This window comes from Rutilus rutilus (assembly GCF_951802725.1).
Source record: "Rutilus rutilus genome assembly, chromosome: 14".
NCBI classification, from domain to species: Eukaryota; Metazoa; Chordata; class Actinopteri; order Cypriniformes; family Leuciscidae; genus Rutilus; species Rutilus rutilus.
Window position 1 is genome coordinate 39,124,882 of NC_140219.1, and position 128,066 is coordinate 39,252,947.

The 128,066-nt window shown below is 38.3% G+C and overlaps 3 protein-coding genes across 7 annotated transcripts; 2 read left to right on the forward strand and 1 right to left on the reverse strand.

Annotated features, from left to right (window-relative positions):
* Window positions 1-790: 790 nt before the first annotated feature.
* Window positions 791-64,981, forward strand: LOC311303611 (cytolytic toxin-alpha-like). Of its 2 annotated transcripts, none has more exons than XR_014629797.1 (9): window positions 791-912; window positions 27,537-27,649; window positions 27,776-27,872; window positions 47,556-49,280; window positions 54,439-54,588; window positions 54,749-54,868; window positions 57,452-57,616; window positions 57,835-59,504; window positions 59,991-64,981. XR_014629797.1 is itself a non-coding variant. In XM_084430167.1 (9 exons), exons 2-9 carry the CDS (start codon window positions 27,560-27,562, stop codon window positions 58,005-58,007), a joined length of 2,613 nt encoding a protein of 870 aa, XP_084286293.1. In that variant the 5' UTR covers window positions 791-912; window positions 27,537-27,559; the 3' UTR covers window positions 58,008-58,404. The 2 variants fall into 2 exon arrangements, 1 of the variants encoding a protein (XP_084286293.1); XM_084430167.1 differs by lacking the exon at window positions 59,991-64,981 and adding an exon at window positions 29,559-29,651 and having other exon boundaries at window positions 57,835-58,404.
* A 1,171-nt stretch (window positions 64,982-66,152) lies between these two features.
* On the forward strand, window positions 66,153-85,803 carry LOC311303614 (uncharacterized protein). Of its 4 annotated transcripts, XM_084430172.1 has the most exons (16): window positions 66,153-68,302; window positions 70,161-70,181; window positions 70,287-70,377; window positions 74,191-77,844; window positions 78,542-78,617; window positions 78,814-79,067; window positions 79,221-79,283; window positions 79,494-79,567; window positions 80,949-81,136; window positions 81,406-81,603; window positions 81,856-81,942; window positions 82,637-82,978; window positions 83,588-83,737; window positions 84,174-84,314; window positions 84,538-84,661; window positions 85,120-85,803. In XM_084430172.1, exons 4-12 carry the CDS (start codon window positions 77,818-77,820, stop codon window positions 82,762-82,764), a joined length of 1,095 nt encoding a protein of 364 aa, XP_084286298.1. In that variant the 5' UTR covers window positions 66,153-68,302; window positions 70,161-70,181; window positions 70,287-70,377; window positions 74,191-77,817; the 3' UTR covers window positions 82,765-82,978; window positions 83,588-83,737; window positions 84,174-84,314; window positions 84,538-84,661; window positions 85,120-85,803. The 4 variants fall into 4 exon arrangements, with proteins under 4 accessions (XP_084286298.1, XP_084286297.1, XP_084286299.1 ...); XM_084430171.1 differs by having other exon boundaries at window positions 82,637-83,737; XM_084430173.1 differs by having other exon boundaries at window positions 74,191-75,315; window positions 82,637-83,737; window positions 85,120-85,802.
* Window positions 85,601-96,726, reverse strand: LOC311303615 (uncharacterized protein; the record flags this gene model as incomplete). The annotated part of the gene is made up of 6 exons (XM_084430175.1): window positions 96,495-96,726; window positions 96,352-96,397; window positions 88,351-88,442; window positions 88,112-88,222; window positions 85,890-86,160; window positions 85,601-85,816 (listed from the first exon to the last, which is right to left on the reverse strand). Exons 1-6 carry the CDS (start codon window positions 96,683-96,685, stop codon window positions 85,601-85,603), a joined length of 927 nt encoding a protein of 308 aa, XP_084286301.1. The 5' UTR covers window positions 96,686-96,726.
* Between the last annotated feature and the right edge of the window lie 31,340 nt (window positions 96,727-128,066).

Consider the following 128,066-nt stretch of genomic DNA (forward strand, 5'->3'; position numbering starts at 1 on the left):
GCTGAATAAACATAATTTTTATCCATATCTTTCACATCTACTGCAGTCAGATTCATATTTGAGGGTTCATTTTAATGTACTTCAAAAACATTTCAATAGCAGTTTAGCTCATTAGAAATATATTAGCATTACACTACTAGCTTATGATAAAGCTGTTTTATTCAGTTTATTTAAAATTGTATATTCAAAATGACTTTAATATACTATCTTGTGTATATTGAAAAATATACTGCCCTTGCAGTCTTCCTCAGAGTCCATACTTTAGTGACATAATGCTGCTTTGACTGTCGGGTGAAGTCAACTGCAGCAGAAGTGTGCACTGAGGGTGTATAGGGCACGCTTGTGAGCACCCTTCTGAAACCTAAAATGACAAATGGGACACCCAGTCATGAAGAGGTGCAGGGTTTGGTCACTGTAAGTCAGCAAGACCACAAGTGTACAGATTGGGCTTAGATTAAGCCAGGATTAGGCCTTGGTTAAACTAGGACCTTGAAGTAGATTTTATAAACCTGCCTTAGAAAAAGATATGCTTTCAGTTAAACAGTTTAAACATGCATTTTAATCCTCAAGCCTGTGAATCCGGCAGAAGTGTGCCGTTTGGGACTGGGCGATGAATGCGTTTGAATGAGATATGTGTGACTTCACTGATTGGATCTGGATACAATTTTCAGAAATAAACATTTTAATCAATTCTATTCTGTACCTCACACAAAATGATTGTATACTGCCAGAAAGCATTTCGAGGTCAAAGGGTTAATGACCACTGGGGCACCTCCCCTCCAACCTTTCTCAACATTTCTGAGAATACTTTTTTTGACAACACACTTTTTCATGAGAAATTTCCTCAGTAGCAGAACTTGAACTATAACTACAGCCTCAGACGTCCTACCATATCAAAAACAGAGACTCCAGGTAAGAAGTGATTTTAAAACAATGTCAACAGGCAGTGTCAGTGTGAATGTGTTGGAGTAAAGGTTGAGCGAAGGTTAATACAATGCACAGCAAATCAATCTACATGTTCACTGAAAGGAAAAGTTAATGCAAGTTTTTCACAGGATAGACATTAGAAATTGTGAAACCATGAAGTTGAAACTGGCGAGACTAGAAAGTGCAAAGTTGTATTTGACTATTATATTATATATTATATTATATTTTAACTTTTATATTACTGACATATATATATATATATATATATATATATATATATATATATAATGTATATGTGTGTGTGTGTGTGTGTGTGTGACCTGTGCTAGCAGAATGTTAATTACGAGCTGCAGGAAAAATGTAAATTTCGCTCGAATTTGAGGTTCTCTGAGAGGTATATCTTCCTAAAGCTTTCCATTGTTTTAATAATCCATGCAAAATACTGTTTTAGCACAGCATTCCAACTTTGTGAATATTCATAGACCGCTCGATCCCAACATACACACATACACAAAATTACAGTATTTAAAAATATCTGTCTTGGCGAGTGTTCACACAAACATTATCTGTTTGGTTAACTGTTTGGGAAAACATCAGATGTGTATACAGTATACAGTAGGTCATAATGTATAGACTCTCTGTCTCATCATGATCATGTTTATCAAACAATTGTGGTATTATGGAAAAAAAAAGTTGAATAAATATTTTTCCTATAGATATGGATTTTGACTTGGTTTTTGGACTTAGTGCCAAATGTGGTGTTATCACGGATTTTACAGTATGGTTGCTTAGTGATTTTGTTTTGGAACCTTCAGAAAACTTTTTTTCTCAAAACTCTGTTGACTGAGCAACATATGTTTGAAGTTGATAGAGGCAAGGCAAGGCAAGTTTATTTATATAGGACATTTCATACACAATGGCAATTCAAAGTGCTTTACATAGAAGAAATTAAAAGAATAAAAAAAAAAGAATAATTAAAACAGTTTAGAAAAATAAAAATAAAATACAGTACAGTACAAACAGTCGGACGAGCATTGGCACAGTGCTCATTCATTAAATGCATAGCTAAACAGATGTGTTTTGAGTCTGGATTTGAAAGTGACTACTGTAGGAGCACGTCTGATCTCCTCTGGAAGCTGGTTCCAGCATAATAGCTAAAAGCGGACTCGCCATGTTTAGAGTGAACCCTTGGTATTTCTAGCTGATATGATCCTAGTGATCTGAGTGATCTGTTGGGTTTATATTCAGTGAGCATATCTGCAATGTATTGAGGTCCTAGGCCATTGAATGATTTATATACCAGTAATAATACTTTAAAATCAATCCTAAATTTAACTGGGAGCCAGTGTAAAGACCTGAGGACTGGTGTGATATGTTCATATTTTCTGGTTCTGCTCAGAATCCTGGCAGCAGCGTTCTGTATGAGCTGCAACTGTCTTATGGTCTTTTTGGGAAGGCCAGTGAGGAGTCCATTACAATAATCCACCCTGCTGGTGATGAAAGCATGAACAAGCTTCTCTAAGTCTTGTCTGGAAACAAAGCATCTAATTCTTGCAATATCTTTCAGATGATAGTATGCTGATTTAGTTATTGCTTTGACATGACTACTGAAACTAAGGTCTGACTCTAGTGTCACACCAAGATTCCTGACTTGATTTTTGGTTGTTTGACCCCTAGAGTGAAGGTATGCGTTCACCTTGAGAACTTCATCTTTGTTTCCAAATGCAATGACTTCAGTTTTGTCTTTGTTTAACTGAAGAAAGTTTTGAAACATCCAACTGTTGACTTCATCGTTGCATTGGCACAGGGAGTCAATGGGGCTGTAATCGTTAGGCGATAGGGCTAAGTAAATCTGTGTGTCGTCCGCATAGCTGTGGTAAGCAATTTGGTTCTTTCTCATTATTTGGCTCATTGAGAGCATATACAGGTTGAACAGGAGTGGCGCAAGAATTGAGCCTTGAGGGACTCCGCATGTCATGGATGTCCACTCAGACTTATGATCTCCTATACTCACATAATAACCTCTCCCATCTAAGTATGACCTGAACCATTTTAGGACTGTCCCAGAAAGCCCCACCCAGTTTTCCAGCCTGTCCAGAAGTATGTTATGATCACCAGTGTCAAATGCGGTGTGTGTTTCTTTGTCAAATAGAGACAAAGAAACACATACAACAGAGAGTATAATGGGGATAAAAGAGAAGGCTGTCTATGAAGTAAATTTATGTAATTAGTGGAATATTAACCCTCTGGGGTCTGAGGTGTTTTTGGGGTCCTTGAGATGTTCTGACATGCCCTGACATTTGTGCTTTTTTCAGTTGCTTATAAACATATGAATGGCAAAGGTATAATTACACTCTATTAAGCACAAACAGGGCTACCATAATATGTGAGCAACATGTATGTACATGTTTGTATTTTTGAGAGAATAATGTTTATGCACGGTTATTGAAAAAACTAAAATGAAAGTTTCTGAAATAAGGCCACAAAACACATACTAAATATGTGTCAACAAGACTTCTGAATAATGGATGTCGTCGCCTAGAGTTTTTTCTTCAAAATGATGTGAAAATCATCCTGCCTGATCATTCACATAAAACAATACATTGATTTGAATTTTGCAAGACACTTTCTGTTTGGAAAGGCAAAATGCGAGTGGGCGTCAACGATCCAACACCATCATGCATATTTAGTGGTTCGCACCTGAGGAGACAATGGGGCCCACATACTTAATGAGCCATTCACAAATTGTGCTTGCAAATTTTATCCAAGGTAAAATTTCTAGTAATTGTGCAGTTAATTCTCATACTGTATTTTCAGAAAGTTTTGAAATATATTCTCTACCCAAATGTGTCACTAATAAAACACACAAAAAATTATTTAAAGAGAAGGTTTATATTGATCTTTTAAGATTTTGTTTACATCTATCCTTGTATATGTTTTTGCTATTTTATTAAAAAGGTTATACAATTACATCAATTAAAATTAACAATATTTCCAGTGTAATCTTTCTTTGTAAAAACTAAAGTATGCATTTTATCATACGTATTTCAAAGTTAAGGAATCATTGGTTTGAATATAGCCTATATTGGAACAAACACTAAAATAACATCTTAGTTGATTATTTTTGACAAAACATATATATATATATATATATATATATATATATATACACATACATACATACATACATACATACATACATACATACATACAAACAAACAAACAAATATATATATATATTTAACACATGAGCAGAAATTGGCAACATTATAAGCTTATTTGATGTGGCAGTATTTTACTGTAAAAACTTTATAATCTATCCAATTTTTGTAGTCAATTTTTACTCATCTCATTATAGCAATAGAGTTTGGTAAAAGCCGTTCACTCATTCACACACAGAAACGTGATTCATTTTAAAACAGTATCTGGCCAGCTGTAGTAGCTACACAACAGCGCGCACCTGTGCGTTCATTCATTCATACACTGAAACGCGATTCATATTTAAACAGTCTTTTTGCCTGTACAGACACTTGCGATTAGAACAAAGCAAATATATAACTGACCTATTCCTCAGCCGGATCTGTTGCTCCTCGAAACGAAACTTCCAGCACTTCTGAGGTAAATTTTCCAGGATTATTATCAAGATAGTAGCCTATTATTCCTCACAGCGTCGTAAAGTACATGAGTCTGAAAGTGAACTCGCAGTGTGTGTTATCCAGCTCATGTGGGCGTTTCACAGGTTTGCGTGGATTGCCTCAGATCATTTGCGTTTGAATAGCGCGCGCTCTCCGTGGGCGGGGTCATATTAAAACATAATGAGCTGAGATGAGAACGACTGACATCTCTCTCTTTTCAAACTTATTACATAAACTTAGAATATTAGTTTTTTTTATAATAATTACTTAATTTAAAAGAAGAGAATTCAAGCTTCATGCTTGTGTGCCTGTATTCCTGTTTGACTGAGTATTCGCTGAGTTATGGTTCATTTTTGGACGCGTTTCAGAATTGACTTCACTGACAGAGAGAAAGCAGAACTCGCATCATGTTTATTTTCCTTTATTTGGCGAAAAGCACAACACTTTGTTTTTATTGTGAGTATACACAAAAATAATACACACTTAACAGGATCGATTGATGTATGACACAAGTATGTAAAATCAAAATCAACAGATAATTTTTTATCTCTTTTGCACTGATATGAACAAAAACGAGCCTATCGCGCCGGCGCAATTGCCGACCTCAGGGGGTTAAACAAAATATAGTAAAGCCTATAGTATATAGCTGTGTGCGCGAGCTGATAAGAGAAAAACGCGCAGTGGATTGAGTGCTCAGCGGCAGATGCATTTGTGTTTGAGAGCATTCCCTTTTTCACAGACATCAGTGGAAAGTTTGTAGTTCAGTCGGATGTCAATGGCAAATGAAGGAAAAATGAGGCTTGTATTCCTAAGGTTAACTGATGAGAGAAATATATATATAGAGAGAGAGAGAGAGACAGAGAGAGAGAGAGTACTTCTGTTGAATGCTCATGAATGTTGATCGTTCACTCAGCACACGTGTCATTTGGATTAAAACTAAACCGTATATGTAAGTAGAACATAAACTGTTACCTGATTTATGTATAACGAGTGGTTCCCTACATTATTACAGGATGTTTGCAGGTCAAGAAGTTTAATGAACGCAAATATCTGAAGTGCGCGCCACGAAAATCTGTGTCTCAGACAGCGCGCGAATACTGAATTGAATTCTCTTTCACGTCTTGTGCTTGTACGGACAAACTCACACTAAATCATTTAAAAACACCTGTCTTGGCGAGTATCCTAAACATAATCAGTTATATCTCAAGGAAACGTAGACAGTATATTCATATTGGACCTGTGCATTCGGTCTTAAAGGTACAGCAGTCTAATAAACCTGCAAATAAATCACTCACTGCTTTTGACTAAATAGTCACCTTATTTTATTTAGCGCTTTTAACAATATAGATTGTTTCAAAGCAGCTTTACAGTGATAATAGGAAATTAAAGTAACAGAGATTGTTTTGGCTTTACAGCAGCTCTAGAATAAAGTTATTGCCCAGATAAAGTAAGTTTGATTGATTCACTTCTGTTGCAACGATCATTAGTTATTAACTTAGGGGCCGCTAACACGACACCGTTCTAACAGAAAACTCTGAAGTTCTTTCTGCACAAACTTAAAAAATGCGGCCTGAAGGGATGCCTTCACAGGGAAGAGACTAGTTGACATTTCAAGACTGCGCTGTCGTCGCATCCAGACACAGGTCCTTCATCAGATCTGGAGAGAGAGTGTGTGTGTGTGTGTGTGTGTGTGTGTGTGTGTGTGTGTGTGTGTGTGTGTGTGTGTCCAGGCGAAGGTCCTTCGTCAGATCTGGATACGGCCTGGATCCGGCGGACTGCGGCAAACCTCGAGATAAATAGAGAGACTAATACTAGCGTAGATGCCATTCTTCTTATTATGTAACGAGTACATCAGTATTTATGGGAAGTGTTCCCGGTTCCGGCTGACCTAATCTATGCAGCCTAACACTGAATTATAAGTCTATAATGTGTTATGTGTATGCTAGGTTAAAGAAATGTGTTTTTAAGCTTGTTAAAAGCTAAGTTAAAAGATGTTGTCTAGCTTTGAACTGACAGAGTGTGTCTGCTTCCCAGACAATGTTAGGAAGACTGTTCCAAAGTTTTGGTGCTAAATAGGAAAAGGATCTACCGCCAGCAGTCGATTTTGATATTCTAGGTATTATCAACTGGCCGGAATTTTGAGATTGCAATAGACGTGAAGGACTATGTTGCGTTAAGAGCTCTGTACCATTTAGTGCTTTGTAAGTAATCAGCAATATTTTAAAATTTATACAATGTTTAACCCTCTGAGGTCAGCGCGCCGGCGCGTTTTGCTGGATTTTCTTCACATTGCAGCACAATAAACTTAAATTACTCCGTCATTTATGGTCATACAGAAAAAAGAAATACAAAAAAATAATCTGTGAGATGTCTACTTTTGTATGTGTCCACTTACAATCAAATCAAAACATTGTGCTTTTGTAAAATAAAGAATATAAACAGGGTGTGCGTTCTGCCTCTCCGTCGTGGTGAACTTTTTTTTCTTGAGCACATCTATAAACTGAAACAAAACTCAGCGAATACTTGTCACACATTTATGAGCCATATACCTTTATTTAACTTTATTTAGTAAGCGTGTACTTTTAAATGATCGGATTCAAACTGAAAACAAATATTCTCTTCTTAAGTAATTTGTATAAAACCAACAAGATGTCCAGTTTCTCAAAGCCTTGCTCATTATTTTTAATTTGACCACGCCCACACGCGCAAAAGAGATTGACATGCAAATTGTCCACGCCTCACATGAACGCGCTCGTTACCTCAAAAACAAAGCACCAAACTTCATAAGTCTCTGATTTTCATCAAGTTTGGAAGACACGCTGTGAGCTTACATTGGATTTAGTTCAGAAGAAGAGGAAGAACGCGATTTGAAGACAAGAAAGATGTAAGGTAAGAAATTCTTAATTATATTAGGTAATGTTATTGTTGCATGAACTTCACATTGCAGTTGAACTGTTAGTTGTGTGTAACAGCTCTGTGTTAACAAATTTAAAAGTTTATCCTCTGCTTTGTCAGGGAGGTGTTGAAATTATCCTGTTGTGAGAGATAATACGAAATGTTGAGAAAGAATGCTAGACTGATTCCAACAACTGAGAAAGGTGGACTAGCTACCCCTTTATGGACAGACAGTGAATTCAAATCATTGTTAGGAGAGTACATGGACTCCATAGTGACTGAGTCAGTCAAATTTAATTTGACCAAGAAATTTGGTATTGATCCAGAAAAAGTATGGTCAATTGAAGAATGCAAAAAAGTTCTTGGTGCATGTATCAGAAATAAAAACATAAAAGGCATTATCTGCTGCCACAGAGAATTTAGCTTATCCATTGCACAAGAACAAGCTCTGTGTATTGCTAAGCTAAATGAACAGAACAAACAATTGCACACTCAAGTGTCCTGTCTCACAGACAAGGTGGGCCATAACAAAGCCTCAACCAAATGTGACTCAGAAGACCAACAGTCAGATGAAATCTATCCTTATTTACAATCTTTTTATAGAATAGAGGACAATGTCAATGCTGGATTGATGAATAAAGATGTAAATGCAGTTGAAGTGTGTGGAGCAAGACAAAAGGCTCAGAGTAGGGTAAAAGGGGTTGATACAGTTCCATCTGCAACCCCCATACTGCAGTTACAAGCAGTCAATACAACTTTAGGTCCTGAAGCCATAGAGAGACTTGCTGAGAGTTTGCCATCAGTGCATAGAATTTTTTCTGAGTTTAGGAGAGAGTTGTTCAGAAAGATGCGGCTCTATGATATGTCTCTAGCTGAAGTCACCCAGCTAATATCACAGATCTTGACTGAGTCAAAATTCAATGATTTTGAAACTGCTGTAAACAATTCTGAGTTTCAAAATGCCATAAAAGATGAATTGAGAGAGTGAGTTCTGAGAGTGTTAAAGAACATTGTTGGACCAAAAGTGGACTGGTCAAAGATCACTAGTTGTGTACAGAAGAAGGGTGAAACTGTGTGTGAGTACACTGAAAGATTTTGTCAGTCAGCTGCAGCATACAGTGGGATTGCTGACACTTCAGAGAAGGTGCTAGATAATAATGGTCCATTAGTTCGCACATGGTTTGATGGTCTTTTGTCAGAACATAGAAAGGCATTACCTTTCTTAGACTTCACATGGTCCATTAGAACCCTGCAAAAGAACTTGGACAGGTTAGCTACTTGGGAAAGAGACTCTGATGTCAAGGTAAGAGTAAAAATTGCAGCAGCATCCTTTAACATAAACATAGAGAAGAAACAAAAACGTAAATGTCTTAAGAGGGAGGGCAGATGTCATTTCTGTGATAAACCTGGGCATTGGATGAAAGGGTGTAGGAAAAACAAAAAGAATGCAAGAGAAATTAACAATGTTCCTCAGCTTCTACTAAGTCTGCTTGCTACTCTGAAGCAGCCCCTCCCCTCATCATTAAACTCATGGGGCAGCTTGCTGAGGTGTTAACCATTTGGGCTATGAGTGCTTAATTTCCCCAGTAGACTATTTACAGCAAAGATGAAAGATTCTTTGTAAATAAACAAAGAGAAGTTGACTACCACTTCCACCCATTGGGGAAACACTGGTTAAGTACACTCACAGCCTTAAATGTTATAACACAGAATATTCCAGTCACACACCCATCCTCTATTATGTCTACTATGACTAATGTTTCACTGGAGAATGGAAATGTGCCAATTCTTAATTGCATTATTTTGGGAATTTTCGTAAATTGATATACAGTAAATGTTATTGCAAAATGATAATTGCATACTGCATAAGGTTATTGAAGGCAACAATCAGGCAGGATATGCTGTAATGCCTACAATAAGTTTCTTATTCACAAACTTCAAAACAAGAGGAACTAATTTCTCACACACTGTACATTGTGCACACCACCTACAGGGACAGAATTAGACACACAGACCAGTGAGGAGCCCATGGAAGAACTGAAGTGCAACAAGCCTCGAGGGCCAACCCTGTGGTGAAGATTTCCTTATAGGTTTCCCCCTCTCAGTAGTTTATACCCACCTCACTGGTCCATAGGTGTCAATTCAATTAAGACTGGTGTAGCGCAGTGCTAAAAAGCATTTAAGTTATCTAAGTGCTAAATAATTTAGATTAATTAAGGTGCATAATTATACGTTAGAACTAAAGAAATTATCTTAAAGATATACAAAAATTAGAATTTAGAAGTAAGCTCAAGAAACAAATTTATTGTAGTTCATCTCCATTCTATTCATTTTGGGTAAATGAAAGGGATTATGGGAGTTGTAGTTTGATATACAATTGTGTTTGTTTCAAATATGTGTTTAAATTCATTTTAAGAGTTTTTGTTTAAAGGATTTCATTGGTAAAGTGAAATGAATAATGTAACGTAATATTTTGATGTTTGGTGGTAAAATATATTTTATTGTATGACTTTTGTATGCATGGAATTACATGTGAGGTGAAAGGTCGCAAACCGCGGAAAGAGAGAGACTGAATAGCTGAGCAGAAGTTGCGTCGAGGACTTGCTCCGTGCTTTAGTGTTTAAACTGTAAAATAGAATGTGACAAACGTTGTAAATTTGCCAGTTGGACTTTATGTTTTGTGCACACAATCAGACTGAATTGTGAACTTGGAAACCGAAGACTTTGTAGTTATTGATGTTTTGCCAAAGCTAACATTTCGCCACCGAGAGGATGCCTGTCGGGTGAGTGATTTCCAGTTCATGGTCATCGCGTGTGAGAGACTGGCTGCCTATGACGGTGCGGTAATTCGACGGACGAACTATCATTTGGGATTAAGGTATCTTTAATTGTTTTTTTCTTGCTCCAAAGGGAGTGAAGGGGGTCATTTTGTTTATTGGCCACGTCGAACACAAGCGACGCTCCAGGCCTGCAACGGTTAACTGTTATCTTTTAGCTCATTTGCCGGCTAGGACTGGGGTGGGTGAATCACGTGTGAGTGTGTGTGTGAGCGTGTGGGCCCGCATGTGTGTTTCATGTTGATGCGTTATGTACTGTATTTTAGCCTACTGTTGAATGTTAGCTAAAGTGAGGCTAATGTAGCTTACAAGTTTCTAAGCTCTTACTACATTTTGAGGCTAATTCAAACTTGAGGTTTGAGGTGATTTAATTTTATTCAATAAGCTAATTATTTGTTGAATACTTTTCTTCATTACTACATTTTGTATTTTATTTTTTGTTTATAGTGAGAATTCATTCTTTTGGTGAATTTAATATTTTATTTATTCAGTAAACCCTATTTTTATTTAACATTTTAATAACTGAGTCCTGAGTATTCATTTAGTGTAAGATATTATTGAGTAATAGATTGAATATGTAAATGATATTTCATGTGAAAATGGTTTAAGTCAGTTACACAAAAGTAAGTACACAGGGTTGTGGTTTAAAAGTTTATTAGTTATTCAAAGCACATGTACAGTTACACAAACAGACATTTAAACAGGAGGTCAGCAAAAATTCTATATATTATATACATTTTACTGGGATTAATTTAAGAACCCAGGAACGCCCTTTAGTACCAGGAGATAGGCCTAGGGGGCGCTACACTAAGTTAAGAAAAAACACTATACGATCACAATGTTTACTGTAATATGGTTATATGTAAAAACTATATGGTCACCAGAAGTTTGCTTTGATAAGAGTTAGACGTAAAACCACTATACGATCAACAGACTTATGGAAGAATCAAGTCCATGCATGAATACTGCTGGTCTGCCGTTTCTTTGTCTTCTTGTGTTACAGGTATATGTGTATGCCATGATGTCTTCACAAGTGGCAACCTGTTGTAAAGCATCACCTCAGATTTCCATGAACAAGCCTCATGAGGGACGAGTCATCAGAGCGACTCTACGTGGGAAATGGACGCTACAGGAAACAGACTTCACAGCTATTCAGGCACCATGGACTTTCAAGACTTCCACTCTTATGCTACATGGTTTTCTGTGTAATCATGTAGTTTATATGACATTTTACACCCTGCGTCGTATATGTCAACAGTTATGGTTTTGAGAAAAACTATGACACTCATGTAAATCTAGGACATGACACAGAATAAGTTATATGTGCCTGTAACTTTTCCAAGTTGCATGACTGAAAGATGGGCTTATGCTAACAAACATAAGCTACAGAATGGACTTATGAAGGTTTAAATTTATATATTATGTGAGAGTTATTAGAGATCTCAAAGAGTGGACTGTATGATTACAAATTTAAAGGGACACTAAGTAGGAATTTCTCCCATCTAGTGGTGAAATTGTATTTTGCATTCAAACGAATAATGCTCTCCAGCGCCTCACTTTTTCAAATGCGCGTTGCATCTACGGTAGCCGTTATGTACCAAAAAGCTATGACAGGATGTCTTATAATAGCACTTCGAGTTTTTCTTCGGGTGAACAGGTTTGTTATTTAAAACAAACTGAAACTTGAATCAACGAAAAAAAGAATGTTACAGTATACATTACTGACTGTGAAAAACATTAACTATGGTAATTAGTAGTAATGCCGCCTTTATTCGTTATATTTTTGAAGTACGTGCATTGTTAGATATCATCATCATCCGTGCCTTCTCTAACGTTACTTTACTCAATAGCTGCTATTCATCAAAGAGCCTGTTTAACTTGTAACTATAAATGTTCTACTGTCTATATAATAAAGTACACAACCAAGCAATGAAAAATAAGCTTGTAATTAAGACCGTAACATTGACTTACCTGTCGAGAAGAAAGCAGGCAACTTCAGGGTCTCTTTTGAAAGCTTTCTCCTGCATTAGCTATCCCGACATTAACCCTTGTTTTTGTAATCTCCGGTCACGTTTCCTTTTACGGTGTATTTTGGACTTTTCGCCGACGAGGACTCATCCTGTGACTCAGCATATGTATGAATGAACGGTGGATAAATAACCGTGCAGTGCAGCCTTTTAAACTTGCCGCGGCAGTGACAAGCGCCTCTCAACTGCTCTGCTCCTCCGCTTCTGCTGGCTTCAGTCCCGTGACGCTGGTTCTGAACGAAACGCGTTGTGGAAACGCGTTGGCCTAGTACCTTTTGTCCCTCTCTGCTATTATAGTTTTTCAAGATGGCGGAACTACATGGAAGCCTCCGTGGACCTACCCGTCCCATGTATATAAAGATAATAAATTCTTCGTTTACGAGGATTAGTCTGATCATTGGCATAGGTATTTGTACACCATTGAGGGCATATTTATGAATAAAAATATTGATTTTAGATAATAAAATACCTAAAAAGCTACTTATTGTCCCTTTAAGAATATGTTTAAGATCTGCTGATCCTACTTCCTTACACAACATCACATGAAAAACTAAGGTGAACTACACTGTATTGGGCATTCAAGGTGAACATGATGGCATCCATTTACTGATTAGATTCAATATAGTTTCCATTGAAGGGGTTTTGTTAGTCTTTGATCTTCCTACTGAGAGATAGACTATGTGTGAATGTTTACATAGTCTTAGTTCTTGAGACCATGTGTTGTTTACACTGAATGCCTATAAGATACCATGTAAAGTTACGTTAGTTAGACTTGATGACTGCAGCTACGACAGCTCGTGTTCTCAATAAAGAATCCTGCTGAAGAAAGAACCAAGTCTCCTGGTCTTCAATTCTGAGTTTCCTACACAAGCTTTATAATGGCAGTGAATGGCTGGAGAGCATTTGAAGCCCAAAAAAGTGCATCCATCCAAGATAAAAGTGCTCCACTTTTACTCCGGGGGTTAATAAAGGACTTCTGAAGTGAAGCCATGTGTTTGTGTAAGAAAAATACCCATATTTAAAACTTTATAAACTATAATCACTAGGTTCCGCCAGATGGCCAAACGCATTGATTTACAGTGGAAGACTAACCCCTGACCCGACGCACAACGTATATATATAATAGAAGAGTAGCTTTTTTTATCAAATATGAAATTAAATTTACAGAATTTCACTTGGACCAATTAAAAAAAATATTTTGTACAGTGTTCCAAAACCCATGGCTTCACTTCCGAAGGCCTTTTTTAACCCATTGGAGCCGTGTGGAGTTTTTTTTTTATCATGAATGGATGCACTTTTTTGGGTTTTAAATTTTTTCCAGCCATTCACTCCTAGGGGTGTAACAATACATCGATGTGGATCGATGCATCGATCAAACGTCTAACGATACGATGCATCGATACTACACACAAAATGTCGAAATACGGTACCTTTATTTTGACACACTCCACATCCTCACGTAACTTTTCTCCGCTGAAATAGATGCCTGACAAGATCGACTGAACCCTTTGTCACAAAAGCCGGTATTTTCCACTGTCAAGGCAACGCGAGTTCATGTTTTACAGCAGAAATGACAAGCCCTGAAAAGTCTGTTTTAGCGAATCAGTGCACAGTATTCAGGTCAGGTGACAAGGCTGTTTGCTTATCACTTTGAAAAGACGTGCTAGCTGAGAGGAGTTTCGTCAAAGCTGACTAAAAGTGATCAAGGATGGATTTCAGCAAACTTGATGAACCTGTGATATCTTCTTCGGGGCATAAAAGGAAAATAAAAGCTGAAACTTTTTCACGGAATCTTGCTAAAACAGCACGTTAGTGGTGAGGGAAAAGCTCTCTGCATTGCGTGTACGTTAATCACAACAACAAAGTTTGACAGGGGTCTATGTCAGCTGAAAAGATTAACCAAGTGTTTTATTATGTATCATAGCAATTACTTGGCTTTGTTTAACTCTGAAACATGAAATGTGGAGTTATCTGCCTTTGCCACAAAAAAAAAAAAATTAACCTAACCCTAACCCTACTTTCAATGAAGTTTAATTTTATTATTATTATTTAATTTTATGTTATTATTACTTAATCAAAACAATCCAGCTGTAGTTTGATCGATATTCAAATGCACAATTAAAAAAAAAAAACATGATATGTAAATGAACAAGAACGGAGTTATCTGTTTTTGCAAATGAACTCTTCTGTTATAGGTCTTGTTTATTTTCATATATAATTTTTTTTTTTTTTTTTTACTTGTTACAAATAACTTGTAAATGTCCCAATTGGGAGAGGGTGTGCAATTTTCAAAGAGTTTAACCCTCTGGGGTCTGAGAGGTTTTTGGGGTCCTTGAGATGTTCTGACATGCCCTGACATTTGTGCTTTTTTCAGTTGCTTATAAACATATTAATGGCAAAGGTGTAAATTCACTCTATTTAGCACAAACAGGGCTACCATAATATGTGAACAACTTGCATGTACATGTTTGTATTTTTGAGAGAATAATGTTTATGCATGGTTTTTTTAAAAACAAAAAACTAAAGTTTCTGAAATAAGGCCATAAAACACATTCTAAATATATGTAAATAAGACTTTTGACTAATGGATGTCATTGCCTACTGTTTTTTCTTCAGAATTATGTGAAAATCATCCTGCCTAATCATTCACATAACACAATACATTGATTTAAATCTTGTAAAACACTTTTTGTTTGGAAAGGCCATATGCGGGTGGGCGTGATTCACACCTGCAGAGTCAATGGAGCCCGCATAATGAGGCTGCATACGTAATGAGCCTTTCATTCAGGTGTGTGACTGAGCCACAAGAATGCAAGGACAATATATAACTGGTTTGTTGTTTTTTCCACAAATTTTGCTTGCAAATTGTACAATATCCAAGGTAAACATTTCTAGTAATTGTGCAGTTAATTGTTCTCATACTGTCAGATTCGGAATATATTCTCTTCCCAAATGTGTCACTAATAAAGCATAATAAAATTATTTAAAGAGAAGGCTTATAATGACCTTTTAAGATTTTGTTTACATCTATCCTTATATAGGCCTATATATACGTATATATATATATATATATATTAAGGTTATACAATTACAACAACATTTAAAATTGTAACAGTATTTCCAGTGTAATCTTTCTTTGTATTCGCGATTCATATTAAAACAGTATTTTTGCCAGCTGTAGTAGCTCCACAACAGCGCGCATCTGTGCGTTCATTCATTCCGATTAGAACAAAGCAAACAGAACTGACCTATTCCTCAGCGGGATCCGTTTGCTCCTCGAAATGATACTTCCAGAACTTCTGAGGTACATTTTTGCAGGATTATTATCAAGATAGTATTATTCCTCACAGCATCGTAAAGTACATACGTCTGAAAGTGAACTCGCGGTGTGTGTTATCCAGCTGATGTGGGCGTTTCACAGGTTTGTATGGATCGGCTTACATTTGCGTTTGAATAGCGCGCGCTCTCCGTGGGCGGAGCACATTATAACGTAATTAGCTGAGATGAGAACGACTGACATCTCTCTCTTTGCATACATATTACATAAACTGTGAATATTTGTTTTTTATAAAAATTACTTCATTTAAAAGGAGAGAATTCAAGCTTCATGTCTGTATGCCTGTATGCCTGTTTGACTGAGTATTCGCTGAGTTATGGTTAATTTTCGGACGCGTTTCAGAATGGACTACACTGAAAGAGAGGAGGCAGAACTCGCTTCGTTTTTATTTTTCTTTATTTGGCAAAAAGCACAACACTTTGTTTTTATTGTGAGTATACACAAAAATAATACACATTTAACAGAATCTATTGATGTATGAAACTCCAATGAAAAATCTAAGTCAACAGAGTATTCATGAGTTTCTTTTACACTGCTAAAAAAAAAGCGAGCTGGTATCGCCGGCGATACCGCCGACCTCAGGGGGTTAATTAAACTTTCATGTTATATATTTTTGCATGTATTAGTGTGAGTTAATAAACGTAACTGGTTGTGTACACTTGGCACATAAAATCTAAATATTGATTAATCGATCGATATAGCCCTGAATCGAATCGAATCGTAATCGTATCATAGAATTTTTTTAGGTATCGGCAAATATCGTATTGCTGGCTGAGAGAATCGATATCGTATCGTTTCGTGATTAACTGTCTGATTTACAACCCTTTTCACTCCCATTAAGAAGCTTGGAAGAGCCGGGACATTTTTTAAGAAAGAAAGAAAGAAAGAGACTTCCGGTAGAGTGAACATTGGCGTGTCTGTCTGCCGCTGCTCTCCGTGTTTTCGTCTTAGTGGCATTCTGTATGAATGACTTTAGGGACCTCAAATATTAACTTCTCTACGGACAATCGTATGGATTAATGACTTTTCTTGTGTTTGAAATCTACGGTACATCTCACGTCTGACTGGATTACCTCAAGGAAATTAACACTGCTGCACCTTTGCTGTGACCGTTACGTGTAGGCTTAAAATAGGCTGCTTGTTTCCTTGTTCATTGTCAACATCAAGTAGGGCTGGAGCGCGTGGATTTTAAGTCCGAACTGTTCTGGTGGATGCATTGAGAATGATCTGCCTTCTGTTGCTTAGTCTGGCCTTCTGGAATTTTACTGCCTGCCCTCGCCAACTTCAACAGAGAGCTCCCTGCTTGTCTGATATGGTCCTATTCTACTCATCTCTGGAGTTTGAATCCTCAGATCGCTTGTCAGATGGAGTATACAATCACTGCACTGCACTTGGAATTGCGCGTCGCTGTTATGTCCATCGAGAGTCAAAACGATGACATCTCTGCAGATTACAGATCAACCACCCTGATAACGGCCAAATACCGGCCATCTGGTCTTCATATCATCGTTTTCTGATTGGTTAAAGTAATATGAAGCGGGGTGGAAATCTTGGCAATCTTAAAAAAACGCACAGCTCTTCCTCAACAAAACATGGATAGTGTCAATATTAAAATGGCTCTCATTAATACTCATTCAATATCAAACAAGACTTTTTTATATCACAATCTTTGGATCTCTTATTCATCACTGAGACGTGGCTGAACCCCGGTGAACAAATGGCTTTGGGGGATGTAACACCGCCAGGCTGCGACTTTCTAAATTCCCCATTTACACATATTCCAGTTTTGAGGCCCAGTTGTTAAAAATCAACATCTTGGGTCCTGTTTTCTGCATTCTCATCTACAGACCTCCCAAATTTAACAAGGATTTTATTCAACAATTTTCGGACTTCCTGTCACGGTGTGGTGCAGGCAGAAGAAGACAAAGAAGAGTCAAAAGTTTCAATGCAAACTTTTACTCACAATATAATTCAATCAGGTACACAGAGACACACACCCACACACACAATTTTCAGAATTGTATTTAATGCATTTTTCAGATGATGTCTCAACTGGGCTTGACACTGAATCACTGGTTGAAGCTTATAATAAGTCTTGTACGTTCACACTTGATAAAGTCGCTCCACGTAAGTTTAGGAGGGTCAAGGGTGTTTAGTTAAACAACTTCACTCTCAGACAAGAGTGCAGAAAAGCTGAACGCAAGTGGAAACGAGACAAGCTTCAGGTCTCTTATGGCTTAACAAATTATCAGCGAGCTGTGAAGGATGCTAAAGCCAATTTTTTTCTACATTAACCCTCTGGGGTCTAAGGTGTTTTTGTGGCCCTTGGGATGTTTTGACATGCCCTGACATTTGTGCTTTTTTCAGTTATTTATAAACATGATAATGGCAAAGGTGTAAATTCACTCTATATAGCACAAACAGGGCTACCATGATATGTGAGCAACATGAATGTAGATGTTTGTATTTTTAAGAGAATATTGTTTATGCGTGGTTATTGGAAAAAATAAAAATGAAAGTTGCTGAAATAAGACCACAAAACTCATACTAAATATGTGTCAATATGTCACGATTTTGGGTTTGTTCTTGTCATGTTTCTGTGTCATGTCTTGTTTCCCTGTTTGTCATGTGATTCCCTGTTTGTCATGTGATCCTGCCATGTCTTGTCATTGGTTAATTGTCTGTTCATTGTTCACAGGTGTCCCTTGTCTTGTCATTAGTCTGTGTATTTAGCCCTCTTGTTTGCCATGTGTCTGTGTCAAGTATTGTTTCCTGTAGTCTGCTGTTGTGCCATGTTCATGTTCATGTTCATGTTCATGTTCATGTTCATGTTCATGTTCATGTTCATGTTCATGTTCATGTTCATGCTTTGGTTTTTGTTTTCATGCCACGCCATGTTTTTGTTTCATGTTTTGTTTTTGTTATAATAAACTGCACTTGGGTTCTCATCTTTCAACTTGCCTCCAGTGGATACCTTATTACAGAATACTTGACCTCCTACAATGAACCCAGCGGTTGCCCTCCTAAACCTACGCCAGGGGAATCTTCCCCTGGAAACGTATGTGGAGAAATTTTGTGGGCTGTGTTGCCAGTTGGATTTTAATGACGTGGCCCTCAAGGACATATTTAGGGTGAGTCTGAATGAGCCCATTCGCTCCCAGCTTCCTGGGGGAAAAATCCACTGGTCCTTGGCCCAATATAGTGACTATGCCCTATTATTGAGCGGTTCCTCATTTACTGTGGGTTTTGAGGAGAAGCCCCACAAACCCACAGTATCTGCCAAGCCTGAGCCACTTCACGTCATGCCTGCCAAGCCTGAGCCACTTCACGTCATGTCTGCCAAGCCTGCCAAGCCTGAATTTCTTTATGTCATGTCTGCCAAGCCTGAAACTCGTCATGTCTGCCAAGCCTGAATCTCTTCACGTCATGCCTGCCAAGTCTGAGTCTGTTGACGCCACCTCGGCTACCGAGCCGGTGTCTCCTGACAAGATGGCCGCCACCGAGCCTGTATCTCCTGACAAGATGGCCACCGCCGAGCCTGTGTCTCCTGACAAGATGGCCGCCGCCACGCCTGAACCTGAACCCTTAGCAGAGATGGCCGCCACCACGCTTGAACCGGAGCCCTCAGCAGAGATGGCCGCCACTAATGTTGAGTCCTCAGTTATGGCTACACTAACAATTATGGCCACAGCCATATGGTGTGTGTGGTCGGTGCACACATTTGAAGTTCACGTCACGTCTGCCGAGCCAGAGCCTGTTCACGTCACGTCTGCTGAGCCAGAGACTGTTCACATCACGTCTGCCGAGCCAGAGACTGTTCACGTCATTTCTGTTCTTGAGCCGTTGTCTGTTCCAGCCCATAACCCCATAGCTGTCCCCAAGAAAATATTTGGGGGGGGCAGTAGGGTGCCGCGCCGCCATGGTCCCCTGAACTGTCTGGTCCACCTTGGCCACATGAACTGTCTGGTCCACCTTGGCCACCTGAACTGTTTGGTCCACCTTGGCCACCTGAACTGTCTGGTCCTCCCTGGCCTCCTGCACAGCCGGATCCGCCCTGGCCTCCTGCACTGCCGGATCCGCCCTGGCTTTCTGCACTGCCGGATCCGCCCTGGCTTTCTGCACTGCCGGATCCGCCCTGGCTTTCTGCACTGCCGGATCCGCCCTGGCTTTCTGCACTGCCGGATCCGCCCTGGCTTTCTGCCACGGCCCAGGTCCGCCCACGCCTTGCCACGGCCCAGGTCCGCCCACGCCATGCCACGACCCAGGCCCGTCCACGCCATGCCACGTCCCATGTCCTGTCCCCCTGCACGGGCCTGGCCCACCATCCCGCCCCCATGACCTCCTCCACTCCACCACCCTCCTGGAATTATGTTGTGTTTTGGATTTGTTGGGCGTCTGGAGACGCCCTTAGAGGTGGGGATTCTGTCACGATTTTGGGTTTGTTCTTGTCATGTTTCTGTGTCATGTCTTGTTTCCCTGTTTGTCATGTGATCCTGCCATGTCTTGTCATTGGTTAATTGTCTGTTCATTGTTCACAGGTGTCCCTTGTCTTGTCATTAGTCTGTGTATTTAGCCCTCTTGTTTGCCATGTGTCTGTGTCAAGTATTGTTTCCTGTAGTCTGCTGTTGTGCCATGTTCATGTTCATGCTTTGGTTTTTGTTTTCATGCCACGCCATGTTTTTGTTTCATGTTTTGTTTTTGTTATAATAAACTGCACTTGGGTTCTCATCTCTCAACTTGGCTCCAGTGGATACCTTATTACACAATAAGACTTTTGACTAATGGATGTTGTCGCTTCGAGTTCTGGCTTCAAAATTATGTGAAAATAGTCTTGCTTTATCGTTCACATAAAACAATAAATTGATTTAAATTGTGTAAAACAAGTTTTGCTTGGAAAGCCAATATGCGAGGGGGGCGTGAAGGAGGAGTGGTTTACACCTGAGAATACAATGTCCCACCCATTATGCGTAATGAGCCATTCATTCAGGTGTGACACTGACTGAGCCACAATGCAAGGACAAAAGATATATTTAGAAGACTTACAGTATATTGAGCATTTAAGATTTTGCTTACATCTATCTTGTAAATATATTTAGCTATTTTATTAAAAAGATTACAATTACAACAATAATTACAATTTCAACAATATTTCAAGTGTACTCTTTCTTTGTAAAAAAAAAAGATTATAGGCCTACATTTTATCATATGTATTCATTAGTTTGAATATAGCGAACATTGGAACAGCTAACATCTTAGTTGATGACTTTATTTTTAACAAAAATAGTATTTTATATATATATATATATATATCTAACATATGAGCAGAAATTGTTAAACAAAAGCTTGTGGCAGTATATTCTACAGTAAAAACTGTACCCAAATCTAGTCAACAAAATGTTGTCTTTCATATTTCGCCTGACTGTAACGTTGTTTTTATGAAATATTAAGGCATATAAATGTTAATTTGCAGTTTAATACGTTGCTTATACAAATAGCCTACATTTTATTTCAACATATTTCAGTCGATTTTTACTCATCTCAGTATAGCAATACAGTTTGCTAAAACATCATCATTCATTCACACACAGAAAGCGATTTAAATTTAAACGGTCTTTTTGCGAGCTGTGGTAAACAGCGCGCATCTCTACCGTTCATTCATCACAAACAGAAACGCGATTCACTTGAGAAGGAAAAAAAACGTACTACAGTATTCCTCAGCTCAGTCGGATCCTTGCTCCTCGAAATACCCGCACTTCTGAGGTACATTTTCCATTATTATTATTCCTCACAGCACTGCGAAACGGTGTAAACAAGTAATGATCTGAATAAACTTGTGTTTTCTCGAGCTGATATGGGGGCGTTCACAGGTTTGCGTGGATTGCCTCAGATCATTTGCGTTTGAATAGCGCGCACTCTCCGTGGGCGTGGTCACATTAAAAATAATTAGATGAGATGAGAACGACTGACATCTCGCTCTTTTCTTACAGATTACATGAACTGAGAAAATTTGTTTTTTATATAAATTACTTCATTTAAAAGAAGAGAATTCAAGCTTCATGCACAATTAATTCTGTTTTAAACCCAACCAAAAATACTGTCCTGGATGTTACACAAGAGAACTGTACTCACAAAATTGAGCAAATTAAATGTGGAATTGTACTTGCTCCATTTGATCAACCACAAATTACTCCACTATCCAGCTCTCTTGACTGATTTTGAACTAGTTACATTGGAACAATTAGCAGTGGTAGTCTCCAAGATGAAGTGTTCCAGCTATAAGCTGAATTCTCTTTCTACACGTCTTTTTAAATAAGTTTTTATGACTTTCGGTGCCAGTGTGACAGCTATAATTAACAGCTCATTAGCAAGTGGAGTTGTTCCTAGCAGTTTTAAACCGGCAATACATGACAACTACAGAACAATCTCCAAACTGCCTTTCATGTCAAAGATTTTGGAGAGAGTTGTTTATTCCCAGCTCTACTCCTATCTAAATACATTTAACATTTTGGATACATTTCTGTCTGGTTTCAGATGTGTTGCTCAGCACTGAATCTGCATTATTGAACGTCACAAATGATGTTCTACTCTCCATGGACTCAGGTTCGCCTGTTGTCCTAGTTTTGTTAGATTTCAGTGCTGCGTTCGATACAATCGACCATTATAGACTTTTAAATGATTTAGAGTGTATGGGGGGCATCCAGGATTAAAGGGATCATATTTCCCCAGTTTTGGTATCTCTTCTCTGGCTCCTGGTGAAATTCAGGGTGGATTTAAAATTTTTGACTTTTGTTTACAAGGCACTATTTGGTCTCACACACAAATATATTAGTGACCTTTTACACCCTTAAGGCAGGCATACACTGTGCGATTTCTGCACAATTTGAACTGAACGAGTAGATGTAAAGCCAAAACCAAAGCTCATGTTTTATGTGCTCACACTATACGGTCCGATCATCGAGCTGTGACTTGACTGCTCACACTATACTTGTGAAATATGTGCGATTAAACCCCCAATAGACCGCCAATAGACCATGATATCGTGTATCCAGAGATATTGTCAAAACAAGCACAGCTATCAATATCAAGGGGATTAGCATTTCCAATTTATGTATTAAATTATTATTCGTATTATTGTATTATTATTATTATTATTATTATTATTAGGGAAGGCGCACTTTTATAATAAAATTGATAGGCTATTATAATTAATTTGCCACGCAATAATTTCATAGCGCATCACCGCATAACCAACATGCTGCAAGATAATACAAGATCAGAATCAGAATCAGAATCAGAATCAGAAAGAGCTTTATTGCCAAGTGTGCTTGCACCCACAAGGAATTTTTCTTGGTACTGAAGCTTCCAGTGCACATATACAAATACAAATACAACAAGAACATAGTAATACAAATTCTAAGAATGAAAATATATAAAAAATAAATAAAAATAGTATAAAAGTAAAAAAGTAGGGTCACAGTTGGGTTTAGTCTGAATAAACATTTACAGATTATGAACATATTTACAGTATTTTGAGTAGTATGAATAATATAAATATCACCTGAATTAGAGAATATTACACTAGACAGTGGGAGTCTAGCGCATGTTACAGATTATAAACATATTTACAGTATTTTGAGTAGTATGAATAATATAGATATAAATATCACCTGAGTTTATTGCACTAGACAGTGGGAGTATTGCACTTACAGGCATATGCTTTGGGGGGCATGTTAAGTGTTCAGAAGGGAAATGGCCTGTGGAAAGAAACTGTTCCTGTGCCTGGAAGTTCTTGTGGCCAGTGATCTGTGTCGCCGTCCTGACGGTAACAGTTCAAACAGGGGGTGTCCAGGGTGAGTGGAGTCTGTGATGATTTTACCTGCTCTCTTCCTCACTCTGGAAGAGTACAGGTCCTGGAGGGTTGGCAGGGGGGCACCAATAATCCTCTCTGCAGTCCGGACTGTCCGTTGTAGTCTCCTGATGTCCGATTTGGTAGCTGAACCAAACCAGACAGTGATGGAAGTGCTTAAGACAGACTCAATGACGGCTGAGTAGAACTGGATCAGCAGCTCCTGTGGCAGATTGAACTTCTTCAGCTGGCGAAGGAAGTACAGTCTCTGCTGGGCCTTTTTCACGATGGAGTCAATGTGATTTGCCCACTTCAGGTCCTGGGAGATGGTAGAGCCCAGGAACCTGAATGACTCCACTGCTTCCACAGTGCTGTTCATGATGGTGAGAGGAGGGAGTGCTGGGGTGTTTCTCCTGAAGTCCACGATCATCTCCACTGTTTTGAGCGTGTTCAGCTCAAGGTTGTTATAACTGCACCAGACAGCCAGCTGTTCAACCCCCAGTCTGTAAGCAGACTCGTCACCATTTTGGATGAGACCGATGACAGTGGTGTCGTCTGCAAATTTCAGGAGCTTGACAGAGGGGTCTTTAGAAGTGCAGTCATTAGTGTACAGGGAGAAGAGCAGTGGGGAGAGAACGCACCCTTGGGGGGCGCCAGTGCTGATGGTGAGGGTCCTGGATGTGAGTTTCCCCAGTCTCACTAGCTGCTGCCGGTCCGTCAGGAAGCTGGAGATCCACTGACAGATTGTGGATGGCATGGAGAGCTGAGTCAGTTTGGCTGTGAGAAGATCAGGGATGATGGTATTAAAGGCCGAACTGAAGTCCACAAATAGGATCCGTGCATAAGTCCCAGGTCTGTCAAGATGTTGCAGGATATAGTGCAGTCCCATGTTGACTGCATCATCCACAGACCTGTTTGCTCTGTAAGCAAACTGAAGGGGATCCATCAGGGGTCCGGTGATGTCCTTCAGATAGGCCAACACCAGTCTTTCAAACGACTTCATGACCACAGACGTGAGAGCGACAGGTCTGTAGTCATTAAGTCCAGTGATTTTAGTTTTTTGGGAACCGGAATGATAGTGGAGCGTTTGAAGCAGCAGGGAACTTCACACGAGGTGTGAGTCTGGGCTTCTCAAACCTGCAATAGAATGCATTGAGAGTGTCAGCCAGTTGTTGATTCTCCACAGATGGGGGGGATGGTGATTTGTAGTTGGTGATGTTCCTCAGGCCTCTCCAGACTGATGCCGGGTCGTTGGCTGAAAACTGGTTTTTCAGCTTTTCAGAGTAGCTTCTTTTAGCAACTCTGATCTCCTTTGTCAGTTTGTTTCTGGCCTGGTTATACAAGATTTGATCCCCACTTCTGTAAGCATCCTCTTTGGCATGACGAAGCTGTTTGAGTTTCCCAGTAAACCATGGTTTATCATTAGTGAATGATAAGAATGTCCTGGTAGGAATGCATGTGTCCTCACAGAAACTGATATATGATGTTACAGTATCTGTGAGCTCATCCAGATCGGTGGCTGCAGCTTCAAAAACAGTCCAATCAGTGCAATCGAAGCAGGCCTGTAGATCCTGCTCTGCTTCGTTGGTCCATCTTTTTACAGTCCTTAATACAGGTTTAGCTGATTTCAGTTTCTGCCTGTCGGTCGGTATAAGATGAACCAAACAGTGATCAGAGAGCCCCAAAGCTGCCCGTGGGACGGAGTGATACGCATTCTTTATCGTGGTGTAACAGTGGTCCAATATATTACTGTCTCTGGTAGGACATGTAACATGCTGTCTGTATTTTGGCAGTTCACGGGAGAGATTTGCTTTGTTAAAATCCCCAAGAATGATTAAAAGAGAGTCTGGGTACCTTTGTTCCATTTCAGCTATATGTTCAGCCAGCTGTTGTAGCGCCGCGCTCACACACGCGTCTGGAGGAATGTAAACATTCGCGAGAATGAATGAGGAAAACTCCCGCGGCGAGTAGAAAGGTTTACAGTTTATGAAATGCGCCTCTAAATTAGGAGAGCACATCTTCTTCAGTGTTGTTACATCTGAACACCAACTTTCGTTAATGTAGAAACACAATCCACCACCTCTCGTTTTCCCCGTTAGTTCCGCGATGCGATCCGCTCGGAACAGCTGGAAGCCCGGCAGATGTAGTGCGTTGTCCGGTATGGCTTCACTCAGCCAGGTTTCAGTGAAGCACAGAGCAGCGGAGTTTAAAAAATCCTTGTTAGTGCGGGTGAGGAGAAGAAGTTCGTCCATTTTGTTAGGAAGAGATCGGAGATTCGCAAGATGAATACTGGGTAGTGCAGTGCGGAGGCCGCGCTCGCGGAGTTTAACCAGCGCGCCGGCGCGCTTCCCGCGTTTGCGTCTGACCGCGCGTTTTAACAACACCGCTGCCCCTCCAACGAGAATGTCCAGTAAAACGTCTGAGTAATCAAAATCTGTAAAAAACTTGTCTGGTGTGTGTTTCCTAATGTCCAGAAGTTCGTCTTTGGTGAAACTGATAGGAAAAGAATGACTAAACGCAGAACAAACGAACAAAAACAACACAATGACTGGAGAGCTCCACACCGAGGCAGCCATCCGCGGCGCCATCTTGATGGTCTTGAAGATTACATAGAAGCTTACTCCTCCTTATTGAAAATTGTCTAAAAACATTTTGGTCGATTACTTTGAATAATAGGCCTATAATTAAAATTATTAACAGTCTATAATATTTCCGAACACTGCAATAATCAGTCACCAATGAAAATTAAAAAGAGCTTTATTTCAAAAACAGCTTGTGTAACATGAACATTGTTTAACAAATTAATAAAAGGGGCAGGGTGTACCTACATCACAGGTGGCTTGAAAGACGTGGGTAATATGGTTTATCCATTTTCCAACACAAACTGGAGGCAAGCAACAGTAATGTGTAGCTAGTTTGATATCTACAGACCTTAAAGATCTCCCTATTTTCGTTTTATTTCTTGCTACAGTACATTAAAGATAAAATGGTGACACTTCTGTTTTCGCGCAGGCGCAGTGAGGGAAAAACGCTGAGTTTAGGGCAATCGGTTCGTAGCTCTGCTTCAACTGTGCGATATAGTCAGGAGGAGCGACCAAAATTTCTGACATGCCAGAAATTCATCCGACCATCCGATTGCCGGTCAGGAGAGGTTTATCGCCTCTCGTTACCCCTGTACACTGCACGAACACTGCGTGATAAACTACGCACGACAAAGCTGAAAATCATCCTGACCCAAAAAAGAGTCGCACGAGTCAGATTTCGGCTCAAAATCGGACAAAAATCGCACAGTGTATGCCCAGCCTTACTCTCCAACTACAGCACTCAGGTCTTCTGACCAATTGCTATTGACGGTTCCTCGTTGCTGTTATAAATCTAAGGGTGACCGTGCCTTTTCGGTGAAGGGTCCAAAATTATGGAATAGTCTTCCTTTCCATGTGAGGTCTTCTTCATCGCTAGCCATCTGTGATCATGAAATGGGTTTTTCAAGCTGATAGAATGTATGATGTTGTATTTATTCTTGCTTGATCTGTAAAGCACTTAGGGTTTTTAAATATGCTATAAAAATAAAGGTTGACTTGACTTGATCAGAGAAGGTTAGGAGGAGTCAGCAGGACTCATCAGTGGCATCTGGTCCCTGTAAAAAAACAACAGCAACTGTGAACATGCTGAAATCAGGAGCAACTAGGGCTGCACAGTTTAGGGAGAAATCTGGTTAAATTCTGGTTAAAATTGCGATTTAACATTCACATTGTGCCTACTTGTAGGGTTGTACTATTTCATTATTATAAAATTACAGTATTTAGGAATAAATATAATATAGTAATTCAAATAATAATAATAATTGTACCTTTATTTTATAAGAAAAATGAAGGCAGCCTATAACTATAAATAATTAGAAAGGAACACTTAAGAAACAACAAACAAAGAACGAGAACAAATGGTGACAGGGAAAACTAAGCAGAATATGACCATAAAACTAAACAAGACAAGGTCGTGACAGGCATCTCCTTCACATTGACATTCAAACAGGTCTCCTTGTTGGCGATTCTAAGATGGCTGCAGTTTTGACGTACCTGAAGCAGCCGAGCTGCATCTATTGTACATATCTATGGTTGGCGACCCTAGCTGCGGTGAATGCACAGGTAAGTGCACTCCCTCAGACAAAATGTGCAAGTGTAACCTGATGTATTTCATGAGATTAAGGATAAAAAACCTTTGTGGATGTTTTTTGTTGGTTTGTTTTTTCTGAACCATTCCTTCAAATATAGGAAGTGTTACAACCCAAACCTGATGAACTTCAGATTTTAAATAAAGACACCAGAGGACTTCATTTCTTAGCAGACGAAGGAAACAAAAAACATCCAGGTAAGATTGAAATGTTGTTACAAAATGTGAATGTGCTATCAAAAATATCACTGGACAGATTCAATATCATTTGAAGGAAAAATTGTCTCAGGTTACGTATATAACCTGGTTCCCTAAGAGGGGTTGGTAATGACTTTTTCATAGTGTCAACACCATGACAGCATCTAGTTCCCCTTTCAGGGAACCAAGTTACATGCGTAACCGGAAACGTTCCCTTTCGGAACTCAATGCTGTCATGGCATTGACACGATGGGAATGTCATTACCAACGCTGCCACACTGAGGAAGATTGTCTGCTAAACAAGGCTGTGTAATACTGGCACAGACAACTGGTGAATGCAGACATGACTTGGTAAACCCTGAAGGACCTGTGACCCTGGGGTTGAGCCCATGTCCAGACTGTAAATCCTGAGTAATGTGTGCGGAGAGGGCCAGCCGGCTGCAGCACAAACCTTATGTGTAAGGGCTCAGCCCTAGATAGAGCTAGAGAAGATGCTACACTCCTTGTGGATTTCCAGAGGCAAAGCCATTATGAGAACCTCATAGGACAGAGCGATAGCATCTATAATCCAATGGGAAAGGCACTGCTTGGTGACTGTGTTACTAAAGCAGACCAGAAAACAAGACCGGGGTAGCTACAGGTTGGAGCAATGGGCGTGCAGAAAGGAGATGTGTTTTGGAGGTGTGAATTGCTACTACAGAAACTAACGCTGCCGCACACCTTGGTCGACAGCTTTTAACGACCAATAATAAAAACCCTTCTACGCGCACCTACCATTCGGCATGCCCCAACCTTTCATCATGCTCACTACTCTGCTCTACTTTTGCTCTGCAAAAAAAACTTAATTATAAGAGATAATTATACTGAACTGAAGGTCACAGTTTAATTCTGTATTTCCTATGACCATTTTCTTTGCCATGCCATGTGCTTGCTATGGCTTTAGTGCTTGCTTGACCCCATATTGCTGCTTGCATCTTTATTTTAAAATGGATTTCTTCAGGATTAACTCTTTCCCTGCCATTGACGTAAATTTCCATCATTTGTGACAAAACGCTTCCCTGGCATTGACAGAAATTTCCGGCATTTCGTGTTTTCACTGTTTTACGGTAGGGGGCACTATTACGCATCTTCTGAAAGAGTACCGAATCTCCTGATCAAAACACAGGTGAAAAAGAAGCAGAAACATTCATTCATCAACATTAAACATCACATTAATCAAACTGCCTAATGTTACCGAATGAAAAGTCGACCCAGGACAAGCTATAGGACTGTGCAAGCTTTGAGGGTGTTGACTCAATCTACTCTATCCATCTATGTTTTGATCATTGTTCTGAATTAGCTCTAGATGTAGTCTTTGACAAAAAAACGTGATTTTTTTCAGCTTTTTGCTCAAATTGTTGCTTTTTTTTTTACTTAAAAAGGAAATGCATAAAGCTAGAGTAAAACCTTTTTGTTTTTCAAAGCAGAGGGTGTACTCTTTATTTTTAAATTTTGCATGTTTGAGATATTCACACAACAAAATATTCTGGGGGTCATGAAAATTTTGTGAAAATGATCACACAAAAAAAAACTAAAATGCTGACGGGTAAAGAGTTGAACAGTATTTATTACCATAGATATAATTTTGTTAATATATGATAAATATTCTAAGTATAAATTAAAGCTTTTATTTGTTATTTACTGCAGCCCTGGCATCACAGACCATTGAAGTGGCAGCTCTAGGAAGACCTCTGTTTCCTGGTATGCTGTATGACTGCCGCAAGGATACCTTCATTCCAGGTGCTTTACAAACCTAAAATATATAAATAAATAAAAGTTTATTTTCCCCTCTTCATCAAATATTGCATCGCTAATTACCAATCCTTGTTTAACCTTCTGGGGACCAAAAACGCGCCTGCGCGTTTTACTCGTTTTTTTTTTTTAGCAATGAAAAATAAACACTTAATGCTCTGTTAATTTTGATCTTTCATTTTCGTGTAATACATCAATCGATCCTGTTCAGTTTCTATTTTTTTTTCTGTATACTCACAATAAAAATAAAGTGTTTTGCTTTTTGACAAATAAAGAAAAATTAACATGATGCGATTTCTGCCTTCTCTCTGTCAGTAAACTCCCATTTGAAACGCGTTCGAAAATGATCTATAACTCCGCGAAAATTCAGTCAAACAGGCAAACAGACCCACGGGCATAAAGCTTGAGATCGCATCTTTTAAATGAAGTAATTTATATAAAAAACAAATATTATCAGCTTCTGTAATCTGTATAAAAAGAGAGCGACTCCAGTCGAGCTCATTACGAGCCATTCAAAAGTAATTTGACCACTCCCCGGAGAGCGCGTGCTATTCAAACGCAAATTCTGAGAACCATTTCAGTCTGTGAAATGCCCACACATCAGCTGTAAACAAAGCGCCGCGAGTGAGGCATAATATAACCTACCTTATGGAGAAAAGATTCCTCAGAACAGTGCTGATATGAGGAGCAATATCTCCTGATATGAGGAGCAGATCCCGCTGAGGAGTGAGGTAGGCTGTTTTCTTTTCTCAAGTGTTGATGAGGAATAACGTTATGGAATAACGTTAGTGTAGGCCTATGCAAACCGCAAAAAGATGAATCGCATTTCTATAATATGACTCGCCTTTCTGTGAGATGAATGAAAGGTACATATTTGTAAAGAGTGTTTAGCCTAAATATGAATCGCGTGTCTGTGTGTGAAAGAATAAACTGCTTTGCTATAGCCTACTGAGATGAGTAAAAATCGACTGAAATATGTTGAAATAAAATATATTTGTATAAGCAACGTATTAAACAGTTTTTAGGCTACTGTAGAATATACTGCCACCTCAAATAAGCTGTTGTTTAGCAATTTCTGCTCATATCTAACGTTAGTCATAGATCTAACCTTAGTCATAGACTAAGATGTTAGATGTTCCAATGTTGGCTATATTCAAACTAATGAATACATACAAAGAAAGAGTACACTTGAAATATTGTTGAAATTGTAATTATTGTTGTAATTGTAACATTTTTAATAAAATAGCAAAACATATTTACAAGAGAGATGTAAGCGAAATCTTAAATGGTCAATGTAAGTCTAAATACATCTTTTGTCCTTGCATTGTGGCTCAGTCAGTGTCACACCTGGCTCATTAGGCAGAGTCATTATGCAGAGTGGGTGGGACATTGTAATCTAAGGTGTAAACTACTCCTCCTCCTCGCATATTGGCTTTCCAAGCAAAACCTGTTTTACACCATTTAAATCAATGTATGTTTTTTGTGAACGATAAAGCAAGACTATTTTCACATCATTTTGAAGCTAGAACTCAAAGGGACAACATCCATTATTCAAAAGTCTTGTGGGCACATATTTTGTATGAGTTTTGTGGTCTTAATTCAGCAACTTTCATTTTTATTTTTTCCAATAACCACGCATAAACATTATTCTCTTAAAAATACAAACATCTACATACACGTTGCTCGCATATTATGGTAGCCCTGTTTGTGCTATATAGAGTGAATTTACACCTTAGCCATTAACATGTTTATAAATAACTGAAAAAAGCACAAATGTCAAGGCATGTCAGAACATCTCAAGGACCCCAAAAACAGCTTGGTCCCCAGAGGGTTAACACCTGCATGTTTCTTCAACAGTACATCACTTCCTCGTATATCTATCTATAAATTACAGCAACATCTGACTGTCAGTCAGTCAGTCAGTAGCAGCGTTTCCATTACCCTTCAAATTGCGCAAATTGAAATTGCGAATTGAAAATGCGCCCAATGGAAACACGTCAATTTCGCAAAAACTCCCATTTATCGCAAAAAAGTTTTTACGCTCGCATGAGGAGGTTTTTCATGCAATTCGAAAAAGGAATATTTCGCAAAACTGCAATGGAAACAGTTCTTGCACATTTACAGTCACCTGACTTAGAAGGTGTGTTTGGACAGAATACGAGACAGAGTTCTTTATTAAATTCATAAAAGACAAAGGAATGACAGAAATACTGGATTCTAAACCTCAAAGAAATGCCACAAACAAGACCTCGGAGCAGAATGAGGGAGCAACACCCAGAAACACCTCATCACCTCACAGTATAAGGGTCTTTCCTTGCCATTAATGCTTGGATAACAAGCATACGTTTCCTTCCATTAATAATAACAATGTCTAGTGCGGTACCTGGCTGTGATACATATAAACCTACCAACGTCCGTTGCCATGATTTTTGGAATGACTTATCGTGAGAGGAAAAAATTACGTTTTAGTCGCATAACATCGGTTAATGGAAACGGCGTCATTTCGCAATCGTTTTTCTTTGTCTGTGTGTGTGTGTGTGTTATTCGCATATACACTCACCTAAAGGATTATTAGGAACACCATACTAATACTGTGTTTGACCCCCTTTCGCCTTCAGAACTGCCTTAATTCTACGTGGCATTGATTCAACAAGGTGCTGAAAGCATTCTTTAGAAATGTTGGCCCATATTGATAGGATAGCATCTTGCAGTTGATGGAGATTTGTGGGATGCACATCCAGGGCGCGAAGCTCCCGTTCCAGCACATCCCAAAGATGCTCTATTGGGTTGAGATCTGGTGACTGTGGGGGCCATTTTAGTACAGTGAACTCATTGTCATGTTCAAGAAACCAATTTGAAATGATTCAAGCTTTGTGACATGGTGCATTATCCTGCTGGAAGTAGCCATCAGAGGATGGCTACATGGTGGTCATAAAGGGATGGACATGGTCAGAAACAATGCTCAGGTAGGCCGTGGCATTTAAACGATGCCCAATTGGCACTAAGGGGCCTAAAGTGTGCCAAGAAAACATCCCACACACCATTACACCACCAACACCAGCCTGCACAGTGGTAACAAGGCATGATGGACCCATGTTCTCATTCTGTTTACGCCAAATTCTGACTCTACCATCTGAATGTCTCAACAGAAATCGAGACTCATCAGACCAGGCAACATTTTTCCAGTCTTCAACTGTCCAATTTTGGTGAGCTTGTGCAAATTGTAGCCTCTTTTTCCTATTTGTAGTGGAGATGAGTGGTACCCGGTGGGGTCTTCTGCTGTTGTAGCCCATCCGCCTCAAGGTTGTGCGTGTTGTGGCTTCACAAATGCTTTGCTGCATACCTCGGTTGTAACGAGTGGTTATTTCAGTCAAAGTTGCTCTTCTATCAGCTTGAATCAGTCGGCCCATTCTCCTCTGACCTCTAGCATCAACAAGGCATTTTCGCCCACAGGACTGCCGCATACTGGATGTTTTTCCCTTTTCACACCATTCTTTGTAAACCCTAGAAATGGTTGTGCGTGAAAATCCCAGTAACTGAGCAGATTGTGAAATTCTCAGACCGGCCCGTCTGGCACCAACAACCATGCCACGCTCAAAATTGCTTAAATCACCTTTCTTTCCCATTCTGACATTCAGTTTGGAGTTCAGGAGATTGTCTTGACCAGGACCACACCCCTAAATGCATTGAAGCAACTGCCATGTGATTGGTTGATTAGATAATTGCATTAATAAGAAATTGAACAGGTGTTCCTAATAATCCTTTAGGTGAGTGTATCTCGAACCGTTAGTCCGATGGATTTCAAACTTGACAGGTGTCTTGCTACGGCACGAGCAAGTGCAGTGCCAAGTTTGATGTTATTTGGATTAGAAATGCAAAAGATATCATTAATATATATCGGTAAAAGAAGCACACACTCAGCTGGCCCCTCCCCCTCTCACACTGACACTGAGTGAGCACAGCTGGCCACTCCCCCTCTCACACTGCACACTGAGTGAGCACAGCTGGCCCCTCCCCCTCTCACACTGACACTGAGTGAGCACAGCTGGCCACTCCCCCTCTCACAATGCACACTGAGTAAGCACAGCTGGCCACTCCCCCTCTCACACTGACACTGAGTGAGCACAGCTGGCCCCTCCCCCTCTCACACTGACACTGAGTGAGCACAGCTGGCCACTCCCCCTCTCACAATGCACACTGAGTAAGCACAGCTGGCCACTCCCCCTCTCACACTGCACACTGAGTGAGCACAGCTGGCCCCTCCCCCTCTCACACTGACACTGAGTGAGCACAGCTGGCCACTCCCCCTCTCACACTGCACACTGAGTGAGCACAGCTGGCCACTCCCCCTCTCACACTGCACACTGAGTGAGCACAGCTGGCCCCTCCCCCTCTCACACTGACACTGAGTGAGCACAGCTGGCCACTCCCCCTCTCACACTGCACACTGAGTAAGCACAGCTGGCCACTCCCCCTCTCACACACTGCTCACTGAGCAGAGATGTATAAAGTACTAGAGACCCAGACTTGAGTAAAAGTACAAGTGCTCTATCAAAAAAGTGACTTGAGTAGAAGTTGAAGTGTTCTTTAAGCACAACACTTAAGTAGAAGTACTAAAGTATTCAACATTTTTTGTACTTAAGTATTGCAAGTAGTTTATTTTTAAATGTACTACTCAAGTACTGAAAGTAAAAGTACAAGTATTGTGTTATGAAGTTATTATAGAAAACAGTCAAAAGTTTGAACATCATATTGTTTATATTATTTCAAATGTTTAGGAAACTCACAATTAATTTGGCTGAAGCAGCAGTACAAGGACAGGAATGTACAAGAACACCTTAAAACACTGAGCTTAACTCTTTGTAAACAAAAACAGATCAAATATGTCCCTTCCCCCTTTAAAGCATCCCTCTCTTCTCTTCCCTGCTCGTGCCTTTTTTCTCCACAGCTTATTAGGTATTATCAGCATGCAACAGCGATCTCTGGAAGCTTTGTTTATGTCAGGGAGTTCCTGGAATGGCTCTTCTTCATGTGTTCCATATATGGACTAAATGTGCATAGGGCGCCCTCAGGCTGCCAGTATGGACTGAAAAAACAGTACATCAGAGTATCCAGCGGCGCTCATAATGATTACATCGGCCCATTTTGGTTATAATTTCAATTATTCCTCTCTATAGAAATCTGACGTAAACCTATGAAATCTATCAATATGTGTCAAAATCTGCACAATTTTTAGCTAAAAGCCCAGACGTTGTTTGGTCAAGCGCTGTCATGACGACAGCACAGGAGTTTTTTTTTTTTTTTCTGAATGGGAGCGGCTGGCGCTCATAATTCATATTAAAGGTATCGACAATTTTTTTCTATTACATAACAAAGACATAACTGTCCCTATAATTTATATATAAGACCGGGAGCATGCGCGGTCTTCTTGATCGCTTGATTCGCTGGGCCAGCTTCATCAAACCTGGTGACAGAGCCATCTACCGCTCTGGCAGTGATAATGTGGGTTTGGAATGATGCGTAACATTTTTATAATTGTAACGAGTAACGATGCAGCACATAAAAAATGTATCGGAGTAAAAGTATTAAACTCATCGAAAATATGTACTGAAGTAAAAGTGGAAGTAGGACAAAAAATAATACTCTAGTAAAGTACAGATACTGCCTTTTAGTACTTAAGTACAGTAGTGAAGTAGTTCTACTTTGTTACTATACATCTCTGTCACTGAGTGAGCACAGCTAGCCACTCCCCCTCTCACACACACACTGGCTGCGTTCGAAACCGCATACTCAATGAGTAGGTACTTAATTTCAATAAGTACTTACTTAATGAGCGCTAAAAGAGTAGGTACTTTATAGCCAGATCTCGTTAAGTATGAATGCGAATGACATCTGCCATGTTGACGTTATCATGTGACCTACGACGCATTATCACAAGCGCAACAACTTAAAAGATTGAACGACACGTTTAATTAATTTATCTGTAAATATCTTGATATTGATTAAGCTTGCTCATTTTGTGGTCTTTTTGAAGAAACTGCTGCCCATTTATTTTGTGAATACATTTAGGGTTGATTTAAGTTCTTATATTTAACCCTACTAATGTCACCCACCGTTTTATCCTGAACGATATTTATTTTTATTACGAAATCCCAAAATTGTCATCTCTCGAATATGTTGTTAATTTCTTTTTTATATCCAAACATTTTCATCCACAAGCAAAAGTGGCTAACTGCTTTATGTTTTCCTCTTTTTCTTGTTGAATTTAACTCTCGTTTCATCCCTCAGGCCTAGGCCTATAAATAACAAAAAAATGCAGTTTTTAAATGTATTATAATGAACTATGTAAGAAAATATATATTAAGATATTCAACCTTGTAGGTTATTTTTTCCTCTGTATAAAATCTCATATTATGCAAACCCATGATTGATTATATATATATATATATATATATATATATATATATATATATATATAGTCATGATGAAAGAGAGGAAGCAAATGCAAGTAAAACTCTTTATTAAGATAGTTAACAGCGAAAATAAAGCTCCAGCTGATGGCAGGTGGCGCAGGGACTTCGATGGTCAGTACAGGACAGAAGAAACGGTGAGTTGAGTGTGCTGGTAAGTGATGGAGAAAAATCCACACGATGAAGTATAGATGAAGTAAGTAATCCACAGGGAAACACTGAACAGGAACAATGAAGCACGAGACTGGAGAACGCCAAACAGGAACAGGAACGGAAACAGACATGCAGCACGGAGGACCTCAAACAATGATCTGACAAAGGAGATGAGAAATGGGTGAGTATTTAAAGATGAGTGGATTAACTGCAGCTGGCACCGTGAGTGAGATCAGCTGTACTCTGATAGATGATGATTGCCGGTCACGCCCACACACATGTAACAACATAAACACGAGACAAGATCCGTCCTTCTTCCCCACAAACCCCCCCCCCCCCGCCCCCGCTGGAGAAGAGGAAGGGGGGATGAACCCCGTTGCTAGAGAATCAGAAATATATTTCTCCATAGCTTCCCTTTCTGGAGCATAAAGCGAATATAACTTTCCCTTAGGCGGAGTCTTACCTGGCAGTAAATCTATAGCACAGTCATAGGGACGATGCAGAGGAAGAGGAGCAGCACGAGACTTACTGAACACTTCCTTCAGATCGAGGTACTCCGCGGGCACGTTAGACAAATTCACTGCTTCCTCCTGAAACACAGACTCAGAAACAGACGGACAGGCAGACACAAGACAAGACTCATGACATTTATTGCTCCAGGCCAAAACGCTGGATAAGGCCGGTGAAACACTGGATGCGTGGCGTAAGCGTCTCAGCTGCATGGCGTGTCCGTTTTTATTTCGGCTCCCATGTTAACAGTTTAGAGTTTGCACACTGCCTGTGTGAGACGCGCGTCTCAGGCGCGGCACGAGCCGCGTGGAAAACACGTGCATGCTAGAAAAAGAACCGATGCCTCACGCAAGCGTCTTGGAAGCGTTTCCATGCAAAATTGAATAGGAAAATCTGTTTATATGTCATTTTGACACGAATACATAGTAATAAATGTCCTTTTGATGTTTTTTGTCCTTTTTTGGCGTTTACGCCCCATCCGCATATTGGCTTTCCAAACTAAAAGTGTTTCACAAAACTTAAATCAATGTATCGTTTTATGTGAATTATTAGGCAGGATGATTTTCACATCATTTTGAAGACGACATCCATTAGTCAAAAGTCTTATTGCCACATATTTAGTATGTGTTTTGTGGCCTTATTTCAGAAACTTAAATTTTTAGTTTTTTCGATAACCATGCATAAACATTATTCTCTCAAAAATGCAGACATGTACATTCTTGTTGCTCACATATTATGGTGGTCCTGTTTGTGCTATATAGAGTGAATTTACACCTTTGCCATTAATATGTTTATAAGCAACTGAAAAAAGCACAAATGTCAGGGCATGTCAGAACATCTCAAGGGCCCCAAAAACACCTCAGACCCCAGAGGGTTAAACTTCAAACTACTTCAAACTTCTAACTACTTTTAACTTTTTCAAACTCTCTGGTCCGGCTTTCTTAAGCCAACTTAAAGTTTGTCTCAACAAACTTTTTTTTCTAGTTTTTATTATAAGAAATATAAATGTTAATTTGCAGTTTAATACGTTGCTTATACAAATACATTTTATTTCAACATATTTCAGTCGATTTTTACTCAGTATAGCAATACAGTTTGCTTAAAGCGAAACATTCATTCACACAGAAACGCAATTCAAATTTAAACCGTCTTTTGCGAGTTGTGGTAAACAGTGCGCATCTCTGCCGTTCATTCATTCACACACAGAAACGTACGGCGATTCACTTGAGAATGAAAAAAAAAACTTACTACAGTATTCCATAGCTCAGGATCCGTCGTCCTCGAAATACCAGCACTTCTGAGGAACGTTTTCCATTATTATTATTATTCCTCACAGCGCCGCGAGACCGTGTAAACAAGTAATGATCTGAATAAACTTGATGTGTTTTCTCGAGCTGATATGGGGGTGTTCACAGGTTTGCGTGGATTGCCTCAGTCATTTGCGTTTGAATAGCGCGCGCTCTCCGTGGGTGTGGTCACATTAAAATTAATTAGATGAGATGAGAATGACTGACATTTCACTCTTTTCATACAGATTGCATAAACTGAGAATATTTGTTTTTTATAAAAATTACTTCATTTAAAAGAAGAGAATTCAAGCTTCATGCCTGTGTGTCTGTATGTCTGTTTGACTGAGTATTCGCTGAGTTATGGTTCATTTTCGGACGCGTTGCAGAATGGACTTAACTGACACAGGGTAGGCAGAACTCGCTTCGTGTTTATTTTTCTTTATTTGGCAAAAAGCACAACACTTTGTTTTTATTGTGAGTATACACAAAAATAATACACACTTAACAGGATAGATTGATGTATGAAACTCCTATGGAAAATCAAAGTCAACAGAGTATTTATGAGTCTCTTTTACACTGATAAAAAAAAAGCAAGCTGGTATCGCCGGCGATACCGTCGACCCCAGGGGGTTAAGCGTGCAGGGCAACCACCCAGTAGAGCATTACAATAATCTAGCCTTGAGGTCATGAACGCATGAACTAATTGTTCCGCATTTGTCAATGAGAGCATATGGCGTACTTTAGATATATTTTTAAGATGGAAAAATGCGGTTTTACAGATTCTAGACACGTGACTTTCAAATGAAAGATTGGTATCAAAGAGCACACCCAGGTTCCTAACCGACGACGAAGACTTAACAGAGCAGCCATCAAGTGTTAGACAGTATTCTAGGTTATTACGTGAGGACGTTTTTTGTCCAATAATTAGAATCTCTGTTTTTTCAGAATTTAGAAGTAGGAAATTACTAGTCATCCAATTTTTTATATCAGCTATGCATTCTGTTAATTTAGTGAATTGGTAAGTTTCTTCTGGGCGTGAAGAAATATAGTCAGCTATGCTGTTTACTTCTGAATATTATATTTCATTCTGGCGCGCTTAATGTTATCGCTACTGTGTAATAGTAACCTATGCTATTCACCAGCTAAACATATCCTATTCAATGCGTTCACAGTCTCTTTCACACGCATCATTTGTAGTAGCCTATTCACAAACTGTTTGCTCAAGCATAGCGTTTTCTTGGAGTTCACTGTGTGCTTTCTACCATGCACAAATAAAAATGTCCAACAACCAACAATTACTAAAAATACACACAAAAAGCCTGATGGCATTCCTATAGATCTGTATAATAAATTTAAGAATAAACTTTTGGTACCTATATTGGACATGCTTGAAGAAATCTTTCAATTGAATTTTCTTCCTCCTTCATTAAATACGGCCTTGATTACTCTCCTGCCTAAGCCAGGAAAACCTTTAGATAAATGTGAGAATCTAAGACCCATTAGTCTTTTGAATTTCTAAATTATTAGCAAAACGACTACAAAAAACTCTCCCTTATGTAATAAATCAAGATCAAAATGGATTCGTCATGGGAAGGCAGGGCTTCCATAATGTACGGAGATCATTGAATATTATTTATTGTAAAAAGGATGCGCCAAATACAGCTCTTCTATCATTGGATGCCGAAAAGGCCTTTGATAGGGTTGAATGGCCATACCTTTTCCGGGTATTAGAAAAATTTGGATGTGGAAACAATTTTATTAAATGGGTAAAAATATTATATGATAGCCCCACTGCTGAAATCATCACTAATAGAAATATTTCTCAACCGATAGCAATAAAACGCGGGTGCCGACAAGGCTGCCCGCTCTCGCCCTTATTATTCACCTTAGCAATAGAACCATTTGCAATTGCAATACGCTCACATCTCAAACTTAGTGGAATTACAGTAGGACCTACTGAACATAGGATTTCTCTGTTCGCAGATGATGTGATCTCTAATCCAATATCTATAATTGGGAGAATTAATACTTTAAAAATGAACATTCTTCCAAAGCTACTATATCTGTTTCAGAATATTCCCCTTTCACCCCCGTTTGGTTTTTTCTCACAAATGAAAAAAATGTTTATACGTTTTCTCTGGAATAATAAAAGGGCAAGACTTCGTTTGTCTTTACTGTACTTGCCTTATGAACGTGGAGGTTTGAAATGTCCTAATTTTAAGCTGTACTATTGGGCTGCGCAGCTAAGGTCTATTATGTTTTATTATACTAATCACTCACCACATTGGATAGAAATGGAATCACAAGGATTAAACTTACCTCTTCCTTCTTATATATACTCAAATACAATAAGAAAACTATTAAGAGAAATTAAAAATCCAATTCTTAAAAACATGATAAAAGTATGGAGGGATGTGAAGACACTTTTGAAAGATTCACACTGTCTGTCTCAATTTAGTCTATTATGGGGCAACCCATTTTTTCCACCAGGCAGGGCAGACGCAACATTTAAGTTATGGAAAACTAAGGGACTGAGAATGGTTCAAGATGTGTATTTGCCAGAATCTGACATACTTATGACCTTCCAAGAATTACAAGATAAATTTCATTTAGATAAAAAAACATTTCCTTAAATATCTCCAACTCAGGAGTTTTATAAGAGCAAGTCAAAACAATATATTAACGAAACCCACCACTTCAGACTTGGAAGAATTGTTGTTAAAAGATAGTCAAAAGAAAGACATTATTTCTCAGGTTTATAATCTGATTATGTCTTACGTTCATGAAAGTTCTCATGATAGATTTAGAGCTTGGAAGGATGATTTGTCATTGCAACTTTCAGAGGAAGACTGGCAGGATGCATGCACTTTAGCCCACACAACATCAATAAATACTCGTCTTAAAGTTATTCAATTTAAATGGTTAATGCGAACATATGTGACACCAGTGGAACTCTGTCAATATAATGGAAACATTCCTGATGTGTGTTCAAAGTGTGAACAATGTAGAGGAACACTGGTTCACTGTATGTGGCATTGTACAAAAATTACAGTCTTTTGGGAAGAAGTAAGAGACATTATTCAAAATATTATTTCCAAACAAATAATATTAGAACCAAAATAGTTTTTATTGGGCTTATATCCAGAGAAGCATAACTATACAAAAAATGAACGTACATTTATAGACCTTAGTCTGCTTTTTTTTTTTTTTTTTTTTTTTTAATTTATATTTTTTATTGTCTTTTTCACAATGTGAAATTTTACAGATAAACAAGGCAAACACAGCCAATACTTTAAATCAGTCCCAACAGGTTTTCCTTGTATGCCCCTCTTGATAAGACATTTGTTTCTGAACATAAAACAAACAAAAAAATGAATAAATAATAAAAAAAAAAAAAAAATACAATACAAATACAATAAAATAAAAATAATAATAACATTTGTAGCTTAGAACCGGGGTGTGGTATGTGTTTATCTTAGCGACAGTCCTTGTATATAGTAAATTTGTTTTTCTCATCCTCATACTCGGTACATTAAAAAAGTATTCTTAAACATTCAGTCCTTACAACAAACCCTAAACAAAATCCGTTCTATGTTGCCTAATATATTTAAGCCATCCTTTCCAGATACTTTTAAATTGATCACCTTCCAATTTTATGGACGCAGTTAGCTTTTCCATATTGTAAATAGTTAACATTACATCAAACCATTCCTCCACTTTAGGCACCAAATCACTTCGCCACCTTCTGGTTATTGCTTTCCTACTAGCCAACAGCATTATTCGTAGCAATTTATAATCATCCCTTCTTTTTAAGTTAAGACCCTCAACTATCCCAAGATATATAATTTCAAAGTTGGTTGGTACTTTCATTTCTATCACCTCTTCAATTACCACTTTTATTTGTGTCCAATATTGAGTTATAAGGGAGCATCCCCAAAAGATATGGAAGTGATTTGCTTTAGTTTCACCACACGATCTCCAACATTTGGTATCTCCATGTTTTCTCTGTGCAGGGGTCGCAAAAAACCTTATTATATTCTTCCATCCATATTCCCTCCAAACTGAAGAATTTGTGGTTTTCCACTGGTATTCATTTATTTCCCCCCAATCCTCCCCTGACAACACTATGTTTGCCTCCCTCTCCCATCTCTCTTTAACATATACTGTGTTGTCTGCTTTCAAGTCCTCCAGAATTTTATACAATTTAGAAATGACTTTCCGTTCTGTCTGTGACCTATATGCTTCCATCATTATTTTTATGACCCCTGGCCATGTTGAACCTAGTTTAACTTTTTTAATTTCTTCTCCCAAATAATGACGTAGCTGTAGATATCTATGAAAATCTTGCTTCTGGAGGCCATAGATCTCCTTTATTTTCTGGAAACTCATTACAGTTTGATTTTTAATAACCTCCCAATACATTTTTGGTCCATTATTCCACAATTTAAACCTTCCATCCAATTTGTTGGGTGTAAAATCTATATCGTGTGCGATCCACCTCAAAAACCTACAATGACCCGTTAACTTGTATTTCTTCACAATGTCAGACCAAATTTTAACAGAAAGCTCCAACCATGGATTTATTTTAAGTTTCAGATGGGACCTCAGTGTTTCATCGCATAAAATAGCTTTTATCGGTGGCCCCTCTATTAGTCTCTCCTCAATGTCCTTCCATTTTGCAGAATATTCTGAATCCCACAGGTTAATTAAGACCCTCAACTGCGCGGCCTGAAAGTAACTTTTTAGACAGGGTACCGCTAGACCCCCGCTCCCCTTAGGTAATTGTAATGTTCTATATTTTATTCTTGGCTTAGCACCCTGCCATATATATCTAGAAATAATTTTGTCCCACTCTTTAAATTCTTTTCCCGTTATCTCAATTGGAAGATTTTGAAATAGGTAAAGCAGCCTGGGTAAAACGTTCATTCTAATCACTTCAACTCTTGATACCAAACTCAAGTACGGTATTAAGTTCCATCTTCCCAAGTCTGTTTTAATCTTTGATATTATTTGGTCATAGTTTGAGGTTTTCAATTTTCCAAGTTCTTTCGGTAAGTTAATACCCAAATACTTCATAGACGTCATATTCCAATTAACATTAAAACTCTGTCTTATAACTTGATTTGGTTCATAGTTGAAGGTTATGACTTGAGTTTTTTGGACATTAACTTTGTACCCCGACAGCCTACCAAAATCCTTAAAAGTATCCATCAGTACTGGCAATGACAGATCGGGATTCTCCAGATAAATCAGGACATCGTCCGCAAACAAAGCTATTTTCTGTTCTAACCCTGCCATTACAATACCCTTGATGCTCTTATTTTGTTTTATCCACTGGCTTAGTGGCTCCAGAAAAACGGCAAATAACAAGGGGCTTACCGAACATCCCTGACGGCAGCCCCTTTCTAATTTAACGATGTTAGATAAACTACCGTTAACCTTGATCCTTGCTATAGGGCCTGTGTACAGAGTCCGAATGGTCTCAATGCACCTTTCATGAAAGTTAAACCTCTTCATTACTCGGAATAAGAAATCCCACCTTACGGAATCGAATGCTTTTTCTGCATCCATCCCCATTATTAATGCTTCTAGTTTATTATCACTAATATATTGCATAATATGCAACGTTCTACGAATATTGTCATGGGTTTGTCTTTTTTTTATGAATCCAGTTTGATCTAAACTAATAATGTCGGGTAAAATTTTTTCAATGCGCCTGGCCAGAATTGCTGTGAATAATCTATAATCTATATTGAGCACACTTATTGGCCTATAGTTTGAACAATTGCTTTTATCTTTGCCCTCCTTAGCAATCACGGATATGATTGCTTCCCTCCAAGAAATAGGAATAGCCCCTCCTTTCAATATCCAATTAAAAGTCTTGTGTAATAGTGGAATCAAAGTTTTTCTAAAAGCTTTGTACCATTCTGAAATATATCCGTCTGCACCTGGGCTTTTATTATTTTTGAGTTTAGAAATTGCTAAATTTATTTCTTCTGCCGTTATTTCTGACACCAATGAGTTATTTTGTTCTTCTGTTATTTGTGGCAAATTTAAACTATTTAAAAATTCATCAATCTGGGATTCATTATCATCATGAATCTGGGAGTACAACCTGTTATAGTAAAATTCAAAACTCCTATGAATTTCTTCTGTCTTGTGCACCACATAATTTGTCTGTGGATCCTTAATTTTGTATACATGTCTTCCCGTCTCCTGTTTTTTAAGCCTATATGCCAGTAATTTTGCAGATCTACTCCCAGCTTCATAATATCTTTGTTTTGTATATATCATTTTCTTCTGAATTTCTTGTGACAAAATCTCATTTATCTCCGCTCTTTTCATTTTAATTTCAGCCATAATTTTGCTGTCTACTGTGTTTTTATGTTCTTTTTCCAACCTTTCCAAATCACTTTGTAGAATTTTGAGCCTTTCTTGTTTCTTTTTCCTCCTAAATGCAGATCTTGCTATCAATTTCCCTCTCATAACTGCTTTGCACGCATCCCACAATATTGATGGAGAAACCTCCCCATTATCATTTTGTTCCACATATTCACAAATCTCCTTTTCAATTTCCTCCTTCATTTGGCCATTAAGCAGGCTTGAGTTCAGCCTCCATATTGTTTTTTTCTTTTCTATCCCCAAGGATATATTTAAATATATTGGACAGTGATCAGACAAATCCATCACTCCTATATCACAGCTTTCTATTTTGTACCTATCTCTTCCATAAATAAAAAAATAGTCAATCCTTGAGTACACCGAATGTGGTGCCGAAAAGTAGGTATAATCTCTTTTAGTTGGGTTTAGTTCCCTCCAAATATCCAAAATTCTCAGATATGATATTATCTTCTTAATTTTTTTGCCTATAGCATTTTTCTGCTGTGCTTTTCCTGATGAGTCTAGCTGTGCATTAAGTCTCTGATTAAGATCCCCTCCTCCAATTAGCATCCCCTCTCCCTCTGTTGTCAACAGATCAAACACTTGTTTAAAAAATTCCCAATCTGATCCTGGAGGGGCATATACGTTCATTAAGGATACTAATTCCCCTTCCAATCTGCCTACCACCAAAACGTATCTGCCCTCTTTATCTTTAATCATCTTCAACATTTCAAAACTAATTTTACTTGATATCAGGATTGATACCCCTCTTCTCCGGCCCGACTTATAAGATGATGAAAACTCCTGATTATAACCCCCTCTCTTCAACTTTTCATGCTCTTTATCCGTTAAGTGGGTCTCCTGTAAAAAGAGTATCCCAACTTCTTCTTTCTTCATTTTACTAATTACCTTGCTTCTTTTAACTGGGCTACCCAAACCGTTAACATTATACGAGGCTACTTTCAATTTACTATTTCGTGTCGTCATTTACCAAAACATTGTTGTTTAAACTCAATGTCTCTACCCCCTTTGCTACAAACAAATGAACCACATGAACAATAATTAACTCTTGAACAAAGCAAAATGTTTTCCAAACCTGAGGTTTTACAGTCTTCAACCTTTCCTGAGCTCACTCCAAGCTCTGAGGGATAGCCCCTGTAGATCAGGGGGCCCTCATGACCCTTTTGGGTCCTTTTCATCAGTCAACTCTGCAAACATATTCCCCAAATACAACTTAAAGAAGTAAATTTCCCTTTGTCCGCACTTGTCCTCGGCTGAAATCAAAGAAAAGAGAGAATTGCTCACCTAGACCATACTTATTCAACGCTGAAATACAATGCAGAGAATTTGTCTTATTCCCCAATGTAGAATGCTACCGATTACTGAAGTTTGATGGGCTTAATCTTGTACTGTCTCCGTAGATCTTCTAAAGGCTTGCAGTTTCTCCTTGTATCCCAAAGAAGAAGTCTCCATCTGATCCTCCTGTCTGCCTGCTCCCCTGCTGGAGCGCCACATCCGACGTTGAATCTTCTCCAGTGGATCTACAGCTGTTTTAACAATACGCACCGGAAATCCTCTTTCCACCATGTCTCTTGTCGCCTCTGCTGCTGAGTTATAGAGGCATGTGTCTCCCTCGTAGAATACACCAAACTTCGCGGGAAACGGTGTCTGAAATCTGATTCTGTTCTCTCTCAGTACTCTCTTAGCTTCGGCGTATTCCTTTCTCTTTTTCATGACTTCCGGTGCGTAATCGTGATCAACATACACACGTTTCCCTTCAAAGAGGAACCCTTTTTTCTCCCATGCCTTCTTGATAATATCCTCTTTACATTTGTAGCTTAAGAATTTCGCTACTATGGATCTTGGTGGTGCATCATCAGATGGGCGGGGTCCCAGCGATCGGTGGGCTCGCTCCAGACTGAGCTGGTACGCTGGCGGTAACTCAAGCTTTTCTCTGAGTAAAGCTTCCACAAAAGCCCCCACAGATTCTGCATCCTTTTCGACCCCCTCTTTGATCCCATGCAAACGAATGTTGTCTCTTCTGGCCCTTCCTTCTTGATCGATTTGTTTTTCCTCAAGCTTTCTGTGGAGTTTTATGAGCTCACCTGTAACTTCCTCGATGCTCAAAACTCTCTCCTCCGTGTCCCCGAGTCGTCTTTCAGCTTCATCAATCCTGTCATTCGTCTTTCTAAGATCTTCTCTGATGCCGTTTAGACCTTCTGCTGTCTCACGTCTAAACTCCCTTATCTCCCGCAGGACTGCCTCTAAATCCGAAATTTTTTCTTGTACTTGCGTTGTTCCGGATGATAGCTCCGCCGCTAACTCCAATGCTAACTCCACTTGCTCTCCGTCTTCGTTCCCGCGTTGTTTAGCGTTTCCAGCCTTCCTTCTGGTTTTCCTTCTTGACATATCACCCGCCCCCCGATATTGTCGTCTTTAAATCATTTATGTTACTCAGGCTTTAGGTTTACGGGGCAAATTCTGAACTTTTAACGGGGAGCTGCTTCGCTATGATGTCGCCATGTTCGACCCGGAACCGGAAACCGACCTTAGTCTGCTTAACGCCAAAAGATGTATAGCTTTATTTTGGAAAAAAACATGTAGACCAAGAGGCACTTTATGGTTACAGCAGATGCTGTCTGCTCTGCCACTAGAGAGGATCACATATGTGCTAAAAGGCAAACAGGGACTTTTTGAGAATATCTGGAATACTTTTATTGATTATGTCAAAGATTTGGATTTAACAGATGACAATGACTGAGATATGTGGACACAGCAGTTCACTTCTGTACAACAATTTGTACCACCTGATTTGTATAATTCATGTATTTTTATACTTTTATTTATTTTTAATTTATTTTCTATTTTTATTTTAAAGATAAGTGATAAATATTTATTGATTGTTGCTTTGTAAAGAGATGTTTTTCTGATAGGCATTGTGGTTGTTTGTCTTGTGTTTGTGTATGCATAAAACTTAATAAATATATTCTGGCCAAAAAAAAAAAAAAAACCATACACACAAAAACTGATTTTGCATGGGCATTTTGCACTAGTCTACTACTAACTCTAAAACTAATTTCTCATTTCAGGTGTCACTCTCTGGGATAAGAAATCATTGAGAGAAGATTTGGACAGTCGTCCACAGTCCAGGACAGATTTGAAGTTCAGTAGCTCTGACTCTCTCTCTAGTAAGTCCAGTCTCCTGGATGTAAGTGCTTCCCTGAAGGCCAGCTTCTTGGGAGGGCTGGTGGAGGTGGGAGGATCTGCCAAGTTCCTGCTTGACACCAAATCATCAAACCAACAGTCCAGAGTTACAATGTATTACAGTGAAACCTCCAAATTCGAACAGCTCACTATGACTCAGTTGGGACAGATCACCTACCCTCAGGTCTTTGACCAGAAAACTGCAACTCATGTGATCACAGGTGTACTATACGGAGCTCAGGCCGTCATGGTGTTTGATCGGACATTTTCAGAAGAGGAAGACAAGCAGGAGATTGAGGGAGAACTGAATGTCATGGTCAAGAACATCCCTGGATTTTCCATTCAGGGACAAGGAGCTGTAAATATGACAGATGCTCAAAAGAAAGTGGCTGAAAATATCCTCTGCACATTTTATGGTGACGTCCGCCTTGAGCAGAACCCCACCACTTTCATGCAGGCCCTAGAGGTGTACAAGAAGCTCCCCACTATACTGAAGGAGAATCCACAGAATGCAGTTCCAATAAAAGTCTGGCTCTATCCTCTTTCTCTACTGGATACAAAAGCAGCTCAGGTCAAGAGAGAAATTAGCACAAGTCTGGTTTCCAACACTGAAGAAATAATAGAGGGGCTGGGAGAAGTAGAGAGGACTTGCAACGACCTCTCCAGAAAAACACTGGTAAATGTTTTCAAAGACATCAAAGAGAGGCTCCGTTTATTTCAGGGCTCTCTTAGCACTTACGAAACGGTGCTCCTGAAAGAAGTGGCCAGGGTCTTGCCTGCTATACGAGGAGGAGAGAAGGAGCAACATTCATTGGAAGACATCCTGAAGATCCACTACAGCTCCCCCTTTAATGCTGACATGCTTAACCAGTGGTTAGATCATGCAAAGGCTGAACTAAACCTCTTGAGTTCTCACACTGAAATACTGAAGGGAATGACAACTGAAGACTCAAACAGTCTCAACACCATCCTCTTTAATCCTGATATTGATGTTGTGGTGTGCTTGACCTTCACATCTCTGAAGTATGAAGACCTATATCTTTCAGCCATGAAGAAGTTTCTGGAATCTGATGAGTTTAAAGAGCTAGATGTGGGAATGAAACACAATTCTAGCATGTTAGCATCTGTCAGAAAGTGGTTCAACGATCCTGATGTCATCTCAAAGATGAGAGAGAACTTATCTCTTTTCAGAAGTTTTTCAGAGGCTAATAAAGATAAAAAGAGATATCGATTCATTATTTCTGCCATCTCTGATCCCTCCAATCCTGGCTCCTCTATCTATCTGTATGAATCAGGGAAGCTGACAGACACACAGTTCCAGCCCGTGTCGAAGCCTCCTCCACCAGAAGTGATGAAGGTCCTGGAGCGCAGTGTGACCCTGAAACTGCAGAAGTCCCCAACTGGAGAAATTGTGCAGTTCAGAGTGGAGTACCAGCAGGAGAAAGCAGATTCTGGCGCTGAGGAACAGTGGATTATCATGAACACCGCTGATGAAGTCTTTAATCTGACTGGATTGGAGTCTGGAAAGCAGTACTCGATCCACTACAGGATAGTGGGTAAAGTGGGAGTGAGTGAAGCCAGTGACACTATCGGGCCCGTACAGCCTTCAGGTAAGTGTTATATGCACTTTTTTTTTTTTTTTTTTGCATTAATCTTTATCTTTTAAAAAATATATATATTTCGTTTCATTCACAGTCAATGTTTGCATTGACAACCATATTTCCTAACATGTGTGTCTATAATTAAATGTGTAACATGTTGTAAAGTGTTACCCACTTGACTGAATATACGAACGTATTATTTCCTTCGTTCATGTTGTTACAGATAGTTCTTAAAGACGCAGAGTATATTATGTATTTGATGTCTAATGTAGGCTACTATACTTAATTATATGACATTCACAATAAACAATACAAAGCCTTGAACAAGTGACACGTACATTTCTCTGTATGAAAACCAATAGGACATTTAAAACCCTCTGGTGCTCCTCATTTGGGAGTCACACTTATTCTCTTCACGGTCAAAAGTGACCAGACACCTGAAATTGTTTTATTTTGTCAAATTAGTAAAATGTAAAATTGTATTTTGAGAGGATTTGATGGTAATTATTCATGTTTATGTAATAATTATGGTCCATTTTTGCCATTGAAAATAATTTAAAAACAAATTACATTTTTTACAAATATTTTTTCAATTAATACAGTATTTCAGATTAATATAGAGATTAGGCCTTTTAAATCAGTTTTTGAAGGTAGATTAGCGCCATCTGTTGTAATTTCATGGTGTTACCACAAGATGCCTGTATAGCTCTCTATGGAGAGGCTTGTGAATTCTCTAGTAGCTTTTGGACAAAATTACTTACTTTTAAGATGTGGATTTTAATTCTTAAAAATTTTTTTTGTTTTTTAAGAAATTCTCAAATAATACTTTTTTTGTTATGTTGATTTGAAGTGTACACATTTTTGCATTATTATAACTACTGCCAAACCTGAATACAGAGACATTTTGTTACTTTAAAATTCAATAAAAATGTAACAAAAATAAACAGGAATGCTTTATCACAGCTTAATCCATCAGGATCTGACCTCATTTCAACCTCTTATTTCAGTCTTCTGACTCATTTTTTCTGTATTGTAGTAGCATAGACTGTAAAAAAATATGGACGATACCCCTTCGCTCTCTTCCATTGGTGAGAAGTGAAACCGCCAGTGTCCCGATGACATCTTGGGGCTTGAGTCTGCGCAGTAGCGATTTCGGGACCAGACCTGCGCAGTCGTGAGCAGGAAGTAAAGCCGCGAAATCAAGGCCCCGCCCTCACTCTCGGTGTGAAATAATTAATTATAGAAATTTAGATATTCAATTTAAAGCTCCAATCTCCTCAGTCCTCAGAAGATCCCGAAATAAAGTCTGTTTCAGGGACTACTTCGCTCAGAGAACCTGTCAATCACAGCTGTCAATCATGACGTCACACCACCGTTTTTATAGCATCAAATAACTAACTTACTTTAAAAACAAACACTTGAATTTACATCAGCATGATAAAAACTACAGTAAATGACAGAAACCACCTTTGGAAAAAAGATATTTGTTATAGGTATATAGGTATATATATAAGATATATTGTTTAGTTGGTCTCAAGTCCCGTTGAATAACTCAGGGAGGCAGGGTTTATGACCTATACTAGGACCAGTCACTGGGGGGCGATCGAGACGCTTTGGCTTCACTTTTCAGGGCTTGTGCGGCACGCTTGGGTAGTAGCCCTTAGAGTTCTCAACGGGCCTGAAAATTACAACCCGACCCGACCCGGCCTGTGGCTTTTAACCCCCTGGGGTCGGCGGTATCGCCGGCGATACCCGCTCGCTTTTTTTCTTATCAGTTCAAAAGAGATTCATTTTGCTCTTTTGACTTTGATCTTACAAACCAGTTTCATACATCAATCGATCCTGTTAAGTGTGTATTATTTTTGTGTATACTCACAATAAAAACAAAGTGTTGTGCTTTTTGCCAAATAAAGAAAAATAAATATGATGCGAGTTCTGCTTTCTCTCTGTCAGTGAAGTCAATTCTGAAACGCGTCCGAACATGAACTGTAACTCAGCGAATACTCAGTCAAACTGGCATCCAGACACACAGGCATGAAGCTTGAATTCTCTTCTTTTAAATGAAGTATTTTTTATAAAAAACAAATATTCTCAGTTTATGTAATCTGTAAGAAAAGAGCGAGATGTCAGTTGTTCTCATCTCAGCTAATTATTTGTAATGTGACCCCGCCCACGGAGAGCGCATGCTATTTAAACGCAAATGACTGAGGCAATCCATGCAAACCTGTAAACGCCCCCATATCAGCTCGAGAAAACACATCCAGTTTATTCAGATCATTACTTGTTTACACCGTCTCGCAGCGCTGTGAGGAATAATAATAATGGAAAATGTACCTCAGAAGTGCTGGTATTTCGTGGAGCAACGGATCCTGTGAGAGTACTGTAGTAAGTTTTTTTTCATTCTCAAGTGAATTGCGTTTCTGTGTGTGAATGAATGAACGGCAGAGATGCGCGCTGTTTACCACAACTCGCAAAAAGAGTGTTTAAATTTGAATAGCATTTCTGTGTGTGAATGAATGATCCGCATTTAGCAAACTATATTGCTATACTGAGATGAGTAAAAATCGACTGAAATATGTTGAAATAAAATGTATTTGTATAAGCAACGTACTAAACTGCAAATTAACATTTATATTTCTTATATAAACGAAAGACCTATGTAACAGACATATGAAAGACAACATTTCGTTGACTAGTTTTGGATAGATTATACATTTTTACTGTAAAATATCTGCCACCTCAAATAAGGTTTTGTTTGCCAATTTTTGCTCATATGTTAAATATAGTATGTTTTGTCAAAAATAAAGTAATCAAATAATCAATCAAATCCTTAACTTTGAAATATGTATGATAAAATGTATACTTTAGTTTTTACAAAGAAAGATTACAATTGAATTGTTGTTGTAACTGTAATCTTTTTAATAAAAAAATATATTTACAAGGTAGATGTAAACAAACTATTAAAAGGTAAATATAAGCCTTTTCTTTAAATAATTTTTATTGTGTTTTATAAGTGACAAATTTGGGGAGAGGATAAATATTCCAAAACTGAAAATATGAGAATTAACTGCACAATTACTAGACATGTTTTCCTTGGATATTATACAATTTGAAAGCACAATTTGTGGAAAAATGTAAAAAAAATTAGATGCTTCCAACTGTGAACCAATTTGGTAGAATATATATATATATATATATATATATATATATATATATATATATATATATATATATATACAGTATATATATATATTATATATACATATTGCTCTTGCATTTTTTCTTGTGGCTCAGTGTCACACCTAAATGAATGGCTCATTAAATATGCGGGCCCCATTGTCTCCTCAGGTGCGAACGCATGATGCTGTTGGATCATTGACGCCCACTCGCATATTGCCTTTCCAAACAGAAAGTGTTTTGCAAAATTTAAATCAATGTATTGTTTTATGTGAATGATTAGGAAGGATGATTTTCACATCATTTTGAAGAAAAAACATACACAACACAACATCCATTAGTCCAAAGTCTCATTGACACATATTTAGTATGTGTTTTGTGGCCTTATTTCAGAAACTTTAGTTTTTAGTTTTTTCAATAACCATGCATAAACATTATTCTTTCAAAAATACAAACATGTACATACATGTTGCTCACATATTATGGTAGCCCTGTTTGTGCTAAATAGGGTGTAATTATACCTTTGCCATTAATATGTTTATAAGCAACTGAAAAAAGCACAAATGTCAGGGCATTCAGAAAATCTCAAGGACCCCAAAAACACCTCAGACCCCAGAGGGTTAATTCATGCAAGCGTGTTTGATCTATGGAATAGTTTTCAGACCCCATTCAAGGGTGAAAAATCCCCCCCACCCCTCACACACACAGAGAGAGAGAGAGAGAGAGAGAGAGAGAGAGAGAGAGAGAGAGAGAGAGAAAATTCTCCAGAAAAATCCACATTCAAACCAAAATTTATGACTTTCTGTTGGTCGGAGCTAATGACTGTAAATTAGAAAGTTGTCCGGCTTGATGAGAACAATATACATACCAAGTTTTGTTGCTGTAAAAAATTTGTTCGCAAGAATTCATCCTCAATGTCTTGACTTCATTCACACCGAGTTTGGTGGCGATCAGATGAACTCCCTAGGAGGAGTATTTCACATTCCATTGTATGCGTTTTCCAAACAACGTATAATAACCGACTTCCTGTTGGGCTGGCGTAAAAAGTAAGAGTACAAAGGTTGTTGGGCCCGAAGAGATCTATACGTTTTCGGACACCATTCCAGGGGGTGCTGTCGAGCCCCCCTGCCACGCCCGGGTACCAGCTTCAGTCCGGCCCTGATGGCAGCAGGTTCTGACGTGTGTGCAAAATTTCAAGAGTTTTTGAGCATGTTAAGGGCCCCAAAAGTGGCAAAAAGGCAAAAAAATATATATATAATGAAGAAAAAAAAAAATATAATAATCCTTCCGGAAACAATAGGGCCTTCGCCCTTTCAGGGCTTGGGCCCTAATAATAAATAATCCTTACGAAAACAATAGGGCCTTCGCCCTTTCAGGGCTTGGGCCCTAATAATAAATAATCCTTACGAAAACAATAGGGCCTTCGCCCTTTCAAGGCTTGGGCCCTAATAATAAATAATCCTTACGAAAACAATAGGGCCTTCGCCCTTTCAGGGCTTGGGCCCTAATAATAAATAATCCTTAGGAAAACAATAGGGCCTTCGCCCTTTCAGGGCTTGGGCCCTAAAAAATCATTCTCTTCATGCGTGCAAAAATATGCTTGGAAACATCACAGTGGAGCGGTGCTTACTGTGAATGGTACGAATTGTACTACTGACTATTTAAACAGAGCAGTGTAGTTTTTATATGTTAGGTTGACTATTTTATTATTATATTTTATTAAGGCTATAATGAACAGGCTGCGATGTCAAGATTGCAATGCTGGAATGTGTGTGTGTGTGTGTGGCGCGGGCGCGATTTAACAGTGGACACATAAAAACATACTCCGTCATTTTGTTCATACAGGACATCATTCAAACTGCAAAGTGTTAATTTATATTTGTGTACACTCGCAATAAAACACAACATTGTGCTTTTGTCAAATAAATTCAAGCATTCCGCCCCCGAAATGGCATTTTTCACTGTAAACTTTGGTGTGTTTAACTCACAGATGCTCAGTGTAAAACCACTGCCAAGGCTGATATTGTTCTGCTGGTTGATGGATCCTGGAGTATCGGCCGTATGAACTTCAAAACCATCCGGGCTTTTATTAGTCGCATGGTGGGCATCTTTGACATCGGCCCTGACAGGGTTCAAATCGGCAAGTCTGTCCTGCTTCTGTTTACTTCATGTTTTTAGATATGTTGAAGGTATATTCCTGCATCTGAACTCCAGATGTGAGCTTTATGCAGAACTCCTTATTGAGTTATTAACAGGAACCTTTACTCTTGCATTCATAATGGCGTGTGCTTCTCTCACAGGTTTGGCTCAGTACAGCGGGGATCCCAAAACTGAGTGGCATTTGAATGCTCACGCAACCCGTCAATTGCTGCAGGATGCTGTGGCCAACCTACCCTACAAAGGCGGAAATACATTGACGGGTACCGAGCTCTTTAATTTACAGTCTTGAAGATACACTCTTATTTGTTCAACTAAATCCCTGAAAACAACATTTAAATGTGTTGTGTGTCATTTATGCACCTCTAGTGGCAATTGCAAAAAATATGATTGTCTGCTATCTGTAAAAATCACATGAATTTTCTACTATACTTAAAAAAAAATTATAACTTATAATAAACATTTAAAGACAGACCTACTATGAGCTGTGGGGTTGCTGTTTAAAACTATATGGTTTTGTTGAATCCATCAGTCTACATTATTTTTAAAAAAAGATTTTTTTTAATTAATTGTGTTTAACAGCAGATTTCCTGGTGAAAATATACATTACCTATGGCTGCGTTCACACTGCAGGGCTTAATGCTCAATTCCGATTTTTTGAAAAAATGCGATTTTTTTGCAAGGCCGTTCACATTTCCAATTAAATGCGACCTTTTGTGATCTCCTGTGTGAACGTGAAATGACCCAGAAGTGACCCGCATGCGCAAAAGAGTACTCAACGGTCAACGACATCACTTGCTGTTTGCGGAAGTAGCTAAACTTCAACTGTGATTCACTCACACACACAACACAAGAGCGCGCGCAGCGACCGTAACACAAGAGCCAGACAGCAGCCGCTGACCTATCTAATATCAGCACAAATAAGTTAACATAACGTTAGTCTACTCTTATTCACATTGGATATATAATGATGGTGGCCGTGGGCTTTTATTTATTTTTTTAATTAACGGGCTCGTCGAGGTCGACCCGTTCGGCAGATTTACCTCAGCTCGACGAATATGCAGTCCGTTTTCAAACCGACAACTACTTCAACGCAGACTTATGATGTTTATCGCGTATCAATGACGTGCGGGTCGGATACATGCGACCTGGCCGTTCAGACTGAAGTCGCATTTCAAAAGATCGGATACGTATCAGATTTGGACCACATACCCAAGTGGCCTGGGTCGCATTTGAAAAGATCGGATCTGTGTCGTTCAGACTGTCATGAAAAGATCAGATACAGGTCGCATAGGGGCAAAAAAATCGGAATTGGGTCGTTTCAGCCTGCAGTGTGAACGTAGCCTATGATTCTGCAAAGAAATCTCCTCCAATCAGAGAATTGAAACTAGCAAATTACACTAAAAGAACACTTTAGCACCTGCCAGTGACATGATAGTCAATCTGCCCAAGCTTACAAACTACTTACATATTTGTATGTATCAGGGTTATTATAGTTTTGCATTTTTCATTAGTTTTTATTTTTATTTCGTTTTGACTTTTTGTTTTCAAATTCAGTTTAGTTTTAATTAGTTTTTAAAGTGAGTTTGCTAGTTTAGTTTAGTTTTTATCTTTTGAAAATGCTTAGTTTTAGTTTAGTTTTTATTAGTTTTAGTGTTAGTTTTAGTCTTTTTTTGTAATTTGGGTTATTTGTCAGGGGCAAGATTCAAAAAGGTCAGAAAAAGTATTGTGTAATAATAACTCAACAAAACCATCATACAATTTTAGAAAAAAATTCACACCCCAATGAAATTCCTTTACCTCTTACAAAATCCACACGCCATACCAAAAATCTACACATCTTCTATACAGAATTCACACCCTATACAAATACCACAGCTGTACAATTTTCACACCCTGTACTAAATTTACCCTATACAGTCAATAGCCTACTCATCTGGATTGAAGCAGCAAACATTCAGTGTAAAAGTAAAAAAAATGACATAACATTATTTAATATTTGAATCACAGCTTAGTGTTTTGACATCGACAACCAAAAAGTGCATTTTACCTCAAACTTGCCACTTGTTAACTTTCTAAAGAAGGCGCAATCGCTTCTCGGGTCGACATTAACACACTGACCTAAATTATATTCAGATCAGATATTGGATCTATATAAATTATAGATCCACTTTTTAATGTGTGATTGTGTAAAGGTGTTCACGAGATAGAGATACCAACCTTTCGCGAACTTGCTTTCAACGTCGAACGAACACTCGTTCTCATGGAGACGCGGTGTGCACGGAGGGGAGGGGCTGTGTGTGTGTGTGTGTGTGTGTGTGTGCATGTGAGAGATGCATGAGTGACAGAGAGACGGAGGGAGAGCAGCTTAACGAATACGCTGCGTGTTTTAAATAGCGTTAAAAATGAAAAGACCTTGACAAAGACGAAAACTAAGGACATTTACTCTATAATTGTATTTTATTTTAGTTAGTTTTGACAAACACACATTACAGTTTTAGTTAGTTATCGTTTTTTTGTAATGCCTCGTTTTTATTTTTATTTCAGTTAACGACAATGTTTTTTCCCACCTAGTTTTCGTTTTTTCGTTCGTTTTCGTTAACGATTATAACCTTGGTATGTATATGCATATTTACCCAAAATGTTTTAAATATGTTGCTTCTTTTAATGCCAAAATTACACACTTCACCTTTAAATCAGTTTCAGAAGTGTTTTGCACATAGAATGTAGACAGATAAGAAATGCATGAATCCACAACAGCCATTTCTCATAGAGAAATGCAATAGATCTAATAAAATAAGGTGACATGTTACGAAACCAACATGCAACTTAATGTGTTTCCAAAGGTATGGCCTTGAACTACATCCTCCAGAACAACTTCAAGGCAAATGTGGGTTTGAGACCCGATTCTCGTAAGATTGGTGTCCTTGTTACCGACGGCAAATCTCAGGATGATATTATAGTGAATTCTCAGAAACTGCGTGACTCTGGCATTGAGCTCTATGCCATCGGTATGTTCTTCTCTTCTTGACATTGCTGACATACTATCCATTCAGGCACAATGGACTATGATAGTTTGCATGCCAGTGATAGACACTCAACCCAGAGCTCTCCTGTGTCCAAACATCTCACAGCTTTTTATTTGGCAAGACTACAGCTTGATCAGTGTCTCTTTGACGCAGCTGAAGTAACTGAGATCTTTCAATAATGATCTCCTCTTGGCTTCTAGGTGTGAAGAATGCAGATGAAAATGAGTTGCGATCCATTGCATCCCACCCTGATGATATTCACATGTACAATGTCAAAGACTTCTCCTTCCTGTTGGACATTGTGGAAGACTTCACTGTTAACCTCTGTAACAGTGTTAAAGGCCCAGGTACAGTCAGTCACATACTTGACTAGTGTTTGTTTTGACTGAAAAACAACCTGTGAATCTAAACAAATCTATCCTGGTTCTGTTCTGCAGACTACAAATAATACTGTTTTTTTTTCAATTGCTAAAACACTAAAACCCATTGGCTGAATAAAGTTCTCAGTTGCCTGAACTCATTTAGCTAATTGTGCAGTCTGTTGTCAATACCTTAAACCATTTCACATGGTAAAACACAATTTGCAGATGTCACTTAAACTTTTCAGCCAAACTTTAAACACATTCTCATCCTCAAAACACATTCTGCACTGTAATGAACATGTCATCCATACTGGTTAACACAAGAGGCAACAATCAAATACAAATAGAGAACACACGTCATTGATTGAACACAACCACTCAAAACTGATTTAACCTGTTTCAAATGATGCCCAAAGACAAGAAGCAGCACACTGATCACATGTTTACTCCTTTTGGTTTTTGTCCCTTTTAGTATCGTATACTGTAGTACAGTGCATTGTAGGCTGTATACTGTACAATGTATGTCCCTGAACATTGTGCTTTCCATTTGTTAACAGTACTGACTGCTCAATAGATTTTGACTGGTTGCAGATTCATATAAATAAAGAACAAGAATTACAGTATCACAGAGACAAAGGACAAGTTTGTGAGATGCAGGGTACAGTACTGTAAAAATAGGGGTACAAGGAGGAGGAAGAACAAAGACATTTTGCAAAGTAGTAATAGTGATCAATTTTGAGCTACTATGATAGAACATGTTTTTGTTCATCAAAAGACAATGACGGAAACATATGAAATTAGTTTTGAGATAAAAAAATGTACTTCTCCCTGAACTTTTTGATGGTACAGTAAGGTGTCATGGGTCTAAACAGAATAGCAGTACATAGTCATAGATATCTTTCGAGACCTATATGTTTTGAACAATGTGTTTTCTGTTTTTTTGGAAACAGAACCCCCCCCATAATATAAAACTGTTAAATGTCTTCTTTTATTTGTGTACACTCATAATAAAAACAAAATGTTGTGTTTTTCGTAAAATAAAGAAAACATGATGCGCGTTCTGCCGTCTCTCTCAATGAGAAACTCATTCTGAAACAAGACAGAAAATGACCTGTAACTCAGCGAATGTTTGTCACACAGACTTGAAACACATGTCTATACAACGCTTGGAGTCTCTATTTTTAAAGTATGTATATTATATAAAAAACAAATATTCTCTTTTTAAGTAATCCGTATGAAAGCAGCGGCATGTACAGTTTCTCAAACGTCCTAATTAACTTTAATGTGACCACGCCCACGCGCGCACTAGCGATTGACATGCAAATGATCCATGTGGAGAAACGCAGACCTGTAAACGCCCTCATTACCCCAAAACAAAGATTCAGAGACTTCGGTAACTTTCTCCTCTGCTTTTCATCGAGTTTGGAAGACTGTGTTTGTGCTGTGCTGTGCTGTTTACCTTGGATTTACCTCAGAAAAACGCGATTTGAAGATGAGAAGATTTTAAGGTAAGACATGTTAAACGACCAGTTTAAAATGTATGTTATGAAATGAGTTTGGAGTAAAAACATGAACTAAGCCTAATATCGTACATGTATGTATCTATAAATAGACATGTTAAACATGTTGAAATGTGAACTAGACTGGTATTCAGTGCTAAATGTAAATACTTAATATATTGCACTCAGTTTTGATTAGCTGCACTGATTATAATGCTAAAATACTTACTTATGCGTAATGTAGCTTGTTTGCGAATATCTGCTTAGACAAATATATTGTGATTTAGTGCAAATATATTTCAGCCTCCGGTAAAATATGTGATAGGCTACTGTCTACATTATATTTTTATATGTTCGGTTTTGGTTAGCCTATGACACGCTTCAATACTGCCTTATGTATAGATGTTTGTGAATACAGGTGTAAATGTTTGAAATGTAGTGATGTGTGTTGTTCATTGCGTGTGTCACTAAATGCGTGTGGATATCCATAAACAGATAGACGATACCCATCAACGTCGAGTTTGAAAGATATGTGCCGTGAGCTTACATTGGATTTACCTCAGAAGAAGAAGAACGCGATTTGAAGACAAGAAAGATGTAAGGTAAGAAATTCTTTATTATTAGTTCATGTTATTGGTGCATAAACTTCACATTGCAGTTGAACTGTTGCTAGATATATGGTGAATATTATAATATTTAGACCCGTGTTTACTGTTACTGTGTTTGTGGATATCTGCTCAAACGTAGATATGTATAATATGGTAACCATAATGTTTCATATTTTGGAGCGAGCTCTGGTTTTGAATGTATCGCGATCGCGTTTGAAACGATCGCGTTTGAAAAGCAAAACGCACCAAACAAAGGCTTCATGTTTTTACTATTGACACAAGTGACACAAGTCGGCAGCACAACTTTCGAGCAAAATGAGAAAGAATTTTGCTTAGCTTTTTTGCAGAATCTGTTAGTTGAGATCACGAAGAAGCCTCTCCATGTTTGAGATCGCAGTATTGGTATATTTAAAAGCATACATTTTGAGGTTGAAATCGGCTTGTTTTTCGGAGATTCTAGCATGCAGTAGGGGCGTGTCATTGTCGGTGTGTATTTCCGTACTGAATAAGCCGGCTTTTGTTTCTTTTGTTATTGCCCCCGCGGCCCGCCCTCCAAGGGAGCAGCGTGGTTAATGTTACTTATGCAGCGTTCTGGCCGGCTCTATCCAAGGGTGCAGCGATTTGTATTATTTTGAAGCACCCCCGGACGCCGCCATTGGCTAACGGAACCCCACCTGCAGTTAGCATCCCATTGACTCCCATTCATTTTGGCGTCACTTTGACAGCGAATAACTTCACATCTGAGGCGTTTAAAGACTCCATTTGTCCATTATTTATTTCTAAAGAAACACGAAAATGTATAAAAGGCTCCATTACCTTGTAGCTTACGTTATGGCCCTGTAGAAGCAGTTTTTGTAAAAGTAGGCTAACGATTGCGTCACAGCCACGCGACTCTCTGTCGCACAGTAGGAAATTACCGTATGGACAGGAGGAGAAGCTCGCGGGCAATCGGGAGGACGTCGAGGCAAAATGACAAAGTAATTAATCAGAACACCTACAAAAAGTTTCTCCTGCTCCAAGATCATGGACAGCTCCTACTCACGCTCTCCGTCTCTGCGAGTTTCGGAAGGTAATGATTCAGATTGATCTTGGCACAGCTACTAGAAGACAGACGGTTTGCTCACGTCACATCTACGTCGTCGAGCTCAGTTTGAGTCTGCGCAGTACGCTGGACCCCCAGGAAGTAAAAGTTTCTAATGGGCTTCACTTTGTCTCCGTTGAATCCAATGGGGTCGCTGTGTCCATTTCTTTTACTGTCTATGGCTCTATCTGATTTCAAAATTCAATGAAGATGGACGCCAATAACATTACAATGTCCAGCAATCGATTTAAATAGTAGGTTACATGGGGTTTAATTTGTCGTTTAATGAGATATAGCCTAATACATGTTGTCAGTGCCGAGAATCTTCATGTGAATAAATACATAGGTCCGCCTATTTAACCAACGTGTATCTTAATGGTCCAGTGGTAGAACTTTCGCCAACAGTGTCAGACAGACAACAGTGTTTTTTTCTCAGATTGTTTTTTTCTCTCTCTTCAAAACTGATTATGTTCTTCAGTGGTTGTATATCAAGCAGGGACACGCAAAAGTTTGCATTATGTTTTGTGATTTTCACCAGAACGAATAGAGAGTTTCCGCAACGCAACGGATTGAAGCGCGCGTCCGAGTGAATTAAGACAGTGCGGCGTATGCGCGAGCCACACGAGAAAACACTGTATCCGCGCTACTGATCGCAGCGGCAATGAGCACTTTGATCACTTGATTTAAAAAAACACATTTCAGCGCTAGAATGTCTCTTATTTAACTCTCTGGGGTCTGAGGTGTTTTTTGGCCCTGGAGGTGTTCTGACATGCTCTGACATTTGTGCTTATTTCTGTTACTTGTGACATTTTCATGGCTAAAGTCTGATTACACTGTATTTAGCACAAACTCTGCTACAATAATATGTCAGCAGCATGTGTGTAAAAGTTTGTAGTTTTGAGATAATGACGTTTATGCATGGTTTGTGAAAATACAAAAAACAATTGTCACTGAAATAAGGTCATGAAACCCATACTGATTATTTCTTCACAAGACTTTTGAAAATTGTATCACGTAGCCTAGAATATTTGCTCTAAAACTATGTGAAAATCATCCTGACTGCTCATTCAGATAAGACAATATATTGATTTAAAAACTGTAAGACGTGTTTTGTGTGAGAAAGCTTTATGCGGGAGGTGTGATCACCTCATTAATATGTAAGGCTTTTCACACCTGAGAAAGACAAAGACACTCCCTAATGGCCCTATTAGGAGCTATCAGGCCCTGTCATTCTGAGCAACCTCGCACAAAGAATGAGGAGACTTAAAAAATAATGGCTTTTTGATTGTTTGGATATATTTACAACACAACATAATCCAAATATACACAACAAATGACAAAAAAGCACTTATTGAAAACAATGATCCAAAGACAGAGACCTTTGTGCCATTCCTAAAAACATTGTATACCTTTCATTTCCAAGGTGTTTGATTTTCACTTACCATGTTCATGTACAGAGACTCATGTGAATGTTGAAGTCAGCAGGACTCAGTGGCATCTGGTCCCTGAAAGAAAAAAAAAGTGAACATACTGATATCAAGAGAAACTATAGGGAATATAGTTCTAAAATTTATTGGGAATAAATTTTAGATTTTTCTGGTTAAAATTGCTTTTTAAAATTCACAGAATACACACACACACACACACACACACACACGTTTCCAACAATATATAATATAATGAACACCAGGTTTGTTGTGCCTTGTAAGCATAGGCTATGCACAGTGCTGCATAAAATAATAATAACAACTAGAAAAAAAAGTTTGTTGAGACAAACTTTAAGTTGGCTTGAGAAAGCCTGACCAGAGAGTTTGAAGAAGTTTAAAGAAGTTAGAAGTTTAAAGTAGTTTGAAGTTTAAAGTAGTTTAAAGTTAGATTGATAGATTAGTTAGAAAGAAAGAATAGTTGGGAAGAAAGAAAGGATAGACAGAAATAAAGAAAAAAGAGAAATAAGAAGGAAAGAGTAGGTAGAAAGAAAGATTAGTTAGAAAGAAAGAAAGAAAGATAGATTAGTAAGAAAGAAAGATTATTTAGAAAAAAAGAATAGTTAGAAAGAAAGAAAGATAGAAGGATTAGTTAGAAAGAAAGAAAGATAGAAAGATTAGATAGAAAGAAAGAAAGAAAGAAAGAAAGAAAGAAAGAAAAAGATTTATTAGTTAGAAAGAAAGACAGAAAGAAAGAAAGAAAAATATTTATAAGTTAGAATGAAAGAAAGAAAGTTAAGAAAGAAAGATTGATTAGTTAAAATGAAAGAAAGAAAGAAAAAGAAAGATTGATTAGTAAGAAAGAAAGAAAGAAAAGTGAAATTCGTTAGAAAGGAAGAAAGAAAAATTTGTTAGAAAGAAAGAAAGATTAGTTAGAAAGAAAGAAAGATTAGTTAGAAAGAAAGGAAGAAAGAAAGAAAGTTAAGTTGGTTAGACAGAAAGATAGATTAGTTAAAAAGAAAGAGAAAGATAGATAAGTTGGTTAGAAAGATAGATATATCAGTTAGAAAGAAAGGATAGATAAGTTAGTTAGAAAGATAGATTAGTTAGAAAGAAAGAAAGATTAGTTAGAAAGTAGGATTAGTTAGAAAGGAAGGAAGGAAGAAAGAAAGAAAGAAAGTTGGTTAGACAGATAGATAGATTAGTTAAAAAGAAAGAAAAATTAGTTAGAAAGAAAGATTAGTTAGAAAGAAAGAAAGAAAGTTGGTTAGACAGATAGATTAGTTAAAAAGAAAGAGAAAGATAGATAAGTTAGTTAGAAAGATAGATATATCAGTTAGAAAGAAAGGATAGATAAGTTAGTTAGAAAGATAGATTTGTTAGAAAGAAAGAAAGAAAGAAAGATGAATTAGTTAGAAAGATAGATAGATTAGTAAGAAAGAAAGAAAGATAGATAAGTTAGTTAGAAAGATAGATAGATCAGTTAGAAAGAAAGAAGGATAGATAAGTTAGTTAGAAAGATAGATTAGTTAGAAAGAAAGAAAGAAAGAAAGATCAGTTAGTTAGAAAGGTAGATTAGTTAGAGAGAAAGAAAGAAAGATTAGTTAGTTAGAAAGGTAGATAGATCAGTTAGAAAGAAAGAAGGATCGATAAGTTAGTTAGAAAGATAGAAGGATTAGTTAGAAAGAAAGATAGAAAGATTAGATAGAAAGAAAGAAAGAAAGAAAGAAAGAAAAAGATTTATTAGTTAGAAAGAAAGACAGAAAGAAAGAAAGAGAAAGAAAGAAAGGAAAATATTTATTAGTTAGAATGAAAGAAAGAAAGAAATAAAGATAAGAAAGAAAGATTGATTAGTTAGAATGAAAGAAAGAAAGAAAGATAAGAAAGAAAGATTGATTAGTTAGAAAGAAAGAAAGAAAGAAAGAAAGAAAGAAAAAGAAAGATTGATTAGTAAGAAAGAAAGAAAGAAAGAAAGTAAAATTTGTTAGAAAGGAAGAAAGAAAAATTAGTTAGAAAGAAAGATTAGTTAGAAAGAAAGAAAGATTAGTTAGAAAGAAAGGAAGAAAGAAAGAAAGTTAAGCTGGTTAGACAGATAGATTAGTTAAAAAGAAAGAGAAAGATAGATAAGTTGGTTAGAAAGATAGATATATCAGTTAGAAAGATAGATTAGTTAGAAAGTAAGATTCGTTAGAAAGGAAGGAAGAAAGAAAGAAAGAAAGAAAGAAAGAAAGAAAGAAAGAAAGAAAGAAAGAAAGAAAAAGTTGGTTAGACAGATAGATAGATTAGTTAAAAAGAAAGAAAAATTAGTTAGAAAGAAAGAAAAATTAGTTAGAAAGAAAGATTAGTTAGAAAGAAAGAAAGAAAGAAAGAAAGTTGGTTAGACAGATAGATAGATTAGTTAAAAAGAAAGAGAAAGATAGATAAGTTAGTTAGAAAGATAGATATATCAGTTAGAAAGAAAGGATAGATAAGTTAGTTAGAAAGATAGATTAGTTAGAAAGAAAGAAAGAAAGAAAGATAGATAGATTAATTAGTTAGAAAGATCGATAGATTAGTAAGAAAGAAAGATATATAGATAAGTTAGAAAGATAGATAGATTAGTAAGAAAGAAAGAAAGATAGATAAGTTAGTTAGAAAGATAGATAGATCAGTTAGAAAGAAAGAAGGATAGATTAGTTAGTTAGAAAGATAGATTAGTTAGAAAGAAAGAAAGAAAGAAAGAAAGAAAGAAAGAAAGATCAGTTAGTTAGAAAGGTAGATTAGTTAGAGAGAAAGAAAGAAAGAAAGATTAGTTAGTTAGAAAGGTAGATAGATCAGGTTAGAAAGAAAGAAGGATCGATAAGTTAGTTAGAAAGATAGATTAGTTAGAAAGATATATTAGTTAGAAAGAAAGATAGAAAGATAGATAGAAAGGAATAGTTTGAAGATAGATAGATAGATAGATAGATAGATAGATAGATAGATAGATAGATCAGAAAAAAAAATTTAACTTTAATTTAAGTACTTTCCCAAGCCAAATTAATAATAATTTTTATTATTATGCATTTAAATTAACGTGTTTTTAATGAATTGTATTTATTCTAATGTATTTGAATAAACTTATTTTTATGCACTAGTATGAGTATTTATTATAATGGATGTATTTAAATTATTTTTTTTTTTCAATTAAAACTAACCTCAGTTGACTTCATTATAATTTACTCATTTTATTGTTGTTGTATAAATGTTTATTCAATGGGGACAATTTATATAATTTCAAACGTACAAAATAAGATGACCGTTATCAGTTTTTCAGCACGTGATTGATTATAACCAATGAGACTGCTGGAGCTGCGTGCATCATCTCGACGACGAACTCTGGTTGCTTCAGTCAGGTAAGTGTTATGTCTTTTAAAATTCTGAAAAATCATCAAAATAGTGGTGAATTAATTAATTGGATTAAAAGTAAACTTATTTTAGCCTGATTACGACTGAGTATTATGACTTATGAGTATTACTTTCATAAATGCTGTTCAAACTTAGAGGCCTAATGCGGCCGACTAGCCACTAACGTTATTGTTAACTTATTCTCCGAGGTAACGCTAATGTCTGAGTTAATTTATGTTTTAAATGTTTATCTTAAACGTACAGAATTCATTTACGTCCGTTTTGTTAAATTTATATATTGTTATGAAGGGATGTGACGTTAATGGCCGAGCTATGGATATAAAGCCCAGGCTAGGTCGATATTGTGTACATATTGAGCATGTTTGAAGGCTTTACGTCTTAAATACAAACCTAAACGAAGCTTTATTCCATGTAAATGTAATACATAACCTTAAACCTACACTACTCTTCTCTATTGAGCGTTCGCAAAACCCGCCCCCTTTAGTAACCGTTGCTATCGACAACGCACTGACTCAGGCGACGCCAGTCATGTTCTAAAGCCCCGTTCACACTACAAGCGACTTTATCGCTGCATGTCGCCAGTGGCTGGCGATGAGGTCGTTAGTGGGCGTTCTCACTTCTGGTTGCCTAGGTAATGTTTGTGAGTGACATTCACGGATGTTACGTGTTGTAGACAACAAATCTGTTTTCTTGCCGCTACAAGCTAACATTTTGGAAGGAAAAGTCTAAATATAAATGGGATCAGTACATAAAATGCATAATATTAAAGATGAATGAGAAACAGCGAGTGCCTTGTGCTATCGTGGCTATTTAACTGCAGCAAATGGGCAAATACTGGTCTTTCTGAGTTCACGAAACCATTCGGGCTCGGAGTCAGCACGGCGAGTACCACCGTATGTACACAGAGACATATCATAAACTATTGGACAGTTTCTGACTGCTAAAATAAACTTCTCATTCAGTCAGACGCTGCACTGAAGAGTGACGGATCACGTTTGCTCCACTGACTTCACTCCTATTGGTTGTCGCTCGCGAAAGTTGCTCTTCATTTGCATAAAGTTAAACATTTCTCAACTTTGTCGCGTCGCCAGACACGCCCCATCCAGTCGCCAACGGTCGCGACCGCGCGTGTCGCCGGAAGTCGCCCGCTCCCCATTGAAAATGAATGGTATCGCGTCGCTTGGTCGCGTGTAGTGTGAACGTACCTTAATGCAGTGAACAACACATCGCGGAGCTGAGGGGAGACTGACAACGCGCTGACAGACAGGACACGCCAGGTTACTTTTGATATGAAACAAACTCTCACCTTTCAAATTTGGTCATTTTTTTTAAAGAAATGTAAGCAATAAATACGGTTTTGTGGCTCTAGTCTAGTGTGTCTGACAGATCGCTGTAAAGCCTCAGTTAAAGCTGCTCGTGAACCATAATCTCTTCTTTCTAACATTAGTTCATTTTTTAGCATCAAAACATAAATGAACAGCAGGAGGAATGTTGTTTTAACCGTGGAAAGAAGTCTGTACACACCGTTTCTTAAATTTGAATCCTTCAACGTTAATCTACTAACTGCTTTGTCGGAGAAAATGGCGGATTATGATTGGTCAGATCGCCTGTCAATCAAACTCCCTGCTAACGATTCATGTTCCGACCTTTCAGCTTCACACACATTTTTTTTATTTTTTTTTTACTTATTCACGATGTGTAAATGTATGTTTTTGCTTTACCTCATTACAGAAGTTAAGGTTAACGTAACTTTAATTTGCTGTGAGCGCGCGAGCTCTTTCATCCACGTGCCAGAGAGAGAGAGAGAAGATTTGCATTAAGTAATAAATATACAATCAAAGTAAAACATTTAGGCCATGTTTACATCAGGAAAAATTAGAATTGTGTAAGAAGTAACTATTTTTCTGTGCCACATGGTGATTTTGTACAGTTACAGTGCAGTTAAATGTTTGTTAACTCCAGGGGCTAAGTGTAAATGATCACACTTGTGTATTACATTATAATAGTATAGCATTTTGATGTAATGTCTGTAGATACTGTAGCCTGTACTGATATGGAACATACACATATTCTAGCACATATTGTCCACCCAATTCTTTTTCTTTCCATAATTTGTTGCAGTATAATCTACTTATGTTCATATTTATGATGTTCATATTCATAACATATTGGTGTAATAATTTCTATTGACTGTATAAAGTTCATCAGTACATGTTTATCCATGCAGACCTATGCAATATTTGACTTTTAATTTGTTTATTTTTTGTTCCCTTTCTTCTAGTGAAATCGGATCATTTGTTCTGCTCAGTAAGTATTCTATTTCTCACTAATCTATTCAGACTCACTGTATATGATTATAGACATTATATGATCATAGGCATAGCATATTAATTGATCTGTGATAATTTCTTTTTAGATTGTATATCCTGTTAACCGTTGCCAGTGCGCCCGCGCACTGAAGCGTTATTTATTTATTTAATTCAAAATTACTATCAGATTTAATGTTATACCTTGACAAACTATACATAATTAAAAAGATATAATACTCAAGTTTCAGTATTTGACCACTATTGTATTCTGAGAAACTCATAGTGACAGTTATGTCTTAATTTGTGTCAGGAGTTATGAAATGAAAAAATGAGTCGATACCTTTAATATGAATTATGCGCGTCAGCCGCTTTCATTCATAAAAAACTCTGTGCTGTCGTCATGACAGCGATACACAAAAAAACGTCCCTCAGGGCTTTAGCTCAAAAATGTGCAGATTTGGAGAAATATTGATAGATTCTCATAGATTTACATCATATTTCTATAGACAGGAATAATATTTATTGAATTTATACCCAAATGCGTCGATGTAATCTTTATGAGCATTTGGTATTCCAATACTGTGTTTTTTAATTCATACCAGCAGCCTGAGGGCGGTACATGCACAATAATAGTCCATATATGGAACATGAAGAAGAGCCATGACCATGTGACATTCCAGGACGTCGACTGATACACACAAAGCTAACAAGAGATCGCGCTGTAACATGCAGATACAGATGTTTTGAAGACAATAAACATGATTGCACTGATATTTGAGTTACCTGTGTTTTTCAAGCCATGCCAGGTATTTTCATAATAATAGATTATATTTATAATGTAATGCTAATCTATATAGACTATCATTGTGCAGAACACTATCCAATAGTATATTTTCTGTCTGATTTTTTTTATCTGAAGCCAAATTAGATCACAGAAGATTATTTAAAATACTCAACGTGCGTTAAAAAGTAAGTTTAGAGCACAAACATGGTTTTAATCTCATAAATTGTCGTGTATTGATGGTGTGCTAAGCTAACATGCTAGCTAGCCCTAGGTGCACCTGCTACCTAGAAGTTATACTTTTATTATTTTTTGAATGCTACCTGAAATGTGTCTTTATTCAAGAAATGCATTTGATACAGTTTAAAATGTGAGGTAAACTTTGAGAAAAGAAATTAGGGACTGAAACCCTATGAATAGCCTGTGAATAGCCAGTCGTTAGTAGCTATAATGCAGACAAAAGAAATGCATATTTCGAGCCATAACCAGGCTGGAGAGGTGTGAATGTGTGCAGGGGGAGACTGAGACTGAATGGGGATCGTCTGCACCACAAAACAATAGAGACAATATACTGGATAGATGGTTAGAAGATGACAATAAACATCAGTAGCATTTTAGCGTCAAATCAAAATAAAGTCATTTGACATGGTCTTGAAAAACATTTAACTAAATACAGAGTTTTGGACTTATTATCTTCAGATTTTAAACATAGAATGTTTAGACATATGGCTTTAGCTGTAGTGCATTTCTAGATTGCTCCAGTGCCAACTTCAATTTTATTTTCATGGGGATGTTTCATAAAAATTAATTTCTAATAATTCTACAAAACTTTGAAGCTATTTATAACAATTTTTGTCATTATGACAATAATTAATTCTACATTTACAATAAACTGCCAGGTGTCAGCTTTCAAATGAGATCATACTTGTGCTTTTAATGCAAAGGGTTCATGAACTGTATCTGTTTCAGTTTGGGTATGTCATTTCTGGGGATTTTTCAAAAGTGGGGTTGCAGCTTAACAGGATATAATTAATCTGCACATTGATGTTTTTTTCTTCTTCCTTTTACACTTCAGAAAAGTCATTGCCTCTGCTATGTAAGTATTCTTTTATAATCATGCTTTCCAAATTCTCACACACCTATACAATATATAAGATGGTTTTTGATGATTTATTTTTCTTCTTTTTTGTATTTCTCACAGCATAAGCGAACCCAAAGGCTCTTTTAAGAGCCCTCTCCCATCATCTGCCATCTCTCATCATCTGCCCTCTCCCGTCTGCCATCTACCACAGGTGTGTATATATTTGTTGCTGTCATTTAAGTGACTTCAGATCCACATGCCCTGCTCATCCATTCAGATGAATGCATCACATTCTGCTGGTTTCATGCAGTTTATTTTTATTATAGAATTTAATTTATTTTTTGCCAAACTCCAGAGCTATAACTAAATTACTCAAAATTATTGGTTGAGTATCATCATGAATTTGTTTTTAATATATCTTCTAACAGATTTTTCTAAAGTCTGTTTATTTAATGAGTAATATTTTGTATAGTGCTTTTTATCATTGTTATGATTATCTTTTAAAGGGATAGTTCACTTTGAAAATAAATGTTGGTATGTTTTAGCTTACCTCAAGGGCATCCAAGATGTAGGTGTCTTTTTTTCCGCAGTAGTTTCAATTTTGATATTTTTAGGTCAAACCGTTCTTGTCTGTCAGTCATTTCATGCAGGTCTATGGTCACTGTCTCAAAGAGCATGCACAAAGTCCAAATTAAAACAATTCCCCATCGTCCAAATGAAACAATTCCCCATCGTAAGTACACATTGATGGCCTAAGACACGAAACGAGCGGTTTGTGTGAGAAAACGAACAGTATTTCTATCGTTGTTATCTCTTGAAAACAGCCGCGTCCAAATGATCTGACGGCGTGGGCGGGTATAGATATATACATAGATGTTGCCCTGGCTACGGTTTCGTTCCAATGAACTGCAGTAGCCAAGGCGACATCTATGTATATATCTATACCCGCCCACGCCGTCAGATCATTTGGACGCGGCTGTTTTCAAGAGATAACAACGATATAAATACTGTTCGTTTTCTCACACAAACCGCTCGTTTCGTGTCTTAGGCCATCAATGTGTACTTACGATGGGGAATTGTTTCATTTGGACGATGGGGAATTGTTTTAATTTGGACTTTGTGCATGCTCTTTGAGACAGTGACCATAGACCTGCATGAAATGACTGACAGACAAGAACGGTTTGACCTAAAAATATCAAAATTGAAACTACTGCGGAAAAAAAGACACCTACATCTTGGATGCCCTTGAGGTAAGCTAAAACATACTAAAATTTTATTTCAAAGTGAACTATCCCTTTAACAGAATGGAATTTTTTACACCTGTTTTCTTTTGTTTGCAGCATTGGTCATATCTGGTGACGCTAACTATGTAAGTACGACTGTAATGCTAATTTGTAATGCCATTTGCGCTGTATGTTCACTTAATTTTGATTGGTAGAAAGTTTTAAAATCACTCGGCATGTTAATGAATTATTATGGGACAACATAATATATCTTGAAGAAGAGTGTATTACAATACAAACTTTTGATAAATGTGAACATGAGGACTTATTTGAGCTGTGTGAACAAATCTAAATGGTCTCTTCTTTTTCTCGTCTACAGTAGATTGAAGTCTTGTCCATCTAGGTGAGTAGAATTGTTAAACAGGTTTTTGCAACAACAACAAATATTTATAGTGAAATTTGGGAATGTTGATTACTAAGATTTAAAAAATAATAATAATTTCCATCTTCAGTAATAGCAAAAAAAGTAATTCATGCAATGGCAATATAGATCTTATTAACATTTAATAATTCAATGATTCCTGTACTTTTATATAGGCATGTTTGTCTGTGTTAAGAATGTAACTAACTTGTTTTTTCTTCTGTGTGTGTGTGTTTCTGCATGCGTGTGTGTGTGTGTTATCTGTCCTGTCCTGTCCTATCCTGTCCTATCAACACCTTTTATCCATTTTCACTCAAACCTTTATCCTGCTTATTTCTTAAACCTTTGCCATTTCTTCACTTTCTCTTCCCAAACTGACAAAAAAACTGGCCTGATCACTGAACGCCGCTGCTCTGCTTGCTGCTTGCTTGCTCGCAAACCAAACCGCACCCAATGCAATCTCTTCTCCAATGCAAACCAAACCCAAACGCACTGAAGCAGCTTGCCAACGCATCTTCAAAATAGAGCCAGTAAACCCAGTTCTTGAACCGTATAACAAACCCAAATCTTGAACCAATATAACAAACCCAAACTTTGAACCCAATAACCAATTGATTTACAGTGCCGGACAGCCTGAAAGAGGAACCAGCTCCAGTCTGCTCTCCTGATCTCCAGTCTGCCCAGCTGATCTGAGGACTGCGTTAGAAGATCATCCTCCAAGCACACACACACACACACACAGCAGGGTTTTTCCTGGGTCAAAATTGGTCTTCGGTGGTGGCTGACCGACATGGTCATCCACACACAGCAAAGAGTACTCTAGTACCCACATGATCCGCAAGCCCAATATTGACAATAAATGTTAAATTTAAAATAAATACAAAGAAACAGATTGTGATTTTTTTTTTCTTAAAGAAAAGAAAGTAATTAAATGAACAAATATGAAAATAAAACAAAACATAGACTTCACTGTATAAATTATACATTGATACTTATTAAAGCTTAAGTTATCAGTGAAGAGCAGTGAGTGATTTTCTCTTTGCATTTTGTTGTCTTATTAGGGATAGTTCTCCTAAAAATTCAAATTATCATAATTTACTCTCTCAAGTTGTTTTAAACTCGAATAAGTTTCTTTCTTCTGTTGAAAATAAAAGTTATTTGGAAGATTGTGGGTAACCAAACAGTTGATGTACCCCAGTGACTTCCATAGTATATTCTCCTATGAAAGTCAATGGGGATCAGCTACTGTTTGGATAGGCACATTCTTCCAAATATTAATATTAGAAAAATATTAGAAAATATTAGAAGGAAATTAATAGAGGATTGGAACAACATTAGAGTGCATTAATGATGAGATAATTTTTATTTTTGGGTGAACTATCCCTTTAAGGACAAGCGGCAGCGTGTTTACTATAACTACTGTCTCTTTAAGAGTTGCGCGCGACGCGTCTAATATACACGCATTTGACAAGCAGATTTTCTCTCAATTTTCTCAAGTTTGCTTTCACTTTAGACATAACCGACTTTGTTTATGTAAACCTTGTGTGTATTTAACAGTATAAGCACAATAAGACTCGAAAGATAACTTAGTCCAGTATCCAGGCGCCGTAGACAGACTTTTAGTGCATGTGAGTTTCACAGCACACGTCAGAACAGCGCATCAGCACGCGAATTAAATGTTTAACCGACAAGGCATTAAAGCACATGCAAATTATGAACTGCAGTGTCCTGTTCAGCTGCGTTAACATTTATGTGAACATACGTCTCGTTGTTTAGTATGTTGGGAGGCGCCAGAACAGATATAATGCACGATTCTACGATATTTCTTCAAAAGCAGATCGTGGAGACATTTTAATCGTCCACGATCAAAAATCGTCATATCGCACACCCCTAAAAAAACACTTAAAGCTGGATAGGTTTTTTTTTTTTTTTGCGTTTATTTAAAGTTATGTCAGCTGCATGTGCGGAATGCTTGTCACAAGCTGTGAAGATAAGGCAACTTGTTTTTTACTGCAATTCACACCCAGCGCTAATTCAGCAAAAATATTCTCCGAATGCACCACGTGAAACATGGATTCGGTTATGAAGGTATTTTTGGTGCAAAACTACTGAACACATGTGAGAGCAGAATTTGTAGCTGTAGAGCATACCCACACATGTGTATCAATAAATTTGAAGTCACAGAGAAAATCTTTTTAGAAGTTGTAAACTTGTAGTTTTTTTTCCTCTCCTACAAACACAACACAACAGTTACACCTTCACACATTCTTCACTGCAGGTGCAAATTTTGCACACCCGCAAATTAATATGTGAATCCATACAATGAGAGTTGCACACTTGTAGAATATTTGGTCACAAATGCATTACTTTTCTTGGATAGTTTTCTAACATAATCACAAGTCCAATTACTACAACTGCAAAAGAGCTCGTTTGAGCCGTCGGCGCGCGACTGAGAAAGGGGGAAAAAAACAACCACGACCATCTTCCCGCACTGGCGATGTGAAGGACCAATAAAGGTATGTTTTTTTTCTTCTTCTTATCTCCCCCCTGCAATCATTCACCGTTATACATTTGTTTAAATAGTTTTAATATGTGCTCTGGTCGGCTAAGTTGGTAATCATTGTTTCTTAGTTGGGTTAGCCTTTATTGTTTCACGAAATGTAAGTTACACTAACGCTAATGCTAGCCTATCTGTACTGTTAAGTTTGCTATTCATTCGTCTCATAATTAAATATACTCTCATATTAAACGATGTATTCCTTATATCCTCGTCTGCTTTACCTTCTAGAAAAATGACAGAACAGGGTGGGTCTTCGCAGGTCAGTATCATATCATATCAAATGTGTACAGTGTTTTTCTTTCTTCTGGTTTGGTTTGTTTTTGGTGGATGATGACATTTAGCAGCTATAGGAATACCATAGTAAAGTAAATGTATTTTATTTGCCCAGTAAGCATAATTGGAAGCTGCAGTGAGTCACAGAGCAGGCTAATTAACATTCTATAAATGTTTTAAATCCAAAATTACTGCAAATTGGTGTTCCATGAAATATAAAATCACTATTTTCATAGTTTAAGAATTGTTAGTTCACTCCCATGTGCCTTGCAGTGTCCCAAATCAGCTGACCTGCAACAGATGCTTAACCACTTAGAAACCATTAGAAACAGGCGCTTCCTGCCTCCTTACTTTGTTATTTGATCTTATAGACTCTTGACAATTAAAATGATGTTGGTTTAGGCATCAGAGACAAATCGTGTGTCTATATGGTCAAGACTAAAATTTACATGATTCCATTTTCTAAGTACGTCTAATTAAATGTAACCCAGACTTCTCTCTAAATGAACAGAAGACAAACATTGAGTCAGCAGTCCGTGTGCTTCTAAACTGCATACAAAGTGAAAGGGAAAGACCTCCGTCACATCAAAACACCACTGCTCAGCCTACTGCTACTGTTCCTACCAGCAGCAGACCTGTAAGACCAGCCACAGTGCAGCAGGAGATGCAAAGGTTTTGCTTTTGGCAAAGATAACCACAATTATTGTGGTCAAAATTTAAATCACTCTTACTTAACACAACTTAGGAAACATTCCAAGAATTACTCAGCCCTGTTGTAAAATAAGAATAGAATGTGTGCTGTGCTGAATTATCTTTATTTATACTATGGAGCTGTTGAAATCTTGAATCTGATTGGTTGATGAATATTCTAGGTGTGCAGTTATTTTTAGGGAAATGCACGGCTAAAGTAGTTCCAGGCAGGTCTTGACCGCATTACAGTTCCATATCACTTCGCCAAATGATTTCAGTTATTTCAAAGGTCAAACAGACTTCAACAGCAAAAAACAAACAAAAGAGAACTGTGTAAGAACTGAACTGAGTGCTTAACTAATTGAGCTTGAACAGTTAAATACACATACCTATGAGTCAAAGTTACATGTATTTTCAAGTAAAATGAGTCATTTATGTCTTAAGTTAACATGAACAATTGAGAAAGCAATGGAGGCTTGGGATGAGATGCTTAAGAAATGAGTCCTACACACAAGAGCGTTCTAAGGACAAAAACCTGACAAATGTCTTTAAATACAATATCTGAACAAAGATTTAAGGTGTGGTAACCATTGTATAAGTGGAATAATTAACTCCAGTGCAATATTTTGTAATAATTCAATGGTCCGTCATCAATTATTCCTTACTTAATAAGAAGAAATACTCAGTTACAATGTAACAAAATTTTACACAACAACATTTCAACACCGTTTTATATTCATTAAAAAAATGTTACTTTGATATTTAGATTTTCACTGATTAATAACTGTCTATGCCTCCTCCAAGATGTTTCCCATCTTTGTATGCTGGAGGCCAGAAACGAAAAAGAAAGTTAGCAGATACTCCACGTGTATCAGCTATAAAGTATATGGAACTGCAGTTCTGCCTACAACCTGAGAACACCGACAAAACCCCAAAGGATGAGGCAGTGCTCTTGCAAGCAGGTCTTGGAAGGAGGACCATAAATGGGTGTTTCTGCAACTACGGGCACTTTTGACTATCCTAATTTAAAAAAATAAACCTCTATGAATTTAAATTTTAACCATCACAGTCTGTAATACATATAAAGATTTACACAAAATAGAATGTATTTGTTAAGATTTTAATCTGGAACATGTTTATTTTTTATGTTTTTCGGGTCATCTTCTTAAAAAGTGTCCTTACCGCAATGTTACAATAACGTTCATTTTATACATTTTTCTTTAGTAATTTCTATAAAAAATGTAATATATTTAAATAGCTTTTTCAAATTTGATGCAGTTTTGTAAATACTGATATAAAAAAATAGTATACAAAATAGGGAATTTCATGTTTTTTTCTATGCCATGTAAAAAATTTACAGTAACCTTAGATGTCAATTGTTTCCATACACACAAAAGATAACATAATTAACTTTTTATGACAGATGTTGCAATTTCAATGTGTTAATCATCTCAACTTAAGTGTAAAAATATTTTTTTTTGCAAATGAAAATGTGAAAAAAAAAGAAAATAGAGCAGTGCTGCGGTAATGACATCTTGTGTCGGTAAGGACAAAATGTAATTTTTAATGTAAAAAATGGCATGTTTATATATATATACTAATATAAATACTATTATATACTTAAGTACTAATAATATACTAAATATTTGTAATTTAATATACAGTAAACCTTGAATTTGTCTCTACCGCAACAAAAAGTCTTTACCGCAACACCCAAATTTGCTGCGGTAAAGACATGTTGCGGAAATGGCATTTTTGCTAATATTTTAGCTAATTGGCAGCTAGCAAGGCCTACCACATTAGTTTTGACTCTTAAAATCTTAATATATGTGAATTCAACAGTAATATACATTTATTTTTAAAATGTAGTTATAAATACACAATTATTAAGCTGAATGGTAAGGACGCACAATAAATACTAGAGCAGAAAAGATGATGTTTACCTTATTTTTTTGGTATCTTGTGAGTGAGGTAGTGTGGTGGGGTCCAGTCTGTCAGCAATGTGCTCATGTGATAATTTCTGTTTCCATAGAAACTAGACTTGTTTGTGTTCGATAAAATTTCATAATAAAAGCTTTTTTTCATTGTTGCGGTAAGGACTCAAAAGTGTGGGACAGGCACATTTAGTTAAAAAAATCATAAAAATGATCAGTAAATAATACAAAGAATTTTAAGATGCTGTAAATGAATCTGTATATTAAACAATTCCATTTGAAATAATGTCATATTGTAAAAGAATTAGCTAATTTTAAGTATTTCAACATTGAAACCACGGGTGTGGGACATGAGCAAAAATGGTGTTTGGACCTATAAATGCTTCATAATTTTACATTAAATCATATTATTTATTCATCATTTTTTATGTCAAGGTGTGTATTGACACTACGTTTATATTTATGAAACATCAAATGACAAATTTTAACATAAATCTAAAATTTCACTCCTGGGACTTAAAAGTGCCCATAGTTGCAGAAACACCCAAATATGGCTGAAAATGTGGATCACACAGAGGTTAGCCTTAAAAATAACAACTCTGAAGACATAGACATTTTTCAGTTACTGTTTCAAATCATGTGATTTCTGTTGTGGTCGCTATACTGGTAGTACATTTTTGACATCTGTATATTGTAATGTCTTACAATTGCTTTGATCATGCCACAGAACTGTGTAACTGTGGTTTACATTTTAAGTGATTTCATTGTCAGTCTGTCTAATCCATACAAGTTGTCATTTATCTTGTCTGATTTATCCCCTGCTCTGCCTGTCACTGCTGTCTTGATTTTGTAGATTGATATCTGCAACAGCTGGACTGTACACCATCTTCCGTACACCAGGAATGACTGAAAGTCTTTCAGTCATTCCTGGTTTATGGAGGTGTATGAAATCAGTCTGATTGTTGCAAATATCACTGTACATAGTAGGGCAGTGACCTGCAGATTGGCAGGTGAACCAAACAACCTTTATTGCAGCTGGTACAGATCAGGCAAACTAACTAACTTTATCTGATAACTGCCATCAGTCATCATTTAACTATTTCACCTCATACAACACATAAAAACACTAGTCGTAAAGATACCATATCCTGACTATATGCTATTGATGATATTGATAATATGTTAACTGATGCCACAGTTGTTTCAATTGACTGAAAAGATGGTGGAAGTGGAACTGATATTTTCACAATGACAGCAGTGCAAATTTATTCCAGATAAGCCGAGTGCTGCTAGAAGAATTTCCCAAGATGAGAGATTTGCGTGGTGGTTGGCTGCTTACAAAGGCTTCAGGTGAGGTTTTTTCTCCATTGTTACAGAAAATATCCAGACCTGATAAGTATCTAGACCTGTTATATATGAGTTAAGCACAAATGGTTTGTTTGTGTTAAATGTTAATATATGTCATCTTGAATAATATCATATTCCATCATACAAAGGAAGAAAAGATCATTTGAATGAGCTACTAAAATGTTTTATGTTTTCAAAGGGGGCAGTGGACAAAGAAAAACCACTCCATTGCCCCAGGGCGCTGAAGGGTACACTGCTAAAGTCCTAAAGTCTTCATCAAACAATGGGAAAAATGTAATATACATTGTCCCTCTTCAAGAGAAGATAGATACCACCCCACTCCCATTTGATGCTGCAGAGTTCGAAAGAATGCCAAAGAACGCATACATGACTTGTGGAAAGTTGATTCCTCTGCCCCTGATACAGTTCCACATCGAGTCCTGTGGAGATAATGTAAGTTGTCTTCTAAATTCTAGTTGTTTTATCAAATAAATATAACACCTCATGTCCTCAGCTATGGTTTGATTGAATCATTGTAGTGTAATTCAGTTTTCAGCTGACAAGTCATTGTTATAAAGGGTTGTTTTTTGTGTTTTATATTCAAAGAAAGATGAATCTGAAGAGGAAGCAGACCAGCCAGCAGGACAGGAGTCAGACCTTATTTGTGTGGTAAGCCATCAATGATGTTTCAGGTTAATATTAAAGCAGCAATCCAGAAAAAAATGACAGACTGATATCACACAAATCTTTTATTTATATATTTATAAATTGTATATATTTACTTTATATCTTTTATTATTCGGGTCATATACCACTGTAGTATTTTCAGTTTCAGGTTTGTTAAATTGATATACCTCTTTATAACCACTTGGCCCTTAGGACTCCTGTCCAGTTTGTGGAAAGCATTTTCCTGCAGAGATTGTTGCCTACCATGCAAGTTCATGTGGTGAAAGGTATCGCAAGCATGATGTAAAACAACAAACAAAAAACAAAAAAAAAACTGTGCCAGTGCTGTTATATCAATAATTTAAATTGATTCACTTAAATTTCCTTTCTGAAAAGGTAAAAAAAGCTGAATTGTAACATCCAGATTTAAAACAACTCGTATTGCTCACATTGGCAGACTAATTAAAATAGTCTTATAAGATATAAAATAATTATTTGAATTAGTATGTCTTGCTATTTGTTTAGTTTGTTTAGTGAAATGCAAAGAAATCTAGATATCACCCAGCACATTATTACAAAGAACATTGTAAAGTTACTAAAGTAAGCTTAAAGGCAGGGTAGGTAGAAATGGTCTAAAAATTTTATTTTTCAAATTTGTTTAAACTTTATGTACATATCAATACATAATTAAAATGTAAGTACTCTGAAAAAGAAAGTATCAAAATCGAGTGTCTGTAGACCTCTCACGACTGTTTTAAAGACATCTCATTATTTCCATTCACTCCACCCCCTCATTTCTGTGCTTCTTCCAAAGCCACGCCCCCAAAACACATGAACGCGCGACTCCGACCGCTGAGCTAGAGGACGCATTATTTACCTGAGACAAGCGGAGGGGAAGGGGCATTTTTTTGCCTGGTTTGCCTTCACTAACTGCATATGCCGGTACTGTAAATTTAGATTGCTCTTTCTCTGCCATTGTTTTGGTATTCCTAGGTTCAGTGCCTTCTTCTTCTTCTTCGATAGATTTTATTGGCAGCTTGCAAACATAGTGCATTACCGCCATCTACTGGACGGAGGTGTGATCAGGTTCCGTGCCTCTCGCACTCCTCAAATCAAACGGTCGCGCGCAAGTGGGTAGGTGCTGTGTGGCAAAAGGGTGGTTGCCATGGTTGCGAGAGAGTGACAGTCGCCTAAGCCAATCCTTTGATTCGTCCCGAATCGAAATAATGAGCTGTGTTTAATACAGATTAAACGGTCTAGAGTCACTTGATTTTTATACTCTTTTTTTCAGAGTTCTTACATTTTAATTATGTATTGATATATATAGAAAGTTTTAACAAATTTGGATCTTTAATTTTTAATAAATCCTACCTACCCTGCCTTTAATCTTATGCTTATTCTAACTTTCTTTAAAAGTCCTCACTGTAGACTGCACATCATGTAATATTTACTGATTGTAGTTATACATTACTGGGCTTTAAGCAATCATAATGCTTTCAGATGCTTGAGGGGTAGCTGATAGGTTAGCTTCATACAGACTGCAATCAGGTGTGCCACATGCTCAATGCCATGTTTGCAAATATCTTTTGTGTAATGATCTATGTGTGAGTGTAAGTGTAATTTTGTTTGTTATAGAGTGTTCATGTGTGTTTATGTTTTAATGTTAAGTTTTGCAGAGATTATTTCCACATCTACACTGCCTGACTCTGAAAGAGTTCCAATGGTCTCTGAAAGCAGCGCTGGTGCCTCTTTTTTCTCTGTCGACTCAACACTTCACACAAGACCTAGCACATCAGCTACTCTTCCACCAGAGGATATGCCATTAGGGTCCAGAACTGTAAAAACTGATGATTTGGGTTAGTGTTGATTTATTCATTTGTTCTTAATAAGTTAACTCAATACAATTGGACATTATTGTGAAACATGCTCTAATTGTGAAATGTAAATTCCAAATCTACAATGTAGACATTGCAAAATATCTGACTCAGCCTGTTCCACATTCCTTATATATTCGTACTAGTTATACCGCATTATGTCATGGAGACTTTATTGACTCCATGTCTCCATTTATTGCAGACCATGTTGATTCTGTGGCTTTAAACAACTTTTCTGTTTTCATTTCCAGCTTGGAAAGGCATTGTCAGTCCAGAACTGGCAGCAGACCACTACAGAAGACAGTGGCTCCAAAAAAAAGAAGACGAGCCAACCCTGAAAATTAAACTAGACATCGGAGAAGATGTAGAGGAGCAAGAGGGAACAATCCTCAACTTCTACAAGGCTCCCTACATTGATTGGGCAAGACCGTTCCAAGCTAAATTACAGGGTACTGTAACTTAACAGACAGTAAGCTGTACATATGATGTACATCTTATTGGTTTAATTACATGTATAAGAGCATTGATTGTCTACTCACTGCTTTCGTGCTTTTTTCCTTCTTAAGATCATATTCTAAAATACATAAATTTCATATTTTCATATAATGGGGGAGAATATTGGAGAAAATTATCTATACATTTTTGTACAGTATATTAGTGCACTCTTTTGACTTTGTGTTTGTAATTTCTTGTCTTTTCAGGAGATTTGGCTATTGGGGATAGTGTGAATCGACACTTTTTAAGTATGGTAATGCACAAGTTGCAATATGGTTTTACTGTTGATTTTGGTAAGTTTACTGGACAAATCTGGCATAAAAATAAAATAATAATTTTGCTAAATTAAGTTCTTAAAGGTTTCTTTTAGGCTGTGTTCACACTTGCAGCACAGTTCGCTTGGTATGTTTGGTCTGGACCCCCCCCCAAAAAAACATTAATTCCTCACACACACAAACACAGATCTACTGCATGGAGACGCGGTGTGATGGGCAAACTTGCGACAATGATGAGAAAAAAACAATATGAGTGAGCATTCTGTCCTTTTTAGGGTCTCATCTTCCTGGTCTTGGTTCGTTTACATGTCCCTAAGGGTGTGTTCTCCCTTGGCATGTTTGGTTTAATTGCTCTGTTAGTGCAGTTCATTTGAATAAGTGAACGCTGCCATCTGAACCCTGGTGCACATCAAAAAAGCAGACTGAGACCACTGAAAAGATGGGTCTCAGTCCACTTCTAAACAAACTCTGGTGTGGTTCAAATGACCAAACAAACTAATCAAACTAAACTACAGGTGTAATTTCACCTCAGAGCAAATTTTACATTGTGTGTTTTTATGTTTACTGGTAATAATAGTAAAAAAAAAAGACCAGATGCTGTTTTTTGCACATAGAGAATCTTTATATCACTCATTGTAAACTGGGGACTGTCAAAAAAATCTAACTGTGAACTTCAAATGTAAAAATCGATGGTTTTCTTATTTCCCTGTAGGAAATGCATGCGGCACTTTACTCTTTGAGGGCCAACCTGACCATCTAATCCCTTCCACCTCACAAGTTTTGGCGCAGAATGATTGGCCATTCTTTTCTGCATGGTGGACCTCGTCTGACAGGTCTTAGCCCTGCAGTTCTTCATGTGTTGTTAGGTGGAACACCCCAGACAGCCACCATCACACTTGAAGATGTGGCAGATCTAGACATCAAGGAGACCATCGACCGGGATGTTCCAAGAAGTGCAATGCAATCCATATCTGTACTCCGATATTAAAAAAAAAAAAATGCAGATGTGAAAGTGCATATTGTCAGCTTTAATTTTAGAGTACATCCATATCAGGTGAACTGTGTGGGAATTGCATGTCATTTTGCATACACAAAATTAACGAGACAATTCAATAGAATCTTGATACCATGAGATATATGACTGGGTTCCTATGCAAAAGTATGGAAAAAAAAGTTTGAAAAAGTATGGAATTTGAGTAATTTGTGGAAAGTAAAGAATTTTAGTAATTTCCTGGTCTGGACAAGTACATCAGAATGATGAAAAATGGTTTTCAGACTATTGCACCGATTTATATTTCTAAAATAGAAAAATAAATAATTTTTAGAAATTAAATATATATATATATAGCATTTTAGGTTTCAGAAAAGCATAATATTAAACACAACTAGCCAAACATCAGGCATTAGATGATTGATCACTTACTCTGGGACACTGTAAAGTGGGTAAATGTTTTAAAAGGTTCATAATTCGAACACAGTTCACCAGATATGAATGTACCTTAAAATTAAAGCTTGACCAGTCTCTTCTACTGAGAATGTCAAATATGTTGCATTCCATAAGCCAAAACAAAGCTGTCATTGTAAAAATAATTTAGACTGCTCTGTATTAAGTGGTATATACAATTGATATGTAATTGTGATGGGTCTCATATTGATTTGAAAGCTTTTTGAAGATGAAGCATCCAAGAACCAATGCTGTGGACTCACTGAGGATCAGAGGGCAGCTGTAAATGAGTTGGCACTGGCATGGGATCTCCCTGTATTAACAGAAACCAACAGGACATGGCTTCTTCACAATCTGCTTCAACATGCAGTAAGTCCAAAGTTCCAGCATTAAAAAAAATATGAAGGATTGGCGTCATTTGGGTGTGTAAAGTATTTGTCCCATCTAACTGGACATTTTCATATTTCAGACATGCTTTGTTCTTTTTTTGAATGTACATTCCTGGTTACTTTTCCAGACCTAGTGGTAATTGGACTTTTTCTCGTAGCTTGTATACAACTGAAAAGGGTGTCTCTAACCCTTTACCATCATCTCCAGTGCAGTAATTTATGAGTAAATTTATTAAACACTCTCTCCAAGCTCCATACTTAAAATAGCAACAACAGACTGTAATTATTTAATCTGATTAAATCATTTTAGACAGTGCAGAATACTTTGAAACAAAATAACATAGTTAAGCATAGTAAAAGGGAAAAAAAAATGTCTTGGCAGGAAAAATACTATTTTATCCTTCTGATATTTTGAGGTTCTTGGACGAAACGCACGCCAGCTGAAGCAGTTCAAGCAGGGATTGAGGGAATCATTGATTTTGCCACTTTTGGAATCTCGACCTGACACAGTGTCATCGGTTTTTCCACGTCAGTCAATGGCTGAATGCAGTGCTGAGGTATTCCACTTTTTGTCCAACAGTAATTTTAATCGGAAAAAGTGCCATCTGACAATTTTTGTAACTGTGGTATGTATCTTAGTATCAAGGAATATTTTTTGTTGTTATTGGAGCAGTTAGCAATGCAAATAAATGGGACACAACACATACTAAGCCACAAAAGAATGAAACCTGCAAGTGATGATAGAACGTGTATAGTTGTCATAATCATCTTGTGTTCTAGGTTATTCTAGACCACATCAAATGGCCTGATGAAGGAGGGTTGGAGGATGATGGAGATGACAGTGGGTACTCAATTGACATCAAATGCAGAATTATGGGGTACTTGCGTCAGTTTATGAAAACAGGTAAATTGCATACTGATATTCTTTTTCCTATGTAATGTCCCATCTAGTGCTTTCCACTTTTAGTGTTAAACAACTACCCCCACCCCACTCACTTAAGTTATTATGTTCATTAAAAAAAATTCTCTGCATTTTGATTTGGAATATTTCTTATTGGCGGTGGTTTGTAGACACCTATTGAGAAGGTGTGTTGCCTGTTTGTGTACAACGCATGAAGAAATAAAATAATTATAAGATCTGTCCCTCTGCCATGCTGAGCACTTGTTTTGTCCTACTTGTGAAGTCACATCAACAAAGTGTATTTACTCAATTATACAAACATGTCAGACACCATAGGAAAAACATGTACACTATAGACTTTTAACCTTAACATGCTTGCAAATTAGCCAAATATTTTTTTTACTGCAACATGTAGGGTTAGAGACTCAGTTTTCTTGTGCTTTGGCTCTTTATATTTTCAGTGTCCCAAGAGCAGCTGAAACAGCTTGTCAAGTTTTGGGTTGGATGGGAGATGCCCATGGCTAACATGAAAGTGGAGGTGGTTAGAGCGGAATATCCCACTTCATCCACATGCTACCGCATGCTTCGCTTGCCAGGTTACTACAAGAGTTACAGCGAATTTAGTGTTCATTTAGAGAACTGCATTGCCACAAATGACAGTGGGTTTGGATTATTGTAGAAAGTGGAATGTTCTGAATTCACAAGTTACCTCATTTCATTAGGTTTTCCATTAAATTTTAGCTTTATAATTGAAGAATCTAACCATTGTTAAGCATTGATCAGTTTTTCAATGTTCCAAGATGTTGAAATGTTGGCTTTGATTGAAATGGTTTAGAGTTGTGTACAGTTGTACAAATGTATTTACAATAAACTTGAACAAAAAAAAAAACATGAAGTTGTGTCTTTGATTTTCATAGGGAATTAAAGTTCATACAGATGACCCTACACATAACCAATGCTGTGTATATACTCCAGTGCAGCTAAATATTTATCTACTCCCATGCATGTTGAGGGTCCCATTGGATCCACAGCAGCACTAAGTCCAGCTAGGTCATCAGGTCTCAAAGGGCAGTCACTCTCAGGGACATGGACACCACAGTTGGGATCACAGGGTATAAGACCACTACTTTCCCAGTCAACCAAATGGATGTGCAAATCCTGTAACATAAGTTGTCATTACTTCATCTGCCACAAATGCATGCTGTCTTGAGTGTAATTAACAAACATGTACCTCATCATTGTACTCTTCAGAGTTGTGCTGTAGACCCATGTGCCACAGTTGATTAGGAGTGTGATTTCTCTCAGTTGAAAGGGGGTGATTGTCCCAGCCATCTCTGAATCCATTAAGCTGGGCTTGCAAGCGGGGAATAAAAACATAATGGCAGCAGAATAGATGAACACTACTGGACAAGTCAAGTAGACCATCCCCTTCCAGCTGGTGCAGCACATTGTAGAAGTGGCATGTGACCGCTGTGAACACATCTCGCCAGAGACGTTCAATTCTGTTAAAAGCACATGCATTTATTTCAGCATTTAGATTATTCCTGTCCAGAAACAAGTAATTCCAACTGAATAATAATTGTAGCATGCAAATAAAAAATTGACTATTACAACAAATCAAAAACTATAGGTAATGCAATATAATAGTCCTTTTTTATGAGTAAGGGCAAAGTAAATACTGTACTCATGTTAGGCAATTGGTTAGGAATTGATTCTAATCCTGGCCTTGGTACTAGCAAGGTTTAACAAAACATAAAAAGTTGTGGATCATCCAGATAACATACAGTATTAAAAAATAAAGCGTATGTAAACATTTTACCCGTTTATATATACATATGTAGTGGGTCAGGTGGTGAGTTTGGGAAGTGTACCTTTAAGGTTTGCTGATTATTGGGATCAGGTGGCGTAAGTGACGTGTCCCTTTAAATGTGGGGAGATATGAACAGGAAAAACATGCGGTGTGAGTTGAAGGGTGAGTCTTATTGTGTATCAGTTGTGCAAACGGGAGGAGCTCGGTCTGGCAGATGCTTTTATGGTGTTCAGTAAATGGAACCAGCAGTGACTATCTTATAGAGACTTGCTTTCACAATAGCAAGTGATTGGACGCAGGTGTTGCAGCAATGTAAGTAACGCAAGTCGTGCTGGAAGTTCATGCCGGTTTGTTGTTGATATTTAATTCATTGAGCCGCTTAACACAGCTCTTTGTTTGTTTTGTAGCTCGGGCTGGTGTCTGCATTTATGGTGTCCAGTAAATGGTACCAGCAGTAGAGCACGTACAGAAACTTGCTGTCATCATAGTAAGGAGTGATCTTACACAGGTGTTGCGCTCAACGTAAGTGGCGCAAGCCTTTGTGGAAGTCCACGCCAGTTCGTTGCGTGATATTAAAGTCATTGAGCCGCTTACCACAGCTCATTGTTTGTTTGTTTTGTAGCTCGGTCTGGGGTCTGTGTTTATGGTGTCCAGTAAATGGCACCAGCTGTAAAGAGCTTACAGAACTAGCGTAGTGATCTTACGCAGGTGTTGCAGCAACGTAAGTAACGCTGACCTTTTTTTCCCTTTTAGATAAAATGTATAATTGTTAGTGCTGATTGTTTCCTGTTTTGTTAATATGTATGAATAGAAGCAACAATAGAGAGTGTGCACAGCTTTCAGTCATCCACATCGTTTAATTAAATTGCTATGGGGCATACGACTTTGATGCAGAGAAAAATGTAAGTTTTATCCAGCTTTTTGCCTTAATTTTCTAATCAGTTATTTTAAATTGTTATAGCATCATAAACCATCTTTACTTGTGATTTATAGGAGGATTGCCCACGTTGGTCACTAGCCACTGTTTTTCCTGAGCTTAATCATTGTTTTATTTTGTATTTTTGTGTGTGCATGTGTGCGTCCTGAGGAGCGGCTACTACCAGTGATGACTTGGATCTAGTTGGGCTTAAGCCATTCTAACATTCGGCCTATGGGCATTGTGCAATATTCCACTTGGAAACAGTATCCATTTTGTAATGTAATGTTCACTAGTGAAGTGTGAAATGCTGTGTTGTGTGTGTCTGTATGGTAGTATTGGTTTGGAGTATTTCTTGCAGTGTTTGAGTGTTTTGTGAGCAGTACTTATTTAGTAGACTTTATGCACTGTAGATTTGATATTGTTAGACTTTATATCTTGTATCCATGCACTATGATGCTTTAACTCACTGTGATCTATTTATTGTAAAGTTGCTTACTGTTACCTGGAGGGAATATTTGTCTATTTTTACTGCCAATTATTATATTGATTGTTTAATAAATTTATAATTGAGTACATCAGTCCCATGTCCTTTCCTTCATTGGATACCACCTGCCTCAATATCTAAGAAGGGAGCGTGGGTTTTTGGGGTTTCTAGGCTACCTTTACAAATTTCGGTGTGAGCGCCCCCTAGGGGTTACACATATAAACATATATTCATGGTTACCTCTGATTATGTACACTTTTCCCTGCAATGAAGCTGTTTCTCCCAGATCCCCGGATGGAGAACATGAGGTGGGCCACATCAACATTTTCTACACCATGGTCACCACGAACCCTTGAGAAGTAAATGTGACAGAATTTAAGACTGCAACTTTCAGCTAATATAAGAGGCCATATAAACGAAGGACAATCAGAGTGGTATAGTTAAGAGTAAATATAAATAAATTTAACTACAAGATTGACCTTTGTGGTAAGCCACATCTTTCAACAGCTTCACTGAAGAAGGCAAGGGTAGTGGAGGCCTTGTTGTTATTGGCAACACCAAGATACATTATCTAAAGGAATAATACAGAACAACTCATCATACACAAAATCAAACCTTTTAATTTTCTAAGTTTGATTAAAGGGACACCAGGCAGCTTTGAGTGTTTTTTCTCTATGGAGCTCCCCCTAGTGTCTGGTAGTAAATGCTTTCAAACACTCTGTCGTAAAAATGAACTGTTGTCCCTCCCCCCTCGCCACGAGCAGCCCAGCTGATCAGCTGTCAACCCGGCTGAGCAGAGGCACCGGCTATTTCAAAACCAGTTATGTCTACCGAGGCAAGTACAGCAATATTTTATTTCCAACTGATGGCGAGTTTTTATTTATTTATTGTGTTGTTGTCATGCATACTATTATACCGGGAATGAACGATATGAACGAGGCGAACTAATCTTTTCGTGTATTTTTTTTTTTTTTTTTTTTTTGAAGTGTGCATGAGCATAATATATATATATATATATATATCGGAGGCTAATATTTGTCTAAAGTTATATTAGCAAGGTCTATAAGTTCATCTCGAATGATGGTTTACCTTTGCTTGTCTAAGAAAACATCAGAACGTTTTTTGTCTAGCTCGATCATGATATGTGCAACATGTTTATTGCTTATTATCAGACGCGTTGACTTAGTGGCATAAAATAAAAGTTTAGGCCATCGTAATTCAACTCATATCTGTAAAGTAAGTGTAATATTGTCAACTGTTTTGTGATATTGCAGGAATCAACGTCAACCTCAGCCTCGTCTGAGTACACTGCTCAGGCCATTGGTGGTAGGCCTAAAACGTCAAGGCTGGTCAGACAGAGAACCCCCAGGGGTTCTAGGGGGAGGGGTGCTAGACTGGATGCTGAAGAAGTGAGGAGACTGCAGGATCTCCAGGAAAGACGCTTCAATGAAATGAAGGTTTGTCAAAATAATGTAAGAAGATCAGAGATGCTTTTTTTTTTTTTCAAAGACATGTGTAATTATACTTTTTTTGTTGTGTGTGTGTTTTAGGATACACTTCATTCACTAGACACCTCACAGAAGGACCTATTCTTAGAGAGAGTGATAACCAGGTCCCCGGGGGTGATGTTCGACATTCTGTCATTTCTGGAGGTGCCCCTGCGTCCTGACCCTGACCCTGACCCTGCCAGACTCCACTGGTGTGTCTGTGGAAACTGCCGGGAGATGAACACAGACCGGGAGAGGAAATGCTGCCGGCAACATCCACAGCAATGCATAAGCAAGATGACTTACATGGACTTTTATATTTTAGACGAGGGTGTGTTGCGGCTGGCCAGGGCAGCCTGGAATGACATATTTGCACTGGTTGATAATGCAGAACCGGGGATGGAACAGCGACAGTTCAGACATACAGCTTATAGGCAGTTTGTGTTGTGGCAGCATGGCCGCCTGGGTGTGGGCAACCGAGTAGTAATACCCAGCTGCTGTGTTTGTAGGATAAGGGACACTTTCCCTGACCCCAGAGGCCAGTACACCGGCTTCAGGGTGAGCCGCCTAGCATAAATATTTACAAAATTTGCTACATATTACGATTTGTTATTATATTGTAAATAGTTTGTTGTTACCATACACATTGTAAAAGTTCTTCTTACCACTTTTCATCCCAGCTGTATGTATGCCTATATGTCTTTCACAGTATATTTATAAATAAAAAATATTTGTGACAAAGTTTCAGAATCAGCTATTTTTATTTACATGTCTATGTACACAACTTTGTGTGGATTGCCATATGAAAAATGTTTAATGGTCCTCTAATTCTCTGGTACCACTGTCCCCTCGTGTGACATGAATCGCCACTAGTTCTGATGTGGGAGGTGGCTGTTCTGGAGCAAGTACACCCAGACGCCTTGGGTCATCAGGTCTTAGCGTCTGTTTGCGGGGAAGGCCAGACCCACTTTGCAGTCTCCTGGCAAGAATGGCCCTCTGGATCTCTGGAATGTACGTGTACTGCTTCTTCTCCTTCATCGTGTAAACACTCCAGCTCTTTGATTTCTTGTTGTACTTCCGTCTGTAACTACAGAGCAAGAACAATTTGTTTATGTCGTTAGTCAATCTAAAAGATATAACAAAAAGAAAAACATGTTACAAAAATACCTACATTTTATGTCCATCTCTGTTGCGTGCAGGTCGGCGTTGATTGTGTTTATTATAATCAATAGCTGCCAGCAATGTCCGAGTCTTGTATACAAACGGAGAGTAGGCCATGCGCTTTGCTGCGTACATCAAAATGTGATTTTGGAATGACTCCAAATCAGATGTGGTCCTGTGTGGGTGGGAGAGACAGATAATTACAACAACACTCGTGGTAATACATGTGATGTTTTGTCTTATATTTTTATATAAGAAATGAAATCCTCATTACAGATTACATTGAAATATGGTAAAATATGCTGCATCTCAAACATGACAAAAACTTGAGTGAGGAATACTGGAAATTCAAAAATAACTTGGGTGAATACAACCATGTCTTACAGTTATTTACCTGAAGTTTAGGAATTTATTCACCAGGGTCAGCCATCTTTTATCAAGGACAACAGCAGTAAGTGCCTTGTGAGCAGCTGAACCTATAGTCATAACACAGTCAGTAAAACATATGCATTCACATACAGTGTTGAATTCTGCACCAGTATTGATTGAAATTACCTTGTATGATCCAAGGCTTGTTCTGGCTGTCTTCATCCAGTGGCTCATGATCACAGCAACTGGTTGCCCAGGAGTGCTCATTGCAGACATGGTGAAGTACACCAACCCAGATCATCTGCATAAATGATAAAAGTTATACAGTGCATGGAGCCACAAACCTGTTCTGCTAGCATATCAACTAAACTGTCCTAATCAACACATTTTTTTTTCAATCCACCATACCTTGAACTGCTCCTCTGTGTCTGCATGCTTACTGCAGTACCAAAAGTGGTTGACTATGTCCTTGATCCATGGCTGAATACCAGTCTGACTTTTCACGGTCCCAGCCTGATAAAGGTACACAAGGTACACAATAGCTAGCTTCTTTCCACAACACCAAAACAACATATAGAAACTGGTCACACGTCTGTAAATGTACTGATGCATACCCGTCGAAGCCTCTTGCTTAGGCTCTTTGCTGCATGCCAGATATCCAATGAGTGCTGAATACCCCACGCTTTGTATTTGCCACGCTCCGGATCTATAACAAAGAGAGACCATGAAAACAATGTAAACAAAAATGAAAGTTACGTTTTTTATTTCTTTTTACTTTATACAAATTGTATGGTAAAAATGAAACCCTGTGGGAACAGTGATCAAACTTGAACTTGGGACAGTCTATAGGCTTTATGACTTCACCATAACCAAAAGTTGTCCTTACTCAGTAAAGCGGTGATTTGTGGGTGGGCATCAGTGACCACTTCCTTTATAGAAAGCTCTTCAAGGAGCTCATCCATTGTGCGAACAAAGCACTCCTTCTCCATGATGACTGAGTTTTTATTTGTTTCGCGTTTATCAACGGAAACAATGTGGACCACATCTCGGGAGTCTTGTTCAATTGTTGTGTATGTGCAGAACTGTGCACAATGACCTGAGGCAAAAGCACAAGTGCATATAACTTATGTACATTAGTACAGAGTCCGCCAGAATAACAGTCAATGAGGAAAGATTTTATTATCTATCCATCATGCTCAGGAGAGAGCAGCAGACATAATTTACACATCCCAATCTCTAACTACAGGAAAAATCTAATTCAGATTATGCAATTCACAAAGAGAGGTTGTTTGAGACAGTGGACATTTTGCCTTGACATACTTTTGGATTGTTAACCTTGAGGCTTGCACCCTCTACAAGGCCAAATGTTATGCTAAAAGAACAGTTTGACCGTCTCGGAGCAGCCATGTTGCTATTTCAGTTTAAAAGCATCATCAACATAAACCCAAAGATATTAGAAGATAATGATAAAGCAGTACAACAGTACATACATACAAATCTGATTCTCAATTTTGACAGTATGCATACAGAACTTACCAGGAGAATCCATTCTGCCATCACCTATTGGGAACAGACATTATAAGCATTAGACTCACAGATTTCAGCTTCCATACAGTCATAGCATATCATACAGACTTGTCAGTGTAAAAGTTGATCAAAGGTGCAAGACCCTCCTCACCCAGGAGAACAACATGGTCCTTCTTCCGTAAACGGTCTAGGACTTCTGCTCTTGTTTTATCCCAAAACTCCTGCACCGGCTCTATGCAGTAAGCATCCTGGATTCGGAAGAATGTGGATTCGGTAACCATCCCCATCGACATAAACTGGAAGAGTAGGGCTACTTTTCTGTAGTTGTTCCCGGACAGAAGAATATTGGCAGACAGCATAAAGTCACCGCCCTGCATGCCGAACTTCAAGGTTGGCTGCGAATTCCATTTCCATACGGAGTGTCCGAAGGGGCATAACTAATGTAAAGAAATGGCAATGTTATGTGAGAAACAATACAAACATACATACAAAGGTAACAAACAATAGCAGCACTGTATAGAAAAGGCAATTCAAGACAACATAATTGACTTTTTCACAATCTTCACACCTTACCCATTCTAAAACTACTCCTGTCCCCCGTGTTCTCATGGCAACTTGAAAAGGTTGTGCACCAGAGCATGCTACGCCTAGCACTCTGTCTACAAAGGTGCACTGTTGCACTGGTAGTCTCAAGTGCATGGCGAGATCAAGCAGATTGTCGTTGTATGTTATGCTAGCAGTTTTACCGACTAGATCATCCTCAGAGAGTACTCTGTGAGGATGTGTGGTGGCCTCTGATTCGGGAGCGGGAGGGTCGGGCATGTCAATGTCTAATACAGCCTCATCCACACTGATTTCAGTCAGGTCATTTGCCTTGTCTCCAACCATTCTGAAGAGTTGAATATGCATATTGATCATCTTTAGACAAAATATTTTACATAAAGAATTACATGAGAAAATATTCTAAAGATAATGTTGTAGTACAGTTTAGAAAGAAAGACGCTGCGCTTTACGACCGACAAATGTAGCTGAACTTTCACCCAAAATTCATAAATAAAATGTAAACATACCGTAAATGAAGAGAAGGGACAAAATCCTCATCCGAACTGTCTCCTTCTTCCAAACCCAAGAGACTTGGGTTAGCCCCAAAATCATCAAACTCAATGCTGTTCAGACAACACATACAGATATTTCAGATAAAGGAAAGAGGTCAATGGAAGTAAACGAAAGACTAATGGACAGCACTTACATGGTCTTCCTAAAATCATTAGCCCCCTCTTCATCTGATGACTCGTGGTGCTGTTCTTCGATGCTCATAGAGTGCATGCTGCGAGCAGAAAAATAGATAATCCAAAACATAAGCCAACAGCCACAAAAAAATCAGATCAAGAAACCCTCTCTGAAAACAATACACCATACTATCATATGGCAGTGAACTTCACCTCATTTCCAAATCGCCAACTTCTCCCTCTCTAGACAACGGCTGCACACCAAGCTCAGGAAGATTTACAGGAACATCCCTGAAACATAAAAAAGTGCATAAGTAACTGGAAATACAAAATGACAGACAGGAACAACAAAGGCATGGGGAAAAGAAAACATACTGGTCTCGATCTGAGTCTTCTGTGATACTGGAAACAGGTGGTTTCGGTGGTCTGGAGTGGGTCTTGCTTGGTGTGGATGTACACTGCCAGCGCTTGTAACTAGAAAAAATAAGAAAGCAGTTTTGGCAACTTTATAACAGTACATTGTGAAATTGCATGCATATAGGTAATTGTTGTGGAATACTTTGAAATTAGGGTACATTTGTCTCTTGACTACACTGTTGGGGGCTGGGCAGAGCAGAGTGAAATCCCTAGACACCTGTGTGTGTGTGTGTGTGTGTGTGTGTGTGTGTGTGTGTGTGTGTGTTGTTTGGAGGGTGGGGTGTCAATAACAGTAACTTGGTAACTTCTATATTTACAAACAGGACGGTCATGTAAAATTTGTTGAGTCTGGGCTTCATTGTGGTTGACGAGGATTTGTGGGATATTATGAATCAATACAGAATGTGATCGGTGAGCCATCGGCTTCAACACTATGTAGCGCACTGCAAAAAAAGCTACACCTGCGGCAAATAAAAGTAAAGTAACACCTGGATGCAACATGCAAGCAAATTTAGCCACATAGAAGGGCAGCATCAATCTAGCTAGATCAAGCCAAAATCTCCGCTACCCACTTAGCTCGCTGAGAACTACGATGATCGCAGAAAACATTGTAATACTAGTATTTTTACCAACAAAACACTATGACGCGTGGCCACACAAAAAAGAAAAGAGTGTAAGAACTGTGACTACCTAAAAAACCATATCCATGCTTGCTATCAAACACACGAACTCCGCTAGCCACCTAGCTAACGTTACCCCGTAACAGACATTCATAGAATTACCAAAGATACTTCATCAACCTTATCTGGAAATACAGTAAACAACACATTTACAGATAATAACGAACACAATGAAAGTACAACCATGCACAAGAATAAAATATCAAAGTGTTACTTACAAGCGCAAAAGCAAGAATGCGAGGTCTGCATCTGTCTTGGAGCCTTCGCTGTCTTTCAGCTCTCGCCATTCTGAAAAAGCTTGACCAATATTAATCCGTGTGCGAGCCTTCACTCGGTCTGAAGCTCTTTTCCTTTTCTTTGCTTCTTCACTCAATGGTTTGCGCTGTTTCTTCACCGGCTCTGCCATTACACACGTTTGCAAAAAACGATAGCTGGGTTTCGTTAGCCTGCCTCTGTGCTGGGGATGTTTGCCGTAAACTGATCCTGCTTCTCGCGATGTCTGAGACTGTGCGAGACTTTGCGAGACTGAAGGACGCGGGTCGTGTACACCGAACTTGCAAGCGGGATATTCTTCCTAAGAGGCAGTCGGGGGGGGCGAGAGAGTCTTCATTCACCCTGTAATGAGTCATTTCACCATATACCGACTTACGAAGATGATTAATAAACACGAAATTGTTGCATAGTGTCCCTTTAAGTTATATATACTCTTGTTTTTATCCCATTAAGTGGCACTGCCATTACATATTTAAAACAATAATATCTTTAAAAAAAACCTAATATATATATATATATATATATATATATAATTTGAAAGGTTACAATATCTAGTCTGATTTTCAAAACAAATTACAGAGCAGTAATTTATCAATTTGCAACAAGAATATTTTCATACTCATAGGGCATGTTCAGACCTTTATTTTGAAATCATGAAAGATTGGTAAAAAACTACAGTTTGTTTTCATGTCAAGAGTTTAAAAGATAACATTTATTAAAGTTTTGGAGAAAAACATGTCAGAAAATGTTTTAAATGTAAAGAAAAAAAAATATATATTCTCCATTTGTGATGCGGTGAGCTATAAACGCACATATGTTATGCGTTTATTAAAGGGTAAGTTCAAATCAGATACTTCCAAACTGCCCATACTACTTCTGAATAGGATGTCTACTTCATAAATTGTATGAAAATTATGGAAATATATGGTTCAGATTGCACAAACCATATATGGCAATGGAGGCACCCTTATATGGTCAGTAATGGAGCTTGGATGTCATGTTGTGAAAAACTTTGGTACTGCGCCAAAACAAAATCTCACTGAAAACTAATTTTTAGAGATATCAAACTCAAATTTGTTCAGATATTTGGCTTTGATTTTCAGTTTTAGAGTCAAACATATTTTGTAAAATATATATTTTATTATAAAATTTATATTTTTACATTGTATATTTTCATATATTTTTTATTTATTTTTCACTTTCAGAATGAAGTAGACAGGTTACTTTATTTTCATGTCTATGTGAAAAAGGGGGTGCAAGTTAAGGGGTTAAGTAATTGTTATGCTACTGTTAAGATATACTGCAAAAAAAGGCCTGCATCAAATAATTATCAGTACCTTCCTGGAGAAGCCATCAATTCCTCCGAATATCACCATATTGTACCTTAATAGAGAAAGTGAAAAAAGTGTAGAAACATCCATAACCTTACTTTCATATAGAACTAGCCCTGCAATAGATTTGTTTGAAAAACACAACCAACCTTATAAGTTTGTGGTTTGTGTCGATATGCATCAGTGATCTGGGGCCTGGGACAGAGTATGTCCTGCATACCACACAACGCAACTCTGACATTCTTGATACAATCCCTGCAGTGTCAACTCTGTGCATTGATGCACGGACCCTCCGCCACTGAACTCGATGTCCCCGAGCCTGCAGCAGTCCCAACATCATTCGATACCCGGCATGTGGGTTGCTGGAGTGAATGTCTGATACCAGAACGTGTCATATAGATCGCACAGTAACAGCATGGTCAGCTCGGCCCCAACCACACTCATGCCAGCATTCACACAATCTGAAAATTTGAACAATCGTTCAATGCGGCTTTGCTGGGTCTCATTACATGTCCAGTTCCTCAAAGGAGGTGGAACGAGACCAGCACTGGCACTGCTGCTTGTGGCGAGTGCAGCAAATCCCCGCTGGCAGGTCAAACTTGTGCTCTGGTTAGAGCTGGTTCCCAGGCTTGCACTATATTGGTGGTCCCGTGAGGAGAATGGGTGGCCGAAAAATAATTCCTCCAGCCCTAGCTCCAACTGGAAAGCAGCCCAGGACTGCTCATAACCCCCCTTGCAGCAATTTCCCTCAAAAAGGGATCGCAGTCTGGCCACCATATGCTGGGCTACACTCCGGACTGTCATAATGGCCCCAGCATCAGCACTGACATCTGCAAAGGGAACAAGCAAAGGCTTGTCCCTCAGCAAACTTATCAAGTTCTCCTCACTGAAAGAGGACTCGGCATCCATGACGTGCTGGATGTCACCCCCCTCAAAAAGCCCAACCTGCTCGATACGGGCCCTAACCGTGGACCCGAACTTCAAACACATATCTGACATATAACTCAGATATGTGTCTGCCCTATTTTTCATTGTCCTCTGGTGCCTCGGGTGAAATGCACCACAGCCAACCAAGCACCCACTCGCCGGATGGACATGGACCTTCTGCAGCCTGTTGTGCGGTGTATTAGCATAGAGCTGGACAAATGTCAGGGTGTAGCCGAGGTCTCTCTCCCTGAAAACCCCCCGCAGTGCCCTTGAAATGTCCAACCCTCTGTTATCGAGGTTGGAGGAGAAATTGGCAGTCTCATTAATAGAGAGAGCTGAAAACAAACTCCCTCTATTGCCCACCACCTCCTGCACACCATACCGAGACCAGAACACATGGATCCGCGGGTCTTTAGCATGGACTGTACAGGCAGTGTGCACAGACACACACATAACACACTCAGGATCCACCACTGCACACAAATCCAAAAGGTCGTCATCTTTTTGTCCAAACTTGGACAAAGTCAATATTAGCTGCACATTTAACCCCTCGCTGATCTGGTGAATGCACTTCTGCAGTAAGCTGCACAAAAAGCCCTGGTCCCCAGCAAGGATGTTAAAGCGTGACAGGTCATGGAAGTTCACTTTCATGATAGACGGGCGATCCATATTTCGAGGAGCCAATTCACGCAATGCAGACTTGAACTTGTGTATTTAGGATTTCTGCAGTCTTACACTTCGCTACAAATCTATCTATGAACATATTATCAATTGTTCCATTGCTATCTGGAACAACTGAAATGTTCATAAAATAGCCCCCCTCCACATGGCCCAGCGTCCATCCACTGCAATTCTGCAGTGCACTCACATATTTCTTACTGAGGTTGCTCAGATTGAAGTGTTTCCTCAAAATGTCGTAATGCTCACTCATCATGTGAGGATGGAATTCCGGCAGGAATAAATAGTGAACACGAGCACTCACACCAGACAACTCCTTCACCTGCACAACAACCCCATCGATATCATATGTGAAGAATATGCTGTCACATTCAGCAGTAGTGCAGTGGATGGGGATTTTCACTTTCTCGTCCACCAAAAAATCCTCCATTTCAGTAAACTCTGCCACAGCAGACAAAATATTATCTGCATTCACCCTCCCTGCCTCAAAAAGCACTGAATTGGCCATAATGCACTGTAATTTGTCAAATTTTCTCTGAATAGGGTTAGGGTTAGGGTTAGGGTTAGTCTATTCAGTCTCCTCACACCAACAAAGCAGCTGCAGTCTGTGACCCAGCTAAACCAGACGTTGTTTGTAAACAAAGAAAAAAAACAACTGCCATTCCCACAGTATTCAAACTCAGTTCAGTTTAACCAAAAAATATGCATTTTATAAATTTTTAATAGGTTTTAATGGTCATACAATGAATTTTAATGTTCCAAAAAATCATAATTACCCATATAATAATAAATAGTCACAGAACATACCAATTCAGATTTTGACTACTGATCTAGATGTGGAGTAACAGTAGTCATATGACCCCAGCTGAATTTGCCGAAATTTCGATTGTTTACCATAGTAATTACACAATAATTGCAACTTTTGATCAAAAAAGGGCCTTTAAAAATCACAGAACATACCAATTCGGATTTTTACTACTGATCTAGATGTGGAGTAACAGTAGTCATATGACCCCAGCAGAATTTGCCGAAATTTCGATTGTTTACCATAGTAATTACACAATAATTACAACTTTTGATCAAAAAAGGGCCTTTAAAAATCAGAAAAAATACCAATTCGGATTTTTACTACTGATCTAGATGTGAGTTCAGACACGCACCCGATGGCTTGACGTCCTTGCGGGCGACCTCCAACAACATGGAGTTGCTATGGAGGATGCAGAGCAGCTGGCACAAGACCGTCAGCACTGGAAACAACTGGTTCATCTGGTCGGCTCAACGCACAGGGATGGGACACTCCCCTACCCATCGCAGGAGCCAAAATAGATAGAATAGAATAGGCACTAAAACAGTCCAATACATTATAGTCAAATTATTTTTTATGATAAAATAATTAAGATTTCTGTGCCACCCCAGACTGGTTGCTGGCCCTTGCCTGGCCACCCCTATGAAAAAATCCTGGCTCCGCCACTGCCGATTACCATAACAAATCGATTTGCCCCGCTCAGTGAAACACCCACTGAGAATTCTGTTGATTGTGCCCTAGTAATTGGTGATTGGATCACACGGAATGTGAAAATAGAGACACCAACCACCATAGTCACATGTTTGCCGGGAGCCAGAGCGCCTGACATCAAAGCAAATTGAAAAGTGCTGGCTAATGCAAATCGTAAATTCTCTAAGATCATTATTCACGTCGGCACTAATGATGTTCGACTCCGCCAGTCGGAGATCACCAAAATTAATATTAAAGAGGTGTGTGAACTCGCAAGTACGGTGTCAAGGACTGTAATTTGCTCTGGCCCCCTTCCTGTTCGCAGGAGTGATGAGATAGTTAGTAGATTGTGTTCACTGAATCGCTGGCTGTCTAAGTGGTGTCTGCGTAATAATATAGAATTCATAGACAATTGGAAAAATTTTTGGGGCAAACCTGACCTGTTGAAAAGAGATGGTATTCATCCCTCCTGGGATGGTGCTGCTCTTCTCTCGAGTAATATGGCTCATAGTCTTAGAGCTCAAACATGACAAATTGGGCACCAGGTCAGGAAGCAGACAGACTGGCTAAACCAACCGTCTGCTAGCGGCCTCGCGTCACCCAGGTCAGATAAATCCCATCACATAGAGCCTCTTTCACCTAGCTATCATCATATAGAGACTGTGTCTGTTCCCCCGAATTTGGAAATCCAAAAAAACGTTTTAACCCATCTCAGGGTAAAAATTTAATTGATGTTCAACAAACAAAAAACAGCTATAATACAGATGAGCAAATGTTAAAGCTTGGGTTGCTGAATATTCGATCACTTCAAAAGCACTCATTGTTAATGATATGATTTCAGATAATAACCTAGATGTGCTGTGTTTGACAGAAACCTGGCTAAAACCAAACGATTACATTACTTTAAATGAATCAACCCCGCAAGACTACTGTTATAAACATGAACCTCGTCTTAAACGCAAAGGGGGTGGTGTTGCTGTAATTTATAGTAATATTTTCAAAACCACTAAGAAATCAAGTTTTAAATATAATTCTTTTGAAGTGTTAGTACTTAATGTAAAAATATATAGTATAAATGATAAATCACGTTTGAGATTTGTGCTGGCTACTGTATACAGGCCACCAGGGCACCATACAGACTTTATCAAAGAATTTGCAGACTTTCTATCAGAGTTAGTATTGGCTGCAGATAAAGTACTAATTGTTGGTGATTTTAATATACACATCAATAATGAAAAAGATGCATTGGGTTTGGCATTTAAAGACATTGTAAACTCAGTTGGAGTTAGACAACACGTGTCAGGACCTACTCATCGTCGTAATCATACTCTAGATCTAATATTATCACATGGAACAGATGTTGATGCCGTTGAGATTCTGCAGCAGAGCGATGACATCTCAGACCATTATCTAGTCTCGTGTAAATTACATTTAGCCAAGGCTGCAAAGCCGACTCCGTGTTTCAAATATGTTAGACCTATCACTTCTGCTACTAAAGATTGCTTTATTAATAATCTTCCTGATCAGTTTCATCATCTTAGCATCCCGGATAGCTTAGAAGAACTTGATATTGCAACAGAAACCTTTTAACTCTCTCTTTTCCAGCACTTTAGACACAGTTGCTCCTTTGCACTTAAAGGGGACATATCATGCTAAATCCACTTTTTTATCCCTTAAATGCATTTTGTTGTATATTTGGAGTGTTTAGAAGTACAGAAAAGTTGAAATTATTCTCTTCAGGTGCTTCGTTGATATCTTTATATTCTGTTTTGGTCTTATTTTTCAATCTGTTCCGATTTTTCTGTTCTCTATGACGTTTTTTGAACTATTATGTCACAGTATTTGCAGCGAAACTGCCAAATAAGGACATTGACTTCCGGCCCAACACTTCGAGCAATCCGCCATTTTTATTTCTCGCTGCAATTTTGTAGTCCAAGCTAAAGGATGCAGAAGTTACGAGAGGGTAAGTTAAAATGTTTGGTTTGTTAGATGTAGTAACCCACACGCTTCATTACACCGTCTAATGTAGATGAACTGCTGCGCTTGTGACAGGGCGCATGTTTAACTGAAAGAACGAGCAGAGAGAGAGAGACCCGGTCGCGCGAGACTCTCTCTCTTCAGAGCCAGGCGAAAGTGTAAACAAGACTTCACCGTTTCCAAACTAGACGCTGTCTTGCTCTCTCTCCCTCGCACATATTAATCAAAATAAATCGACACGGTGGTAAAAGGTCGGAAGACCAAAGTTTCATGTGTAAATACAGTAACACACCATTGCGATACATCCATATGAAGACGTTGTTCTGCAGGTTCGTCGTCTTCATTTTCATCTCGCTCCGGCTCCGACTCTGGCTCGAACATGTAAGGCTGGCTGGACAAGTCTTCCGTTCCGTTGTTGACATTTTGTCACAAAAAGTTTCTGTGCCGCTAGATAATCGTATCTCTGCTATCAAACTACAAAAATGGCCGAACGGGGTGGAGTTGAACCGAGTGTCACCTCTCCAACCTGGAAAGGGGGCGGGGTATGAAGGGTCTCATTTGTATTTAAAGAGACCGCACCAAAACAAGTTGCTCTCAGACGCACATCAGAAAAGGGGTAGAAAAGGGGCTTGTGGAGCTATAATAATGAGGAATTCAGACGCAAGCATTGCAGTTCCGCTTTATATAGACTACAAATTTATGATTTATATGTAAAAAGGAACGATTTAAAAGCATGATATGTCTCCTTTAAAGAAAATTAAAGAAAATAATCCAACGCCGTGGTACAACGAGCACACTCGGGCCCTTAACCCTCTGAGGTCGACAAACGCGCCCGCGCGTTTTGCTGGATTTTTTTCAGTTCAGTTCAAAAGAAATTAATTTTGCTCTGTTGACTTTGATATTACAAGCAAGTTTCATACATCAATCGATTCTGTTAAATGTGTATTATTTTTGTGTATACTCACAATAAAAACAAACTGTTGTGCTTTTTGCCAAATAAAGAAAAATAAACGTGATGCGAGTTCTGCCTTCTCTCTGTCAGTGAAGTCCATTCTGAAACGCGTCCGAAAATGAACAATAACTCAGCGAATACTGAGTCAAACAATCGATCCTGTTAAGTGTGTATTATTTTTGTGTATACTCACAATAAAAACAAAGTGTTGTGCTTTTTGCCAAATAAAGAAAAATAAACACGAAGCGAGTTCTGCCTACCCTTTGTCAGTTAAGTCCATTCTGAAACGCGTCCGAAAATGAACCATAACTCAGCGAATACTCAGTCAAACAGTCACACAGGCATGAAGCTTGAATTCTCTTCTTTTAAATGAAGTAAATTTTATAAAAAACTAATATTCTCAGTTTATGCAATCTGTATGAAAAGAGCGAGATGTCAGTCGTTCTCATCTCATCTAATTATTTTTAATGTGACCACGCCCACGGAGAGCGCGCGCTATTCAAATGCAAATGACTGAGGCAATCCGTGCAAACCTGTGAACACCCCCATATCAGCTCGAGAAAACACATCAAGTTTATTCAGATCATTACTTGTTTACACGGTCTCGCGGCGCTGTGAGGAATAATAATAATAATGGAAAACGTACCTCAGAAGTGCTGGTATTTCGAGGACGACGGATCCTGAGCTATGGAATACTGTAGTAAGTTTTTTTTCATTCTCAAGTGAATCGCCGTACGTTTCTGTGTGTGAATGAATGAACGGCAGAGATGCGCGCTGTTTACCACAACTCGCAAAAGACGGTTTAAATTTGAATTGCGTTTCTGTGTGTGAATGAATGTTTCGCTTTTAGCAAACTGTATTGCTATACTGAGTAAAAATTTACTAAATATGTTGAAATAAAATGTATTTGTATAAGCAACGTATTAATCTGCAAATTAACATTTATATTTCTTACAATAAAAATGAAAGACCTATGTTACAGACATATGAAAGACAACATTTCGTTGATTAGTTTTGGATAGATTATACATATTTACTGTAAAATATCTGCCACCTCAAATAAGCTTTTGTTTGCCAATTTTTTGTCAAAAATAATCAAATAATCAATCAAATCCTTAACTTTGAAATATGTATGATAAAATGTATACTTTAGTTTTTACAAAGAAAGTTTACACTTGAATTGTTGTTTATTTAAATATTTACAAGGTAGATGTAAACAAACTATTAAAAGGTAAATATAAGCCTTTTCTTTAAATAATTTTTATTGTGTTTTATTAGTGACAAATTTGGGGAGAGGATAAATATTCCAAAACTGAAAATACAGTATGAGAATTAACTGCACAATTACTAGACATGTTTACCTTGGATATTATAGGCCAAATTGCAAGCACAATATGTGGAAAAATAAAAAAGAATTGAGATGCTTCCAACTGTTGCTCTTGCATTCTTGTGGCTCAGTGACTCACCTGAATGAATGGCTCATTAAGTATGCGGTCCTCAGGTGTGAACCACTAAATATGCATGATCGTTGACGCCCACTCGAATATTGCCTTTCCAAACAGAAAGTGCTTTGCAAAATTCAAATCAATGTATTGTGTTATGTGAAGGATTAGGCAGGGTGATTTTCACATCATTTTGAAGAAAAAACACTAGGCGATGACATCCATTAGACAAAAGTCTTATTGGCACATATTTAGTGTATGTTTTGTGGTCTTATTTCAGAAACTTTAGTTTTTAGTTTTTTCAATAACCACGCATAAACATTATTCTCTCAAAAATGCAGACATGTACATTCTTGTTGCTCACATATTATGGTAGGCCTGTTTGTGCTAAATAGTGTGTAATTTTTTTTTGCCATTACTATGTTTATAAGCAACTGAAAAAAGCACAAATGTCAGGGCATGTCAGAACATCTCAAGGACCCCAAAAACACCTCAGACCCCAGAGGGTTAACCAACCTGACAGTCTCGCAGCTCACATCAGCTTCATGCGGCCAATGAGAGAGACACATAAGCCCGGAATTGGACTATACAACAATATACTTATGAATATATTGACAATTAATAATAAAAAACTAAATAAATAACGCACCTGCCCACAGAGACCGCGGCCCACCGGGAATCTCCCGGTAGTCCCGATGGCCAGTACATGCCTGCTTTTACATCATTCTTGTTTATCTGGATTGTCTCGACCCATTGTTCATCCTCCTTACTTGAGTTGATGGACATTACATTTCTTTCATTTTCCACTGTTACTGTACCAATAAACATGTTACCTTCTTGTTCAATCACATGCATTCTTTTACTCTGACTCTGCAGGTCTTTGGCATTACACATCTTTGCAAAAAGATTTTTACATGTTTATGATTTTTACACTTACATGTTTTCCCGTAGGCTGGGTATTTTCTGTACTCGTGCTTGTTGCCTCATCTGCTGCATTCCTTTCTCATCACTGACGTCTGCTCTGATTTGGTGTCTCTTTTCTTTGGCTTTATGGATTCAACTTTGTGTACATTTACTTCATCATTGAGTGCTTTCATCTGACTCGACGTGATCTCGCTGGCCCTGCAAATGTCTATGGCCTTCTCCAATGTGAGATCCGTTTCTCTTAGAAGTCTGCCTTTTAGTTGATCCTCTCTTATGCCACATACAATCCTATCACGAATTAACGAATCGTGCAGATCACCAAACTCACAGTCTTTTGCTTTGCTTTTCAGATCAGTGACGTACGTGTCGATTGTTTCTGCAGGCCCTTGCGATCTCGTGAAAAACACATGTCTGATATACGGTAGGTTTTTTCGAGGCTCACAGTAATTTTTAAACTTGTCTTTTAGTACTTGTATTTTATTTCTCTCCTCTTCTGAGAACTCAAATGTGTTACATACTTTTATGGCCTCTTCCCCCGCCACGTGCAGAAATGTAGCACACTGCACCATCTCAGACTTCTCTGCTACTCCGCTAGCTAGCGAGAAAAGTTCGAACCTCTGTATCCAGTTCTTCCAATTTTCCGAGAGATTTCCTTGCAGGATCAATGGCGGTGGTGGCTGTAACTGTGCCATTCTCTTTTTCTACGTTTTTATCAGTTTTATTCTGACACCATGTTCTGTTCTTTAGACAGACTGACGAACACGAGCACCTGCTCCATCACATAACTTTATTAAACTGACTTCAGTAACAAAACATACACATGTGACCCTGAATGTCATTATATCAGATGACCACTAGATGTCCTCATAACCTCATATATGTATAACATACATAATATGTTACAGAAGTGACGTGGAACACGCAGCGCCGGATGAAACCCTATGAAGCTTCTGTGCGGGGTTGAGAGGTTATAGTATAGGAAGTGTCAATGGTCCATTACCAAGATAGGTGGCGGTAATGCACATATTTGTCTGCGATCCGCCGTAAAAAAAAGCAAGAAGAAGAAGAAGAAGAAGTGACGTGTTTGGCCCTCAGACGTTTCCGGTTAGTTATCGCGCACATTCTAAACAACAGACGTGAGGCTTTTTTTATGGCAATTGTTCGATTATTTTCTTATTCATTCGATAAAACATGTCCAAATTTAAATTAGGAGCGTGCTGTTCGGTTGTTGGCTGTTCTCTCAGGCCCGGAACTAACTTGCTTTCGGAAATCAAAGCGTTTAGATTTGCGAAAAACAAAAACCAACGTGACGCCTGGATTGCGGCAGTGAAGAGAGAAGGCTGGATACCAACTAGCAACTCTAGGATATGCAGCACACATTTTATCTCTGGTAAGTAAACGACATTTTTGTCACTAAATAATTTGTATTTCTATACGTTAACTAGTGAAGTATGATGAATCATTATTTGAGCTAGCAGTTTGGCTCCGTCATTGTTTTCATATGTAGATAGCATGTAACGTTAAATAGCTAACGTTAGCGTTTTGATACGTTTGCAGTGAAAAAGACAGATTTTTATTTCCGTTTCATTTCTAAATGTTCTGTGGGCTGTAATTAGGAAAGTAGCCGTACATTAGTTGTCTAGCTATCCATTCAGCTGACAGCAGTGTATAACGTTAACACTTTACAATAATGTTTTATTGTGTTACATTAGCTAACTGCATTATTTCACAAAATATAACGATAAACACAATTTTTCATCACTTAATAAGCTTGTTTAATGTTAATTCCAACATGCACTAATGCATTAAACTATGACAGTGTGGTTATTTTTTCATTGCTCATTAACCCGGTTAATTTAAACATTTACATTTAATCATTTCGATTTTTTAATTATTGTGTGATTTAAAGTTTTAAGGCGATTTTGCCATAGGCCACTAACAAGCTGTACATTATGAACAATTGTAAATGTATTAGACTTGCTGTAAAATGTTAATTGTTTGTTCATGCTACCTAAAATATTACTAATACAAGACCCTTTTTAAAGTGTTAGTGCAGTATGCAGTGGTCATACTGGTAGCAACCAAGTTTATTGTTGATTACATTAAAATACTCTTGGTCTTTGTCATCTATCTTCAACCAGTGATGTGTAAAATATATAACCTATCCCAATAATGTTTTTCTACTTGTGTCTTTAGGAAAGCCATCAGATGATCCTCTAAATCCAGATTACATACCATCAAAGCTTCCTCACAGACCTGACACCTCCAGGAAAATGGACCGATATCAGAGGTCTCTGAGATGAGCATTGGAGTTCAGCCTACTGAGGAAGTGCAGGACATGGACATAAATGTAAGTCCTTCAATGATATGTGTGTTGGAACAGATCTCACTGTGAGTGATATTGAAGATATGCAGAAACTGAACACATCTTACAAAAGAGCAAGTGAGAAGCCTAGATTCAAAGGTACAAACTCTCACATGTGAGAAGAAACAACTGAAATCTGATGTGGATTTAAACGATGATCAAATCATTCACTTCTACACTGGCCTCCGCTCATCCAAAGTGTTTTTTGCCCTTTTAGGCCATGAGACGGGACCCCAAATTTGGGCTACCGGTACCATTTTGAGGGATTAAATTTATTTTTGATTTTCATGAAGGTACACATCTCTAGTTTTGGGAAATATGTGATAGCATCCGATCCATGGTAGCTTTCATGAGAAATGAACACTTATATCATCCTATCTCAAGGTAAGGTGTTCAGTGACTACAGGAGAGAAAAATGCTTCTATAATCCAAACGGTTGTTTTTTTGCATTGGAAGAGGCAGTGTCAGGGCTTTAAAATGATGTGTCAACCACCTTTCTAGGTCTCTGGGGCGCTGAGAAACTTTGAGTTGAAAATCGTTTTAAAAAAATCGTTCTATTGAACAACAGTTTATGGTGATACGGCTGTTTTGTTTTGTGTTTTGATCCAATGCTTTTTCTGATTTGGACTTTTTCATGGAATTCTACTTGAGTATTTTGTGCAAGTACTTTTCTGGAGGTGTGATAATCAAATGTTTTATGCTGTTTCAGGCTTAGTGGTGGTGCTATCCACTTCAGCATGAAAAAGGAGAAGGGAATGCCAGAAGACAAGTGTATCATACACCATGCTTACTCAGGCTCTGATACTATACAAATACAAATTATACAAATGTGTACAAACTCAATACTCTTATACAAACTCCAATACAAATTTAATTTATCCTTTTTCTTGACATATGTTTGAAAATCGTCCTCCGTAACCAAAAACTACCTTGAATCTAATGCTATCACACATTTTTCAAATACAGGGTCATATACCTACACAAAAATCACCATGCGGTTTAATCCCTCAAAATGGTACCGATCAACCCTCTGTCTCACGGCCTATTTTGACATATCTCACCACTGCTTGGAGTCCGAGAACACAGAGTCCTCCAACACCTCTCCAGTTTTACTTAGTCTTAATGAAACTGAGACTTGGCCTCACTCATAAAGATCAGGTTTCATTGCAGTTGTGCAACAATCTCTGCAATATTTCATGACTGGTTGAACGTGATGACACAGCGTTTCAGCTCTCTAATTCATTGGCCTTCTAGGGAAGAGATTAAAAAGAATCTTCCTGCCCTGTTCAAAAGCCCCCCATTCAATTCAGTGAGGTGTATCATAGACTGCAGCGAGATCTTTATTGACCGACCAACATCACTCAGTGCAAGATCAATGATAAACTCCAACTAGAAGTCCCACAACACCATCAAATTCCTGGTTGGCATCAGTCCAACAGGGTCAATCACATTCCTTTCCAAGTCTTGGGGTGGTAGAGCCAGTGACAAAACAATCACAAAATCATCTGGTTTAATTGATCTTTTGGAAGAGGGAAACTTTGTCATGGCTGACAGAGGGTTCAGTTTCCCTAAGTATTTTGCTGCAAAAGGAGTCCAGCTACTCATACCAGCTTCAACCCGTGAAAAAACACAGCTTTCAGGACGAGAAGTGCCTGTGTCACGTCAAATGTCAAGGTTGAGGATTCATGTGGAAAGAGCTATTGGTCAAATTAAAAAGTACTGCATTTTAAAGGCTTTAGACATAGCCGATTTCTTATCGTGACTGAGCTGAGGCAAGTGGCTTTCGGTTCATTTTTGTGAGGTGCAGTTCCCGGAGACAGAGACAACAGATAAACTTTTGTCGTTAGCCTAATATGAATAAAAGTTTACAGTTTTGAAGGATGTAGGCTACTCTACTCTTATCTGTTTGACCAAAAAAATCACGGAGTAGCCTATTAAGTTATTTTAGCTGTTATGAGAAAAATAAATCCAAATGAACAAGCCACCGCGTTTGTCGAACACTAACTCAACATGCCAGAATAAAACCCGACTTTAGAAAAATGCATTGCGCCACTCGGCGTGGTGTGCCAAAACACTTAATTATAAACTTCAATATTTCGTTCAAAACGCTTTGACATTTTAAAAAGCCGTGAATCAATGTATTAAGGCTACTGGAAGCAGGATCGTAACTGAAACGCGCTGCATGTTATCTCTCAATACCGGAGCAGAAGCGCTGGTTCAGATTTTATTGTTTGTTGTTTAAACGTGCGTGTTGCATATTTAAAAAAAAAAATATATATATTTGATACGGTCTATTTAGGCTATAGCATTGATTACTGTGGAGGGGGGAAATCCCCCACCGGCAAATCACACCTTGCTTTGCTTAGGTTACAGCCATGCTTTTAAAAATTCCTTCTGCATATATGGAACCCCATGAAGTTTTTTTTTTTGTTCTAAAAGTTTGTTCTATTCTGTTTCGTTTGTTTATTTTTTATTTATTTTTTACATATTCAATCAGTCTCATTCTTGTTTTTTTTTACAAGACCTTTTGCTGTGTTTTTAATAAACAGCCTACAAACAGAGCTATATAATAGTTCACTGTTCGTACAAATAAAAGTATATAGCCTATGTATACTACATGTATACTATGGATACTATAAATTGTATGATCGTTTGTTTAAATAACATTAACCAAATTGTCTTTCTTTAATTAATAATACAATTATTACTTTAACATGCAGTTTCTACTCCACCAAAAAAAAGTTCATCATTTTGATTTTTTTCAAAATCATTTTGATTTTTCATGTTTGTTGTAGGCTTATTTGGAAATTACCATAGTTGTAGTATTTCATTCTTACTGTTAATTTACATTAGCCCCACTTACGTTTCAAAATGCGGCAATTGCTGCTGTTTTGCTAAATGTCCCTTTGCGCCACCTGGCGGTCATTTCGCGAACGACTTTGAAATGCGACTGGTTTATTTTTGCCGCGGTGGAGGCAGTTGTCGCGGCGGTAATAGGCATTCTGGTTGAATACCTTCTGTATTTACTAAGTAATGATGATGTAAATACACAGTCATTAGGGACGCTGCAAGTAAAGGGTTACCATGTTGTTGTGGTTAGTCTCTGCTTCATTCCTTCATAGCTTGCCTTTTTTGAAATTGTAAACCTTAGCTTTAGTTGTTGATGTTTTACAGTTTTTCTCGATTGCTTAAACACATTTCTTGAAACTATGCCTCGTATTCTCAAAACTGTAAACACAAATCCATAACGTCTCACCCAATTTCCCAAACATCCTATTTTCAGGTCAAAATGAAGCTCTACACTCAAAACCATTCACTCTTGCTGAAAAACCAAACTTTGCCCTCAGACAGGACACACAAGCCCTCAAAATCACACACACTACAACATAGTCTAACACACTGGTGCAATAAATTCAAAACAACATTTCTAAAACTGGTAAGTTATAATGTATATATCATATATATTACACATACACACATATACAAACCTTATTCTAATATGGAATTGTATTGGAATGGGAAAGAGTGTTGGAATGTGACAGGAGGGCCTCCACTCAAGGAGACAATATGATGAACACTAGTCTAAGAATGTTCCACATATGGTTGAAATACCATCATTTGCCTAGAAAGATAACATTCTGGGAGTCAAGACTATAAAGGAGAAAGGATGCCCTCCCTTCACTGTCACACTCTGTGCCACTCTGTGTGACTGCTGGCCTTTTCTTGCAAGAAAATAAACCTCATCAAAGACTATTGGAAATATGTATTTTATTCAGTGATAGAATTTTGTTTGCCACCACTCCTCCCTGAAGGTTCTCAAGGCGACGGTGAAGCGACTCAAATTTGGCCTTACTCGTAGCCCAGCCTCCCTCACAGTCATACCATTGATAAAGACATGGGCAACTAGAGTGGCTTGAACTTCATCTGAGACTGCTTGTCTTCTTGCCCTTCCTCCTCCTCCTCCTCCTCGATCTCTTCCTTCATGTCTTTCTGGATCCATTGTTCCAAAACTTAATAAACTGATTTGGGCCCTTTTATCTATCTATTGAAGGATATGATTGATGTGTGTTCAATTTTGACTCCTAGTGTTTCCACCTGGGTAATTGTGTGCTAACTGAACTGAAGCTGTGCTGACTTGAGTGAACAATATTGAATGCTAGTGCTTTCTAAATGACAACATGGTGTAGGCAATGAGAAATGAAGGGATTTGTGTGTAGAGTTTTGCAGTGACAGTTCAACAAATCTGACTCATGTGTCTAAACAGGGAATAGTGTTTATAGTTTAGTGAAATGGGTGTGCTTTTTGATAAATGGCATTATGGTTTTGAAATTTTAGTTCAAAAGCCTAGTGATAGTGTTTAAGCAATCGAGAAAAACTGTAAAAAGCACTTCAAATGAAAGCATGTTGTGATCTGAGTTAGCCAATGGTTCTCTGACCTCTGTTTTAGTTATACTGTCTTCGTTATTTGAAAAGACTAAATTGAGGCATGCCCCCCCTCTATGGTTCCTTCACAAATTGCGTTAGGAAGCAGTCATTTGTCATTTATATCATTTCAATTTCAGCTGTCGTGCTTCCCACTGGGTTTTCCCATATTATGTGGGGGACATTGAAATCCCCCATTAGTATGGCTTCTCCATTGCTACATGCATTTCTAATGTCACTGTATAACAGATTACTGTGCTCAGTATCTGAATTAGGCGGTCTATAGCATGCCCCTATTATTATGCCCTTTGAGATTTTTGTCTTTCTATACAGTGTATACCCACTAATATTATATTCGTCTCCATCACTCTCGGTTAACCAAGTTTCTGTAACACCTATCACATCATTGTTACTTGTTAGTGCAGTAGCTTCAAGTTCTAACATTTTGTTTTTGATATTCTAGCATTTAGATAAATACATTTAATGGATGTCTTACCTGAGTTGTCACCCTTGTTTTGCTGTCGTCTCCCTTCTGTTTTTTTGTTGATTTCTCCCCCCTTCCTTTCTAGTTTAAATGCTTCTGAACCTCCTCGAGGATCCTTTCTCCAAGTAGATTGGTTCCCTTTCTGTTTAAGTGCAGTCCATCCCACCTGTATAGATAGTCCTTGTTGTAGAATGTGGTCCAATGTTCAAGAAAGGTGAAGCTTTCCTGTGTGCACCACGATTTCAGCCATGAATTTTGAGTATTTATTTGCAGCTGTCCTTATGGTCCTTTGCAAGGTGCCGGCAGTATCGCAGAAAATATATCAGTTTTGGTCGTGTCTTTTAATTTCTTTCCTAGCTCTCTGAATTTGTTTTGCAGGATTCTTGGTCTGTCTCTTCCAATGTTGTTTGTGCCGACGTGGACGACTACTACCGGGTCATCTCCAGTTCTTTCTAGGACCCTGTCCACGTTCTCAGTGATGTGCTTGACAGAGGCTCCTGGAAGGCAGCACATTGTTGTTGTGAGGGGGTCCCGCTTGCGCATTGAACTTGCTGTGCTTCTCAATATGCAGTCCCCGACAAACTTTTAAATATTTATATTCACAAAATCCATACAAAGGGTGATCAACAGTTGCGACTTCTAAAATAAAATAAAAATGACCAGATAAGAGGTATCTGATTGACAGTTTGACAGATGTTGTTTTAAAAATTAATTACATCATTATGGGGAAGTGGTATTAAATATTTGGTAAAACATAATACAATTATTTTAATTACGCATTTTGTTCAGTTTTGCTTTTACAAAATATTCCCTGTTTTTTATATAATTAATTTAACCTGAGATGTGCGTTATATCGCCTTTTGATCATTCTTTGTGTTGTCGAATTTTGACAGTTTCATTGTTTGTTCATAATAATTTGATTCATAATTATGTAATTTTTTCTAAAAGTAGCAATATTTTAAAGAGATAAAAAGACAGAGAAATGACAGAGAAATTACTTTAGTCTGGTCACATATATGGCCAGATCAATTAATCTATTGCAGAAATACAAGACAAAGTGCATGAGAAAATTAGAAGTATGCAAAAGAGCACAGTTCAGATATTGTTAACTGTAATTGAAGCAGGTTTTATACACGTTTCTAATTTTTTTAAATTGACAATTTTAAATTTTATTCGTCAACACGTTTTGTGATTGATTTACGGATTTATTACAGAAAGTTGTCAGAAGCAAAGATATTGTACTAAGCATAAGTGCAAGCAAACAGAAGAGTTTCCAATGATCAATAAAACAGCATGTGCTGTAAATAAATTTAACTCATCCATAATAATAATGTCAGTTGGTTATATCAACATATGTCAAATTAAGTTACGCGATATCAACTTATCAACTTATCAACTTAATTTGAAATAACTTAAAGCGTATGTATAGTAGATTTGCTTAAATAGCATTTAAACAAAGGAACTGCAAGGGTAGGAATTAAAACCCCGCCCACACGCTGGTGAAAACTAGAAAAAACTGTTTTCTTTTGATTCCCTGAGAGGAGATTGGGGGTTGGCAAAGCATTGGCAGACCTGGGGGGTGGGTGGTTTGTAATTTCTTGACTCTGTGTCAATTGTTAGCAGCTAAAACAAGCAGCTAAAACAAAGACTGTGCAATTTGTAAGTAAAGTTAGCATTAAATATGTTTTACAAACAATTGGTTTACAAACTCTTGGAGGTTTGTGGTTACCATCATTCAGAAGAGTGGTGCTTGCGTTTAGACTTGTGTTTTACCTGATTAAATCAGGAAGATTACATTGGTTTCTTTTCAGTGTAGGACAGTTTGTCATCAAAATGCAAAAAATATAGTATATTTATAAACATCTCTAAAACAAAGAGTGACTAAGAATTAAAAAAGTAATAAAGTTGAAAAGCGAGGAGTCGCGGGAAGATGGCGTACATGGCAGTCGCTTAATTAAGCTCCCCCCTAGTCGGTTATTACAAACCCGCCTAAAATGCCCAACTCGAAAACCAAAACGGATGATATGGGTGGGGGAACTAAACGAAGAAGTAAGACAACTAACCCGAAACAAGACAAAGCGGAAAAGCCACCTGAAAGAATCTCTGAAAGTGAGGCTAGCAAACTCGAAGACGACACAGCGGAGAAGATGGAGGCCCAAGACCACAACGAGACACTTCGCGTAGGTCTAGCTACAATTAGCAAAGACATAAAAGACCTCAAACAAGAACTAGGACACAAACTAATCCTCTTAAAAGACGAACTGAAAAAAGAAATAAAAGAAGAAATGACGACTCTTCAACAAGATGTTGAGCGAAGGCTAGCAGAGAACATGAACGAGCTACAAACGCAGAAGGCTAACCTGGCTGAGGCGCACGAGCGCATTGCAGAACTGGAGGAATGGAAGACAGATGCGGGTGAATTGATGGTGGAGCTGCTGGATCAGGCAAATCAGATACCATTTTGTAAAACATCTTTTGCCCAAAATGTTTTTTCTGTGAAAGGAGCCAATCTGTGGAACTGTCTTCCGGCAAATATTAAGACTTTAACTAAACTGTCCACCTTTAAAAAACTAACAAAAGCCTGGTTCATACAGCAGCAGCAGTGTGATCATGTCATATGAGATGTGTAGCTGGGTGTATATGAGGTTTGCATCTGTGTGAGTTCCAGTGAATGTGTTTATTTATTATACTTATCACTCTTGGTGCTAACTGGTTTCTGGACATTTCATTGTATTCGCTGTAATTTTTTATTTTTTATTTATTCATTATCTTGACTGTAAAAAGCTCTTCTAGGGACAGGTGTTGCGAATTAGCCATGGCTATAAACACTGTGATACATGCATCAGATTGTTCTTTATGTAATAATCTATGTTTATTTTGTATCTGTCCCTATTCAAATAAACAATAAATAAATAAATAAATAAAAATACAGGAAAAAGTAATTGACCTTGAAGGGAGATCGAGGAGAAATAACATCCGAATCTTTGGTCTCCCAGAAGACATGGAAGAAAGCTCAACTAGTAAGTATGTGGAGCAACTCCTAAAAACAAAGTTACAACTGTCGGAAGATGAAGAGCTCCACATCCAACGAGCACACCGGGCTCTCGCACCAAAACCAAATGCGAATGCTGCGCCCAGGTCGATCATTGTTAATTTTCTCAAATTCGAGACAAAAGAGATGATCCTAAAGAAAGCCTGGAAGACAAAAATACTAATGGGGAACAAACAAATCTACTTCGATCATGACTATCCTGCCGAAGTTGTCCAGAAAAGGAAAACGTACAACGGCATTAAAAAAAGTGTTGAAGGAGAACGGTATTCGGTTCCAGACACCGCTGACAAGGATGCGGATACACTGGAGCAGCGGGGTAAAAACGTACCACAGCGCCAGGGAAGCTTCACTGGATATGAAAGAGAGGGGATACGGAGTCGACCCGCCAGGCGATGACGGCAGACCAGCGGCAGAGGGAAGGAGGCGAGCCGTCGCAGATTGGCAGCGTGTCCGGGGGAAAGATCAAGGCCGTGAAGCAGCGCACCGAGCCAGAGAGAGGCTTCAGGTGTTTCTCAGGAAAACATGAACATTAACGGGAGGCAACACCTCAAATAAGTAAGACTTCTTCTACATTTATAAGACTCTAAACCGATCGGGGGCGGACTATTTGCTTTTCTTCTTTTTATTATCTTCCTTGAGTTGGACTCATCTAGGCGTTTTAAATCTAGAGCGTCTAGGGAGGGGCCCTCTTAGAGATGAGGATTTCCCCTCCACCTACCAACGGGATTTCGGGGGATAGTGAGTATCTACCCTTCTGTTTGAAGTCTGTTTTTGTTTTGGTTTATGTGGAGATGTTCTTTGTTCTTGTATGTTTAGTTCAGAGTTGTAGGGGAGTGTACCTAAAAAAACCTGCAGAATATGGAGTCAAATAATGTTAAGATGATGTCGCTGAATGTAAATGGCCTGAACAATCCACTCAAAAGACAAAAGGTAATGACAAAAATTAAAAAAGAAAAGGCACAAATTATTTTTCTCCAAGAGACCCACCTAACTCAATCAGAACATAATAAACTAAAAAGATATGGTTATGCAGTTCATTCAAAGAAGGATGTAGAAGAGGAGTGGCAATATTAATATCAAATACAGTCCAATTTTATTTTGAAAAGGAATGCAAAGATAAAGAGGGGAGATACGTTGCAGTAATGGGTAGAATAGAGAATGAACCAGTAACATTAATAAATATCTACGCACCCCCAGAAAGTGACAAATGTTTTTTCAAATGCATATTCGATATCATAACAGCAGAAGTAAAGGGTATTTTAATTTGTGGATGGGATCTGAATGTTATCAGAAATTACAAACTAGATACAACTAGCCTAAAAAAGAATAAAACTCATTTGACAAGATATATAAATACATTTTTGGAAGAGATGGGGATGATAGATGTGTGGAGGAGTCTACACCCACTAGAAAAGGATTTCACACATTACTCAGCAGCACACAAAGTTCATTCAAGGATCGATTATTTTTTTATGAATCAAGAAGGCAAGCACAGGGTGAGGGAATGTAGAATAGGGGCAGCGGACTTGTCAGATCATAACCCTCTGCATCTAATTATAAATATAACCAATAGAAAGCGGCACACAATATGGAGACTAAATCTGGGAATACTTAAAGCTCCAGTATGTAACTTTTGTATGTGACCACAAGAGGGCGCAGTTTCCAACAATAACAAAGGCGAAGCTTGATGACGCTATGAAGGAGGTGACGATGGGAGATGTCGTTTTTAATGCGTTTTCACCATCTAGCGATGTATCTAAATGGAATTAATGAATCATGATCACGGATGAGGTAATTTATTAGTTTTTGTATTACTTGTATGTCTGATCGTATTATTTTATGTCATCATAATTAATGAACTGCAAGGAACGTGAAATGTTATGCTATATTATCCCGTTACAACTTACAGCTATTTGTCAAATGATTTGTTTGGTTTATGTTGTGCAGTTTTACGTTTTTATGGTTAATGCCGTGTTGTTTAACGTGTTCAAACCAATATCTAAAAGTATATTTGAACGAACATTTGCAAGTAATGACTAAATATATATTTTTTAACAACATATCCGATTGTATTTAATTGTACTGCCATAATCTCGGTCACCACACGTGATAAAAAGCCTTACCGAAGTACAAAGAGCAATATAACTTTGTTTATAAGTGCTATTATTGACAGTTGCATGTCTTACCTGTCTATCAATACACTCGTGAGAGCAGAGTCTCTGTCAAGTCCAAGATTGACGCGCAGCTCTCTCCATCTCGAAAATGCCTGCCGATATTTATCCGGGTTTTATTCCTCCGTTTGTCACACAGTCCGTGACTCCGCGTCTATCCGAATATGGACGCTTTCGTTTTGTTGGCACTTCAATACTCGCCAAAGAGTAATCGTGATCCATAACAGCTATAGGCCTAACCATACAGTCTATGGCTATAACGCTTTAACCACAACTTCCGCATTTGACCATGTGATATTCCGGTGTGGTGGGTCATATTTTTTATTTTATTCTTTTTTTATTCTTTGTCAGACGTCTTTATTGTTTATTGTGATAAGAAAAAAAACTCAATAAAGTTGTTGAAAAAAAAAAAAAAACGGAAAAAAAGGATAGAGCGGACATTGCATCACTGAGGCGCGACATTTCTTTTCCGGGACGGCCAGTTATTTAAAATCGGAATTTCTCTGAAATAAAAAATCTTTGGAGACTTTTGAGATATTGTAAGTACACAACTGGAGGAAATATATCACACTGTGCAAGTTATTTTCGGAAATTTTATACACATTTTTTAAGCAGAGCTATTACGAAGCAGGCTCAAAGGCTGCTAAAGTGTTGGCAAAACGTATACGCAAACAGCAAGCAATTAATAATATACACGAAATCAGGCATCCCAAAACAGATGAAATAATATCTACTCCGGAGGGAATTGGAAAAAACCCTCTAATCAGGGGTATTATCAAGATTTATACACACAGCCTATATCAGCAGATGGAGATGAAATGAAAGTATTTCTGAATTTACTGGACTTGCTTTCCATTGGAACTAGAGCTTTAATCGGGCCTTAAAAGTTAGGCCCGACAAGGCCCGAGCCCGACAGAATTCGGCCCGAGCCCGACAAGTACAATTTGATTGACAGCTTTTTAAAAGCCTGAACCCGTTTACAGCCCGACATTATTCAAATGTGCGCACGCACACAGCTCTTTTGCCTTTTGTCAAGTAAAGTCAAGTCAAGAATGAGTCATTTAATTTATACATTTTTAACATAATTTATTCATGACAGGCCACTTGGAAGTTGGAAGGAACAAAGAAATAAAATAAGTCCTCTGTAACATAACATGGCCTAGCCTAGGCAAGTAGGCATACTTAGCCTATAAATAGGCCTACGTGCCTATAAAAATGAATCTTTCTTAACAAATTAAATCAAGATAAATTATAAACTATAGGTATTTGGCAATAACGAAATAAAACGAAAAGTTACATAAAATTGAGATTATGCCTAAAACAAACGAAGACGGGACTTGAGGCCACCCATCCACAATCACAATACAAATATATTCTTAACGAATTAAATCAAGATAAATTCTAAAGATAGTTATTTGGCAATAACGAAATAAAATGAAAAGTTACATCAAATTGAGATTAGGCCTAAGACAAACGAAAACGGGACTTGCTTGAGGCCGCCTCTCTCCACAATCACCAATACAAACATAAAAAGGCCAACGCGCCAATAATGCGTCTTTTTAGGAGTCTTTTTTAACGAATTAAATTAAGATAAATTCTAAATTAAGATGGGTGTTTGGCAATAACGAAATTAAGATAAAGACGCAGGATTTGCTTCGCCACTTCTCTCCACAATCCAGCCTCAACACGACGGTGAACAGCAGCTGAAATGTATTAAAAGAATAATGCCAACATTAGCCTGTAGCCTATACTCTGCTGTTTACATTATGCATTTAAGACTCAATTAATATTTAGTTGTAATTTGAAAAACCTTTACTCACCAAGATAAGGCTACATGTTTTTGTGGAGGAAAATTATTGAATCCACCGTAGATGGCTTCAGCGCGGTCCTGCGCTCACTGATGGTGCGTCCAGCAGCACTGAACACCCTTTCACTGCTGCTGCTACTGGCTGGGATGCATAGTACTGATCTGGCTAATTTTGCAAGTTTTGGGTAGGATGGTTTGTTGGTCTTCCACCAGCCAAGAACATCCATTTCGTTTTCCATGACAGCAGCCGTTTCAATGTAGCGAGTGACCTCATCATCTTCCCAGTCAGCTTGCCTTACGTTTTCCCACTCCGCAAAAATCGCCCTTTTTGCCGGAGGACTGTCACTGGGTTCGACTCCGGAGAGCTCTGGGTCTCGAATCTCCACATCTGGTGGCTTGCAGAAGAGTGCGGACATGAGCATGTACGGCATTCCTGTCTGAGCGTGACAACATTCTCAGCTGATTGAATTTTGGCCAGAGGAATGTTGCGATCTTGTGGAGGTCCTGTATGATCACTTTACGCGCGAGCCAGTCTTCATGCCGTTTACGCACGACAGCTTGCTGTGGGGAGTCCAGGGCATTGGGCTGACAGTGGCGTTTCAGTTTCTCACTCCAGAGACACACACTATTAAGTGTTGGATACTTGTCTCCCTCAAGTTCCCGCTGTGCTTCATAGAATGGCTTCAGAAAGTGTATCAAAAAGTCTAGTGTGTCTGGTGCTATTTTCTCAATGCGCGCGCTCTCCCCTCGTGCCTCCAGCTTTTCATGGAGCTCATGATAAATGGCCTGTATAGATGTCAGTGTGAGGTACACCGTACTGAACCGAGTGTTTCCCATTTGCAGCAATGTTGTTGACAGTTGAGCAGCCAACCCCGACTGTTTAACGTACCTCACTAATGATTTAGCAGCAGAAATGGTATCTCCTATGTCCGGAGCACCGTCGGCTTTGGATAACTCGGCAATGTCGAGTCCATGGCGCAGTACCGTATTAATGAGATGGTCAATGCAGTCCAATCTCTGGTATGGCCGCAGAGCTAATTTAATGTTTGCCCCCTCATCGGTCACCCATACAATTTTGTTGAGAGAGGAAGCGTCAAGGCCAAACTTTGTCACCAGTAGTTTCAGTATCTCCCGTCTTATATTTTCTCCCGTCTTTGCCTCTTCCAAAGGGAACATTGTAGTTGTCAGGGTTTTATTCACCAGTTCCATATCCTCACTTATGAAATGGCATGTGATTGTCAAATAACTAATCTTCCGATAATCCTCTGTCCACATGTCCGTGGTCATTGCGACTGTGCCATCCTTTAACAAAGTCTTAAGTTTCTGTACTAAAGCTTCCCTCTTTTCTTCTGCCATGTCAGTGCACCTCTTCGCAATTGTCACATGGCGGGGAATAACAGAATTTACGGGAACCCTCCCCTATGCAGCCCCGACATTAATTAGTTCTTGCGCCAGCTCTTCAAACCCCTTGCCATTTACGATATTAAAAGGCCTAATGTCTTTACAGCAAAAGCTGACACACTTCTCCGTCACCGTTTGTTTCACCTTTGCAGGGATGGGTTTTGATGCTGTAACAAACGATGTGATTGTAGGTTGATCGTGGGCACTGGCAGGTGTTGAACAGCTTCGATCAACATGCCTTATCAGCGACGAATTCCCTGTCGTTTTGCTGTCGTACTTTAACAGAATGTCGCATCTTTTGCATTTCACATATCCCACTGTCTCATTGTTCTCATTGTGCACAAGGTCAACATTTTTCCACACCTCAGACTTTGCTTTTTTTGTCTGTGCAACCAAAACATAATCACCAGAGGCCAGCCTCCGTTTCACCTCCTCAGCATCCATTTTCGCGCTAATCGAAACGCATCACCTGACCGCTCATTTACCGCGCAACCCGGAGCGCAAGCCCGAGCCCGGCCCGAGCCCGTGTAAAATGAACAAAATTAAGACCGAACCCGTTGGGTCCCGACGGGTCCCGTCGGGTTCGGGCAAAGATCTTCAGTTCTAATTGGAACCATACAAAATGGTGGATTAACAGCTGACATTACAATAGACGAGGTGAAAGATGCGGTAAATAAATTGAAAAATAATAAATCACCGGGAAGTGACGGATACCCAGCAGAGTGGTATAAGATGTTTGGGGAGGACTTATTTCCACTACTCCTGGCCTCCTTTAATTGGACGCTTCAAAACAATAAAATGCCTCCATCCTGGGCTGAAGCAATAATTACAGTTATACCAAAACAAGGAAAAGAGAAAAATAGTTGTGCCAACTTCAGACCAATTTCAATATTGAATGTGGATTACAAAATATATACAACAATTATTTCTAAAAGACTGAACTCTTTTGTAGGAGAAATAGTAGAGGAAGATCAAACAGGATTTATTAGAGGACGCCAGACACACGACAACATTAGGAGAACATTACATGTGATAGATCAAGCAACAAAAGACAAAGAAAGCACATTATTAGTAAGTATAGATGCCGAAAAAGCTTTCGACTGTGTCAACTGGGAATTTTTATACAAAGTATTGGAACGATTCGGGTTCAACAATAAATCAATACAGTGCATAAAGACACTATAGCAAGAGCCTACTGCTAGAATAAAAATTAATGGAAGTTTGACAGACAAAATTAGACTACAAAGATCGACAAGGCAAGGATGCTGCCTATCACCCACCCTATTTGCTCTCTTTATAGAGCCTCTAGCGCAAGCAGTTAGACAGGATCAAGAGATCAGGGGAGTGACTGTGAATGGTATAGAACAAAAAATAGGACTTTTTGCAGATGATGTCATAGTCTACCTCAGACGTCCAAATGAATCACTGCCTCTATTGATTAAACTCTTAGAATCGTATGGACGGCTATCAGGATACAAAGTCAATATTAGTAAGACACAGATGTTAGCAATAAATTATAGCCCAGCAAAAGAGATCAAAGAGACATTTAATTTTAATTGGAAACTTAAAAAAATTTAATATTTAGGGGTCACGATCACAAAAACATTATCCAAATTATACAAGGCTAATTATAATAAGATAAATCAAGAGATGCAAAAAGACATTGAAAGATGGTCCATATTAATGCTAGATTTTAGTTCTAAAATTGAAATAATCAGAATGAATGTGCTGCCAAGGCTCTTATATCTATTCCAATCTATACCCATAGAGGTGCCCCAGTCCCAGTTTACTAGCTGGAGTAGAATAATATCAAGGTTTGTTTGGGGAGGCAAGAAGCCTAGGATAAAAATGGAAACTCTCCAGCTGCCAAAGGACGAAGGAGGAATGGGACTCCCACATCTTAAAGATTACTTCCATGCAGCACAATTAAGATATGTTGTAGATTGGTGTAAAGCAGACTATACCGCAAAATGGAAAGAAATTGGGAAAACCCAATACAGAATATTATAGGTGATGAAGAAATGTACAAGAAATCCAAAATCCAAACAGATCCAATCACAACTTTCACATTGAAAATATGGTACAGTATAATAAGGAGATATAAAATACAGAAAGACATAAATGTCTTGAGGTGGATAGCATATGACAGTAATTTTATACCAAATAAATATGATACAGGGTTCAAACGTTGGGAAACCAAGGGAATTACGGCATGGTGTGTTATAATGAAAGATGGACAGCTGGAGAGTTTCCAAGAAATGAAAGAAAAGTATGACCTAGATAAACATGAATTTGTACTCGGTTACTAACGTAACCTCGGTTCTCTCTAGAAGAGGGAACGAGTACTGCGTAAGTATCTTATGCTAGGGGAAAATCCCTTTTCCACGAGATACTGAAGCCAAGAAAATTATACTTAATTTTGTATTAATGTAAAACGCGTTGCGGCAGCATGCAGACATAGGCAAGACGGCTCGCGCGCCTATTGGCTGCTCTGCGGCAACTGCAGCAGCCTATCGAGCGAGGCCTAGCGTGACGTCAGACCCAATGGGGTGCTTCGCGCCCACTGCGTCACGTCCCGCCGAAACGGGCGTGGCCTAGGCCTATAAATTCAGCTCGCAGGCAGCTATTTCTGTTTTTTCATCGCCGAAGCTTAACCAGAGCGTGTGCTCGTTCCCTCTTCTAAGAGAACCGAGGTTACGTTAGTAACTGAGTACGTTCTCTTACGAGAGGTCTCTCGTACTGCGTAAGTATCTTACGCTAGGGGACCCAATGTAAAACGCCGTGCTTGCTGGGATCAACACCAAAGACCCCGGGGCGAAGCCCAAGGTTCATATAGTGCATAATCACCAGGGGAACTCACAGGGAGTCCGGGAAGAGGGAGGGGCGGAGCCGCGCTCTTCCACATGCAACAGCGTCCTTAAGACGCAGATGTCATCATACAGCCAGGGCAGAGTGCGGCCTGAGCTGATGGGAAATCATGGGTCCTGCCATTTATACGTAGATCAGCAAGCATTGCTGTAGGGCAGCGCTCAGCAGACACAGTATGCTGAACCAATAGCATCGGAACAGACAGTACTGGTGCATTTAGACCGACAACAGCTTGGCCTGTAAGGCGGGAACCTCTAGGTTATAGAACCTTATAAATGTAGACGGGGAGGCCCAGCCTGCCGCCATACATATATCTTGTAAGGCAATCCCACTCGACCAGGAGTGGGGCGGCGGCCAGATGAGCGAGAGCGCGGTCTCGCGCTTCGGGCCTGTCGGCGCTGCGAAGTGGCGGCGGTGGGCGGAAAAGGCGCTGGTCTGGAAGCAGGCGAAGCGCGCTCCCCAGGGAGAAAATATCCGTCCAGCCGGTTGTGAGCAGGCTGCTCAGGCGTAGTCCACTCGAGGCCGAGGCTCGCCACGGCCTGTGCGAGTACACGCATCAGCTCTGACTCGATGCTGGCTCTCTTGCCTGACGATGCGCGAGCAGATGGAGCGAGATCAGCAGAGCTGAGCTGAAGGCGGCGCGGCCAGCGACTTCAGAGGCGACTCGTCCCGCTGCAGAGGCTTCTTCAGACGGCGCAGCTTCTCTCGAGATCCAGCGATGCGTGTGCTTCGCTGAAGAGATGAAAAATCAGAAATAGCTGCCTGCGAGCTGAATTTATAGGCCTAGGCCACGCCCGTTTCGGCGGGACGTGACGCAGTGGGCGCGAAGCACCCCATTGGGTCTGACGTCACCCTAGGCCTCGCTCGATAGGCTGCTGCAGTTGCCGCAGAGCAGCCAATAGGCACGCGAGCCGTCTTGCCTATGTCTGCATGCTGCCGCAACGCGTTTTACATTAATACAAAATTAAGGATAATTTTCTTGGCTTCAGTATCTCGTGGAAAAGGGATTTTCCCCTAGCGTAAGATACTTACGCAGTACGAGAGACCTCTCGTAAGAGAACTATAGATACCTACAGCTTAGAAACTATTTTAGGAAAGAAATCAGAGTGGACCCCTCCAGTGAAATGAACGGTGTGATAAAAATCTTAATCAAAGCATATAAGGAAAGCAAAATTAAAATCATATCTGAACTTCATAAAAATATAATAAAAAACAGACATTCAACAAAATACATAAAAGAAAAATGGGAATCAGAACTTAACATAAAGATCTCAGATGAAGATTGGCAAAATATGGTGAAAATGCATTATACATCCACTAGTTCACAGAACTGGAGGGAGTTCTCCTGGAAAAATTTGGTTCGTTTTTTTATTACCCCCAAAGTTAACAGCAAACAATTAAGCAAAAACATACCCTGTTGGAGAGATTGTGGTGAACTGAATGCGGGTCACGCACATGTGTTTTGGAAATGCGATAAAATAACAGTTCTGGATTATGATACATGATTCACTACAGAAAATACTGGGCTATAAGATTCCTATGACTTGTACAGTACTGTATTTGTGTAAACTATATGAAGGGAATGTACAGCCATCTGACAGATATTTGGTTAAGATCCTGTTAATAGCTGGTAAAAAAGCTATCACAAAAAAATGGGGTAAACAGGACTCTCCTACTCAGGATCAATGGTTCCAGATTACTGAGGTAATCTATGAGATGGAAAAGTTGACGTACAGATTACGCCTACAGGAAGCTCAATTCGGAGAGAAATGGGAAAAATGGACGGTATTTAAAGAAGAGCGACAAAGATAAGAGGAAAGGCCTACAATTGGCTAAGACGACTAACTGATATACTGCAAGAAGACCTCCCCCCCTTATTTTCTGTTTTTTTTGTTTTTGTTTTTGTTTTTCTTCTGCCTTGCTGTTTTGCTTAATTTTATAATATGATGTAAACAATTTTTTTCTGTTGTTCCTGCAAAAATACAAAACTTTCAATAAAAAGTAAAGTGACAAAAAAAAAGTAATAAAGTTAAAGCTGCTGATAATTTTGTTTAAATTTACTAGCATTTTCTGAGTGAAAATTGTTTCCTAGCCTTTTTTTTAAGTAAATCCTACTCCAATTTTTAACATAATTTTTTTAATAATGGTTTAATTTGTTTTTATTAATTTAATCATTTGGATCTCATTGAAATGGCTAAAAATATTATGCTGTACCAGGACAGTGCTGCTTTAATAAAGTAAACCTATATGAGTTCAGTGAATCAGGTCAAAAGATTGTGAAAAATTATGATTATGTTAAAACACAACTAACACCATAAGATTTAAGTTTTTAGATTTCGTTTGTTTTTTTTTTCGGTTTTAATTGGTTGTGACTGTTGGTTAAGTGAACTATACTGTAGGCCTACTTGAGTAGACAGATTTCTAAAAGACATTTAAATTGTTAGTTTTATCTTATTTGTCATTGCTCTTTTTCTACTTAATGTTATGTTATGGATGAGTTAAATTTATTTACAGCATATGCTGTTTTATTGATCATTGGAAACTCTGCTGTTTGCTTGCACTTATGCTTAGTACCATGGGCGTCAGTTTGGTTTGAGATGTGCTGGGGACAGAGACGCATTCGGAAGTGCATTTTCAGAAGTGCTGGGTACAATGACGCATTCATTTTTTTTCTCTCTTTCGCGCAGGTTGTTTTGAAAGACGATGTCCTGTAGCTCAGGCACGGCCCCACTTTTCAACAGGCCCACCAAAAAAAAAAAAAAAAAAAAAACTTTTACTATATTCTATTTTTGTCAATAATTATAAAAAAAATCGTCAATAAGCTCATAATTTGTGCTAAATGAGTGTTTAGTTTTAAAAAACATTTTAAAAAGCTGGTTATATTTTGATGTTTCTGCGCAAGTTCAGCAGACAGTGAGGTTCGGGTTTGTTTCCGATCAGAGCTCGTGAGTGGAGACTGGAGAGGGCATTTCTGAATATTCCGCTCCGCTCGCTCTTTCCGCAGGGTCTCTCGCTCAACCCAAATGTCCTGTTGCCTGGTTCGAAAATGTGGAATAAGGGCTGCTTCCGACTAAAAATTTTTTTTCTAGTCAACTAGTAGGCTAGTTGTTCATTTAAGTCATTCGTGGACAAATCGCCCCTTTATATTAATTTAATTACTTATATAGCCTACAGGATAATGAGCGTTACGTAGGCTAATATAGCCGCACTCAAGCGCACGACCGCACGCATAAAGCTTGCCACAAAGAACCGGTAAAAGTAATGATTATGAATGCGTCTAAATGTGTCTAAATACGCTGTGAATGTGAATGTGCATTATACGCTGAGTTTCGGTTCATTTATGAGACGAACTCCAGTTCACTCGCCGGCGCCTCCATGTTGTGATTACTGTATCTATTGTCTGATATTTACTTCTTATTTATTAAATCCAGGCAATTGGTTCATGAAACATTGATTAAAATTAAGATATAATTAATACAAAACGAAATTCAATTTAAAGAAAGGCAGCTGTTCTGTTTGAGGTCTCTGTGAAAGTTTTAAAGCAGTCTTTTAGTGCCGCTTTCAGAGTGCTCACGTCCATAACCGACACGTTGTTTTTTCCCTCATAAATGCGAACACGAAAAATAAAATAAAATGAATATTATAATGTTTTTTGTTGGGTCAGACAATGATTACCAAATTTCTCTCTCATATTGCTCCTCATAACCACTGAAAACGGTCAAAAAAAATGAACCAAAAGTCAAATTAATATGGACGGAAGGTAAAAGTGGTGGGTACAAAATGACTCATGACGAAATCTGGTGGGTACGCGTACCCACCGTCCTCACCGAAATCGACGCCTATGGGCCCTATCTTGCACCCAGCGCAATTGACTTTGTACACAGACGCATGTTTCATTCCTATTTTGCACCCGCGCAAAGCGCGCTTTTCCCTCCACAGAAGCACGTCGCTAAACTAGGGAATGAACTTGCGCTCCCTGGGCGGTTCAGCGCAAAAAAGGAGGCGTGTTCCGGCGCAAACGTTCCCTGGTGCTATTTTACTGTTCCATAAAACAATTGCGCCACTGGCCAGAAAAAACCTAGTCTAAAGTCAGTGGCGCGTTGCGCGTTGTTCATTATGCTATTTTAAGGGCGCATGCTTGACCACAATGTATAGAGTGCACAACGCTCATACACTGTGATTCTCTAATCTACACAGAAGCAGCAGTTTTCATTTTTGCAAATCATATTATTAAAAACGATAGATAGATAGATAGATAGATAGACAATTTATTATAAATAATTTATTATAAAAGCATACATCTAGCTTACACATTTACCCACATTATTATATGCCTGTTTAACCGAAGCTAATTTGGATGGGTTTCTCCATCCCCAATGTCACTTCTCTCTCTTTTACGGCCGTGACGAGAGCGTTGGTCTCCTCGGCTGTGAACCACTCTTGGCGCGCGCCTGGCAAATCCGCCGTTATAATAGCAATACGCCAAGGAAAAAGTGTGTCTGCTCTTAAAGGGAATGTGAGATGATGCTCTGATTGGTTTATTTCACGTTACGCCCAAACCACACCTATGAATAATGAAGCTACTTCAGACCAACCCCTTTTAGATTTGCGCCCGGCGCAAGAGTCATTTATCCCGCCGGGAAAATAGCAACAGCGCCGAGACCCGCCCACAAAGTTACTTGCGCTTTGCGCTTTGACACTTGCGTTTCAGATCGTTAAAATAGGGCCCTATGTGTTTCATACCATGTAAAGGGAA

Coding starts and splice junctions, on each gene's coding strand:
- LOC311303611 (XM_084430167.1), top strand. CDS start 27,560: ATGGCTGCAGTTTTGACGTACCTGAAGCAGCCGAGCTGCATCTATTGT. Junction 54,869..57,451: donor AGGCGGAAATACATTGACGG/GTACCGAGCTCT, acceptor GTGTTTCCAAAG/GTATGGCCTTGAACTACATC. Junction 57,617..57,834: donor CATTGAGCTCTATGCCATCG/GTATGTTCTTCT, acceptor CTTGGCTTCTAG/GTGTGAAGAATGCAGATGAA.
- LOC311303614 (XM_084430171.1), top strand. CDS start 77,818: ATGGCTGAAAATGTGGATCACACAGAG. Junction 79,568..80,948: donor GCAAGTTCATGTGGTGAAAG/GTATCGCAAGCA, acceptor TTTAATGTTAAG/TTTTGCAGAGATTATTTCCA. Junction 81,137..81,405: donor TGTAAAAACTGATGATTTGG/GTTAGTGTTGAT, acceptor TTTCATTTCCAG/CTTGGAAAGGCATTGTCAGT.